General features: G+C 38.1%; 8 protein-coding genes across 12 annotated transcripts; 5 read left to right on the forward strand and 3 right to left on the reverse strand.

Annotated features, from left to right (window-relative positions):
• Positions 1-743: 743 nt before the first annotated feature.
• LOC104112244 (SKP1-like protein 1A) lies at positions 744-68,463 on the forward strand. 2 transcript variants are annotated; one of them, XM_070186298.1, is made up of 3 exons: positions 744-755; positions 64,026-64,359; positions 68,129-68,463. In XM_070186298.1, exons 2-3 carry the CDS (start codon positions 64,072-64,074, stop codon positions 68,300-68,302), a joined length of 462 nt encoding a protein of 153 aa, XP_070042399.1. In that variant the 5' UTR covers positions 744-755; positions 64,026-64,071; the 3' UTR covers positions 68,303-68,463. The 2 variants fall into 2 exon arrangements, with proteins under 2 accessions (XP_070042399.1, XP_009620406.2); XM_009622111.4 differs by lacking the exon at positions 744-755 and having other exon boundaries at positions 63,829-64,359.
• LOC104092470 (probable BOI-related E3 ubiquitin-protein ligase 2) lies at positions 26,994-28,620 on the forward strand. The gene is made up of 2 exons (XM_070187577.1): positions 26,994-27,509; positions 27,877-28,620. Exons 1-2 carry the CDS (start codon positions 27,195-27,197, stop codon positions 28,420-28,422), a joined length of 861 nt encoding a protein of 286 aa, XP_070043678.1. The 5' UTR covers positions 26,994-27,194; the 3' UTR covers positions 28,423-28,620.
• On the reverse strand, positions 42,017-44,920 carry LOC138899660 (uncharacterized). The gene is made up of 5 exons (XM_070186339.1): positions 44,357-44,920; positions 43,260-43,619; positions 42,464-42,520; positions 42,269-42,355; positions 42,017-42,160 (listed from the first exon to the last, which is right to left on the reverse strand). Exons 1-5 carry the CDS (start codon positions 44,918-44,920, stop codon positions 42,017-42,019), a joined length of 1,212 nt encoding a protein of 403 aa, XP_070042440.1.
• An 11,056-nt stretch (positions 68,464-79,519) lies between the features above and the next one.
• On the forward strand, positions 79,520-86,983 carry LOC104115437 (uncharacterized). Of its 2 annotated transcripts, XM_070187554.1 has the most exons (14): positions 79,520-79,918; positions 81,289-81,426; positions 81,660-81,741; positions 82,448-82,524; positions 82,836-82,936; positions 83,598-83,706; positions 84,421-84,537; positions 84,623-84,708; positions 84,848-84,914; positions 85,370-85,448; positions 85,715-85,806; positions 85,927-86,070; positions 86,187-86,252; positions 86,533-86,983. In XM_070187554.1, the coding sequence occupies exons 1-13, from the start codon at positions 79,787-79,789 to the stop codon at positions 86,220-86,222; spliced, it is 1,260 nt and encodes a 419-aa protein (XP_070043655.1). In that variant the 5' UTR covers positions 79,520-79,786; the 3' UTR covers positions 86,223-86,252; positions 86,533-86,983. The 2 variants fall into 2 exon arrangements, with proteins under 2 accessions (XP_070043655.1, XP_070043654.1); XM_070187553.1 differs by lacking the exon at positions 86,533-86,983 and having other exon boundaries at positions 86,187-86,464.
• Positions 86,984-105,023: 18,040 nt separating this feature from the next.
• LOC138899661 (uncharacterized) lies at positions 105,024-114,513 on the forward strand. The gene is made up of 4 exons (XM_070186340.1): positions 105,024-105,496; positions 105,611-105,761; positions 112,478-112,597; positions 113,995-114,513. Exons 1-4 carry the CDS (start codon positions 105,024-105,026, stop codon positions 114,511-114,513), a joined length of 1,263 nt encoding a protein of 420 aa, XP_070042441.1.
• A 4,365-nt stretch (positions 114,514-118,878) lies between these two features.
• LOC104115438 (basic leucine zipper 23-like) lies at positions 118,879-123,697 on the reverse strand. Of its 3 annotated transcripts, none has more exons than XM_009626072.4 (3): positions 123,253-123,697; positions 121,385-122,160; positions 118,879-119,377 (listed from the first exon to the last, which is right to left on the reverse strand). In XM_009626072.4, the coding sequence occupies exons 2-3, from the start codon at positions 122,139-122,141 to the stop codon at positions 119,343-119,345; spliced, it is 792 nt and encodes a 263-aa protein (XP_009624367.1). In that variant the 5' UTR covers positions 122,142-122,160; positions 123,253-123,697; the 3' UTR covers positions 118,879-119,342. The 3 variants fall into 3 exon arrangements, with proteins under 3 accessions (XP_009624367.1, XP_009624365.1, XP_009624366.1); XM_009626070.4 differs by having other exon boundaries at positions 123,257-123,695; XM_009626071.4 differs by lacking the exon at positions 123,253-123,697 and adding an exon at positions 122,829-123,237.
• On the forward strand, positions 123,258-124,302 carry LOC138899662 (uncharacterized). Its single transcript, XM_070186341.1, has 2 exons — positions 123,258-123,521; positions 123,967-124,302. Exons 1-2 carry the CDS (start codon positions 123,258-123,260, stop codon positions 124,300-124,302), a joined length of 600 nt encoding a protein of 199 aa, XP_070042442.1.
• A 14,077-nt stretch (positions 124,303-138,379) lies between these two features.
• Positions 138,380-143,092, reverse strand: LOC104101706 (rac-like GTP-binding protein 5). The gene is made up of 7 exons (XM_009609204.4): positions 142,819-143,092; positions 141,466-141,553; positions 141,256-141,365; positions 140,843-140,906; positions 139,239-139,303; positions 139,060-139,125; positions 138,380-138,978 (listed from the first exon to the last, which is right to left on the reverse strand). Exons 1-7 carry the CDS (start codon positions 142,915-142,917, stop codon positions 138,874-138,876), a joined length of 597 nt encoding a protein of 198 aa, XP_009607499.1. The 5' UTR covers positions 142,918-143,092; the 3' UTR covers positions 138,380-138,873.
• Between the last annotated feature and the right edge of the window lie 1,087 nt (positions 143,093-144,179).

Consider the following 144,179-nt stretch of genomic DNA (forward strand, 5'->3'; position numbering starts at 1 on the left):
GCCCAGGTTACCGCTGGATATTCAATTAAATTCTGCTTTAGCTGTCGTGATGCCACCGAACTTCGTTCGTTCAAACCTTGAGTAAAGGCTTGAACAGCCCAATTGTCTGTGACTGGTGGTTCGTTCCATCTGGAACCGAGATATGAATTCCCTCAACATTTTGTTGTCTTTTTATTTCACCTTGAAGATGTCTGACTTCCTAGTCACAACCTTTATTGCTTTGGCATGTGCCTTTACGAAGGAGCCTGCAAGCATGGCGAATGAATCGATGGAATTGGTGACAAATTGTGGTACCATATCATTGCTCCTTTCGACAAGGTTTCTCCAAATTTCTTCAGTAGAACAGATTCAATCTCATTGTCTTCCAAGTCATTCCCTTTTATTGAGCATGTATAAGAAGTGACATGTTCATTACAGTCCGTGGTCCCATTATACTTAGGAATTTCTGGCATTCGAAATTTTTTCGGAATGGGTTTCGGAGTCGCACTTGGAGGGAAAGGCTTCTGTACGAATTTCTTTGAATCCATACCCTTTAGAATCAGCGGTGCCCCCAGTATTTGGTCAACCCGGGAGTTGTATGTCTCTACTTTCTTGTCATTTTCCTAGATTTTCTTTTCTCCCGATTCAATCCGTTTAGTGAGCTCCTTGAGCATTTTCATAATGGCGGGGTCAGTCCCCGATTTGTTGGCGTTCGACCTTTCCGGCACAGGCTCAGTCCTGTGGATGACTTCTGGTTCGATCCTACTCGGTGTTCGGTGTTGATTTTGTAGTTGTGCTATAGCGGCTTGTTGAGCGTGTAACATTTCGAATATCAATTGGAGTCTAACTCCACCATCTTCTCCGCCCTGCGTACCTCGACCACCTAATCGAACTTCCCTGTGTACGCTACCTTCGGGATCAACACCCAAGTTTGCATTTAGGGCAACATGTGAACTAACATCGATGAGATTTGCAATTGGTGCTCCCTTGAGGTCAGCCTGAGGCGCCTCGATCCCTGGGAAGGCTATATTGTCATTTTCTCCGTGAAATTCGAGGCCGTTGTCACCATGTGTAGGCGTTGCTTGTGAGTGTTACATATTTATCCTGAAAATAAAGATTCTTACGAGAACAAGTGTAAAGCGGTGTGTGTTATCAGAATCAGTATTAAGCAATCACTATTATCCTTGGCCCCACGGTGGGCGCCAAACTGTTTACCCTTAAAATTGGATACCAATTAAACTTATAATGTGGTTCTAAGGATACGTGATTTCACTTAATACCAATTGATAAATATGAAGATTAATAACAGAAATGAACTATAAAGTAAAGCAAACCAGTGTTAGAATGGAACTCAGCCCTCGAGTTTGGATACCCTCGAACCGGTTGATGTAAGAACAATTAAAATATAACAAGCTAATGAACAATAGTATAAACGAGAAAGAGAATTATATTGCTTTGATATATGTGAACAATCTATCCTACAAATGATTAGAACCCCCCTTTAAATAGTAGAGGAATTTCATGATATAATTCTAATTACATAAGAAAATTCCATGATTAGCTAATTAACCGTTTCTGATTTGATTCGTTCCGAGATTTACGCCATGATCCTCGATCAGTCACGGATATCTCGTCTTTCTGTTATTGCGCTATCTTTGATCTTGCTCGATGTCTGTCTTATTTGGTTTCAATCGCTAATAGCCTCGATCTCGATAGTTACCTCGATTCTGAACTCGGTACCTTACACTCGTGATATAGTCTGTTCCGTTACGAGGCCATCCTTCGATACAACCTTCCGGTTTTGGTCAAATAGTAAAATCGGGTGGGCCCGATTTTAACCGTATACAATACTATAAACAGACTCTTAAAATTTTGTTTCAATATTTGAAGGTTAGATATTATTTTGATAAACACATTTTTTAAATTAAATTAGTTGATCAACATTTGGAGTAGTTTTGGTACAGTATCTTTAATTTAGGGCAGCTCGATGCACTAAGCTCCCGTTATGGAGATGTCTCTATGTAAACATCGATCGCATGACATCTCAATGCCAATGTATATGCTTCAATAATGCACTTATATATATCTCCACATACCTCTATGAAGCCCTACAAATGGACCACATACCTCTATGAAGCCTTACAAATGGACCAAAAACTCCAAACCTTTATGGGTACGTAGTAACCCATACCTTACTTTGAAAAATTTGTTTGAAGAATATTTCAAGCGAAACAGAAACATTTATCCACAGATTTTAAATAAATTTTAAGTAAAACTCATGTTCAAAACACAACTTCAACTTACAAGGTGGACCCAGGATTTGAAGTTTGGGGATGTACTTTTGAGTTCAACCAAAATGTGCTTTGTATATGGGGTGTCAACTACTAATATATTACTATTTTCTAAAGATATATATGTATACTTGGAATTTTTGCCGAACTTTACGAGTGTCAGTGACCCCTTTCGGTATAGTATAGGTCCACCTCTGCCCTTAATCAACGTCAAGTTCAAATACTCTTTTTTTGTTTCAACCAAATATTATCCTAGTATGTAACATGCACCAACAACTCATCAATTGAAGCTGTTTGAAGTTTGATAGCTCATGAAAAAGTATGACTTATAGGACTTTAATGGCACGAGAGCAGTATGAATGGGAGTACATGACTGATGACTGCGACAAATGGAAAATTATATGAGTACAAATTATTGTGTACTTCATCTCGCACTGACATGCAGAGAAATAAGCAGGGATCGGAACTTGTGTGTTTGGTTTGGTAAAGATGTTCACATGGATTTCAGCACTCAATTATATATGCAGAGAGTTCATCATGATCAGGGTGGCAAACGGATCGGTTGGATCAGATTTGGACAGGTCGAAATAAGTAATATAAAAACGGATAATATCTTACCCTCCCATATTCAATACTGGTAGAGAATGGGTTTAACCGGCCCATATTACCACAGCTTTTTTTTTAATGTGATCACTTTTGGAAAAAAATTTAGTCTCCCAAATTTGAGGAACCCGGGGGTCTATCGAAAACAACATCTCTACCTTCAAGGTAGGGTTAAGGTCTGCATAGACATTACCCTCCTCAGAACCCATTTGTGAAATTACACTGGTTTGTTGTTGTTGTTATTGTTGCCAAATTTGGTGAACCCCTAATTTGAACTTTTTTAAATATAAAAATTAAACGGTCATCGGTTATATTTTAAGTATTTATTTTTTAAGTGATAATATGGATATTATTCATCTATTTTTTAAAAATTTATTTCATCATATTTTTTAATGAATAATATGAATAAATAATTATTATTTTTATCCATTTTGTCACCACGATATATAGTATATCATAAATACTAGACTAATTAGCGCGGAACAGACTCTTTAGACATTAGTACGTGGGCAGTACATAGGCCCCCATATCCCTCATTTCCCACTTCATTTAATGACTAGTTCATTCAATTTTCAAGAGAAACTGAAGAAATTACTCATCTGCTATTTATGTACCATAATTAAACTATTGCACCAACGTAGTTATTGGTGCATTATGATCATGTTAGAGTATGGTACGTACCAAAAACTTCAAGAGTTACTCTATTTATTTTCTTTTTATTTAAATTTTAAGAAAGTATTATTCTGTAGTAGCAAAATTACCCCAGAGCCGGACTTAAGATTTCGCGTCGTGTCAACACCATGACATTCCATACAAATTTATCACTGCTCACAAAGATTGATATGGGAGCCTACGTTAATATCTGACTATTTCTTAAATACATTTGCAAGTATACATAAAAATTTTGCTAAAATTTCTAGATGCCGGTGACCATTTTCCTATAATGTGTGTCCGCCCCTAATTACCCCAACGGGTGAACCCAAATACATGACTACAGGTGCGAACACACAAATTACTTTTGACTCAATTATATATATATTTGAGAAAAAAGTACAAATATATACTACTAAATTTACACAATGGAATTACTTTACGTTAGGGACATATCTAATCAGATTAAGTAGGATCTTCAAGAGTTGTCATAGTCATTCACATAAATTTCATTGAACTATTAAAGTCATCATTGATCAGACAAATACCAAGATCATGCACCAAAATTGGAACCGTTTACGATGTTACCGTGTTGGAAGGATCAGTACTGCAAAAAGATGCACATCGAATAAATTTTTAAAAAAAAAAGAAAAGAAAAGAAAAGACCCATTTAATTTCAATACATGTGATAGTAAACAGATGGAGACCTACGATACTACCTTATTACTGATCAAAAAAATGAAAAGTGAAAGTCCTTTGGTACTATCCTATATATCAATAATTTTTTGGCAATGTTGAAAAGACATGTAGAAGTGTAAGTAGGGGAAAAGACTCCATTTCTCGCACTTGTATTGTTCTGCCCTTTTTTTAGGTGGACCAAATTGGGCAAAAATTTCCATAGTGAATTCAAAAGTCACAAATGAAAACAGTCCAAAATGGATTGATGGGTCGATAGTTACATACACATCCATTCTGGTTTTTGTTTGGCCAAAGAATGTCATGTGCTATGTGCCAAAGTAAGAAACATATGTTGGCTGATTTTTGTGCAAAATCAGGGGAACTTCGTCTAAAAGGATGTGAACAAAGATACAAACAAGCAGGGCGGGGCTAGGCGAGCGGAAGGGCCGAACCTCAAAAATTACACTGTGTATTTAACATTGAATTTTTTTTCATGTATGTATATTAAATGTTGAATCTTCTTAGTTTTTTCACGTGTTTACTTTTTTGTTTTTTGAATGCTCTTGGTAAATTTTTTGTTTTCGTGTAACATCCCAGACTTTAGACAGAGTCTCACATCGACAAAACACAAGAAATGTGCTGAGTATATAAGTTAACAAGTCTTAGACCTTAGTGATGCATTTTAAACCCTCTGACCTTAGTGACGCATTTTAAACCCGTGAGGGCCTAGGCGCAAAGCGGATAATATCACTAGCGGGCTGGGCTGACGTTGAGCCCCTAAGGGGAAGAGGGGTATGTAACACACAAGAGAGATGCTGGGTATATAAGTTAATACGCCTTAAACCCTAATGACACGTTTTAAACCCGTGAAGGTCTAAATCCAGAGCGAACAATATCACTAACGAGTTGTGCTGTTATATTCCGCCACTACAAACAAGTATGATGATGACTACGAGAAACATATCCATCACTAGTTACTACTATTAATTTCTATTGCAGTTCTTTTCATGTGTGATGACATACTACTGTTTTCCTTTAATTTCACTATAATTCATGTTCCATTGCCCCCATGTACTACAAGAACACCCCCTATCCTCCCCACCCTCTGTCCTCTCTTTTCCCTTAACTTATACAGTTTGATTTTTATTGTTTTGCGCATCGAGTTAGTAAGGGTGTGAGTTTCAAATTTTATATCAATGAGTGTGGATTATTGTTAAACCACTATTATTTTGTGTGAACGGGTTTAGACTTAATATGTGCGAACGAGTTAGTAATGTCATTGCAGTCGCTTCCCTTCACTTTAATTTAATCCGTCTAAAAGGTGGGATTATCCTATTGAATCAGTGTTGAAGACATCATATATATATATATATATATATATATAATTATAATTACCTAATAGAAGTATATTTTCTTTAACAATTTAAGTTTTTAGATGGCATGGTCACAATTTCACATGATTTTATAGTAAACAAAAAAGGAAATAATATTTTCAGTGACAACTTTCTGTGGCGACTTATTTAGTCGTCACCAAAGGTAAGTCCCAATATATGTCGGCCGTAGAAACAGCGACCAACTTTAAGTATATTTATTTACTTTTTGTGGCGAGCTGAGTCGCCACAAAAGCTAATTGTTTTAGTATTAGCGTGTGTGGCGACCAAGATCACCACAAAAAGTAAGTAAACGCGCACAAAATATATTAAATGTAGGTCGCTAGTTCAAAAGTCTACATATACTCGACTGAAAATTTTATTTCCTATAATGAAACAAAGGTCCTTAATTCGAGTTACATGGTCACCCATTATTTAAAAAAATCATATGATATTGGCTCATGAAAAAGAATTAAGTTCACACATGAAAGGGCATATTAAAGATATAGTTAAATAAAAAGGCTTAAATCTTAAGATGCGGCTGTAACACACCTCAAAAATCAACAATCGTCACACCGGGTAGAATGATTTGTCTCATGGCCACAAGCCGCAACACAGACTTCGTTGGACGGGCATTTTTTTCGTATATCTATAAGGTTGCAGGGCTATTACAATACAGGAGTTAAATAACCGGATTAATGTGATCTTTAGGGGCCTGTTTGGAAGATCACTTTGTAATTAAATTTAAATATAATTAATTGTAATTATATAGTTTGGCCATTTTGTCTGGCCAAGTAATTATATTGTTAACCTGAAATTAAGTGTAATTAAGAAGACACAATTACATTCTCCAATTTCAAAGAGAGGCAAAAAGTCGATGGTAATTATAAGATGTATAATTACCATCAAATTATTTCTTTTTTCATTTTTAGTTTTTTTTGCAGATATTTATTTTTCACATATTAAAACTTATTTACATGTTGAAAAAATATATCATTTAATTTCTTATAATTAGTTTTTAATTAAATAATATAATATAAAATCATGTAATTACACTAGTCAATCAAAGATGACTCTGAAATTACACTATAATTAAATTATGAAAAATAAATATGTCATCATAATTATTATATTGTGTCGTTATATGAATATATAATTACTATCCTAATATTTATACAATCTAATAATTACACAATAATTTCCAAACAGGCCTGAATACAAAGTCAGCTCTTGTCACTCCAATATTTATTTAGCTTTCCCTACTATAAACTCTGAGAAGCCCCATGCTACCCTTAAAAATTATGGAAAATATTTCAGGTAAGTGATGTGACAAGGTTGAGTACCTATTAATTAAATTGTTTTACATTTTCAACTTTTGCTTAAACTATGCTCGGAGTCTTTCTTTCTAGATTGTGATATGTAGCGAGGTCTATCGGAAATAGTTTCTTTGTCTTTATAGGGTATGGGTAAGACTGCGTCCACACTACCCTTTATACAGGGGCAGCCCGACCAATTTCGTGGTCTAAAGCCACACTTTATGAGGGGCCTTAACTTTTTTATTAATAAAAAATATTTTATTTTTATTTGAAATCTATTTTTCTAATTTTTTTTAGATGCAAAGTTATTATTAATTTTTTATAATCAATTTTTCCTAATAGGTCTTTCTCAATTGATAATATAGCTAATTCATTTAATATCTTTGAGACACTGTTGATCTTAGGTAAGGTTTTATCAATTTTAATTTTGAAACACTTTTTTCCATTGAAGCAACGGTAATATGAGTTATTAATATTATTCTACAAGTAATATATGCATTTGGAAAATAATCAAACCTTTTTATTTGATTGAGTATATCAATTAAATTGTTATCTTCTAATTATACTATTTTTCTTAATATTTTTGATTCAGAAAATAAATCTAAACTATCAATATCGGGTTGATTATTATGACTTAAGGAGCATTCAAGATGAATGCAATATTTTTTTAAATTTTCATCAACTAGTGATCTCAATTTTTACCGCTAAATAGAAAATCAAAAATATTTTCATATGCCTGTAATTGTTCAAATCTATTTTAAAGTGAAAAAATAACCCTGTCTACTACTCTCTCCGGTCCATAATAAGTGATTTTTTTGGCTTTTACTTTGGTCCAAAATAAGTGTCTTTTTATATAATCGAGAAGGAAATAGCTTTATTTTTCCAAAATTTGCCCTTATTTACATATCTCAATGTGTCAAGTTAACAACATATAAATTTTAATTAAGGATAATTTAGTCAAAATATATTTTTGTTCTAGGAGTGAGTATTTTCTTAAGGGGCACATCAAAGGTTAAAAAGTCATTTATTATGGACGAGAGGGAGTATGTATAAAAAGTAATCAACTCTAAAGGACACTTCGAGAGATTTTGAGATTTCACTATTAACATTCTCCTCAAATTATTTCTTCCTATATATTACACGTTTCTTATGAAATTCGGGTTCGATATTAATTTCAAATGCAATTTCCTTGACAGAAATCAAAACAGTTGCAAATCCTTCATCTCTTTATTTAACAAATAAAGAAATCAAACTTTTTCACTTCACATAACTTTATTTTTAAATTTATATATAGTCCATTAGATGTAAAAAAACAAAATGAGGCCTAAAGCAGCTGTTTTACCTGCTTTATGAACGGACTGGGTTTGTTATTGTTATTTTTGTGCGGTCATACGTAGCGAGTAGAATTCATAAAACTTACAGTAACTTTCATGATTAATTAGCGTAATACTGTTTTGCTTGGGATTTAATAAGACCACCTAATTCCTAGTGATTTAGGTGAGATGCTTGTTAATTATGAACAGAAATACATACAAAAGTAGGCATATGCCTTATCTCATAAATATCTTACCTAAAAAGTAGACAAATTAATCACTTTTCCCCAAAAATTTATACAGATGGAGATAGTTTGATAATCAATTCGCAATTCACGACTGCGTATGACAGAAAGGAGGTGCTTATGACAGAAAGTATAAAAAGATCTATTAAATCTAAGCAATGTTTGGTTCATTAATAAGAAGTCAGAAAAAAGTAGCTGATTTTTTAGCTAAGGAACCAAGCAAGCCACTTCGTCAGTTAAAAGTATGTCATTTGTTTCAATTTATACTTCACATTTCGCTGGTAGAGAGTTAATTTGACTAAACTTCTAAGTTAAATTGGATTAGTTTAATTCAATATTTTAAAATCGAAATTTAGATATTCAAATACTATAAGTTGTAATTTTTCTCATGTTAATATGATAAAAAAAATATTTTAAAATATTGGTCAAACTTTATACAATTTGACTATTGTTTACCCTCAAAATCGGATAACAATTAAATTTATAAGTGGTTTTAAAGTTACACGGATTAATTTGATACAAAGAGATAAATTAAGTCAAATTTGAACAAACAAAGATAAAATGGATTCAAACCATACAAGAAGGATAATTTCAGCTTTAATGAAGTATTCGCCCTCGATTCGGGCTCACTATGGCCAACACTGATAAACAAGAGAAAGAGCTAATAACAGAGAAAATAATAATATATTGCTTTGGAATGCGTGTTACAGTGTGTCCTTTTAATAAAAATCATCTCCTTTATATAGTATGAGAGTTTCATCCCTAATACAATTCTAAAAAAGGTAAAAATTTTCTTTTTTGTTAATCACTAATCTGCTGCCGATATGGGCCGAGATTCGCGCCGTGATATCCAGTCGGGCGCTGATATCATGGCCCTTCGTTAGTCGTGTGCAACCGTTTGGTAAGGCTTTTTCGAGGTCTTGGAGCTTGAACCGAATCCGGGGGGGGGGGGGGAGGCATGGTCTCGATGGCTCCGGTGGTAAGCGATCTATTCGGGCCTTAGCATGAGAGGTATATCCGGACGGTCCAGGACATAACGACCCTCTGTTGGACATGCTTGATTGCCCGACAATGTTCTTCGGAGTCGTTCAAGGCTAGGACCGATTCCGAACCATGACTCGAAGAGACTCTTGCCCCACTTTCGGCCCCCTATCATCATGTCTCGAGCTTGGCTTATTTTGTCGGAGACCGGGGTATACCATGAACCCAATTTTAACCGTATACAGATAGTCCTTTCGTTTTTTTGAGAGTAAATAACGAGAAACGACATGAGCTTCTGATTCTTACTTTGACATATCGCGGCAGAAACGACAAAACATCTTAAACGTCTCGTCAGTCATGTCATAACGGCAGTAAATGCATGTCAGCCGCCGGTCAGCCATCCCTGGACGTGAAACGTCGCCGAACTCCTATAAATACCCACTCTCTCTTATCCATTTTTCACTTTGCACTAAATCTTCTACCCTCGTACCTTCAGGACTTTAATATTCTCTAGCGTTTTTACCCCCGTTACCCAAGGTTCTTCAGTACTTTGCGAAAACTTTTACTCATCTTCTACCCAAGTCAACAAGTGTGATCTTTCAATTTTCACTCTTTCCCCATCTGTTCCAAGCTTTACCTTCCATAACAATGGCAAAAACCTCTAAATTTGTTCCTCATAAGGATGCTCCTTCTTCCTCGCGACCGTCCCAAATACGATCGTTGATGAACTGGCGAAAGAGCCCCCCTTGAAGATGTTCATTCCCGGTGGTTGTTCGGTCACCGACGACTTTAAGGTTGAGAAGTCTTCTTCTATACAGGGTCGGTGTGAGGAGGCCTCGAGATACATCTGCTCAATTACTGAAGAGGTCCTCCCCACGGTCCGGAAAGATTGCAACTGGGCCGACAAAGGCATCGTGGTCCCAACCCCGAAGAGGCCATTACCACCCATGTCGAGGGATATCTAAGTGTTTACACTTATCCCTTTACATTGGGCCTGGTAGACCCGGTCATTTTAGACTTCAGCAAGAGGTACAACGTGTGCCTAGGCCAGATTCATCCATCACTGTGGAGGATCGTGATCCTCCTCCGATTTTTTGTGAACAAAATCGATGGGTGCTCGTTCACCATCGATCATCTACTGCGCTTATACAGTCCCCGAATCTTCCGGGGGAGACTGATAAAGCTGGTACGCCAGGCCAGCAAAGCCCCGTTCTCGAGCATTGACGAGGATCGGGATCGGGATTGGCAAGGACATTTTGTTCGAGTGAGGACCGCCGACCTGGTACCTGCCGAGTGGAGGCCATTCCCCGAAAGGTGGAATGCATCACGTAAGTATTCCCTTTAAGCATCGATTTTATGACTTATCTTCCTTTTTCTTATCGGTGCTTGTTATGTTGTAGCCCTTGCTCGGGTTCCGAATGCTATCTCTCGACTAAAGGAGTGGGTTGAGGGCATCGTATCACAGATGCCCTATTCCGAGCGCTCATGTCACAAACTTTTAAAAGGCTGTTAGGAGGCCCGTTCCCATGGTAAGGTCCTTTTCCCAAACAAGTCCTAATGAATCTTTTTCTTCTAACATCGCGTCCTCATCTCCTTTACTTTCCTTTGCAGGTTTGCCTAAGAACGTCGAGCTTAGTCCTTCGGTTGGGGACGAGGACTTGCCCATTGAGTGTCCTACTCCAGGGCAAGCCAGAGAGAATAAGAGGAGGAGGGCTTCGAGTTCCCTGAGCTAGGAGAAAAAGAAACAAGGAGAAGGCTGGTGCGCAAGCCAAAGGAAAACACCAGCTCCCGAGTACCAACTACGAACTTGATTTATCGGCTTAGGGACAAGCCCAAGGAAGAAGAGCCTTTTGTTTTTGTGAACCGCGAGCCGTCCCCTCTCGAAGAGCAGGAGGCCATCGAAATAGCGACCCGTGAGGCCGATCTGCATCAGGTCAGGGATGCTGATAAGGAGGTTGGTCTGCCTCAGGCCAGGGAGGTCGATGAAGAGGCCGGGGTTGAGGCTTTCCGGGATGCGGGCAGTGTCCCGAAGGAGGCACTTGGCATGATAGACATCACCGAGTCACCCTCGTTTACCGAGTCAATGTATAACGAGGCCCAAACTGTGAAAGAGCGACTCAATAAGGGGGCCCACGAAGCGGATGATCCCCTCCATTGTTTTTTTGATGGCATGGATTCCACCACCACGGAGGACGTCATCGGGTTTGGTGACTTAGAGGTACCGAGAAAAAGTCCATCCTCGGGGGAAGGTGGGCCTAACTCGATCCCGAGACTGGTCAACCGGTTCCCTACCCTGAGTGCGGATCCTGGTCGAAAGCGGTCAATTATCATCACCATTCCAGAGGATGCCCGATTTCTTTCTGCCCCTGTAGGGATAGCCAGTTACCTCGGGTGCCTGGTGACTGAGGAAGACCAGGCCCAAATGAACGAGGTAGACTCGACATGCCTGTTCAATGAAGCACAATAGGTGCTGAACCGGGTAACTCTTGATAATCCCTGATGATTCTAGTTTTTCTTCTAATATTTGAACTAATTTTTTGATAATTCTAATATCTTTCCTCGTATTTGCAGGCCTCGGTGCTCCACCATGAGACCTTTCTCTAGTATCGAGACGAGTTGAGCCAACTCGAGGCCGAAGCCAAAGAGCTTGCTGAGAAAAGAAACATGTATAAACATCTCAGCGAGCAACGCAAGGGTGAAATCAAGAGCCTCCGAGCCGAGTTGGATGTGGCTCAGAAGGAACATGTCGATTTGTTGGAACAGGTAAAAAAATTTGACGTTAGTGATAATGAGCTAGGCACGGTGTCTAACGGTCAAAATCTACAGGTCCAGCTTGGGTTGTGCATGGATCGGATCGGATTTAGCACATTTCGGATCGGATTTTCGGATTTCGGATTCTAAAAAATGCAATCCGAATCCGATCCGAATTAATATCAGATTGGATTGGATTTTAAAGTTTGGATCAGATCGGATTTTGGAATTTCGGATCGGATTATTATGCCTCAAAGTTGCAAACTCATATTTATATTTTCTTTGTAAAAGAAGCAGTACAGTAAGAAAAATTCATGTTTATACAATTATGAGAGTAATATGGTGCCAATAGAGCTAAATCCATCAATTGTAAAGGTAATAACTTGGAGAAAAATATAAAGGAAATACTAATTATCCGAATTAAAGTTTAGAATTTATACATGCCCTAATAATTTCAGATTTTGGATCGGATCGGATCGGATCGTATTAACATTATACCAATCTGAATCTGATCCGAAATTTTAATAAATACAATCCGAAATCCTATCCAATCCAAAATCCAAAATTGATCGGATCTGTTCGGATTTTGAATATCCGATACAAATGAACAGCCCTAGGTCCAGCAAAAGGTAGATCGGGTTGACCAGCTCTGGGCTGAGATGGAAAAATTCAATGCCATGGTCGAGTAGTGGAAGGGCAAGATGGACCGGTTGGCTTCTGAAAAGAAAACAGCCCGGGAGAAATTGGCATCGGCAGAGTCCCAACTTCAATCAATGAAGGAGAAGGCAGAGGCACGATCCCAGAAAATTGGGGAGCTCCAATCTCAACTGAGCTCGTCTGTTGCCGGTCGGGAAACCCTCACCAAGGAGTTTAAAGTAGCCAAGTTAGTGGTTGAAATAAAGGCCGGTGCCGATGAGATGGTGGCCCAGTATAAAGCCGGTGCTGAGATTGCTCAGGAGCGCCTAAAGGCCATAGTCGATCATGCAAAGTGCCAGTCCCGGAGGGAGGCTCTCGAAGAGGTTCATGTCTGGGGATTCGATTTATCGGTCGAGCTTGAAAACAGCAGGTGATAACTCTTTGACTCCAGGGATGTCCCCATCTCGGCTATAGATCTAATCATCTTTATCTGACTGCTTGATAAGAGGCTCGAGGCCGAGGACAAGAAGTTGGCGTACCCCGAGGATGAGGAAGATTCCGAGGGTTCGGACGGGTCCGAGGACGGGGAGGATTCCGACGGCCCCGGGATGAGGCGGGCTCTGGTGAGGATTAGGCTTCTTAGGTGCCTTGTAATGTTTTGCTTTTGTACCTCTGTATTTTGTTGAGGCCGTTTGGTCTTTGTAAAAATTTGTATATACATATATATATATATATATATATATATATATATATATAAAAGGCTATTTTCCCTTCGGCAATTTTCAAGCTTGATTCTTTTTGCTTTTTCTTTATGATTGCAAAGATTTCGAATTCCTTAGCATGTAATAATTAGGTCTTATTCGGAGGTTCGAATATTGTTCGTTTTCGATACTATTTTGCTTAAGGCTGGTGGGGGGCTCGGTATGACCAGAAGCTTTTCCCAAAATGTTCACTTAGGATTTTTTATAATTTTACCGAGGGTAATCTTCTAACCGGTTTAGAAATTTTGAAGGCCTTATGTTTTGGTTAAGGATCTCGGACATCTCTGAGCCGTTCTAGGATAGACGTAGCCTTTTAAGTTCGGGTATTGCCCAATGGGCTCGTTACCCGGAGTTATCCTGTCACGACCCGAAATTCCCACCTTCGGACCGTGATGGCGCCTAACATTTCACTTGCTAGGCAAGCCAACGTTAGAATAATATTAACCAATTTTTAAATAATTTTTAAATTATTAATAATCAAAGAAACAAATACGGAAGCAAAGTTTGAAATATAGTGAACAATCCATAAAAATAACCGTGTCTAAATACCATCCCAGAATTGGTGTCACAAGTACACGAGCTTCTAGAATAATACAAATAAAGGTCTAAATAATATGAAGCTTTCTGGAAATAAACACACAGCTAAAGTAAAATAGACGGGGACTTCAGAACTGCGGATGCCATGCAGTTATACCTCAAGTCTCCTCCGAGTAGCTGAAATCCGAGCAAGTCTATGGCACACCGCTGGGACCAACTCTGAAATCTGCACAAGAAGTGCAGAGTGTAGTATCAGTAAAACCGACCCCATGTGCTGGTAAGTGCTGAGCCTAACCTCGACGAAGTAGTGACGAGGCTAAGGCGGTTCACTTACATTAACATGTACGCAATATTAGTAACAACAGCAATAATAGAAATAAATCAGGTAACTCATTTATAATGATTGAAGCCAACTCAGCAGTCATAACCAATTATCATTTTCATCAATTCTGTTGCAGCGTGCAACCCGCTCTCACAATATATTCACATTCAATTCAGTTGTAGCGTGCAACCCGCTCTCACAATATATTCATTTTAATCAAGTCTGTCATATATTTATTTCAATCAAGTGTGTATATATATATATATATATATATAGACTTTTAAATAAGTGTGTTGCGGCGTGCAATCCGATCCCCCAATATTGACTTTTAAATAAGTTTATTGTAACGTGAAATCCGATCCCCCAATATTAATTTTTAAATAAGTCTTTTGCGGCATGCAATCCGATCCCCCAATATTGACTTTTAAATAAGTCTATAGCGGCGTGCAATCCGATCCTCCAATATTGGTATATTTACTTTCATTTTCGTTGCGGCGTGCAACCCATTCCCCCAATATATATAACTTTAAACATCTCATAATGTAAATAAAAATTACCCCAATAAATACCACGTCCAATGAGAACTATTAAACATCAAAGCACACAATAATTATAATTTATTTATGAACAAACAATGGCAATAACAATTTATTTTGAAAATCAGGGAGAAAATAGACAGTTTAATATTTAATATGCCAAATGTCAAGTAGCAATTAGTGCACATAATTCAAATAAGCATGTAGCAATTATTACAGAAATTTAAGAATTAATATTTGGCAAAGAATAGGAGAGAAATAATTATTATAACTATTAATTTATGGTTTAAAATAATTTATGATTTTTCAAGTAAGCATGAAAACAATAAATTTCATGACGTATAGACACTCGTCATCTCGCCTATACGTCGTTCGCATGCATTTCACATAACAAATAATTTAAGGGTTCTATTCCCTCAAGTCAAAGTTAATCATGACACTTACCTCGCTTTGCAAATTCCAATCAATTACTCGACCACAGCTTTTCCTTTTAAATTTGTCTCCAAAAGCTTCAAATCTATTCACAAACAATTCGATATACTCAATACGAATTATAGGAATTAATTCCATATGAATTTACAAATTTTCCGAATAAAAATCCAAAATTCATTAAAATATTCGATAGTGAAACCCACATCTCAAATCTCAGAAAAACTTACGAAATCCGAACACCCATTCCGAGACGAGTCCAACCATGCAAAAATTATCCAATTCCGATGTCAAATGGACCTTCAAATCTTAAATTTTCGTTTTTGAAAGATTTTATAAAAATCTGGTTTTTCTTCCATAAATTCACGGATTCATGATATAAATGAGTATGAAATCATGAAATATAATCAATATAGGATAAAGAACACTTACTCCCAATATTTTTCCGTAAAAATCGCCCAAAAATCGCCTTACCCGAGCTCAAAAATAGAAAAGGGTTGAAATGGGACGAATCCCATTTTCGAGAACTTAAGTTCTGTTTCCGGGACTTTTACCCTTCGCGAACGCGGTCAGTGCCTCGCGTTCGCGAAGCACAAATTTGTGTTGTCCCATTTTATACTTCGCGAATGCGAGGGCTACTTCGCGAATGTGAAGCTTGCCTAGCTTGGCCTTCGCGAACGTGAGATGCCCTTCGCGAACACGAAGGTAATTATCCTGGCCAACCTCTTTTCCTTCGCGAACGCGAGGCTTCGATCACGAACACGAACCTTTGAACCTCAAGCCTTCGTGAACGCAGTCACTCTGTCGCGAACGCGAAGCACAAAACATGCCAGCCCCAATTTGCTTTCCGCATTTGCGAGAGCACCTTCGCGAACGCGAAGAAGAACACACCAGAAGCCTGAAGTCTCCTGAAAACCAGATTTTCAAAGTTCGAAAATGGTCCGTTAACCACCTGAAACCAACCCGAACCCTCGGGGCTCCAAACCAAACATGCACCTAGGGGTGTTCATAAAAACCCGAAAAATCGAACCAAACCGACCAAAAAAACCGATTTTTTTAGGTTTGGTTTGGTTTTGGTTTTAAACTTTAAAAACCGATCAAATTTGATTTGGTTTTGGTTTTAATAAAAAAAAAAAAACCGAACCAAACCGACTATAAAAGTAGATATTTAAATTTATTATTACACCTATATATATGTATATTTTTATATAAAGTTTCTAAAATTTTATGGTACATATTAGTCATTTGTCTTTTTAGTCTAGTTCTTTGCTATTATAATAATCTAATTCTTTGTCTTCTAGTTTGATTGGTAGTTTTTTTTTATTAAGTACAAAAATTTATTTTATGTTAAAAATAATTGATTTTTAATTGAGTACTTAAGTTATTCATCACTATTTGAGTCAATTATCATCAATATATCTTGGTAAATAATAAATTTCTCTAAGAGCAATTGGTTTGATAGCGTTACGTTGAAAATGTACTCGCCGGAATATGCGTTTGGTAGTGTATGTCTCATATTTAAGAAAAAACCGACAAATAACCGAAAAAACTAAAAATTCGACAAAAACCGAATCGATAAAAAACCAACTTAATTGGTTTTGTTTGGTTCCAATGTTTGAAAAACCGACTTACTTGGTTTGGTTTATTTTTAGGAAAAAACAGACCCAAACCGAACCATGAACACCCCTACATCATACGAACTTGCTCGCGTGATCAAATCGCCAAAATAACACCAAGAACTACGAATCGTACACCAAATCAAAGGAAATTTTCAAGAAAACATTAAAACTTATATTTTTACAACCGGACGTCCGAATCACGTCAAATCAACTCCGATTCTCACCAAATTCGGCAGACAAGTCATAAATATTATAGTGGACCTATACCGGGCTCTGAAATCAAAATACGGACCCGAGGTCAATATATCCAACATCAGAAATTTCTTAGAAATCATTAAGCTTTCAAGCTTTTAATTTTTCATCAAAATTCCATATCTCGAGCTAGGGACCTCGAAATTCGATTCCGGGCATATGCCCAAGTTCCAAATCATGATAAGGACCTACATGAATTGTCAAAATACTGATCTGTGTCCGTTTTCTTAAAATATTGACTAAAGTCAACTCAGTTGAGTTTTTTAAAGCCCTATTTAACATTTTAATCTATTTTTCACATAAAAACTTTTCGGAAAATTGTAAGGACTGCGCACGCAAGTCAAAGAATGATAAATGGTTCTTTTTGAGGTCTTAGAACATAGAATTACTTATTAAAGTTAAAGATGACATTTTGGGTCATCACATATCCGGGCTTGCCCAGGACGATAGTTTCGAATGGGGATGGACGTGGCCTTTAGAGTTCGAGCACTGCCTAATAAGCTTTGTGCCTCCAGGCTTCGATACCCCGGGTGGCCCGAGCCTGTCTTGGATGATGGTCCCCGAGTGAGGGTGACCTTTTGGATCCGGACAGAGATTTTCCTTGGGCTCAATATCTTTAGGGGACCGAATGTAGAAATCTTTAAGGGACAAAATATTTATCCGCAAGGAGATACTTTCTTTCATTTCTATACAAGGTTGCAAATGTGTACATGCTTCGTGTCAGAGCTCGGGTAGTGTATGTGGGAACGATTCATTTGACCGTTTGGCCTTTACAAAATATCCTATCCACCGAGCCTAGGTAGTTCGAGCATAAAGTCTCTCTCCTTGCCAAAATTATTATCCGAGGATGATGGCCCCCAGTATCGGAGGCCGATCATATAGGGGCCTCGGATACTGATGATGTGGTCCTTGATTCCGGTCTTCGGTTCTAAGTTAGCACAATCCACTGTTGCCTCGTTAAAAACCTTGCCGGAAAATCCATTTAGGACAAAATCGGTCTAAGGAAAAAAGAGTGCAATGCGTGCTTTCCGTCCTAATAGTCGTATTGTCCCTTGATCATTACCTGCAAGTGTTAGTCTAATATGTAAAGAAACAGATGAATTGCGTCGTATCTCAACAGTAGTATCATTTTAAGTGGGCCATGTTCCAGTTGTTTGGTAGTCGTTCACCGTTCATTGCTTCGAGTTTGTATGATCCTTTGCCGGTGATCTCGATAATTTGATATGCGCCTTCCCAAATTCAGCCCCAACTTCCCCTCATTTGAGTTCCAGGTACCCAACGTCACCTTCCTTAACACCAAGTCCCCGATACCGAAGTGTTGAAGGTTGGATCTTTGGCTCTTTGATTGTAATACCTTTTAATTCATTGTTTTTGGGCGGCCATCCGGACGAAGGAGGCCATCCAAATGAGGGCGGCCTCACGCCTTTCATCTAGCAGTTCCAGGCTTGTACTCATGGCCTCATCGTTTGACTCTTCGGTCGCATATTGGAACCTAAGACTTGGTTTCCCTACTTTAACCGGTATTAGAGCTTCGGTGTCGTAAACCAACGAGAATGGGGTAGCCCCGGTACTAGACTTCGAGGTCATACGGTATGCCCATAGGACTTCGGGAAACATTTCTTTCCATTTTCCTTTGGCGTCGGTCAATCTCTTTTTGAGGTTTTGGAGTATGGTTTTGTTGGTGGACTCTGCTTGCTCGTTCCCACTAGGGTGGTAGGGTGTTTATAGGATCCTTTTGAGCATATGATCTTCGAGGAACTTGCTTACTTTGCTGCCGATGAACTGTTTTCCATTGTCGCACACCCGGCATTTTGAACCGGCATATTATGTGGTCCCAAATAAAATCGATGACTTCCTTCTCCCTAACTTTATCATACGCCTGGGCTTCCACCCACTTAGAAAAATAGTCAGTCATAAATAATACTATAAATTGAGCCTTACCGGGTGCCCATGGAAGGGGGCCGACGATGTCCATCACCCATTTCATGAACGACCAGGGTGACAAGACTGAATGCAACAGCTCATTGGGCTGATGAATCATCAGAGCATGCCTTTGACATTTATCGCATTTTCGTACGAACTCCTTCGCGTCCCTTTTCATGTCGATCCAGTAGCAGCTGGCTCTGATTATTTTTCGAACTAATGATTCGGCGCCTGAGTGATTTCCGTAGGTGCCTTCATAGACCTCCCTCAGAACATACTCGGTATCTCCCGGTCCTAGACATATTAAGAGTGGGCCATCGAATGTTCTTCTGAACAGGGTATCATCTCCGGACAAGCTGAATCGGGTCGCCTTCGTACGCAGAGCCCTCGATTCTTTAGGATCTGAGGGTGGTTTTTTGGTCTCATATACTCTATATATGTGATTCTCCAGTCCCAAGTTAGGCTTGTTGAGTTTATCTCGGCGTAACCTTCTTCTACTATCGATCTTATAAGTTGCACAACCGATCCCAAATTAGCAAGGCCATCGGCCTCACTTTTTTGATCCCGAGGTACATGTTGTAGAGTCCACTCCTTGAACCGATGTAGCGTTACCTGGAGCTTATCCGGGTATCTTTGCATTTGTTCCTCTCTGACCTCGAACGTCCTATTAACTTGGTTCACCACTAGGAGGAAGTCGCACTTAGCTTCGATCACCTCTGCCCCCAAGCTTTTGGCTAGTTCGAGACCTGCAATCATGGCCTCATATTCGGCCTCGTTGTTAGTCAATTTTACAGTCCTAATAGATTGTCTAACTACATTGCATGTTGTGGCTTCAATACAATGCCAAGTCCGGCACCTTTTTGCTTTCGAGGCATCATCCGTAAAGAGGGTCCAGATTCCCGAAGAGGTCCCCCGAGTTTAACAACAACTCTCTTTCCACCTCGGTTATTAGGGTCGGTGTAAAGTCGGCCACAAAGTCTGCCAAAATTTGAGATTTAATGGCGGTTTGGGGCCGATATTCGATATTGTACCCGTTGATCTCTATGGCCCATTTGTCAATTGTCCCGAGAGCTTGGGTTTATGCATTACATTCCTCAATGGGTAAGTAGTTACAACACATATGGGGTGACATTGAAAGTACGATTTCAGCTTCCTAGAGGCGCTTAGCAAAGCGAGCGCTAGTTTTTCTAGGTGAGGGTATCTAGTTTTGGCCTCGACTAGAGTCTCACTAACATAATAGATTGGAAATTGCGTACCTTCCTCTTCCCGGACCAGGACTCCACTTACCGCTATCTCGGATACTGCTAAGTACAGGTATAGTTGTTCGTCTGTCTTCAGGGTATGAAGCAGAGGTAGGCTCGAGAGATACCGCTTGAGTTCCTCCAAGGCTCGTTGGCACTCCGGGGTCCATGAGAAATTATTCTTTATCCTCAACTGTGAGAAGAATCAGTGGCTCTTGTCGGAGGACCTCGAGGTGAATCGGCCCAGGGCGGCTATGCGTTCGATTAACATTTGAACGGCCTTGACGTTGTCCACAACAGTGATATCTTCGATGGCCTTGATCTTATTGGTATTAATCTCGATTCCCCGATTGGATACCATGAACCTAAGGAATTTCTCGGACCCGACTCCGAATGCACCTTTCTCCGGGCTCAGCTTCATATTGTACTTCTTCAATATGCTGAAGATTTCCTGCAAATGATTCAAATGGTCCTCTGCTCGTAGGGACTTAACCAACATATCGTCAATGTAAACCTCCATTGATTTTCATATTTGTTCTTTGAATATATGATTTACTAGGCATTGGTAAGTGGCACCGGTATTTTTTAGTTCGAATGGCATCACGTTATAGCAGTAGGTGTCGTACTTAGTGATGAAGGAAGTTTTTTCCTGATCGCCCGGGTCCATCCGAATTTGGTTGTACCCAGAATAAGCATCGAGAAAACTGAGGATCTCGTGGCCGGTCGTTGCATCGATCATGCGATCGATATTAGGCAAAGGGAAAGAGTCCTTGGGACACGCTTTATTCAAGTCTTTATAGTCTACACATATTCTTAATTTGTTTCCCTTTTTAGGGACTACTACGTTTGCTAACTAGTCCGGGTACTTAACATCCAGGATGGACCCTATTTTAAGGAGTTTAGATACCTCGTCCTTGATGAATGTATGCTTGACCTCGGATCGGAGTCTCCTCTTATACTTGACCTGGTGGAACTTCGGATCCAGGATTAGCTTGTGAGTGGTTATTTCCGTGGGATCCCTGTCATATCAAGGTGGGACCAAGCGAAATAATCTATGTTAGCTATAAGGAATTGAATGAGTTTTTTCCTGAGCTCGGGACTCAACCCCGTGCCCAGGTATACCTTTTGATCGGGCAACTGCTAGATCAACACGACTTGCTCCAGTCCCTCGACTGTCAATTTCGTAGCATAAGAATCATCGAGGGCTATAAAAGACCTGGGAGCCTTGTAATCGCGGTCTTCATCGGTCCCCTTCTTCTCCGGTTAGGTCGGGGCCGGTGTAGGTAATTACTATTTGGCTTCTTGCTTGGCGGTCGAACCCAGACCTTTTGTCGTTATAAGTGCGGATACCGGGACCACCTCATCGACCGCGAACATTTCCTTTGCAGCCAGTTATTTTCCATAAATTGTTTTTATCCCTCCTGGAATTGGGAACTTCATCACTTGGTGCAGAGTCGAGGGTATCGCCCTCATGTTGTGGATCCATGGCCTTCCGAACAGAGCATTGTACCTCATGTCTCCTTAGATTACAAAGAACTTGGCTTCCTGAATGGTCCCAGCGATGTTCACTGGTAATGTTATCTGCCCTTTGATGGTCTAACATGCCATGTTGAATCCGTTCAGAACTCGAACTGCAGGCACGATCTGATCTCTTAGACCAAGTTGTTCCACGACCCTCGATCTGATGATATTGGCCGAGCTACCTAGATCAATTAACATACGCTTAACTCGAGATTTATTTATGAGTACAGATATTACCAGTGCATCATTGTGGGGCTACACGATTCCTTCAGTGTCCTCATCGTTGAAAGACAAGGTTCCATCTGGCACGTAATACCGAGTCTATTTTTCCCTTGTGATGGATACTTTGGTGCGCTTCAGCATCAGCCCCTGGGAACATCGACCCCGCCGATGATCATGTTAGTGATGTGCTAAGGTTCCTCCTGCTCGATCTGTTTATTAGAATCTCTATTCCTGAAATGATTCTTGGCTCGATCGCTCAGGAACTCTCGGAGATGTCCGTTATTGAATAACCGGGCTACTTCCTCTCTTAATTGTCGGCAGTCTTCCGTTCTGTGGCCGTGAGTGCCATGATATTTGCACATTAGGTTAGGATCCCTTTGGGATGGATCGGGCTGTAAAGGTCGAGGCCACTTGGTGTCTCTGATGCGTCCGATGTCGGTTATGATAGCAGCAGCATCGACGTTGAAGTTGTACTCTGATAACCTTGGTGTTTCCATAGGACCGATGGGCCTGTCAAAACCGTTTTTGCTCATGAGTCCCCAGTTATTTTGACTCTGATCTCTTCTCCTTTCATTTCTCACAGGGTTTCGTCCAGATCCGTTACTCCTAGGATCACCGATATATGGCTAATATCGGTCCCTACTTGGCCTTGGTTCACGATCAATGTCTCTTTTGGGTCTGTCACTGGCTCAGATAGGATAAACATACCCGGAAGGGGCCATGAGCTGATCATCTTCGACTCTAATTTTTGACTAATATCGGTTATGCACATCGGCCTAAGTTACGACCGGATATTCTACCAGATTTTGCTTCAACTGCTGTGAATCCAACGAGCTTCGAGTATTGAGTCCTTGGGTGAAGGCCTGAACGGCCCAATCATCCGCGACTGGAGGCAGGAGTATCCGTTCCATCTGAAATCGGGACACGAATTCTCTGAGTATCTCATTATCCCTCTGTTTCACTTTGAAAAGGTCTGACTTCCTAGTCTCGACCTTGATAGCCCCGGCATGTGCTTTTACGAAGGAATCTGCAAGCATAGCAAATGAGTCAATAGAGTTAGGAGGTAGGTTGTGATACCATATCATAGCTCCTTTTGACAAGGTCTCTCTGAATTATTTTAGCAAGGCAGAATCGATCTCATCATCTTTTAATTCATTCCCCTTGATGGCACACATGTATGAGGTCACATGTTCATTTGGGTCAGTTGTTCCATTGTACTTAGGAATTTCAGGCATGCGAAACTTTTTAGGGATCGGCTTAAGGGTTGCGCTCGGAGGGAAGGGTTTCTGAACAAACTTCTTGAAGTCTAGGCCTTTCAATATCGGTGGCGCTCCAGGGATTTGGTCGACCCTGGAGATGTAAGTCTCCATCTTTTTGCCGTTGGCTTCAATTTTCTTTTCTCCCGTTTCCACCCGTTTTTTCAATTCCTCGATCATCTTTATTATTTAGGGGTTGGTTCTGGGTTCAACTTCATTTGGCCTATCTGCGGCTGGTTCATTTCTGCGAGTATTTTTCCAGGATGATTCGGGCTCGACTCTACTGGGAGCGCGATTTCAGTTCTGCAGTTAGGTTATCACTGCATGCTGAGCTTGCAGCATTTCGAAGATCACCCGCAAGCTGATCCCATCTCCATCATCGTCACGAGCATTTTGAGCTACCGACTGCACTCCCCCCGCGGATGCTGTTCTCAGGATCGGTGGGCAAATTTGTTTTGATGGCCACATGTGAGCTGGCGTCGATCAGGTTTGCGACCAGAATTCCGTTGGGATCGGTGGGGGGCACCTCATTACCGGGCGCTATTTTGTTGTTCTCGCCATGGTGGCCAAACTCAGCATCCGTGTTTAGAGGGATAGATTGGGAGTTTGACATTTTAACGCAAACCTGAAATCAAAGGCACTTTAAAGAACAAGTATGAAATAGGCTGTGTTACGAAAATTTGTATCAAATTGCCGCTATTATCTTTAGCCCCACGGTGGGCGCCAAACTATTTACCCTCAAAATCGAATTACAATTAAATTTATAAGTGGTGTTAAAGATACGCGAATTAATTTGATACAAAGCGATAAATTAAGTCAAATTTGAACAAACAAAGATAAAATGGATTCAAACCATACAAGGAGGATAGTTTTAGCTTTAATGAAGTATTCGCCCTCGATCCGGGCTCACTATGGCCAGCACTAATGAATAAGAGAAAGAGCTAATAACAGAGAAAATAATAATATGTTGCTTTGAAATGCGTGTTACAGTATGTCCTTTCAATAAAAATCATCTCCTTTATATAGTAGGAGAGTTTCATCCCTAGTACAATTCTAAAAAAGGTAAAAATCTTCTTTTTCGTTAATCACTAATCTGTTGCCAATACGAGGCGAGATCCGCGCCGTGATATCCAGTCGGGCGCTGATATCACGGCCCTTCGTTAGTCGTTTGCAACCGTTTGGTAAGGCTTTCCAAGGTTTTGGAGCTTGAACCGAATGTGGGCGGCATGGTCTCGATGGCTCAGGTGGTAAGCGATATGTTCGGGCCTTAGCACGAGAGGTATATCCGGTCGGTCTAGGACATAACAGTCCTCCGTTTGACGTGCTTGATTATCTGACAATGTTCTTCGAAGTCGTTCAAGGTTAGGACCGATTCCGAACCATGACTCGAAGAGACTCTTTCCCCGATTTCGGCCCCCTGTCATCATGTCTCGAGCTTGACTTATTTTGTCGAAGATCGGGGTGTACCATGAGTTCGATTTTAACCGTATACAACTATCGATAAGCGAAATGTCTAATTTGAAAGGGAGGTAGGGAGGGAGTACTCCACTCCTACTCATTTTGCAATGACTGTTGTAACGGCAAACATAGAAGGGACCACTTTTCAGAAATATATTACGGCTAATGTTTGTAATAATTTGGCTAGATTGGTAACATTGACGCTTTGTATAGTAGTAATTTGCATGGTAGTATTTTGCCATCCAATGGCTTGTGTTTTGGCCAAGGATGTGGCTATTCTACGAATGATGTAAAGCCACATTAAGTACTTAATGAAAATATATGACGTGTAAACTAGAAATATAGAAATTGTTATAACATAGAGCCAAAAAAAATAATAACAAGAAGTTAAATAGAATTACCTGTAATTATTATTTAAGTGATTTGATTATGTAATATTATCAGTATTGTACGCTCAAAATGTATATAATTTAGAAATAAAACAAAAAATAGTGAAACGAATAAAGGAAGAAACATGTTCAATTATATTGCAATTGAGATATCGAATACCAATTTACGTAGTATCTCCTATTCTTGAAAGTTTTCCTTACGTAGTATTTCAATTAATTTATTTCCTAAGAACACGAAATGATTGCCAAAAAGTAAGATGGAAACAAATTAACAACTAATTGGTTAGATCAATTATACAATCGTCATCGATTTAATATTATGAATCACAAATTGGCTTAATCTCCATTGATTAGAATGTCAAAACTTGATTTGAAAATTTTAAACTACCTTCTAAATTTTCCTTAATAAATATTTTAATATCATACCTATTTTTCTTTGGTAGCCTTTTAATTTAATTTCTATCATAACCTATTAATCCTAGCAGCCACAAATTACCTTACTAAAAATGACCCTTTGACGAATGATGACTGCGCAACGATGTCAAAACTAAATTTGACTTTGAAAAAGTATATCAGTATAGGACAAATAAAAGTAAGTTACATTTCTTTTAAAGATTAAAATGATTTTGGTTCCTTTCGGACATTTTATATACAACTTCACAAATATTTTGAAAAGTATAGACAAAATAGTTATTTGGGAAGTCAATAATCCTTTTTAACTATGATTCCTTTTTTTTCAGTTTTTTTAGAATAATTTTACGACTTATAGTATTCCCTCAGATCCAAAAGAATGACGAGAATATCAATTTATTAGCTTTTTCCTCTATGGAACTTATATGTTTAAACTATGTAAAGACGTAAAAACAAAAATTGTTATGATTTTATTTAAAAATTCTTAAACAAATAAAATTATTTGACAATAAGAAATAAAGATAATAGTATAATTTTCTAACTAGTTGATTAAACTTTTTATGTAATTTACATTGTAATTTCTTTTTTTGAAAAATTTAAGGAATGGTTGTTGGATAATTTATACTGGAAATTAAATTCATTGATCTGTATTCTAAACTTTGTCAGTTTCTTTTAGAACAGATAAAGTATTAATTTAAAAAAAAGAAGAAGTTACTACTTTTTTTATGGTTGAATTAAAAAAGAAGTTACGAAAGTTAAGAAGGCAAAAGGAAAATAAAGGTTAGAGGAAATCCTATTATTTAGGCTTTCACAAATAACCAAACTGACAAATCTTTGATTTCCCTCTAATATCTCCTAATTTTAAACACCCAAAAAAAAAAAACTGACCATTTCTTTTTCCTTTCCGTTGCTATCCATAATCCTAAAATACTGAATCCAAAAAACACACACAAAAAACTCCTTCAATTCAAAACCTCCAAATTAGGAATGGAATTAAATTTAATTGTAATTTCTAATCATTCATTCATTTTGTTACAAAACTTCTGACCCGATAGTTTAGTCACAAAATCTGCATGTAAAAGGTTACCAGTTATAAATTTTCCCTTCAATGCTTCCCCTCCTTTACTTCCTGCAACTTTTCAGTTTTTCAGTTTCCATAATTTTGAATCAACAAAATTATTTCTATACTATAAATACAGAACAGAACAGAAGAAAGAGACCCCACCATCTTCTGTTTATTTTTCTTCTTATATTTATTTATGTATTCAATACATAAGTCATAGGTCTGGCGTACCCTAAACCAAGAAACATGTCACAAATATTGTCATAGGTTTTGCCAACGGATTATATAGAATCCTCTCCTCTGCTTTTGGAACAAATCAAGTTCTTATTCTGAACCACAAGTCCACAGCCCAACTTGTTTCCTTCTTCTTTTGGTTGATTTTTTTTGGCTAGAAAAAAAAAAGGGCAGTTCTTGTTTTTGGTTGTGCACGTTTTACAAATATGGCCATTCAAGCGCAGTTGTATTCGGATAATCTTGGGTTTCCTTTGGTAAGTTCACAGGATTTAATGGAGAATAATGCTTGTGGATTTAACCAGTTTTATTTTAATCCTCAACAGCAACAACAACAACAATTTCTACAAATCCAACAGCAGCAGCAGTTTCAAATTCTGAACCAGAAAAATAATCACATTTTGATGAACTTCAGTACAACTGGCCATAACACAAATTCTAACCAAACAGTGTTGTTTCCTCAAAGCCTAGCCTGCCAATTAGAGAAAGAGAGGCTTGAGATTGATCAGTTCATCAATTTACAGGTTATTCTTGTAACTTTTACTATTTTCTCCTTCCATTTTATATATATGACATTCTGTTCTTTTTAGTATATTTCAAAAAGAATTATACATTTATATATTTTAGAACTCAATTTTTGTTTCTACACCCATATAAATGTTTTTAAGACCTCAAGCTCTAAGGGTAGTATTTTTGATAAGCAGCAAAAATTTCTCTCTCTATTTTTAACTTCGTTTTCGGTGAAACACCGCAGTATAAAATGCAATGAATAAATTAATAAATTTCAATTAATTTGTGCGTATACTATTTCAGACTTGTGAGATTATATTAGATTTGTTGTCGTTATGTCCATATGCAGCATCTAATTTTTTTTTTTTTTTTGATAAACAGAAGGAGAGTCTGAGATTGGCTTTGCAGGAACAAAGAAAGCAACAACTAACATTAATATTGAGAAACTACGAAACAAAGGCTCAGCTTTTACTAAAACAAAAGGACGAAGAAATTACAAAGGCAATGAACAAGTCAAAGGAGCTACAAGATTTCGTTAAAAGAATAGAAATAGAGAATCAAACATGGCAAAGCATAGCCAAAGAAAACGAAGCCATTGTCCTATCTTTAAACAACACAATTGAACAGCTAAGAGAAAGTGCATGTGTTTTATCAACCAATGGAGGTGCAGTAGGAGATGCACAGTCTTGTTGTGATGTACAACAAATGGAGCATAACGTACAAGCATCACAACAACTGAGTCTTGAGACAGGAAATGAGGAACAACAAACGAGGAAAATGATGTGCAAAAGCTGCAATTGTAGGAAATCGTGTATTGTTTTCTTGCCTTGTAGGCACCTTTCTTCTTGCAAAAATTGTGACCCTTTTCTACATTCATGTCCTGTCTGTAGAATTGAGAAGAAAGCAAGCATTGAAGCTTTGATTTGATCTTCTCTTATGAAAATGACTAGTGTTTCTTGTTTCCAAGAAGAAAAAAATTGAAGTCACATTTCATCAGAAGAGGGTAAGGGAACAATAAGTTGGTAGAAAAGGGGTAGGATGTTATTTTGATTTTTAGGTTCGCTATTTTGATATTCTTTAGTCACGCAGAAAAGTTATTCTATATTTCATTGATTTCTTTGATAATCTTGTATTTTCTGTTCACTTACTAGGGAATTCATCTAAAAAAAATTTACTCTTTTTTTCTATAACAACAACACAACTCGGTGCACAAGTAATTTTGTATTCACGCAAGTTTCGAGAAGGACCGCATCTTAAGAGTGTTGTGTAGGGAAAAAAGAGTGTTGTGTGGTAGAATAGTCATTCTAAATTCATTTATCTTTTTTACAATCTTGTATTTTCTGCTCACTTATTAGGGGGATTCATCTACTTTTGTATTTGTTTTTTTATTTTAATTTTTATAACCATCTAGCATTTAGCATCTTGACTCGATTAATTCAGATTCAAAACACATTAAAGGGAGTTTCATTCCTAGACTCTGACCAAACTCTAATTAAAGATGGTGTTGTACGTTTTTTTTTCAAATATACCACCGAACTTAACAAAACAATTAACATGTGCCATTGGGGACGTTAGAGGGTTAGTATGTGAAGGAGGGTTTCGATAATATCACGTGGCAAAATTTGGTAATAATTAGAGATAAGATGAGGTTCTGTTAGCGGGTAATGGCACATATAGTCCAAATTCGAAACGGTGACGGTATATTTAAAATCAACTCTTAATGAGCGACATATGTTGAATATTTTTTTCGCACCACTTTAATTGATTTTTTGTTTTTTTATTTGTACTCCATAATATTTGATTTTTTTCAGATATCAATAAGGAATCAATTTTTTTTTTAAAGTTACCCTTAAAGTAAAGAGTCTCTGTTATATTTTTTATGAACAAATTAAAAACATAGTAAAAATTGATTATAAAAATTAATATGATCAATTTTTATTTTTAATTAATGTTAAAAAGTAAATTCTTTAAGGTGTGTGTAAATAAGTGAAAAATCAATTGAAGTAGATCCGAGGTAAAAGCATATTTGAGCTTTTCCCCATTTATTTTTTGGACTTGTTAATTTTGTGTACTTTCTGACGAAGCACCAGATTCTGATTAATTGAACAGAGTTATTAGTAGTAGAGGACATAGCATCTTCTTTTAATTTTTTTTCTTGAAAACATTAGTCTTACCTTGTCGGGGGTTTCAAATCTTTCACTTTAGAATTGATTTGATTATTCATATCTGATTTTAGCAGTCGTTTCTAATGTGTGTTGAAACCGAGACTGTGAGTGGATGTCAAATATAAGTATGGCCTGCTACTGGTTCAGTCAGTCCATTTTTATATTAGTTGATTTTCTCTTCCAAGGAATCGAGCTTTTTTGTTTCATTCGGAGCAGAAAAATTATACGTCCTACTACTAGCAATTTATTGGTTTTCGATTGGTTCACGTGCAATTGTTTAGGGAACAATAAACTGTCTTCTATTATAAAAACAATACTAGTTCTCAAGAACTGCCTTATATGCCGCGGCAGAATTAAATTTTTTAATAAGGGAGTCAAAATATAAATAATAAAAAATTTACAAAAATATTCAGAGGAGACAATTTATAATATATATATATATATATATATAATGAAAATTTTATCTAATTATACACTATATTTTTCGGTTAAAGGGTGTCAATTGACACTCATTGAATATATATATGGTTTCGCCACTGGTATTATGGAGTTATTGACGTAGAACAACCATTTATTATATCTTGGAATTGAAGTGTCACAACTTATAGCTAGTAACTGAATTTTTTGTTGAGGTTTTTGTTTTTAAGATGAAATAGTCTTAAAATGAGGGTGAATGGGAAATGGAGGAAAAATAAAATTTTTGAGTAAAATTTTAAGTTTCCCCCTCTTGACAATGAGACATTGTCCCATATTGGAAGAGGAAGAGATTTTTGGTGGGTATATATATAATTGCTCTTCTTGTAGCTCTTAAAGAGTAAAGAAGAAAGCAAGCCTCGCGCCGTCGTCGTCGCTCGCTCGGCTTCGGCTTCGGCTTTAATCAAATGATCGATACGTAAGATTATCCGCATTTGTAACAGATATTTTTCAATCCGTGTATTGACCACAAGGCAGCCGCCTAATGCTCTTCCCACCATGATTGTGCTTGCTCCACAAACAAGCTAATGCTTGCTCCACCATGGAGGGTGGACGATTGTTCTTCTTCAACACTGGCTGTTATATATATGTGCAGCAGCTGTTGAAGAAAGACACACAAGACACAAACTGAAATCGCTCAACAGATTTGGCTATACATTGCACTCCTTCCTCTCAGCATTTTCATACGATTTTCTGAGTATCTACTCCTTCGTTCTGCATTGTTTTAACTTCAAACAAAGCAACTATAAGTGTGATTTGCTACCGAACTTTGTGTTCGCTGAAACACTGGGGTTTGAAGTACCGCTACACCAGTGTGTGATTCGTTCTATCCTGGGAGGAAATAATCCATTACCTTGGGTACTAGGAGGGGATTAAATTCCTTAAGGAAACACTGTGAATTCAGTGGGCTCGAATTAATTACTGTTTCATTACGATAACTTATATTTTGCAGAATTATTATTTACAAATACAGCAATATTGGCGGGAATAACAATCTTAAGGAATTTAATATTTATTTCTGTATTTGTGTTATTCTTATTATTCTGCAAACTAAAACCTTTGTGGTTTTGTGTACTCCCGTTTTGGAGAGTAAAGCCTTCGTGGCGTTTTGTTGGAGATTAAAATCTACGTGATTTTTACTCCAGTTTGAAAACGTGTATTAAACGTTTGTTTGTGTCATTCTTTTACAGAAAAGATGACGACTGAAAGCGAAAATCAAGTTATTCTGATGGTGACTGCCAACGCATCGACAAGCCGAACACCGGCGCTGGCACCGGCAGAAAAACCCGGAAAATTTTTCGGGAGTGATTTCAAGCGCTGGCATCAGAAGATGTTCTTCTAGTTAACTACGTTATGTCTACAGAAGTTCATCAAGGAAGATGTTCCTGATCTGCCAGATAAAACTCCAGAGAATGAACGCTTTCTCGTAATTGAAGCGTGAAAGCATTCTGATTTTTTATGCAAGAATTATATTCTTAGCGGACTGGATGATAATCTGTATAATGTATACAGTAGCGTGGAGACGTCAAAAGAATTGTGGAATGCGCTTGAAAAGAAATATAAAACTGAAGATGCCGGAATGAAGAAATTCGTTGCCGCAAAAATTTTGGACTACAAAATGGTAGATAGCAAGTCTGTTATTACCCAAGTCCAGGAATTGCAAGTTATTATTCATGATCTACTTGCTGAAGGTCTTGTCATCAACGAAGCATTCCAAGTAGCAGCAATGATTGAGAAGTTGCCTCCGTTGTGGAAGGACTTCAAAAATTATTTGAAACACAAACGAAAGAAAATGTCCTTTGAAGATCTCATTGTTCGATTGAGAATCGAAGAGGACAATAAAGCTGCTGAAAGGAGAGGTCATGGTAATTCAACAATAATGGGAGCAAATATTGTTGAAGATAACAAAAAGAGGAAGAATGCTTCTGGTCCTAAATACAATCCAAGCAAGAAGCGGTTCAGTGGAAACTGCTACAACTGTGGGAAAACCGGACACAAATCTATGGAGTGTCATGCTCCGAAGAAAGACAAAAAAAGGGGTCAAGCAAACATGGTAGTAAATCATGATGATGTTGATAACTTGTGTGCCATGCTTTCTGAATGTAACTTGGTGGAAAATCCTTAACTGTGGTGGTTTGATTCAGGAGCCACTCGCCATGTTTGTGCAGTTAGAGAAGCTTTTGCTACTTATGCTTTTGCTAGACCCGGAGAGACAGTTTATATGGGAAATGCTTCAACAGCAAAAGTTGAAGGATATGGGAAGATATTTCTGAAAATGACTTCTGGCAAGGTCATGACTTTGAACAATATCCTTCATGTTCCCGAAATGAGAAAGAATTTAGTCTCTACTGGACTTCTTGTTAAGCACGGTTTTAAGTGCATTTTTATGTCCAACAAGGTTGTCATTAGTAAGAATGAAATATTTGTAGGAAAAGGTTACCTCACCGAGGGCCTTTTCAATCTGAATGTAATGGTTGTGGAAAACAATAATAATATTTCAGCTTCTTCTTACTTACTTGAGTCAAATAATTTATGGCATGTACGTTTGGGTCATGTCAATTATAAAACCTTGCGAAAAATGATTAACTTGGAAGTACTGCCCAAGTTTGAATGCGAAAAATCAAAATGTCAAACATGTGTGGAATCTAAGTATGTTAAACATCCTTATAAGTCAGTTGAAAGGAATTCAAATCCTTTAGACTTAATTCACACAGATATTTGTGATATGAAGTCAATACCATCTCGCGGTGGAAAGAAGTATTTTATAACTTTTATTGACGATGGTACTCGATATTGCTATGTTTACTTACTGAATAGTAAAGATGAAGCAATAGACGCATTCAGGCAATACAAAAATGAAGTTGAAACGCAACTTAACAAGAAAGTAAAAATGATAAGAAGTGATAGGGGTGGTGAATATGAATCTCCTTTTGAAGAAATATGTTTAGAATATGGAATTATTCATCAAACAACAGCCCCTTACACGCCCCAATCTAATGGGATTGCGGAAAGAAAGAATCGCACATTAAAGGAGATGATGAATGCGTTGTTGATAAGTTCTGGTTTGCCACAGAACTTGTGGGGGAAAGCCATTCTTACGGCTAATCGAATATTAAATCGAGTGCCCCATAGCAAAACACAATCCATTTCATATGAAAAATGGAAAGGAAGGAATCCCAACTTGAATTATTTTAAAGTGTGGGGGTGTTTGGCAAAAGTGCAAGTTCCTAAACCCAAAAGTGTAAATATAGGACCGAAAACCGTTGATTGTGTTTTTATAGGATATGCGACAAATAGTAAAGCATATCGATTTCTGGTTCATAAATCAGAAAATCCCGACATTCATAATAATACGGTTATAGAATCAGATAATGCTGAGTTCTTTGAAAATATATATCCGTATAAAAAGGAATGTGAGTCGTTTGGTGAAGGATCTAAACGACCTCGGGAAGTAACAAAAGAAAGTACATGTAATCAGGAGGATCCAAGACGTAGTAAACGTCAAAGAACGTCTACTTTATTTGGACCAGATTTTATGACTTTCTTATTGGAGAATGAGCCTCAAACATTTAAATAAGCTATGACTTCTTCGGAATCATTGTTTTGGAAAGAGGCAGTCAATAATGAAATAGAATCTATATTGAACAACCATACATGGGAATTGGTTGATCTTCCTCCTGAAAATAAACCTTTGGGTTCTAAATGGATTTTTAAGAGAAAAATCAAAGATGATGGCACTATTGATAAATTCAAGGCAAGGCTCGTAGTCAAAGGGTATAGACAACGAGAAGATCTAGATTACTTTGATACATACTCTCCAGTTACAAGAATTACATCCATACAGATGTTAGTAGCATTAGCTGCAGTGTATGGTCTTGAAATTCATCAAATGGACGTTAAGACGGCCTTCTTAAATGGAGAGTTGGAGGAAGAAATTTACATAGAACAACCTGAAGGGTTTGTGATTTCAGGTAAAGAAAAGAAGGTATGTAGACTTGTTAAGTCTCTTTACGGACTAAAACAAGCACCCAAACAATGGCATGTGAAATTTGACCAAACAATGTTGTCAAATGGTTTTAAGATAAATGAATGTGATAAATGTGTGTACATTAAAAATGTTCCAAATCACATAGTCATTGTTTGCCTATATGTGGATGATATGCTGATAATGAGTAATGACATTGCCAACATAAATGCTACTAAGCGTATGCTCAATAGCAAGTTTGATATGAAAGACTTGGGAGTTGCTGATTTAATTCTGGCAATTAAGATCCATAAGACTCCTCAAGGTCTGGCATTGTCACAATCTCATTATATTAAGACAGTACTTGAAAAATTCAAGCACTTGGGCTTTAAAGTTGCAAAGACTCCAATTGACGTGAATCTTGCATTAGCAAAGAATAAAGGCCAAAGCATATCACAATTGGATTATGCTCGTGTGTTGGGATGCTTAATGTATATCATGAATTGTACACGACCAGATATAGCTTGTGCTATAAGTAAACTGAGTCGATATACGAGCAATCCAGGCCAATCTCATTGGATGGCAATGAAACGAGTTTTGGGATATTTAGAACATACCCAGAACTTTGAATTGCACTACAGTAATTTCCCTGCGGTGATTGAGGGATACTGTGATGCAAATTGGATCACCGGTTCAACTGATTCTAAGTCCACAAGTGGATATGTATTCACTATTGGTGGAGGAGCGGTATCTTGGAAGTCGTCCAAACAAACATGTATTGCCCGCTCTACAATGGAGGCTGAATTCATAGCCTTAGATAAAGCCGGTGAAGAAGCTGAATGGCTCCGGAATTTCTTGGAAGACATTCCATTTTGGCCCAAACCGTTGGCACCAATATGCATACATTGTGATAGTCAAGCGGCAATTGGAAGGGCTGGGAGCATTATGTATAACGGTAAATCTCGTCATATACGACGAAGACATAAAACCGTTAGGCAATTACTCTCTAGAGGAATTATCACAATTGACTATGTAAAGTCAAGTGATAATGTGTCGGATCCACTTACAAAAGGCCTAACTAGAGAGGTAGTTGAGAAATCATCAAGGGGAATGGGGCTATGGCCGAGAACAAGTCATTATGGCGGTAACTCTACCTAGAAGACTGGAGATCCCAAGATCTAGGTTCAAGGAGATCAAACAAAGTCATTAATGACGGTTCAACATTGTCAAATAAAATTTTAGTCCGTTCTCGTGATGAGACAATGTTCAGAACCAAGGATAAAGCATTAAGGCTTTTTAATGATTTCTAAATTTGATACGGGGTATATCAAATAGTGTATCTACAGGATAAAATGTTTAGGAATCACCTATGTAAGTGTGAAGTGTTAGCCGCTTCAAGGAGAACTTTGTAAGACCAGTTCTCTACGCACTTATGAAACCAGGCGGTGTTCATGGCTGAAACGAACACAACAATGAGAACCAAAGACGGTTAAGGGTTGATTGTATGACTTATGATTGTCTAGGTATACACCAAAGATCGACGGTTCAAAGATATCAAATCTACCGATTGACCGAGTATATCCGACATAAGTTTACTACAGAAAGTTCAAAGGGAAACCTACTTATCCAGATGCGATTAATCCTTGCTTATAAATCACACAGTTTTTTCATGTATACTTCCGTGATATAGCCATTCCCCATTCATGTGGGGGATTGTTGAGGTTTTTGTTTTTAAGATGAAATAGTCTTAAAATGAGGGTGAATGAGAAATGGAGGGAAAATGAAATTTTTGAGTAAAATTTTAAGTTTCCCCCTCTTGACAATGAGACATTGTCCTATATTGGAAGAGGAAGAGATTTTTGGTGGGTATATATATAATTGCTCTTCTTGTAGCTCTTAAAGAGTTAAGAAGAAAGCAAGCCTCGCGCCGTCGTCGTCGCTCGCTCGCTCGGCTCGGCTTCGGCTACGGCTACGGCTTCGGCTTCGGCTTCGGCTTCGGCTTCGGCTTCGGATTCGGATTCGGATTGGGATTTGGATTTGGTCAAATGATCGATTGATTGATTAATTTTTTGGACCAAATTTATTTGTTAATAGTAAATATTAACGTAAGATTATCTGCATTTGTAACGGATATTTTTTAATCCGTGTATTGACCACAAGGCAGCCGCCTAATGCTCTTCCCACCATGATTGTGCTTGCTCCACAAACAAGCTAATGCTTGCTCCACCATGGAGGGTGGACGATTGGTTTTCTTCAACACTGGCTGCTATATATATGTGCAGCAACTGTTGAAAAAAGACAGCATTTCCATACGATTTTCTGAGTATCTACTCCTTCGTTCTGCATTGTTTTAACTTCAAACAAAGCAACTGTAAGTGTGATTTGCTACCGAACTTTGTGTTCGCTGAAACACTGGGGTTTGAAGTACCGCTACACCAATGTGTGATTCGTTCTATCCTGGGAGAAAATAATCCATTACCTTGGGTACTAGGAGGGGATTAAATTCCTTAAGGAAACACTGTGAATTCAGTGGGCTCGAATTAATTACTGTTTCATTACGATAACTTATATTTTGCAGAATTATTATTTACAAATACAACAATATTGGCAGGAATAATATTTTTTACCACCGAATAGGGAACAATAAACTGTCTTCTATTATAAAAAGAGAGAGGGATGTGGTGAGTTGTTGGGGAGACAACAAAACTTTTAATTTGACGCCTATTGTTTTCGACATAAAATATACTCCATATATAGAGTTTAACTTTTTATGCTGATAATATAAAATTATATTAGGTTAAGACAATGACACAACTATTCATAACAAAATTTCATATGATGATTTGGAAAAATTAAGAAAATCACCGTAACAACTTAAATACACTAGTAACATAATAAGATCTTTACTCGTTCGCTGATTGTGACAGTAAAACTTGGCCTAGGAGTACCAAAATATCTCAGGCCATAGTACAATTCAGGCGTGGAGTTACCTTTGTCCAAGGGTGTAAAAAGATATATTTTCGTCCAAAAATTATACTACATGGATATATAATATGTTAATTTACCTTTTTTATTTATATATACAATATGTTGACTTTTTTTGACGCAAGTTGATGGTTCAATCTAACTGTTTAATCAAAAAATAAGATCTTTAGTCAAAGTCTATTTTTAGAAGAAGTCGGGTTACTGATAACCAAATAATTCCCTACTTCCTCAGTAATTCACTTAAAAGGAAATAAAGTCGACAAAAAGTAACTATAAAAAGAAAGAATAATTGATTGTACTGAATAAGCAAGAGAAAGTGAATATATTTTGATAGTACTCCGAACGTCTCTTTACAAATGAGATTCTCCTCCCTTATATAAGGAGTTTACAAATATAATATTTTTTCCTATTTATGGCGGAATCATTATGAGCTTTAATGGCATTAATTGTCCGTTATGATTGGTAATCGTAACTGTCTATTAAGATTTTGTAACGATTCTGATTTCCCTTCTTCATTAATTGTAGGTTCGTGAATCTTCTCTCTTTCCAGTCTTGATTCATTCCGCCCGTGCCTCTTCAACAATTGTTTTAGGTTCGAACGTTGGTTCTCCATTATCTTGTGGGTGTTTGCCTCGTAACTCTTGTGCTTCATACATCTTTTAAATGAAATATGTCAGTTGTCATTTCTTCATTGTTCCATGTATCATGTTCTGTCAGCTAAATATAATTCCACGTGTATCATTTATTTACCACCAATACACTAGCGAAAGGGGTTATGAGAGTCCCTTAAGGTTGTAGGTTCGATCCTTGCCATATAATATTATCTTTTCTACTAAAAGTGACATCCTCAGCGAAAATCCTGACTCAGTCACTGAAACGATTGAATTAAAATGAAGCTTCGGGTTTGTTTGGTTCTCCCTACTCTAGTCGTGCCAATGCCTTGCACTTAAATTAGCGTGGAAACTTTGGGTCCAATGGTAGAAGCCGTTATGAAATAAAGTGCTGGTCCTCCATCCTCTATATATGCTTCAATGCATTTCACATGTTTTCTTAGGCTTTGATGTGAAAGTCCTAACTCCTAACGATGAATTCAAAAGAAAAGACTGTTTTTTTCGTAGTAATCAATTTCATTGCCTGCCTATGATTCTTTTTTTCGTTGTAATTAATGCATTCTCCTCCGTTTTTTCTGTTTTGTTGATAGCTGAAATATTGCATGAAATGACTTTGTGTACTGCTACGAGGGGTGAATCTATCATACCGAAACGACGGAGGCTCCATACAGGGATTGTCGGGTTCTTATGGGTACATTAACTAAAAATTGGTTGGAATAATTTACGGGTTCGGCAGAACATAGTTGCTTCAGTTTAGACTCAATATTCGCGTTAAGAAGTTCACTTAATACGTAAAAAAAAATTATTTCGAACCTAATAAATAAAAAGAATTGTGAATTCAGAACCATAACTTCAAATTCTTAATTTGCTTTGGCAACTACGATTTGCTTACCGTAAACAATAAATTTGCGTCGAGAAAATAAATTCAAGATCGAAAAATATTGTAACAATCGTAGTATTTGATTTCAAATAATTCGAGTGTACAATCTCTATGAACCGTACCCTTTGATTCTTCTTTTCACTAGTAAATAAATTCAAGGGTCTTTGAGCTTGATCTTGAACCTATATTTGTTGTCACGAATGATGATCTTGAATTCAACTAGCACAAACTTTGATTTGAATTCGTACTCCTTGAATCTTGATTTGTTCTTCGTTCTTGAGCTTGAATTTGATTTGTTCGTCATTCTTGAGCTTGAACTTGATTTGTTGAACTTGAACTTGATTGCTTGAAGCTTGAAACTTATGGAGGAATTTACAGCGTTTGATCCACGAGCTCTTTCTTGCTTCTTGTTATAACTTCTAGTGTCTTTTCTGAGTTATGAAGACCCTTATTTATAGTTGTGGGAGGGAAGGGTTATGATAAGAACAAACTCTTTCCGACCAATAAAATTGAAGTGTGACAAGGCCGCATTTGATTGGCCAGAACATGTCACTTGCACACGTGACGCGGTTTCATTGGCCTTTTAATGTGACTTGGCATGCCTTGCCATTTTGACACGTGGCATGATCCTATTGGCTCTTCCGTTTGACTAGGCGTGCCACGTCATTTGACACGTGGTATCAAGCTGGGCTTCTAGGAACATGATATCTTGGGCTTAATAAAGTGGGCTCATCACTTTAGCCCAATTAAATGAGCTAGCCCAATGGATTAAGACTTATTTGTTTAATCTATATATATTGGATTATATAATTAATTCAATTATATTAGCTCATAATATTTGTTTGGACCAATGTATCTTGAATTTAAAATATAGTCCAAATTATTTTATTGATTTAAATTTGATAAAATTTAAATGCTTATAAATGCCTCATATTTCAAGACTTGTTAAAATATCAATTTATCAAAGACGAGGCTTAAAGTACTGTGTTTAAATGATTGAGCAACTCGCACGTAGCTTGTCATAGAGATGAAAAGCTGTGAGCAAATAGCAAAATGAGATAAGCTCATATAAGACAAAATAATTCATGGAAACTTTAAGTCAAGTGTTCCACGTAATTAAGGTCAAGTGACCAAAGACCAAAAATGTATTATTTTAATATACACATGGTCTCTATATAGGCTTTCATTTGCAAAGAACTGAGCAACTCAATATGAAAAGATTTGTGAGTAGTTTCCACATTAATGTTGGACGCGTCGACGACTGCTTTTCCCCCCAACCTTTACGTGGTTTAAACAAGGAAGCTATTTGATTCCTTGTTGAAGTCCACTCACACCTAATCCATGTTGGAGACAAACTGTAGTTGCCGCCTTAGCACCGATCCCATATCGACAAAAGGATCTTCAACGTCACCTTTCAGCACTTATATAAAATCGTCTGCTCATGTTTTTTTGAGCATAAACCCGCGCCATTCTCAAAGTCGATCTTACTTTTACTTCTAACGTTTAGGAAGCCTGCGCAAAGGTAATTTTTTCTTCTTTTTTTCGCTTTAATTCTTCTGCGTTTTTTGTCTTTTTGTTTTTTTAGGTCGAACGAGAAGGATTTGTTCTTGTTTAACAACATGGTCCATGCATGAAGAAGGCAGTCTTAGGGTGTGAGGGGGTGGATACTCATCTCTGTCCGAATATCGGAGAGATTACTCTCAAGGTGGCCCAATTATCGGAGAGATTACTCTCAATGTGGCCTGACTATCAGAGAGACTACTCTCAAAATGACCCGATTATCAGAGAGATTACCCTCAAGGTGGCCCGAATATCGAAGAGATTACTCTCATCATGACCCGACTATCGGAAAGATTACTCTCAATGTGGCTCGACTATCGGAGAGATTACTCTCAAAACGACCCGACTATCGGAGAGATTACTCTCAATGTGCCCCGACTATCGGAGAGATTAGTCTCGATGTGCCCCGACAATCGGAGAGATTACTCTCAATGTGGCTCGACTATCGGAGATATTACTCTCAATGTGCCCCAACTATCAGAGAAATTACTCTTAATGTGGCTTGACTATCGTATAGATTACTCTCAATGTGCCCCGACTATAGGAGAGATTACTCTCAATGTGCCCCGACTATCGGAGAGATTACTCTCAATATGGATCGACTATCGGAGAGATTACTTTCAATGTGCCCCGACTATCGGAAAGATTACTCTCAAGAGACTTACATGTCCACCTTAAGATTGGAAAATATAGTTTCCTTTTAAGGACAAACCCACGAAGAGGCCAACTTAAGGTGCAAAGGGACTTATATATCCACCTTAAGATTGGAAAGTTATAGTTTACTTTTAAGGACAAACACACGAAGAGGCCAACTTAAGGTGCAAAGGGACTCATATGTCCACCTTAAGATTGGAAAATTATAAAGTTTCAACTCGAAGACTTCGTGGACTTGACGACGTCGATTTGAACACTTGGAAAACTTTGAAGATTTGGCGGACTTTGTAGACTTCAACTTGAAGACCGACAAACTTGAAAATTTGATGGACTTGAAGATTCGGCAGACTTTGACGCTTCAACCTGAAAAATTTGAGGGCTCAAATATTTTCACTTGAAGACCGGCGAGTTTGAGGACCTCAACTTGAAGACTTTAACTTGAAGACTTGGAGGCTTAAATATTTCGACTTGAAGACTGACAGACTTAAAGATTTGTGAACATGAAGACATAGTGAACCCCCGAATTTCAGCGCAAATACTTGACATCCTCCTAAAATCGTCCCATTGAAGATACCAATTTACCATGGAGTGTTTCCCCCTTTAAATCAAATGAGATCCAAAGTTCAACAAAAGAATGATGTTTCGGCTTGATTTTAAATTCCTTCAAACTTCACTCGGACAACAATTGGGGAAATATGTATCTTTTGAACTTATGTGACTGAACTTAGAATGAAACTCTAAGTTGCCTACGTACCTCGGTGAAGAGGATCAAGTCATACCGTAGTTCAGAATGGGTAATTTTTTAATTTTTTTTATGTCCTAACTTTTGCCTAGGCCGCCTCTTTTGAGGTTTTCAACCTAGCGGACCCTTTTTTTGTAGTGGGCCGTACACAGTTTAGACTCATGCGGGACCGGAGTGTAGAAACATGAAGTTTAGGCTCATGCGTCAAGGAGCGTAGCGACTTCAAGGATAATACTTCTTCAAAAACTTGCCATTGATAGGGCCGATTCTCATGCCATCTGCATCAACCAGCTTATAAGCCCCACTTGAGTAAACTTCTTATACGACATATGGCCCATCCCATTTTGAAGTGAACTTCCCTACAGGTTTATGGGAAGTAATAATGGGTCTTCGTATGGCAATGACTTGATCTCCTACTTGAAAGGATCTAGGGCAAACTCTTTTATTGAAGGCGCGAAACAATCGAGCTTCATAACATTCAAGACTCTATTGAGCTTCCAACCTCTTCTCATCAAGAGCCTCCAACTCTGCTAATTGAAGTCGAGTATTTTCTTCATCAGTGATCCCTTCTTGAATAGCCAGTCGTAATGAAGGTATTTGACGCTCGAGTGGCAAGACGGCTTTGACTCCCTAAATGATTGAATAAGGAGTTGCTTATGTTGGCGTGTGGTGAGTCGTCCTATATGCCCATAGAGCTTCTTCCATACGGTCATTTCAATCTCATTTGAATTTGGAGACGACTTTCTTTAACAAGTTGCATATAGTCTTGTTGAACGCCTCAGCTGGACCATTGGCGGCAGCATTGTACATCGAAGAGTTACGTTGCTTGAAGCCAAAGAGATCACAAATCTTGTTTATCAACCTATTATCGAATGACTTTCCATTATCCGTTATTATGTAACGATGAATGCCAAAGCGATAGATTATGTTTACTCGGATGAAACTTGCAGCATTTTCCTTCTTTACCTCCTTAAGAGCAACAACTTTAACCTATTTTGAAAAGTAGTCAGTTGCAGCCAAGATGTATAGGTGCCCACCAGAGGACTTTGGCAGTGGTCCAACAACATCCAATCCCCAAGCGTCAAATGGCCAGGATGCAACAGTCGGGTGCTACACTTCAGGAGGTTGATGAATAAAATTCGCATGGAATTGACAAGCCTTGCATCTTCGAGCGTAGTCCAAGCAATATTTTACCATTTTTGGCCAATAATATCCCATCCTTTTTATATGGAAGTGGAGGTTTGGTCCATACTGGTGTGACTCACATACCCCAAAATGTGCCTCTTGCAAAGCTTGGAGTGTTTCTTCTTCCCCTAAGCATCGCAAGAGTACTCCCTCGAATGACCTTCTGTATAGAGTATCTTTGTAGTAAAGGAAGTGAGGTGCACGACGACGGATTTCAGTCCTTCTCCTCGAATTTTCTGGAAGTATCCCATAGCTTAAGTAGTCGATAATGGGTTGTCGTCATTCTTCTTTCTCAGCTTCAGAAACAACGACAAGATGCTTGAGTTTATTTTCTTCACCTTCAACCTCATTTGGCGGCGGTACTACCCATTTTTGGCAGACAGTAACTTGCGCTTGATCAGGCATGGTTAACTATGAAGCTAGGGCACCTCAAGAATCAACCTTCTTATTTTCTTTCCTTGGCATATGTTGAATAGTCATGTCACCGGCCCATCCCATTAATTTTAACATAATCATGATATGGGAGTAGTTTAGGTTTCTTGACCTCGTAACTACTTGAAAGATGGCTGATCACCAACTGAGAGTCACCAAAGACTTGCAATTGCAATCGCTTCATTTCAACAGCCATTTCAAGCCCAAGTATTAGTGCTTGATACTCAGCAACGTTGTTAGAGCAGACTTGCGTCAACGTAAAAGAGTAGGGCAGAACTTCACCTTGATAAGTGAAAAATACTACACCGGCACCAGCTCCTCCGCGATGTGCAGCACCATCAAAGTACATCTTCCGTGGAGGTTGAACTTCAATGACTATTGCATCCTCATCAGGTAGTTCGTCAGTTAGCTCCCAATCATCAGGTATAGGGTGATATGTCAAGAAGTCCGCTAACGCTTGTCCTTTTATAGCCTTTTGAGGGATGTACACAATTTCAAATTATTGAAAGTAGAGGTACCACCTTGCTAGTCGATCACTAAAAACAGGTTTTGACATCACGAACTTGATGGGATTTGCTCTAGAAACCAAACGAACGACATGAGCTTGAAAGTAATGCTTCAACTTTTGGATTGAGAAGACTAGCGCGAAACATAACTTTTTGATTGGGGAATAATTCAGCTCATGTGGTGTCATCATCCTGCTCAAGTAGTAAATGGAGTTTTCTTTTCCTTCACTATTTTCTTGGGCCAACAGCGCTCCAATAGACCTTTCTTGTGCTGAAATATACAGTATCAGCAGCTTTCCAAGTATGGGGGCTACCAAAATGGAGGCTTCATCAAGTAAATTTTGATACTTTCAAAGGCATTGCTACAAGCTTGGTCCCACTTGAAAGGAACGCCTTTCTTCATGAGGCAACTGAATGGTTGGCACCTCCCAACTAGGTTCGAGATGAATCTCCTAAGGTATGTTATCTTTCATGGCAGACTTTTTAATTCATGAATATCCCGAAGCTCAGGCATTTTCAAAATTGCATCTACTTTGGCTTGATCAATTTTGATCCCTCGATGCCGGACAATAAAACCAAGGAAATTTCCATAAGTAACTCTAAAGGCATATTTTAATGGATTCATCCTAAGTTGATACCTCCGGAACAACTCAAACACCATTCTCAAGTCCTCCAAGTGGTCGCTTTTCTTTCTTAATTTTACCACCAAGTCGTCAACATAGCATTCGACATTCTTGTGGAGAAGGTCATTAAAGATATTCTGCATAGCTCTTTGGTAAGTAGCACCCACGTTCTTCAAGCCAAAAGGCATTACCTTGTAGCAATAAATACCCTTTGGGGTACGGAATACAGTAAGCTCTTCATTTTTTTGTGCCATGCAAATTTGGTTATAGCCCAACGAACCGTCCATGAATAACATTGCCTCATAACCAGTAGTAGCATCGATCATCAGCTGTGGAATAGGAAGTGGGAATTCATCTTTCGGACACGCATTGTTGAGATCCCTGAAGTCAACGCACACTCGAATCTCGCCATTTTTCTTCCTTACAGGGAATATACTTGAAACCCATGTTGGGTATTTAACTTTATGAATAAAACCAGCTTTGATGAGTTTGTTAACTTCACTTTCAATCAAGGGAACCAAGTCCAGCCTAAAGCGCTTTTGAGCTTGCTTAACAGGACGAGCGCTATTCTTGACTGCAAGGTGATGGACTGCTACTTTAGGTTCCAAAGCCAGGCATCTCTCTGTAACTCCAAGCAAAGACATATTTAAACTCCTTGAGTAACTCAATATAAGTGCTTTCTTCATTAGCTGTTAGTAAAGCACTTAGATAAGTGAGCCTCGATTCTTCATTAGTGCCAAGATTTACTTCTTTCAAAGCGTCCATTGTTATTTTTACTCCTTTTTCAAGTTTAGGCGGAGCATCCTTTATATCTTCATCTTCTTAAGGTCCCCATCGTTGAAGGATATGTGGTAACACAGTGAAACATCCTCCATTGAAGATGGAACACCATTCTCGCCTTGTACGGTAACATGATACGAAGAACCCACACTTTTTTCGTCTTCATCACGTTCTTTAGTGAAGACCACAGTGTATGGCTTCACCTTCAGTACCTCATCACACGAAACCATGACTTTTGTTTGTCGCTTCATTCTAGAAGGAACTAGACTTTGGAAATCCTTAGAGATCTTCTAAATTTTGGGCGAAGCGGGTGTTTTTGTATTTCGATAATTTTTTGTAACTTATTCCCTTTATTTCATGGACCCAATCTCTCAAATACGGAAGATCTCACAGTTGATTTTCCAAGTCGATCAAAGACAGAAGGTTTGTTAGAAGCGGCAAATTCGTCTTTTATAGTGATATAATTGTTGCTCGCCCTTCTTATAGAGATGCGCACTGGTGATGGTTGCTAGTATCCCAAACCTTCACGTGGTTGCCTCGTCGCAGCTTCTGATGGGAGCTTCCCTAACTTTGACGGCTCATTGGGATTGTATCCAGCTTTTGCAAATAGCCTATAAGCGTTAGGATCAAAACCTTCATCTGTTCGTTTTTTAGGGAGTGCCACATTCTTCAAACGATTTTGGGCCACAAACCCTACAAGTGGCTTTGAGCACAACTTTACTGCCTCAATTTGTTTTACCGGAAGAGTTAACTCCTTTAGCATGTTAGTTTGGAGATTAGATGATTCACCTTCACCTTTCTTCCTTTTAGGGACATATTGGAGCACATGACTTACTTTCTTGCCATAAGACACAATATCCCCTCTATAAGATTTATTCGCGTTGAGTTGTACCTCCTCGGTAACAGCTTTGGCTTTACCAGTAGTCACCTCATCTCTTTTAGTTATGGGCTCGTCATTCTTGCTTTTCATGCCATCATCAGCTTTTAGCTCCTTCACAATGCGGTTCTTCAAGTAGAACTTTACATCGACGAAGTGTGACTCAGCCTCGGTGAATGGCTCATCATCAGCAATTATCTTCTTCTCGACTTCACCCTCGTAGTATTTCAAACATTGATGGTAGGTAGATGGAACCACTTTATTCTCATGTATCCAAGGTCTTCCGAGCAAGACGTTGTATGAAGTCTTTGCATCGATCATATGCAGCCATGCACTTGATTGCATATCTTCAATGTTGATTCCCAACCTGATCGCACCTATGGCTCTTTGCCCCCCTTGGTTGAATTCTTGGATCATCACACGACTTTCCGAGAGTTCGTTCATGGGAATACCAAGTTCTTTCACAGTGCGAATTGGCAAGATATTAACTGAGGATCCTCCATCAACCAAAATTCGATTTACCCTTTCATCACGCATATAGCCAACCATGTACAATGGGAGGTTATGAAGAGTGTCATCTAGTAGAAGGTCGTCATTTGTGAACGTAACATTTTCCTCACACGCATTAACTTCTAGAGGGATAGACTCGATGACCTTTTCTGGAGATGGTGCCAACGGTAGGTCATCACTCTTTTCTTCCCCTTTATCAGCATTGTAATAAGAGGCCTCAATACTGTCACGGGAAATCTTCATGCGAAACCAACATGGAAAATAATCCTCCAAGGTCATTGGATGTCGTGGCTTTTGAGGGTGGTACACCTCCACTTTTGCTTTCCCAAACGCCTAACTGGATTCTGTTTTCTTGGTCTTTTTACCATCATTTTTCTTGTTGGTTGTTCTATTGATTCTTTTCGTGGGCTCCTTCTGTGGCACCTACAATAAGTCACCAACGTCTAACCTTCATCATCATCAAGTTGATCGTGTTCAACTTTGTTGTTCTCGAATAATTCTTCATCTTTACTTCTTTAAAACTACATAATTCATCTGGACTGAATGAGCCAAATGTGATAGAGACTTGGTTTGCACTTGCTTTCTCATCTTCAAGCACGATCTTCTTTTCACGATCCAAGTCCATAACTTTGTCCTTGAAAACAAATCACCTCTCCAAAGGGTGGCTCACAAGTCGATGACATTTGCAGTAATTTGGGTCATCTATTTTCCCAGCTTCTTTTGGCCGCTTCATCTCCGGAAGCTCAATGAGATTTAACTCGAGGAGCTCTTCAAAAATTGTTGGCACATCAGAATCTAGAAATGGGTACTCTTTCTCTTGCATTTCTTTTAGAGTCAACTTCCCACTTGGTTTATCTTGAAAAGAAGTGGATTTCGTACTCTGCTTCTTGATCACCTTCGTTGTGAACTTCACATGTGATGTGTTGACATTCATATATAGGCATTCTTTCGTTTCCAGCGGAGGCCATACTTAACTCCATGTCGTGGGCACGAGTCGCGAGTTCTTCAAATGTGCTAGGCTTGATACCTTGCAAGATGTAGCGGAGTCCCCAATGCATGCCTTGGATGCACATATCTATGCCAGAAGCTTCATTAAGCCTCTCTTTGCAGTTAAGGCTTGCATTCCTCTAACAATTGATAAAGTCGATAATTTGTTCACTCTTTTGTTGACTTGTATTTGTAAGTTCTATCATACTCACAGTACGTCTCGTGTTATAAAAACGATTGAGGAACTCTTGCTCTAGTTGATCCCAACTATCAGTAGATCCAGCCTCGAGGTATGTGTACCAGTCAAAAGCATTTCCTTTTAGCGAGCGGACAAACTGCTTGACGAGGTAATCTTCATAAGTCCTAGCATTGTTGCACGTCTCAATGAAGTGCGCCACATGTTGCTTTGGATTACCTTTACCATCAAACTGTTGAAACTTTGGAGGTTGATAGCCAGCAGGCATCTTCAACATATCGACCCTGGCAGTGTATGTCTTTGCATATGTAAGGGAGGACTTGGCAGCAACTTCATACTTGTTCTTAATGGTTCCTTCAATGAATTCCTTCAGTTGATCGATTGGAATCATCCCTTCAGATGAGACAGGGATAGCCTTAGCGGATGTTACTTGTCTTGGGGGAGAATCACTCTCTCGAACTTCTGGGAGCTTGCCATGTGCGTGGGTGGATTCTTATTCTATCAAGATTCCTACCCTATCTGTTAGCTTGTCGATTCTAGCGTCTTGATTTTGCATGCAAGTGGTCAAGCCTGCGATTGCTTCCGTCAAGTTTTCCAACTGCTCATCCACAAATGAAGTATTTTTCACCATGGCTTGCATGATTGTTGTGGACGATGGAGAGTAACATGGTTTGTCACACAGATCGATCCTCGATTGACTCACGTTATGTGGTGTAAGTGGGGAGGATCCATCACTTGAAGCATCATCATTTTCCTTCACAGCAGAGTGCTTGGATCCATAGAGGTCCAACAAAGCAAGAGTTTTCTTGATCTTTCCAGCAACATCGCTTCCTCCTTCAGGTGCGTTTATGGAAGATCTTGCTCCTTTTGAGGATGAAGATCCGAAAACAGGGGTTGATGCGGACAGTACTTAGGGTGTTTGTTGTCCTAACGAGCTTGCTTTGCTCCTTGTAACTGGTCCAAAGCTTCCAAAAGTAACATCGAGGATGCTTTCCACATCAACATAAAACCTGAAATTAGCAGCCTTGGTGGAAGTTGAACTGGAGTTGATTTTCTTTGAATCCATTTCAATGTTCTTTAACTTTGGTGATTGAAAAGTTGAGATGAGAGGTAGAGATTGTCCCACTGGGCGTGCCAGAATTTGTAGACAATAAATTTGTGTCGAGAAAATAAATTTAAGACCGAAAAATATTGCAACAATCGTAGTATTTGATTTCAAATAATTTGAGTGTACAATCTCTATGAATCCTCTGATTCTTCTTTTCAATAGTAAATAAATTCAAGGGCCTTTGAGCTTAAGCTTGAACTTATATTTGTTGTCACGAATGATGATCTTAAATTCAACTAGCACGAACTTTGATTTGAACTCGTACTCCTTGAATATTGATTTGTTCTTCGTTCTTGAGCTTAAACTTGATTTGTTCTTCGTTCTTGAGCTTGAACTTGAACTTGATTACTTGAAGTTTGAAACTTATGGAGGAATTTGCAGCGTTTGATCCACGAGCTCTTTCTTGCTTCTTGTTATAACTTCTGGTGTCTTTTCTGGGTTATGAAGACCCCTATTTATATTTATGGGTGGGAAGAGTTATGATAAGAACAAACTCTTTCTGACCAATCAAATTGAAGTGTGACAAGACCGCATTTGATTGGCCAGAACATGTCACTTGCACACGTGTCGCGGTTTCATTGGCCTTTTAATGTGACTTGGCATACGTAGCATGATCATGTTGGCTCTTCCGTTTGACTTGGCGTGCCACGTCATTTAACACGTGGTACCAAACTGGGCCTCTTGGAACATGACATTTTGGGCTTAATGAAGTGGGCTCATCACTTTAGCCCAATTAAATGGGCTAACCCAATGGATTAAGATTTATTTATTTAATCTATATATATTGGATTATATAATTAATTGAAGGGAAAAAAATATATTTAGCCAATATTTAAGAAACTTTTACAGAGTCCTAGCACTAATAAGTAATTAACAAATATGGCACCTAATTAACTACATTTCTAACACAATTCTATAATGTTGAAACAATCATTCCCACAACTTTCTCTCCCTCAATTAATGCATTACCTGCTCTCATTAACTGCTTTCAACTCTAATTGTTATACTTATAATATATTCTTTAATAATATATTATGTTGTATAATTATTGAATACATGATGAATAGTAATATTATATATGAATATATATTACATTACTAGACCGAAAAATATTGCAACAATCTCTATTTTTGTTGGAAACTAATTCATTCCACAACGGATTTTATACTTTTCATATATGGATCTTTTTACTAGAAAAAAGAGTACTAGTACCTTTTTATATAACATAAACTCTAGCGAAAGTATACATCTTTATATTTTGAAAAAATAAAATACATACGTTTCATGAAAAATGTAATGTATATTTGAGGTATATATACATTATAAACAATGTAATTTTATATAATTATTATACCAGGTAATACTTTCTTATTAAAAAGAACAAAGGTATATTATTACATTAGTATTTCTTGAAATATCATTATACTAGATTTCTTGAAATATCATTATGCTAGTTATATATAATGTTATGCCTTAATACCATTATTATACATTGTATTTCTCTAAATATATATATATATATATTCAGTGAATTATTTTCTTCTTCTATTCCTTATCGATTTCAGAGGCTGTAGCGATGGAATCAACAATCTTAATGAGTTTCACCTTATTCTTTGCTATGTAATTTGCAGTTTATGATAAGAAGGGAAGAGGAAAGAGTTTTGGGTAAGATTTTGCCTTACCTGATGAGAGAAAGAACGAAAAGAGTGAGATTTTGGGTTCGGGGTGATGGAGAGATTAGTGGAGAAATAATCACTATAATTTAGAAAATTTGGTGGAATATGGGAGACTTTTAATCTTTAATACATAATCCCTTGAATCATGGGTCAGTTTTAAAAAATAAAGACCGATGGTAATGTATCAATTTTGAGATATGCTATATCTGTAAATGAATGTGCTACATATGAAATAAAACAAAAGTAATATTGTTTATATAAATATTTGCTTACTAATGGCTCTACAACGTAAAAATCTCTTAATTGAATTATATTAGCCCATAATATTTATTGGGACTAATATATCTTGAATTTAAAATATAATCCAAATTATTTTATCGATTTAGATTCGATAAAATTTAAATGCTTACACTTACTTCTATGAATGTTGGTTAAATGCAAATAGAATAACAACCTTCCTCAAACAACTTGCTCTTTATATATTTATTTCAATTTAAATTTATTTTTGTTGCGTGTTTACTTCTTATTTATTAAGAGATGCCTCTTTATTTAGACGGGATTCTATATATTACTTCTTCCCATTCTGCTTTAGATGGAATTTATTCAAAGTAAAATAAATTTTCTTTAGTTGTAATCTTACTAGATGTTTTTAATGGGTATAAAAGCTTTTTTTTATAAATTTTATTTCTTTGTTTTTCTAACAATGTAAATATTATTTCAAACGTTTTGGAATTATATCTCATTGTCATTTTCAAGATCAAAACAATTTAACAAATAAGGACATACAAACATACAGTGGATCCTAAGATGGCCAAATAGAAGAATTAATTGTTATGAGAAGTTTTAATTTTCTGAATGCATCACAATTCACAAAGGGTAATAAGAGTTGAACTTGCTTCATTTTTATCTCTTTGTTTTGAACAGAAACATTATAATGGAGTGGAAGGATAAAGTGGGCTTTGAACTCGACCCAACCCAACAGTGTTAGGCATACGTCCATTTCCCCATGAAGGAGAACGTTGAAGAAGAATTAACCCAAATAGCCGTGCATCTAACCATTTAAACTAAAAATGCGCGGTGGTGGTATAACATATACATAATTTATATATTATATGTGTATAGTTGTGTATAATTAATGTATAATCTATATATACGGCTAGAAAAAATAAATAATAAATATGATTGGCTATTTGTGTAAAGATTCCAACATTGAAGAGGTAACATATTGAAGCCCAATAAATGCAAAACAACTTAGTATTATCACTAAATTGAATGTTAAATTAAGAAGCTTGTAATCTCTTACGTGTAAAAATTACGATTTATTGAGAAATTTGACATAAAACTAAAATTGTTTTGTAAAGAGCCACAAAATCAATTGACCAAGTGAGACATAGATCACCTGTATTAAAATGAAGAAATAATCTCTTATCACTTACAATTTGAATGGGGAAAAAACGATCCTTACAATTCTCTTGGTGATAAATGCAATTGAGTCATTAGACTGTTGATCTATGTTGGAGATGAGAGTTTGCCAAACTTTACAAGTAACGAAACATTTTCCTATAGTTATACGGTGAACTTATTGAATTATATTTTATATATTTCATGTAATAATAGCAATTTTCCTCACTAAGGGGTTTTACCAAGATTCACAAACTGATTAATGAAGCAGCGCATGGTCCAATTTGAAGTTATAGTATTATTGTGTGTTTACCCGAAAAATCGGATATAGTTGAATTTATAAGTAGTTCTAAGGATATGTGATATAGCCTTACATAAATCGTACGATTCTTGGCTATAGAAATGAGATATAAATTATTGAACTAGAAGAGTGAGTGTGTTACAATGTCCCCTCTGCTCTTGAAATAGAAATGAGATATAAATTATTGAAATAGAAGTAGTCTGTTCTTGCAATGTCCCCTCTGCTTACAAGGATTCCCCCTCTTTATAGTAGGGGGATGTTACTTTATTTATAATAATAAAAAATATATAGTGGAGAATCCATGATGAATTATCTCTTCCTGCCAAGATTCTCTCCCCTAGTGCGGTTGCAACAGCTCCTGTCTGCGAGCTTCATACTGGCTCGAGCTCGGTATTGGATCGATCCCTTGGCCTTGAGTTCGAGTTCGACATTCAGGGTGAGTGTCAATGGGTCGGTGCATCTCCGACAACCTTCTTCTTGCCTTGCGGTTCGATTTGGTCATGGGCTCGATAATGATATCGAGGCGATTCCTCGATCGGTCTTGGAGCTCGAGGCTTGTTTGTACTATCCTCGGAACTCGTCTCGAGCTCTCACTTCGATCGCTTACCATTCGATCTCGAACAAACGAACGGAGGCCGAAATCTATTTCGACCGTATACATATAGTCCCCATGTTTCTCAGGAAGAATGTGGTGAGAAGCGATATGATTTCTGACGGCTCGATCGGATTATAAGCTGACGTTTTCACTGGGCTCGATCGTGACGTATGTGATAGTTGTCCCGTCGATTTAGTTTTTCAAGGTATTCAACGCACGTCAGACGGTGGTCGGCCATCGCTGATATTGAACCGCCATGGTATAAGCCTATAAATAGCCCTTCCATTTATCATTTACCACTTTTACATCTTCAATCTCCCAAATTTTCTTACTCCTTCTGCCTCTGTTTTGCCGCTTGTAGAGCCACCTTCATCAGCATTTAGCACCATCAACCTTTATCTTCCTTTGCTTTCTTTCTCTTACATCAATGGAAAAAACTTCACAAACCGTACCTCAGAAGGAGAAAGCTTCCTCTTCACGGCCGTCCGGCGACAAGGCGCCGGTGGAGCGTCTCCCCATGAGTACGTTCCTAGCCCGTATACTCTGAAGATCGATTTTAAGGTTGAAAATCCTTCGTCTATTCCGGGGTCGATGTGAGCATATGTCGATGTACATGTGCTCGATAACAGAGGGCCATCTCGAGGCTGTGAGGAAAGACTGCAACTGGGGTTCCGAGGTTGTGTTGCAAATTCCCTCTCTCGAAGAGAGCGTCATCACTCACGTGGAGGGGTTTTTAAGTGTTTATACTTATCCCTTCACGTTGGGTCCCGTCCATCTAGTGATCATTGATTTTTGCAAAAGATATTAGGTCACCCTCGGTCAAAATCATCCTTCTCTATGGCGTATAGTAACCTTACTTCACTTATTCTCCGATAAAGCCGGAGGGCTGGATTTTACCCTAAACCACCTCATACGATTATATCGGCCTCAAATCCTTCGAGGACTAATCAGGCTTCATCGTCGGGCATCGAAAGCTTTGATGTCGAGCATCGACAAAGACAAGGATCGGGGTTGGATGGGCCGTTATATTCGGGTGAGGACCCGTGATCTCATTCCGGAAGAGAAGATGTGGTTCCCCGAGGAATGAAATTTTGACTGTAAGTGGTTTTCATAAGGCATTGCTTTTCGTATCTTTCTCCGATTCTATCTAATATCTTTCTCTGATATACAGCTGCCCCTTGGATGTCACAAGCGGTACCCGACCTCGAGGATTGGGTTCAGAAGTTAGCCTCGACTTCCTCTTATGCCGAACGTGCTTGGCGTGATTTGACAAAAGGTAGATGGGAGGCCAAGAATCACGGTAAGGGTCACTTCTCATGTTCTTCAAAATGTTTTTTATGCTCCATTCGTTACCGGTTTTCTTTCATACAGGTGTAACCAAAGATGCCATTTTGAGGCCTTCGAGTGGTGAAGAAGGAACCAAGTCCCCGGTCCCGGAACTGAGGAAAAATAAGAAGCGAAAAGCCGTCTCTCGGCTAGAGGATCCCAAGCCCAAAACTCGAAGGGTGAGGAGGAAGGCAATCGCACTTTCGATGGACTCGGTCCAACAACTGAGAGAAGAAGAAGAAGATGATGATGATACCTCGGCTTTGGTGATCCGATCTGCGAAAGTTATCGAGGTCGCCAGACCTTCTGAGCCGATGACGGCTATATCGGTCGGGGTCGGTTACGGTACCCCGAGTCTCGATCAGAGCGTCCCGAGCGATTCTCTTGGGACTATTACAGTGGGTCATTTGCCTTCTCTTCCGACCTTTTCTGAGGAGGCGTTAAATGAAGCTCGAGAATTGAAGACCCCCGATATTGGCGGAGGCTCTAGTGTAGGGGACCCTTTTCGGGATTGCTTTATTGGAGTCGATGATGCCTCCGACATCAGTGATGCTTCTCTTCTCCTAGAAGAGGCCCAACATTTCATTTCTCGGGTAATGATTTTACTGTGCTTGGTTTCTTCGTTCTTTTCTAAACTTGACGTGTGTTTTTCCCCTACTGTGCAAGCCATTAGCAGGTTTCGAGTCGACCTCAACCAATGTGAGGCCAAGCTTCAGAAGGTCTCGGGGGGGAGAGATGCTCTGCGACTTCTTTGCAGCCAAAAGGACGAGGCTATAAAGGACCTCCAAGCATATTTGGCTAAGGCTCGTGAAGAAGAGGCCGAACTAGATAAGCAGGTGAGCCTCGTTCTATTAGAGTATGGGTTTGACCCAACTGTGGAAGATAACCCTTCGTTGTCTCAGCTGCAGCAAAAGGTTGAAAAGATCGGGTTGCTTCGGGAAGAATTTGATCAAATCAAGGCCGAATGTAACCGGTGAAAGGAGACGATCGACCACCTGGCTGCAGAAAAAGAAACCATCTTGGCCAAATTATTATCGGCCAAAGTTCAGCTTCGAAGCATCAAGCAAAAGGGTTCGGCTCAGGCCAAAAGTATCGAGGAGCTTGAAACACGGCTTGTTGAGGCCAAGGCGGAGGTTGAGTCATCGAAAGTCATGGCGGACAAGTCCATTGCCGTGTATCAGGCTAATGCCGAGGCTGCTCAAATGGAGGCAAGAAAGGCAGCGGATACTGTCGACACTCGAGCACATTGGGTTGCCGAACTTGCTAAGTGTCACTCTCGGAGGGAGACCCTCGAGGAGATACATGCTCGAGGTTTCGACCTTCCCGAAGAGATAGAAAGGGTTAAAAATCTCGAAGCTGAAGCTGAAGCCTTGGCTTCTGATGGCGATGATGACGATGATGATGAAGGTAGCAAGAGCGAGTCCGAAGACGGGGGGAGCCCGGTGGAGAAGAGACCGCTCTCGATGATAACCCAGAAGCATAGCCCTTAGCTTCTTCTATGTTGCATTCATTTATGTAAACCACCCTTGTATATCTATACAAATATCTTTTTCTTTTACAATCTTGCTTCGTGAAGATTTCATTCATGCATTGCGGATGTTTTTATGAGGATTTAGGTGATTTCATCGAATTCGGCCTTCGTAGCCTTTATGGCCGAGTGAGTGTTCGCTTGAGCTCGAAATAAAAGTAGCCCACAGGCTTAGTGGTCGAGTGGGCGCTTGCCCGAATTCGAAAAATAAAAGTAGCCCACAGGTTTAGTAGTCGAGTGAACATTTGAACTCGAAGCAAGATAGCCTTTAGATTTTGATAAGTGAGTAAGTGATTGTTTCGAACTCGAACTCAAAGTATATTAGCCCGTAGACTTTTACGATCGAGTGAGTGATTGCTCGGACTCGAAGTAAGATAGCCCTTAGGCTTTTAATAATTGAGCGAGTGATTGTTACAAACTCGAACTCAGAATATCTTAGCCCGTAGGCTTTTTATGACCGAGTGAGTGATTGTTTCGAACTCGAACTCAGATAGCCTTTAGGCTTTAATTTGAGTGAGTGATTGTTTTAAACTCGAACTCATAATATCTTAGCCCGTAGGCTTTTTGAGTGAGTGATTGTTTCGAACTCGAACTCAGATAGCCTTTAGGCTTTAATTTGAGTGAGTGATTGTTTCGAACTCGAACTCGGAATATCTTAGCCCGTAGGCTTTTTATGACCGAGTAAGTGATTGTTTCAAACTCGAACTCAGATAGCCTTTAGGCTTTAATTTGAGTGAGTAATTGTTTCGAACTCGAACTCAGAATATCTTATCCCATAGGCTTTTGATGATCGCTATCAAAAATCCTTTTGATGGTGGTTGGCCTTTAAGCCTGTTTGAATCATGAAGCAGGAAAATCTTTTCAAAGTATGAGATATCTGAAAAAATAGTTCTCCTTTATAAGTCATTACACATGTATTTGTATCTTGTGCCAGAGTCCGAGCAAAACTACGTGGGCATGGTTCGTTTTGACCATTTGGCCCTTACACTTTTCTCTATCGAGACCATGTTTGTCATGAGTTTGATATGGTGCAACTTTCTTTTTCTGAACTTGATTTATTCGCTTGGTAGCCCCCCAGTATCCGAGGTTGATTATGACGGAGCTTCGGATACTGTTGATTTGTCCCCGGGTAGCACATAGTTGTTGTCTCGTTAAAAACCTTGTCGGAAAAACCCATTTGGGATAAAAGCCGAACTTGAGGGAAAAAGAGTATAACGTGTGCTTTGAAACCAGAGGTATTGATGTTTTTCGTCGAATTCCTGCAATGAGTTAGTGTCGAATGTACGTATGTAGACGATAGAGGAGAAAATTATACCTTAACAGTAATATCGTTTGATAAGTGATATGTTCCAATTGTTTGGTAACGGTTTTCCATCAATTGTTGCAAGTTTATAAGACCCTTTCCCGACTATATCGAGGACTTGATAGGGTCCTTCCCAATTTGGTCCGAGCTTCCCTTCATTAGGATCTTGAGTGTTAACGGTGACCTTCCTTAGGACCAAGTCCCCGGCCTTGAAATGGAGGAGGTTGGTTCTTTTGTTGTAGTACCTTTCGATTCATTTTTTTTGTGCAGCCATTCGAACCAGTGCCGCCTCTCATTTTTTATCTAATAATTCGAGGCTTTTATTCATTGCCTCATAGTTCGATTTTTCCGATGTATATTGGAACCTTGCGCTTGGTTCCCCGACTTCGATCGGAATTAAAGCTTCAGATCCATACACTAGGGAAAATAGGGTTGCTCCTGTACTGAATTTAGATGTTGTCCGATATGCCTAAAGGACTTCGGGCAAAATTTCTCTCCACTTTCCTTTAGCTTCGTTCAATCTTTTCTTTATGTTTTGGATGATAATCTTGTTCGTTTATTCGGCATGTCCGTTCCCGCTAGGATGATATGGTGTAGACAGTAATCTTTTTATTTTAAGGTCTTCGAGGAATTTTGTCACTCTACCGCCGATAAACTGTCTACCATTGTCGCATGTTATTTCTGCCGGTATCCCAAATCAACACACGATGTGGTCCCAGATGAAATCTATAACTTCTTTTTCTCTTACCTTTTCGAACGCCTGTGCTTCAACCTATTTAGAGAAATAGTGAGTCATAAACATAATGAATTTCGCTTTACCTGGGGCCGATGGTAGGGGGCCGACGATATCCATTCCCCATTTCATGAATGGTCATGGAGAAATGACTGAATGAAGATGCTCTCCGGGTTGGTGGATCATCAGTGCAAACCTTTAACATTTATTACATTTTCGAACGAACTCCTTAGTGTCCTTCTCTATGCTATCCCAGTAGTACCTTGCTCTGATGTTTTTGCGAATTAACGGTTCGGCACCGGAGTGGTTTCCACAAGTGCCTTCATGAACCTCTCGTAAAAAATAATCGTGTCTCCTGGTCCCAAACATACCGCTAGTGGTCCGTCGAACGTCCTTCTGTATAATATTCCATCTTCAACCAGCGTGAATCGAGCAGCCTTGGTTCGTAGAACCCTCGATTCTTTAAGGTTCGATGGGAGTTTTCCGTTCTTTAAATATTCAATATACTTATTCCTCCAATCCCAGGTTAAGCTCGTGGAATATATTTCGGCATGTCCATCCTCGATTACAGATTTTGAGAGTTGAACGACAGTCCCCGAGTCGATCTTATCTTCTTTGACTGACGACCCCAAATTTGCGAGTGTGTCAGCCTCACAGTTTTATTCTCGAGGCACATGTTGTAGGGTCCATTCTTTGAAACAGTGTAGAGTTACCTGTAATTTGTCCAAATACCTTTGCATCCTATCTTCTCGAACCTCGAAAGTTTTGTTTACTTGGTTTACCACTAGTAAAGAGTCACATTTGGCTTCAATAACTTCTGCTCCTAGGCTTTTAGCTAGCTCGAGACCTGCAATCATAGCCTCGTACTCAGCCTCATTGTTAGTTAATGTAATGGTTTTGATGGATTGTCTAATAATGCCACATGTGGGAGGTTTCAGGACGATGCCAAGCCCAGACCCCTTCACATTTGAAGCACCATTTGTGTAGAGGGTCCAAAATCCCAACAACGTACCCGATTTTAACAAGAGTTCTTTTTTAACTTCGGGTACGAGGGTTGGCGTGAAATCAGCAATGAAGTCCGCTAAAATTTGGGACTTAATGGTCGTACGGGGCTGATATTCGATATCATACCCACTGAGTTCGACGACCCATTTGTCCAATTGACCCGATAGTTCGGGCCTGTGCATAATATTGAGAAGCGGGTAAGTGGTCAAAACGCATATGGGGTGACATTGAAAGTACGGTCTTAACTTTCTAGAGGTGCTTATTAGTGCAAGTGCTAATTTCTCTAAGTGAGGGTATCTAGCCTCTGCTTCCCCTAAGGTCCGACTTACATAACAAACAGGAAACTGTGTACCTTGCTCTTCTCGAATTAGGACGCCACTTAATGCGATTTACGATACCGCCAAGTATAAGTACAACTTCTCATCTGTCCTCGGAGTGTAAAGTAGTGGCGGGCTCGATAGGTACCGCTTCAATTGTTCTAGTGCATGTTGGCATTCCGGGGTCTAGGCGAAATCGTTCTTCCTTTTGAGTAGGGAGAAGAATTTGTGGCTTCGATCTGATGATCTCAAAATGAATCGGCCTAAGGCAGTTATCCGCCCGGTCAGCCTTTACACTGCTTTCATGCTATCCACGGCGGTGATATCTTCGATGGCCTTAATTTTGTCGGGGTTGATCTCGATTCCGATTCGATACCATGAAACCAAGGAACTTGACCGATCCAACCCCAAAAGCACATTTCTTGGGGTTGAGCTTCATGTTGTATTTCCTTAAGATCTTGAACGTTTCCTGCAAATGAGTCAAATGGTCCTCTACACGCAGGGACTTAACTAGCATGTCATCAATGTAATCTTCCATTGACTTACCTATTTGGTCTTCGAACATTTTATTCACTAGGCGTTGGTAAGTAGCTCCTGCATTTTTTAGCCCGAATGGAATTACATTATAGTAATAGGTTCCGTACTTGATGATAAATGAAGTTTTTTCCCGGTCCTCCGGGTTCATTCGAATTTGATTGTACCCGGAGTAGGCGTCGAGAAAAGTAAGGATCTCATGGCCGGTTGTGGCATCAATCATGCAATCGATGCTAGGCAGTGGAAAAGAATCTTTGGTAGTTAGAATCAAGAACAAGTATCCTTGCCGCGCATTGATGATTTATTTGACCAGCTTCAGGGAGCGAGGGTATGCATACTTTGTTTAGATCTTTATAATCTATGCACATTCTAAGTTTGTTCCCTCTTTTAGGGACTACAATTACGTTGGCTAACCACCCGGGATATTTTACCTCCTGAATTGATCCTATTTTGAGAAGTTTAGTTACCTCATCCTTTACAAATGTGTGTTTTACCTCGTACTGTGGTCTTCATTTTTGCTTTACCGGTTTGAACCTAGGGTCCAAGCTCAGCTGGTGTGTCGTTATCAACGGTGGGATCCCTGCCATGTCTAAATGGGACCAAGCAAAACAGTCTATGTTATCAATAAGAAATCGAATGAGTTTTTCCCTGAGTTCGGGGGTCAATCCCGTTCCCAAGTATACCTTTTTCTCGGGCAGATATTCGATTAATATGACCTGCTCCAGTTCTTCGATCTTAGATTTGGTGGCATCAGAGTCGTCGGGGATGATGAAAGCTCGAGGTGTCAGAAACTCTTCCTCATCATCCTCTATTTCCTGTTCCACTGGTTCGGTCGAGACTGGTGGCTGTGATTGCTATTTAGTTTCTTGTCTATCTTTAGTGCTCGATCTTTCTGAGACCGATAGCGTTAGCATCAGTGTTACCTCAGCAACCATAAACATTTTCTTCGCAGCATGTTGCTCTCCGTATATTGTTTTTACGCCGTCCGACGTAGGAAATTTCATTACTTGGTGGAGGGTCGAAGGCACTGCCTTCATATTATGGATCCAAGGTCTTCCAAGTAGGGCATTGTATCTCATATCCCCTTCGATTACATGGAATTTGGTATTTTGGATGGTTCCAACTACATTCACTGGTAGAGTAATCTCCCCTTTAGTCGTTTCACTGGCCATATTGAAACCGTTCAAGACCCGAGCTGCTCCACTACCCAAGATCGGATGATATTCGTAGAGCTACCTGGATCCACTAAAGCACGCTTAACTTGAGCTTTATTTAATAGGATAGAAATTACCAGAGCGTCGTTGTGAGGTTGAGAGATGCCCTCGACTTCTTCAATTCCGAATGATAAAGTGTCGTCGGGTACATAACCTCGAGTTCGTTTTTCCCCTGTGGTCGGTATCTTGCCTTACTTGAGCACGGGGTCCTGCGGAGTATCGACCCCACCGATGATCATATGGATGATATGCAGAGGTTCCTCTTGTTTATCCTTTTTGCTGGCGTCCCTTTCTCTGAAGTGATTCCTGGCTCTGTCGCTGAGGAACTCTCGAAGGTGGCCCTCATCGAATAGGCGGGATACCTCTTCTCTTAATTGTCTGCAATCCTCAGTCCTATGGCCATGCGTTCCATGATACTTGCACATCAAATTCGGGTTTCTTTGGGAAGGGTCAGTTTGCATGGGTCTGGGCCACCTAGTATCTTTGATTCTTCCGATCGCCGATACAATGCTCGATGTGTCGACGCTGAAATTGTACTCCGATAGCTGGGGTGCCTCTATGGGATCACCATATTTATCGAAGCCACTCTTGCTCATAAGCCCCCGGGAATTTTGTCCTCGATTGTTCTGAGCGAAGTTGAGTGCCGAGCCATTGTTCATTCGATCTGTGGCGTACGGTTGATATCGGTCTTTGTTCGATCTTCGTTCTCTGTCGATATCCTTCTAGTTTTTGATAGCTGCCCTGTTCTGGTGCATGGATCCGGAAGGAGCTCCCAACTAGTCGTCTTCGACCCTGATTTTTGACTGCTATCGGTTGTGCACGTCTGCCTAAGTCATTGCTGGATACTCGATCAAATTATGCTTCAGCCGACGTGATACTATTAAACTTTGCTCATTCAACCCTTGGGTGAAAGCTTGGACGGCCCAGTCATCTGTGACCGGTGGCAATTCCATGCGTTCTATTTGAAATCGGGACACGAACTCCCTCAGCATTTCATTACCGTTTTGCTTTACTTTGAAGAGGTTCGATTTTCTTGTTGCAACCTTTATGGTACCAGCATACACCTTTACAAACGAGTCCGCTAACATGGCAAAAGAATCGATGGAATTTGGGGGCAAATTATGATACCAAATCATCGCTCCCTTCGAGAGGGTCTCTCCAAATTTCTTTAATAACACGGATTCGATCTCGTGGTCTTCCAGATCGTTACCCTTGATGGCACACGTGTAAGAGGCTCCGTGTTCGTTGGGATCGGTCATACCGTTATATTTGGGAATTTCGGGCATATGAAATTTTTTTGGGATTGGTTTTGGGGCTGCACTCGAGGGAAAAGGCTTTTGGATGAATTTCTTCGAATCCAACCCTTTTATCATTGGTGGAGCTCCCGGGATCTGATCGACCCTGGAATTATATGTTTCTACTTTTTTATTGTTGGCTTCGACTCGTTTTGTGAGTTCTTCGAGCAATTTGGTAATTTCAGGAGTAGTACCCGATTCTTGCTCATTTGACTTCACTATGGCTGGCTCCGTTCTGTGTGTGATTTTCAGAAGCGGATCAGGCTCCGATCTGCTTTGTACCTGAATTTGGCTCTGCAACTGAGCTATCGCTATTTGCTGGGCTTGTAACATCTTGAAGATCATCCGTAAGCTGACTCCGATCTCCTCCACATTATGGGCATCTCGAGCTACGGATCGAATACCGCCCTGAATGCTTTTTTCCGGTTCGGAACGTTGGTTCGCCTCAAAAGCCACTTGTGAATTGACGTCTAGTGGTACTTTGACTCGGATTTCAGGTACTTCGACTCGAGCTTCAGTGACATCGTTAAATGGCCTTCCGGCCCTGGGTATCAAGTTGTTGGTTTCATCTTGAAGGCCGGCTTCGTAGTCGATAGGTAAAGCCATGAATCGAGAGTTTGCCATTGCTGATTCGGAGTTGTAAACTGGTGCGTATTGCGGATTTGTATCAAATAATCACTGTTATCCTTAGCCCCATGGTGGGCGCCAAACTGTTAAAAAAATCAGATATTGTTGAATTTATAAGTAGTTCTAAGGATATGTGATATAACATGACATAAATCGTACGTAAAAGTGAAAATGTTTAGATTCTTGGATATAGAAATGAGATATAAATTATTGAACTAGAAGAGTGAGTGTGTTGAGTAAAAAAGTTTAAGAGATTTATTCTTCAATAAATAGAAGTAGTCTGTTCTTGCAATGTCCCCTCTGCTTACAAGGATTCCCCCCTCTTTATAGTAGGGGGATGTTACTTTATTTATAATAATAAAAAATACATAATGGAGAATCCATGATGAATTGTCTCTTCCTCGATTCCTGCCAAGATTCTCTCCCCTAGTGCGGTTGCAACGGCTCCTGTCTGCGAGCTCGATACTGGCTCGATCTCAGTATTGGATCGAGCCCTCGGCCTTGAGTTCGAGTTCAACATTCGGGGTGAATGTCAATCGGTCGGTGCATCTCCGACAACCTTCTTCTTGCCTTGCGGTTCGATTTGGTCATGGGCTCGATAATGATATCGAGCCGATTCCTCGATCGGTCTTGGAACTCGAGGCTTGTATGTACTATCCTCGGAACTCGTCTCAAGCTCTTACTTCGATCGCTTACTATTCGAGCTCGAACAAACGTACGGAAGGCCAAAATCTATTTCGACCGTATACATTGTGCAAGTTCATAGTTGATTCTATTGCAACTTTTTGGTTACAAACTATTGAATTTGTGAGTTCAATAATCTAGTGATTTTATGTGATACAAAAATAACAACATACCTATTATATTTCCACAAATGGGGTTTGAGAAGGGTAGTATATATGCAGACCTTACCTTACATGGTGAAGATAGAGAAACTGTTTCCGGTATACCCTCGGCTCAATAAAAGCAAAATCACAACAGTTATGACAATAATTTTATGTGATATTTAGGCAAAATTGAGTGATATTTTATTACAAAAATTAGTCTAGTAACTTTTTGTGATACTTAAATAATTTTGAATATTTTTTTATTAAAATAATTTAGTAATTCTAGTACATTTTTGAGTCAGCAGATTTGAAATATGTGGAATTTATTACATGTATATACATATATTAATTTGTTTTTTTTTGCATACCCTTTTTAAAAAAAAGTGGTTTGCAAGTTGACCCTCGTCACTTGGGAATTGGGATTGGGAATGGAGTAACATTTTAATCCCCCGAAAAAGGCTTCCCAAATCCCAATTTTATAATTTTCCCATTTCTCAATTATTCACGGATCTTAGCCTGACCCGCAAACCTTATATAAAAGGTGCCCCTATCATTGGCTGTAGCATTCTCTTTCTCTCAGCTCTATTCGCTTCGTCCGAGTGTTGTTAGGGATTGTAAATTCGTTTTCCAATTCACAATTCCTCTTTACTGAAAAATGAAGATGATCGTATTGAAGAGTTCCGACGGCGAAACCTTCGAGGTAGAAGAGTCAGTTGCCGTAGAGTCGCAGACAATCAAGCATATGATCGAAGACGACTGCGCCGACACCAGCATCCCTTTACCTAACGTGACGAGCAAGATCTTAGCTAAGGTGATTGAGTATTGCAAGCGCCACGTGGACGCCGCCTCTAAGACGGAAGATAAGGCTGTCGAGGACGATCTCAAGGCTTTCGATGCTGACTTTGTCAAAGTTGACCAGAGTACCCTCTTCGATCTCATCCTGGTCTGTATCTCTTTATTTTGATACTGCTGTTTATACTAATTTTGAATTTCGTGAAGATTATTATGTGTATCTTACTTAATTCATCTAGGGTTCTGAGTAAGACCGTTAAATCGTTGAATAGGTACTTATAAGTCATTTTAAATATGTATGAAGAAAGAGTTTTAAGTTATATGCACTGATGGTCACTTATTAGGTAATTACATGTAAGTTTCTTGATAAACATTTATTAGTAATCTGATAAAATTGGTAACTAGCAGCTAAACTGCTATCAATAGTTTAATGTTCACTGATAGTGTAAAAAATCTTTATCACGGTCTTTAGAGAGGTTCTCTGGAGATGTTTGGAGGTAAAAGGTGTGCCGGTTTCCTGGTTCTGCGTTCAGCCCGTTCTTATTTGCCCCGGTGATGGACGCACTAACACACCATATTCAAGGAGAGGTGCCATGGTGTATGTTATTTGTTGACGACATTAATTCTGATCGATGAGATGCGAGCCGGTGTTAACGAGAGGCTGGAGGTTTGGAGACAGACCCCTGAATCTAAGGGTTTCAAGCTAAGCAGGACTAAGACGGAATACCCGGAGTGCAAGTTAGCGTTGAGCCGAGGGAATCGGACGTAGATGTGAGGCTTGAATCACAGGTCATCCCAAGTAGAGTTAGTTTCAAGTACTTTGGGTCGGTTATCCCGTGGGAGGGGAGATCGACGAGAATGTCACACTCCGTATTGGGGTGGGGTGGATGAAGTGGAGGTTAGTATCTGGAGTCCTGTGTGAAAGAGAGTGCCACCGATACTCAAAGGTAGGTTTTATAGAGCGGTGGTTAGACCGGCCATGATGTATAGGGCTGAGTGTTGGCCTTTTAAGAGCTCACGTATCTAGAAGATGAAAGTAGCAGAAATGAGGATGTTGAGGTGGATGTGCAGGCACACTAGGATGGATAAGATTAGGAATGATGATATTCGGGAGAAGGTGGGCGTGGCTCTCATTGATGACAAGATGTGGGAAGCGAGGCTCAGATGGTTTGGGCACGTACAAAAGGAGAAGCCCAGATGCTCCGGTAAGGAGGTGTGAGCAGCTGGCTTTGGAAGGCACGAGAAGAAGTAGATGGCGGCCTAAAAAGTATTGAGGAGAGTTAATCGGTCAGGACATGGCGAGGCTTCAGATTTTCGAGGACATGACAGCGAGACTTAGATAGTTCGGGTACGTACAGAGGAGAAGCCCAGATGCTCCAGTAAGAAGGTGTGAGCAGCTGGCTTTGGAAGGCACGAGTAGAGATAGAGGACGACCTAAGAAGTATTGGGGAGAGGTGATCAGGCAGGATATGGCGAGGCTTCAGATTTCCGAGGACATGGCGCTTGATAGAAAGCTGTGGAGGTCGAGTATTAGGGTTGTAGGTTAGGAGGTAGTTGAGTCTTTTCCTACTTTGTACCTTTGTGAGGCTAGTCTGATAGGATTTTGTCTTAGACTGCTAGTGGTTAATGTTAGTGTCTTACTATTCTTTCGTTTTTTATAGTGTCGGTTCTATTTAACGGATATCGCTTTTGCGTTTCATTTATTTTCTGATTTTTATGATGCTGTTATTATTCCTATGGTATTTGTTGGTGGTACTGATATTGTCTCTTTTCATCTTCTTGAGCCGAGGTTGTTTCGGAAACAGCCTCTCTGCTCCCTCGGGGTAGGGGTAAGGTCTGCGTACACACCACCCTTCCCAAACCCCACCAGTAGGATTTTACTGGGTCGTTGTTGTTATTGTTGTCAGTATATATAACTTAAATCCATGAAAAGTTTGTAGGGAAAGAGAACTATGTGGCTCCTCTAGTAATAGTTCCTTATAAATGAAAACTGTTGGAGTGTTATTTGGCTTGATTGTTTCCTTGCTTTTTTTTTTGGGCCTTGTGGATTGGTAGTTGTGTAAACTATCATTATTAGTTTTGTGTCATCAGCTTTGCAATTTTTGATATTTTTGTTTATGTGTGGATTTATAGAAGTTTGTTAATGCACATTCATTATTTGCATAAATATTGGCATGAGATGATTTAAATGGAGTAGCGTGGTCACTGAGGATTCATATAGCCGATTTCAAGCTATTTGGGGCAGAGCCATATTTGTTGTTGTTGATGCACCTTCTACTTTTGGCTTCCATTGCCCGTGTTCTTGGCATTTATTTGCTGCCTCAATTTTCATAGGTTGAGCTTCTACTCTAGTCTGCACCTGTATAAGCTTCATGGGTAATATATATTGTATAAATATAATCAATTAACTATGCTTCAATCCCAAACTAGGCAAGGTCGTCTACATCATTCCGCCTTGGCATTTATTTGCTGCCTCAATTTTCATAGGGTGAGCTTCTACTCTAGTCTGCACCTGTATAAGCTTCATGGGTAATATATATTGTATAAATATAATCAATCAACTATGCTTCAATCCCAAACTAGGCAAGGTCGTCTACATCATTCCGCCTTATTCAGGTCCATGACATTTCAATACGTAGTCACTCTGTTGCGGTATGCAACTAACTGCAGTTGGTTTTTAGGTGTTATTTGATGCGTTTGAACTAATGAAATAAATTTTGACCGCTTCTTTTGATAGTCTCTTATTTCTGGTAGTTTTCTTCTCCTTTTTTTCATGTTTGCTTAGTTAAAACTTAAAAGTGTATTATTATAGTGAATAATTTCCATGGCTCATTCTAAAACAATGGGTAAGAAGATATGCTTGTAAGTGTAAAGAAGATATGTTTGGGCCTTAGAGCCGGTTTGGTACTGATTATGAGGTGACGCGTACACCAGGCCCATATTGGGCTGAGTGTTACCATTTTGTGGCGACGCATGCACTAGGCCTCATTATTGGGCTAAGTGATTATAATAGGTGCTTGGGCAGGATCTGCTCCGCCGAAAGCTGACATGCCAGCAGTGGGCGCAGGCACAATGTTTTATATATATGCTTGATGATGGGCAGTTATGCCAGGCACCCGTATAGTGCTAAGTGTAAATACTATCGATGGAATCCATTGTGATAGTGTTGATTTACGTGTATACTTGACATGTAGGCATAGAGATGTACTGTCCTCGTGCTAACTAGCAATTGACCTGCTTTATCCGTGTTGGGTTGGTTTTTAACTGTTATACTTGAAAGCATGCCTAAATTCCTGAAATGAGAACGAGCTGTACTTGACATTATTGATTTAATGTTTCTACGGTTTATCCAGAATTTTTGAACTGTTATCGGTTATTGGTACCGGCATTTGACTGTTCTGAGCTCGTATTTGTATAAATTAACTACCCAATATTCTTTTGTTTAATATTCAGATTAAGAAATTTGGATGCTTAAGACAATAAGGATAAACTTGAAGCTAGATCCACTCGCGCGGACATGTCAGTGTCTACTAGTCTGTAATACCTGTAGAACTTGTAGTCATACTTAGTTTGTTACCTTTCAGGAAACAAGTGTTAGTTTGGACATTCCTGTAGCACGGTTTGTTTACATGTTTGATATCCCTCTCCCTGAGTTGTTGCTTGCCTTTTGAATCCTGTTGACTATTGAGTGGCTGACAATTTCTTTTATGTATTTCCTTTTATATTGGTTTTACATTTCCTTTTAATTATTGCTATTATATTTGCTAGTTGATGAGTTACAAGGAGCATCCCATCTAATATCTAGTTCTCTCAACTTTCCTGTATAGAGATTTGGGTATTACCTTTTTTTTGTTGAGTGCTTTTAGAGGTTAAGTTTACATTGCAGTTGCAGTAAATTGTTTGTTCTTATCTTTTTACAGGCTGCCAACTATTTGAACATAAAGAGCTTGCTTGATCTGACATGCCAGACAGTTGCAGACATGATCAAAGGGAAGACCCCGGAGGAGATCCGTAAGACATTCAACATTAAGAATGACTTCACTCCTGAGGAAGAGGAAGAAGTCAGGAGAGAGAATGCCTGGGCCTTCGAGTGAATTCGAGTCTGTTAAGCGGCGTCAATATTCTGCTGATAGATTTGCAATATCTTAGTAGATGTTATAAACAATCTTTTATATTAGTAAATATGTGACTGTTGTTTCTCGGATCTTTGACTTTGTCAGTTGAAGGGAGACAGTAGAACCTCTTTTGCCTTTTATGCCATGGTTTCTTGTGTCCTAAATCGAAATTGAAGATAAAATCATGTTGGTAATTGATCTCCATTGTCCTTGAAGCCTAATGTGTCAGACAGACTCAGTTTGTGAGTTTGAGTGTGACTAAGAGATGGAGAAGTCCATTTTGGTGGCGATATGGTGATGGTTTTTGGCAAACATGTCCATAAGGAGAACAGACGAGGCTTGTCATGGATAGGAGTCACATACAATAAGTTTGAGCCTTATGTATTATTTGCGAGAATTTCTTTTCTCCGGCTGCACATTTTTACTTGGGTGTAGCGGGATTATTTGTTAGACTGTCTTCTCCGTTCCTATTATGTGACGGTTTCCATGATCATTATGGATTCTGCTAGCAACATTACCCGGCTGTGGCAGGAGATTGGCTAGGTCTTATATTACTGTAGCCTTATTCAGTGACTATCTTCATGCCATTATGTCTCCATTTTCCTTCTACTTCAGCGGCCGTGATTGTTTAAGAATCAAGTAGCTTGATCACCACTATAGCTACTTAATGTATATGTGATGCATTCTTTCTTAAAAAGCTCAAAGCAACTCTCTTAAGCAGGTCATAGATTTGATGAACCTATTCAAGTTCCCATGTTTTGTTTATCCTATTTCATCAGATCTGAAATGTAGGAGTATATGCTTTTTGATGAACATTCAAGTTCCCATGTGTTGTTTATCTTATTTCATCACATCTGAAATGTGATATGCTTCTAAAGGATGAAACTGATATAGACAGTTCCGAGTATCTTTCCTTTTCCAATTTGGCCATCATCTGCTATATAACTTGTGAGTTACAACTCTATTGTACATTAGTTGAGGCATCACTTTTTAGAGTCCGGAACTAAAATAATGAGTTTTTGGACTAAATAGGTAGAAAAAAAACTTAGTGACCAAAATACATATAGCGCACTTTTAAAGGGCGTTATACCTTAACGGTCGTTTGCCCGTTAAGGTATAACGACTTTTAAAAGGGCGTTATACGTGAATATGAAAAAACGGGTAAGTATAGCATCGTTTATTAAGGTGCTATAGTATAACGCCTTAATAAACGGCACTATACCTACATAATACATCGTTCCCTTCCCTTCCCCACCAAACCAGAACTCCCCCCCTCCCCCCAAATTAAAACTTTAAAAAATAGTCGATCCCCCCATTAACAACCAAAAAACCTCGAGTGGACCTCACCCGTCCCACAAAAAGTAAAGATCCTCGGTCCCACATCCTAACTAAGGCGTTCTCTCGTTGTGGATTGCTCGTTTCAGCTCTAAATCACCAAATCTTCAACTTTCCTTAAACCTTAAATCGAGGTATTCCGACTTAGTTTTTGTTGAAACTCGTAGAAAAAATGCATATTAGTTGTTTTTAATGTGTTCTATGTTGTTTTGTGATTGTTTTGCGATTTTAACTATTTTGTTATTTTTATCCGGACTATGATATTAGTGTGCTAAAAAAATAGTAAAAATAGAGAAATTATTATTAGTTGTTAAAACAAATGTTAATAAGTTACTTTTTACTGTGGTATATGTATTTTCGTGAATGTTTTGTGATTAAATTTATTTGTTGTTTTTACCTGGTTTAGATTATTTATTTGCTTAAAAACTAGTAAAATAGATAAATTGTTACTTTAGTTCCCTCTAGTGGTATCTTGTGGCCTAATGTAGTGCTTATATTTGTAATGTAGTGTCCTTTTAGCGTAGTAAAATGTAGTGCCATTTAGCGTAGTATCCTTGTAGTTATTAAAATTAATTGTTTAAGTATCTATTATACCCAAAAATATGTCAAAATAGCTGATAGTTCAAACACAAACTCTGTCCATATCTAGTCAACGATCATAAGAAAATAACATGAGAAAACAACCAAAATTCACGATATTTTGGTGCTACTAGGCCTCAAATATCGAGCCCGGAACCCATATGTGAATATTTAATAATTAAATCTTGTATAAGTATGAAAATGAATTATTTAATTTTATTATAGTAAAAAATAAGTGAGTCATAAACAAAAATATATAATAATAAAACTAACATATAAATTAATAAAACTACTAACATATAAATAATAAACTAACATTTAAAATAAAAGACATGTTGAGTGATAAATCGAGAAAATTTTCTCATCATGAACATAAGAATTCAGGATATCTTGGTGCTACTGGGCCTCAAATATCGAGCCCGAAATCCATATGTGAATATTTAATAATTAAATCTTGTATCTTTATGAAAATAAATTATTTAATTTTATTATAGTCAAAAATAAGTGAGTCATAAACAAAAATATATAATAATAAAACTAACATATAAATTAATAAAACTACTAACATATAAATACTAAACTAACATGTAAAATAACAGACGTGTTGAGTGATAAATCGAGAAAATTTTCTCATCATGAACATAAGAATTCAGGATATCTTGGTGCTACTGGGCCTCAAATATCGAGTCTGGAACCCATATGTGAATATTTAATAATTAAATCTTGTATAATTATGAAAATAAATTATTTAATTTACAAACAAACATATAAAATAATAAAACTAACATATTATCTATTATACCCAAAAATACGTCAAAATAACTTATAGTTCAAACACAAACTCTGTCCAATTCTAGTCAACGATCGTAAGAAAATAACATGAGAAAACAACAAAAATTCAGGATATCTTGGTGCTACTGAGCCTCAAATATCGAGCCCGGAACCCATATGTTAATATTTAATAATTAAATCTTGTATAATTATGAAAATTAATTATTTAATTTACAAACAAACATATAAAATAATAAAACTAACATGTAAAATAATAAAACTAACATATTAAAGTAAAATAATGTAATTAATCTTGTTTAATTTACAGTAGATGACATGGAGGTTCCGCCTTTGCATCCTGGACCTGCCAGCCTGGAGTTACTGTTGTTACAGGGCGATCATAGGTCGTCCCACATATGGGAGGGACAGTTACTGGCCCAGACTTTTCGCGCTAGGAGAGTAGACGACATGTGGGGCTTTCTCAGGGATCGCGCTCTCCATCACCGTATAGTCAGACGTCTCCAGGATACGGGCTTTTATAGGATTGTGGAGATCGGCCGGCTGCACCTCGATTGATCATAGATCACGACCCTGATAGAGCGGTGGCGACCGGAGACGCACACATTCCATTTGCCCATTGGCGAGGTCACCATCACGCTGCAGGACGTGGAGGTCATGTATGGGCTGCCCGTTGATGTACACCATGTTGCTCTGTCGTATGCCATGAGAAATCAGACAGGTTTGCAGTACTTGGACATGCTGCAGCGGCTCACTGGTTTACAGCCACCGGAGGAGACTGCACTGGTTGGGGCCAGTCGTCTGCAGTTGACGATTGTCCGACAACATTTGGAGGCATTTCACCCTGACATCACAGACGATACACCGGAGCTTCATATTCACCGGTACACGAGGTTGCTGCTACTCCTTATGTTTGGAGGGGTTTTGTTCCCGAACACTTCGGGGAGCCTAGTCAGTTCGAGATTTCTTCATCATCTTGAGCAGCTAGATGATTTACCCCAGTACAGCTGGGGTGCTGCTGTTCTACTTATACAGGCAGATGTGCCGGGCGAGCATGGGCACCCAACGTGACGTTGCTGGATTTTTTCCGCTCCTACAGGTGAAAACATATTCGAATACTCTATTCATTATAACATACCCAGTAAAAATATACCTTAAATTTTACGTCCACTTTATATGTTAGGTTTGGGCCTGGGAGCAGTTCCTGCAGTTGCAACCACCTCTACCACCAATAGCTCCGGGTGTACCACCTCCGTTTCTCCCTCTAGCTATGGGATGGGTTGATAGGTGGGGATATGGACGAGAGTACGAGGCTCGACATAATCTCCCCTTGTGCAGGGATTTGTTGGATTTGCTGGAGGGCGCACAGGTAAATGTATACCTAAGTTTACTTGGTCTGGCTTCATACTCACGTTTTCTGTTGTTACTTAATAGTTTATTTGGAGGCCATACAACAACGAGCTAATAGCTGTCTTGCCCGATTATTGCTCGACCGGCCGATTTATGTGGAGCTCTTTCGTCCCGTTGATGTGCCTTGATATTGTGGAGCATCATGCCACCGAGCGAGTACTTCGCCAATTTGGCCGCCCGCAGCTTGTACCGCCACCGCCCGCCTGGCATATCACACATTACCAGCGGGATGATCGTTCCAGGGTGGACGAGACATATATGGCATGGCTAGAGGCGCAGATCGATACTTGGGACCATCGACATGACCTGATTCCCCCCTCATCCACCTGACCGGACGGAGACTGAGCATGATTATATGGGCTGGTACAGCAGGGTTACCCGACTTTTCGTTGGGAATCCCATTTATCGTGCTGGCGGTCGGTATGTTCCATACACCGGGAGGCACGAGGCACTGGTATGTTATTTGGTATACTTACTTATAACGTTAACCTAGCGTTCCGTAATTTATATTTTACATGTTGTGAAGGCTATTGGCCTACATTTGTTCCACCAGTTGGGACTGCAGATGCAGTAGCATACTGGCAAGGGAGTAGCCGCTTTGCACGAGTATGCCCGGCAGGTTACCGATATGGCTTCCCGGACGTTGAGGCGAGCCCGAGATGATGAGCGATTAGGATATGAGGCTGAGTATGTGGCGCCAGAACAGTACCATCGTGGGGCCACCAGTAGGGCCGAAACGTGGTCGACGTGGCAGGCATGCCCTACGAGGTAGGGGTGTCCCACGAGGTCGTGGGGGTCGGCGAGGAGGTGGTCCCTAGCGAGGGGGCGTTGAGGCACCTGTTGAGGATGTTGGAGTTGATCAGTTGGGTGACCTCCATGAGCCAGACCACTCTCACAGCAGCATGCCGTCATTCAGCCTTCAGCTTTAGCTCACTCCAAGGACTTCGCAGGTGACCCCGTTATCTCCATTGTTGATCACGGGCACGGGCATTACGCGAGAGAATTGGGATTAGTATTTTCTTGATCTTCCCGGGCCATCGACCGTTGCTGATGATCGACTGACACGAGATGTGGATAGTGGGCGCCGGCTAAGTTATGGCTCATCATCAAGGGATGCTGGGGATCTTTCACAGGCACAAGTATGTTTGTATTACTATTACATTTAAATTTGTTTTTATCTCATTGATTAGCCATAAATATCTTTATGTTTTTTTATTAAGGCTTCATCCTCGCCTGTCACGGGGGCCAAATTGTGCGATACTGACCTGGCTGTGCCTGATGATTATATTCAGGAGCCCGACGAGACCATGGTAAGACAATTTAAATTTTTGTGACTTAACATGTACATTACAAATATATATTTTCATATACTGGAATATCTTATTATTCTGTAGGTTACTGCTGGACAGACGACCCCTTCTACCAAGCCTGCCAGCCCTATTGACGATCATGCTACAACGCATCCTCCGATAAAGAGGCGACGTGATGAGAATGATCTTGATAGCATAGCCGGGCGGGATGGGATGCGCCTCAAGCCAACGGTTGCATTAAAGCATACAAGATGTGGGACGCATTAATTGTTTTTTGTATTTTATGTACATATAACATTCAATAAATAATTGGAATTCAATAAATAATTGGAATAATTTTTATTGTTTACATTATATGCGCATTATGTTTTTATTTCTCCGGTTCTTCGTTATTTTAATACTACAACACAAACACAAACATAGCAACTTAACATAATTTAAATTCAGTACAACTAATGAAAATACATGACACGGAAAACATAAAGATAAAATACTATACTCAACACATACATGTGTTTGTTTAGTCACTACCGCTTATTATTCTCTGCTCCAACCACTTAAATTTCTCTTCCATTTTATTTTTTTCTTCTTCCACCTCTTTTAATTTCTCCTGCAATGCCGCAATTTCTCGTTGCATTTCAGAGATCTGGCGTTGGTATTCAGTGTTCATATTCCAAACATACTGCAAAATTAATTTGTAGTATTCCTGGTTAATGGGTTTATCATACCATTCCTCAAACTTACAATAATTTTCGTCATTGCCTCCAAACCTGTATAGACACATCCAGTATCTGCGCTCAACATTACCATCAGACCAACATGCCTTCATAATCGCACGTTTGCCACAATAGCACCTTGGTTGGTCATTGCATCCAGACATTTGTTAATGCAAGAAAAATAAAAAATATATGGATAGTTTTGCTATTTGTTTTGGTTAAACGCAGGTAATAACTAAAAGCGCATGTCGACAAGATAATTATTTTTTCAAAAAAAAGGGTTTATGTTAGATTGTTGTACTGAAGTAATAATGTTAAATATTAATAAGATTTAACAGCAATGCAAACATAAATTTATTTCATACATTCTGCAAAATAACCAAGTACATACACTTATTACAACCAAATTACGGAAACAAAACACTACGTGTATCCTTGATAGTTGGGCACATTAGATGAACTTCCACCAGGAGCTAGATTACCACCACCACCCAAACCAGCCGAAGGACATTTATGACGGTCGTATCCTGTTTGCGAGCATATGTCACATTTGCGCGCATAAACGGTATCACCAACATCCATTTAGTTCTGTATACGCGTTCTTTTTTGCACTTATCGCTGGCGCAAAAACTCCTTGTTACACACCATTTTAAATGGTTCCGGCGACCAATAATGCTCAGCATCCACTGGATGCAATTGCCCACTATAGGTGTTTAAGTGTGCAGCAATACTATATTCTTTATCAACATAGTTGGTTGGCCCTAAACCTGTATGTTGAAAGCACTTGATGGCATGTGAGCACGGCATGTGGTATATGAACCATTTTCCACAAGAGCATAACCTTTTGAATTCATTTACGGTGTGTGTATTATTCCCCCAGTTGTGATGGATAGCGGTGCGGACTTCAAAAATATTTCGCTCGTTGCAATACTGCAAAAATGAATGCCAATGTGCTCGCTTCCTGTATTTATCAAATCTTTTCATTGGTATTGGCATAAATTCAATATCCCTTTCCATCAATGACGATGCACCTGTAGCCCTTTCAACAAACCTCTCTACCATCAGCTTGAATGACATCCGCACCATGGCAGTGACAGGCAATCCTCGTGCAGACTTCAATAACTCGTTGAAAGATTCTGACCTATTTGTAGTTAGAATTCCCCATCTTCTGCCACCATCCGCATGCAAAGTCCACTTGTCAAGCTCATGTCGTATCAACCAACGATAGGCTCCCTCGTCTTCCTACCTGATAGATTCCATGCGCCTCCTGAATTTACACTCTTGGTGATCTGTTGCAGCCATCCACATTAAATCATGCAAATACTTGTTGGGATATGCCTTCTGGAAATTGGCCTTCAGGTGCCTCACACAGTAATGGTGGTAAGCATACGGTTCGTGCCATTCACGCAAATTCTACACAGAACTTAAAATACCACCATACCGATCAGATATTAGACAAATACCTGAATGCTGTTTGATAACGTGCTATTTCAAGTGGTTCAAAAATAGTGTCCACGTCTCTTGGCTTTCATTGACACAAATAGCAAAAGCTAAGGGAAATATACTTCCATTAGCATCTACTGCAACGGCGATCAACAACTTGATATCATACTTTCTATAGACATGAGTGTCGTCTATGGATATTACCGTATGGCAATGCACAAAACCATCAATTGTTAGTTTAAATGTCCAGAACACGTATCTGAATATATATTCTGGTATTCCCGGACTTTGCTCAAACTTCCATTCAATAACAGTCCCGGAGTTAAAGTATTGCAATGCGGCCATGTACCTGGGTAGAGACGCAAATGACTTATCCCAGTTACCATAAACAATTTCAAACGCACGTTTGCGCCCGGGAAATGCTTTTCTTTTGGTAATGGTTCACCCATATTCCTGGTGGACGAATGTAATAAACTCTTTGATCTTGTACCTTATGGACACTGCAATGTGTGGAATCAAGACAAGAGAAATTAAGTCAACATCCAAGTTGAAGTAATTCCCACTGAATGTGTCCATTTCAGAATTGTGGGCGCCAATGTATTTACCCATAACCCACATATTTGTTTTCTTCTTCTTCGCACGCAGCATCCAATTATAACCCGCAAATCATCTACGGCAAACAACCTTGTATACATCCGGAGTTGACTCCTATAACGTCATCTCACGACACTCTTTTACGTTGTATATTTTCACCGCCCTGCTTAGGCGCGCTTTATCAAGAAAAAAATATGCCCTTTGACAGCACCGTTGGTCTAGACTCATCCCACATTGATGTCCGAATTTCGTCAGTATCCCTTGTGAGGGCATCCACATCTGACATACTTGGCAAATGATCAAGGTAGGAAATCTCTCTTGAGTGAAACGGTACGTGGGACTCGTACACTCTTGGTCTAACAGGGGGTGGAGCATGCTCCCTCGTCAAATCAGGTCCATCATTCTCTTCCTCTTCATCATCACCCTCATCAGGGAAGGGTGTGTCATCTCCTGACTTATCGGCATTGTTGTCATAATCAATGTTCTCTTCCTGACTCTGTGCATCTGCCAGATCCCGATTAAATATGTCGTCTTCGGGCAATTGAGTTAGGACAGGACGTTCAAGTTGCTCGTTTTCACTGCACAACCAACAAAATAATGAGTTACTCAAATTGATAAATACTTTACATATAGCTATATCACTTCACTTACAAATCGTAATGTGTTGACATCCCATAATGGACATCATCCTGTTGGTAATGACTCCCGAATGGACCACCATGATCCAACACACCAGAACTACGCATATTCCAACTGGGTTTTTGTTCATAACTTGTAAAATTTATATTTGGCCGGTATCCACTGTGGAATATATGAATGTTAATACAAATTCAATACAACAAAAATAAATATCATAACACAAAGGAAAATTAAAGTTTACCACTCGTCTTGTGGATCATGTAAAGTAGGAGAGAAATTATTCTCTCGCTCCTCATTCGCCCGTGGAGATAAGTTTAGATCAGGCCAAACTCTTTTAGCCGGAACATATTCGGATAAAACTGCTCCAAAATAACTACCCGATGACTGGGGGATATCCCTACTTTGCGCAATCTCATTATTGCGAACGTCTTCAGCCTTGGCGTACATTTCCAACATTTTTATCAAAAGAAATTCCTAGTATTCATCCGGAGTTCTAAAAAAATCACTTAGAGTTTCATCATCCTCGATGTTAAATTGAGCATAATAAGCAACCCTTTGCGGAGTGACAGAATACAGATATCTTTCGGTTACTTTAAGGTTCACCGAACGTTTGCTCACACTCATTTTTTTTTACATAACAACGATACCAATCTATCATACTCCATTGTAAGTGGCAACTTAACATGACACTGTAGAGATAAATTATAGCTTACTGAGTTATTCGCCACTACAACCTCAACCCCTCCCCTCCCCCCCCCCCAAATATAATGAAACCCTAATTTTTCGCTTTTCAGACATTATGACAAAATACAAAACAACTTAACGAAGAAAAATTTAACAAGACTTGAGAATTTTTCAGAATGAATTTTTACAAAATCCTTAACGTATTTAAATAAGGCAATGCCCAATCCGGGGGGTCGAATATTTTGAGGTATAGCGCCTTAAATAAGGGCGCTATACCCATTTGAATTATTGTTATGTCAGTTAAGCGCAGAATAAGTATTGGTGGGCCCACAAAATATGTATAGAGCCTTAATAAACAGCGCTATACTTACCCGTCTTTTCATATTCACATATAACGCCCTTTTAAAGGGCGCTATATTATTTTGATCATTAAATTTATTTTCCACCTATTTTTGTGTCTTGAGTCCAAAAACTCATTATTTTGGTTCCGGACTCTCACTTTTTGCAATGTTAATGTTTTTTTGCTGGTTTCATTATCATATAGCGGTGCCAGCGTATCTCGTTCTAAGGGGAATGCAAACATTCTACAAAGTAAAAAGAGAATGAATAGGAAAAAGAAAATACCTTACCAATCCTATTTTATATGACACTTCCTTTTTAGCTTGTCCAAAAAAAGGAATAGTAACATATTTTTCTCTTGAAAATTACTTAATATTAGCATCTATATTTCATCCTTAATGACATGATCTGTTGGATATCAACTTGGTGGAAAAGTTAATATTTTAACAAGGAGAGAAAATAAAAAGACATTTAAATTTTTTTTTTGATCTTTTGCATATATTTGATTTACCTGTCCATACATAATAGTATTATTAATGTGTCACAAACTAAAGAAAGAAAATGGAAAGGAAGAAGGAAGAATGACGCAAACCATGATAACCTTTCGGAAAAGAAATCCGTCCTTGTCCAGTGTAATGTACAAGAGTCAATTTGTTGGACTAGGAATTGTCTTTCAAAGCTATCAAATCAAATAAAATAAGTACAAATTATAATAGCATCTTTTTCTTTTTGTTCCTTTTGTGGAGACTTTTGTTTCAACAAACTAATAGGAGTAGAGGAAAGAACAAACCCAACTCATTAACTGGATTAGAATTTGTAACAAAATTATACTACTACATTATCTTTACTAGTGACTGTCTGGTGAATGTTTTGCTTAAATAAAAAGAAAGGTTAATCAATTTGTTTGGTTAATTTGGAAGAGTAGACCGAAGTATAAAGTAATGAAAAGTTATTAAGGACATATTATAACTAATTATTGATTGGCGTGTTGTCTAAACAGTACAAAATATTTAAGAAAGAGAAACTTTTCAAATGTATTATTTCAAATGTATTATCTACTGTAAGTCGTAGATATTTATTTAATTATAAAAATAAAAAATTTAAATGAAATTATTTTCATGAAAATGAGACAAGTTAGTACTCCCTTCATCCCATTTTAACTATCACTTAGCTCAAAAAATTTGTTCCAAAATAACTGTTACTTTAGGATTTCAAGATTAAATTTATTAATTATTTTCAACTATACCCTTATTATTAAAGGAGGTGAAAATGGACATTAAATGAAAAGTGATTGGTCAAAATTAGAATATAAAGTGATGATTTTCACCAATGACAAGTCCCCACCCTCAAGTTCAAACGCATCAAACAAGCATAAGCCATATGTTCCTTCTCTCTCTCTCTCTCTCTCTCTCTCTCTCTTCGTTTCTTCAACCAAACTCCAATCTGTTGTCAGTTGAGTTCGATCAAATCCATTATCCTTAATTTAAATTTTATACTATAGTATTATTTATACATACAACTCACAGCCTTAAAATCCTGAACCGTACCTTTGCGTCTCTAACACTAACAAAAGAGGTGCAGTTTCATATATACTTGGGGAAGTGGAGTGAGTTGGCAGCTAAAAAATGGCAGAAAATCAGCCATTATTACGAAGCGACGATAACGAAGTGGTGCGTGAAAGTGAAGGAACTGAAAGGAAAAGTACAGCTTCTGCTCGTGTTGTTTCTCTCGATGTTTTTAGAGGCCTTTGCGTTTTTGTAAGGACTTCTTTTTCTTTTCTTTTTTTACGTTTCTGGAACAGAGTTTGTTTAATTATGAGAGAACCTATTTAGATTAGGCCTAGAATAACCTTCAAATGTTTTTTTTTTTTACTTTACGAAGAGAGATAATCAATAAGCACTTGAACCAAATTCAAACTTGTCTTATAGTAGGAAGCTATGATATTGTAATTTATGCACTTTGAATTTGTGATAAAGCTGTCAACTCAAAATTCATTTTCCTTTCTAAAAAAACCCTTTTGGATATATTGATCTTGCGAATTTCATATGCATGTTATGATTTAGGCAGATTGAAAGATTTTCCTTCTTTTAACTTCTCGGGAATATCGGGGCCTGACGTTAGTTTAGTCCGTACCTTTGCTTTGTGTCTTTTTCCGCTTTATACGTTCTTATTGGCTGTCGAGAAAACTACTGAAAAAAAGAGACGTGAATTTTTAGTTTTGTTTTCCCTTGGCACTTCATTTTATCCCAAGTTGTTTAAGATTGAAAGAGTTAGCAACTACTAAATATGTTGAAGAGTGTGCTTAGTTTTCTTTCGGATACGAAGGCATGTGGGTATGTGGGTATGCAGCTCTAGGAATGCTGTGGGGGGGTTATCATGTAGCACACAATTCCACTCGCTCAGTTCTCGATATTGAGCACGCGTAAGCAGTGAATTAGTGGAGTTTCGTTCTACATTGATTAAGTTAGCAGCCAGTGGGAGTAGAATACCATCGCATCAATGTACTTTCATGAGAGTCGAAGACAATACACTGCCAACAAGATGGAAAGTCCCCTGTTAAACTGCAAGTTGAAGAGAAGAAAATGGTAGAGATATTTAGCATGGTGCTCATGAAAGCCATCACTTTATTAACGGAACATTTTGATTCCCTTTTCTATCTCATCCTCCCCTGGCTGTAGTTCACAAAAGGGTCAACTAAAGTATCTTATTTCGAAACAATCTCTCGAGTCGAACCTCGATACCACATTCTTAAAAAAGATATGGCCATCTCCCGAAATTCCCTAACCAACCTCGATACCACATTCTTAAAAAAGATATGGCCATCTCCCGAAATTCCCTAACCAATTCGTGCTTATAATGACACCACTTACTTGCAGGCATCCCTAAATGTGATGGTATTCCAAGTGGTTTATGAAGATCTTGAACTACTCAACCTCTTGCTTTAAGGTTTTGGATTGAATGTGTAGTCTTTAGCATTTTAAATAACCATACTCCACATTAGTGAGATCTTGTTGCACACGTTTAACGGATTTTCTATTTACAAGAGTAAGTTCTTCTCTTTTCCTTTTTCCTAGTAAAAATTTCTCCACTTCTCAACTTTTGACTTTAATTTGTTTGCTGCACTCAGCTTATGATGCTTGTGGATTATGCTGGTTCTGTTTTCCCAAGCATTGCTCATTCCCCGTGGAATGGTGTCCGCTTGGCAGACTTTGTAATGCCTTTCTTCCTCTTTGTTGTTGGAGTTTCCCTGGCAATTGTAAATAAGGTATCTATACTTTGATCTTCAGATAAAATCGTGGACATAAACCTTATCATTATGAAAATTATAGGCTTATGAATTATGACACATTGTTCCCGGAATTGCATGGGTGATATCCTATCCCCTGTGCTGGCAATATCCAGTTAACTAAATCATCTGAGTAAGATCATATTATGCCTGTCATCAGGTGATTGTTGACCTTGGCACAGGCTGAACTTTTTCCTCTTTCGAAACTGCAGATAGTTGTAGACAGAACAAGGGCAACATTGAAAGTTGTGATTAGGACATTGAAACTATTTCTCCTTGGTGTTTTCCTGCAAGGTAATTTTGCTCACTGGAATTTGTAAAATGAATATTATAATTCACTACAAGTACAAGCCTGTATATGTCTTTCAAAATGGATCTTCCACTCTTCTTATATTATGGCAAATGAGTGCGTTCTAAATTTGTGGCACAACTAGATAAAATACTACTCCTGGTTCTAACAAGCAAAACGAAGCTCAATGATGACACGTTTTTTCTTCTTGAGAAATTGCCCCTTTAAAAGCCTTCCACGATGGACGTCAAACATCAAGTGAAAGAGAGATGCTTAATCGACAAGAATGTACATAATTAAAACATGTGACAATACACAGATACACATAATGTTACTGGGGCATAATTAGGCATCAGCTTGATGTTTTACATTCAAGTTAAGCTTGATGAGTAGACAATGTTCAGAGTGAAGATACTGTAGTTAAATTCCTGAGAGATAAAGCATCACCGGAAGAAAGTCAAAATTGAAGATTGTAGCCTTGTAGGTTACCAAGTAACATAACAGAAAACATTTTCTAATATATGCTTTTTCGCTAGAATTCAAATTGTTGGATTCTTTTTTACTTTACGTCTGGAGGGCTTTCCTGTTTTGCTCTTGATGACCTTTTCTATTGTCTTCTGATTTCGTTCGAAGCATGTCGTTTTCTTGTATGACATATCTATACTTGAATGATGCTGGAGAATTACTAATTCCACGTTTGCTTCGTTTCAGGGGGTTACTTGCATGGGATAACTGGTTTGACCTATGGTGTAGATATCGAAAAAATGCGATGGATGGGAATCTTGCAGGTACAACTGATACTATGTTTACGACTATTCTGCCACTGTAGTATCAGATGAATAGAATAGCTACAAGATGAATAGAATAGCTACAAGAGAAGTACCGTTTCAGTTTCACTAGCATTGCCAGTCATGCTGATTCTCCGAGAGAAACGTCCTAACCTGGTTTCCCTGATCTTTATTAAGAGATCGTCATGTTTAGAAGCATTTCTAATCACTAGATGGTCAATAAATAGGCGCAGAATAAAGAACTTATGCATGTAACCCGTTCATATCAATTTCTGGTTCAGAATATTATACATTTCTTTTCATTTATCCAGAGGATAGCTGTTGGATATATTGTAGCAGCTTTGTGCGAGATATGGTTTCCATGTCAAGGGATGAAAAGAGTCACCATTCTCAGCAATTATATTTGGCAATGGTAAGATGACTAAATCCCTGATTTTCAGGTGCATGTTTAGTCTGTAAAACTAATGTGGATAACTTTTTTGATTGTGCAATTGTTAGGAGTAATACATATATCTTCTGTTTCATCATCGTGAAGGTATTGCTTTGAAAACTGAAAAAATAGACCAAATATCTTAACAAATTGATTTTATGTTCCTTTTGATAAATGGCATACATTTAGATAAACCAAGAGCTTTAACTATTCATATTGTGCTGAGAACAAAATCTTAGTAACAAGCAGATGACCACAACTTAATGGAACCATAAATGCATCATATTATCATTACTAGGAACTTCATTTAACGATTATGAAAGAACCAACTTCTCATAAGTAGGGGATTGATCTCTTCTAAATTTGATAAACATCTGTGCTCGTTGCTGGTGGAAGTCAAACCCATGACATATTGGTACGAGGTCTCAACCTAACTATCTGGATCAGGCTCATTGGCTATTAACAAGTAGAAGTAGGCAAAACAGAAGAATTTTGTAAGTTTTAATTGGAAAACTAATATGAGTCCAACTGCAATGATATTGGCATATTCTTGTTAAAGATGTTCATATTTTGTAGTATTGTTGATTGTCCTATATGGTTATCTTTGTTTATAGTTTTATATAACATTTTACTTCATTTGTAGGGGTATCGTGTTCCTATTGTCTGCTATACATAGTGGGTTGTTATATGGTTTGTATGTACCTGATTGGCAATTCAGTGTGCCGCGGTCAACTGGCAGCAGCATTTATGAGGTTAGCAGCTGTTTGCTTTTCTTTTCCCCTTAATCTGAACTAGATTCTGGAAACAATTCCAGGGGCTCCAAGCAAAAACATTAAGAATTCAATAGGGTGTGATCAGTCGTTACTGCTTTGAGTGATATTAGTAATATTTCTCTACCTTTTATTCAGCATGTAAAGGACTTGCTCATAATCGAAAACTCTTTTCATCAGTTGTTATCCTATAGAAGCTTTAAAAATGACTATTACCAGTCATCACTGCTTTGTGTGTGATCAGTACTCTTCCCAATTGAGTTAGAGCACTTTTTCCATCAGTACAACAACAACAACAACAACAACAACAACAACCCAGTATAATCCCACTAGTGTGGTCTGGGGAGGGTAGTTTGTACCTATGTTGCTCGGACTCTCCAAAAGTGCTGCCGCACCGGTGTCGGATCCACCAAAAATGTACTAAATTTGGAGGATCCGACATGCACCCAACAACATTTTTAACGAGTCCGAGTAACATAGGTTTGTACGCAGACCTTACCTCTACCCTGGGGTAGAGAGGCTGTTTCCGATAGACCCTCGGCTCCCTCCCTCCAAGAACTCCCCACCTTGCTCTTGGGGTGAATCGAACTCACAACCTCTTGGTTGGAAGTGGAGGGTGCTCACCACTAGAGCAACCTACTTTTTCCATCAGTAATATATGTAATATAAGATGTTAACTTTTGGCGCCACTTTCAGGTAAAATGTTCTGTTAGAGGTGATTTTGGACCGGCATGTAATTCTGCTGGAATGATTGATCGCTATATTCTTGGAATGGATCACCTCTATGCAAAACCTGTATATAGAAATATGAAGGTAACTTTGTACTGGACTGCAAAGCTGGAACTCTTATATCCAGACCTCACAGTTAATCCCTCGTGACTAGTATTATTGTTCATAGGAATGCTATGGATCCAACAATACTAGAGCTTCCTCGACTACGCCTTCTTGGTGTCATGCCCCTTTTGATCCTGAAGGTATTTTGAGGTAACAAATCCATCATTATTCTTCACCCTTGGATTCTCTCATGAATTGTACTACTTATTTAGTGATATCATGTTCTTCATTTCATGAATTATCTACTTTGTTGCTTAACACCTTTTACCGTTGGTAATCTTTTTTGCAGTTCACTAACAGCTGCTGCTGCATGCATCATTGGACTCCAATACGGTCACATACTTGTTAAATTTCAGGTAAGCCATGTGGTAATGCTAGCTGACTGATTTACCTCTGTTAGGTGCTCTATTTTTTTGTCCCAAGCTTTGGAAATGTTAGGAAAGGTTATTTCAGGAGAAGTCGTGGAAATGCTTTAAGCTCTCAAGAAATGATTTTACTTTGTGTTGGTTCCGATTAGATGGCTTTATCAGTGAAATATATTGATCTACGTAAGTGCTGGTTTCCTAAAAGAGTTTTCTGGAAAGAAGTACTACAAGAGTTGTGTTAGATGATTATGCTTTTAGAATCTTATTGGTCCTGTCGTAATTGGTTATCACTAGTAAATTAGCTATATAGGAGAATATCATGATTTCAGAATGAAGGGAAATCTGTCACTACTGTTCGGTGGTGTATATTTAGCTACAGAGAATGATCCAGAGTACCTTAATGCCAGATATGTCACTGATAGATGTAATTTATATGACTGTTTCAGGATCATAAAGAACGGCTATGCAGTTGGTCCGTCCTCTCACTTGCACTTCTTGTAGTTGGTTTGTTCCTTGCTTTCATAGGTATGTCTTTCTTACTTTTAGATACTAATGCATAATCACCTGGACTATCATAGACAAACCAGAAACCTTTGGTTTCCAATTTACGATATATACTCTCTGTCTTTAACTTTACCATATTTTAGATCTCCCTTCCCTAAGAATATAAGATTAGTTCATGCTCTAGTTGTGCTGATTCCCTTAATCAATGTAGGAAATTATCAATTCGATTCAAGAAAAATATGATTCTAGTCACTATGAAATGTGAGATTAATTTCTTTTCCTTTCAGGCGTGCCATTAAACAAATCGTTATACACGATAAGTTATTTGCTGGTAACCTCAGCTGCTGCTGGAATCACATTCTGTTTGCTATATGTGCTGGTAAGTTTTGAAAATAAAACCCTCTCTCCGGTATCTCTTTGGCTTAATATAATCATCACCTATTGCTATCATTCTGATTTAAAATTCATTTAACAGTCGTGTGAATCTTATGAACTTTAGGTGGACATTTATGGTTGGAGGCGCTTGATGTTTATTCTTGAGTGGATGGGAAAGCATTCTCTTAGTATCTTTATTCTCATAACATCAAATATAGCTGTGATTCTAATTCAAGGATTTTATTGGCGAGATCCACGTAATAACATTGTAAGTGTTGATTTAGTTCACCAATTTTCAAGGAGAAAAACATCTATGCCCCTATTTTATTGATTTTTGTCTAGAAGAATAACGCAAGCCTGCTTTTGCTGAATTTTCTTGAATAGGTTCGTTGGCTTGTGACACAATTTGTACAGAAATGATATCCCGGCTTCATGAGTTCCCTCACACAAGTAAGGATATATTCCTTCTTATTAAGTTGGATCCACTGAAAGCATCAAGTGATTTATAAAACGGATAATAGACAATGCACGAAATATCTATGAAATAGAACTCTGGTCTCGTAAACTCTTTTCCTTGATAGCTTTCAGTTGTTGGTTATTGAAAGAGCACTCTCTAGGATATCCTATTTTTTCCACATTGAAAGAGCACGCTACGTTTCATATACGATTTATAACAAACCCCTACATGTCTGAAATTGAGGCTTAATAGTTATTTTTTTTTTTTGGTAAGAGGGGAAACTCGTAGCCGCTTCAACCTCTGCTGCAGTCTCTGCCCTTCGGGTGAGCACTTTGTGCGCACTGGGTAAACTTTCCCCTGTGTACCCTCCAAACCATCTGGGCAACCCGAAGGGTTTATTTAATAGTTATTGTTATTATATGTGTATGACCCACTTTTGATGCAATAAGTGAAGTTTGGTGCTTCTTGAGCCAGACTCTCTATTTCCACAAGAATATGGTGGTAAGGTCTATATTCATACCACCCTCCCCGGATCCTACTATACGAGATTATACTGAATATTATGTTATTGTTATTGTTGAGTGCAAGGTGAGGGTGTCAAGTCTTGTGTTTTATCGAGGGAAAAAGATTTGTTTGTTTTCATGTTCCTTTCCATTATTCCGTATACATTACACAGCGGGGCAAGTGGGCAGAAACATGCACCATCGCTTTTCAAGAATCAGAATGCCAGATATTCAGATACTCCAGATGGATAAGACAATGTCATACACTACATAATAGCTCCAAAAAGAAATTAAAAAACCAAACAAGTGACTCCAATTTCCTTAGAAGGAAAATTGTTATATACAAAGCGGTTTACCAGCCTTCCCTTACTTTGTTAAATCTCCCCCATTCTCCTAATATTACCACACGAAAAATTGAAAATTATCTTGAATTATTGTTTTATGGCCTTAAAACACCAAATAAGAGAAATGGTCTTTTATGGCCTTAAAACGCCAAATAAGAGAAATGGTCTATGGCAAAACAATGACTACTGTTCATTAGGCCGTTTTTTAAGAGACAACAAAATTTAGAAGATTTGGAGCCGTTGTCCGAATTCATGAAGATGACGTGGACATTAACACACGAATAATTAGAAATCATCTTGAATTCTTGTTTTATAATCCTAAAACACCAAAAAACGAGGAACGATCATAGCGAAACAATGACTATTGTTCATTAGGTCGTTTCTGATGGACTAATAAAATTTTAGGCGATTCTGCGCCGGTCATCTGAATTCATGAAGATAGCGTGGACATTATCACGCGAAAAATGGAAATCGTTCTGAATTCCTGTTTTATGACCCTAAAGCATTAAAAAATGAGGGACGGTCATGGGGAAGTAATGAATATTGTGCATAAGTCATTTCTGATGGGCCCGCAAAATTTTAAGTGATTCGGGGTCGTTCACCCGAATTCATGAAGATGGCATGGACATTAGCACATCAAAAATTAAAAATCGTCGTGAATTCTTATTTTGTGGCCATAAAACGCCAAAAAATGAGGAACAAGTATAGCGAAGCAATGACTATTGTTCATTAGGTCGTGATGAACCCACTGAATTTTAGGCGATTCGGGGCCAGTCGCCCGAATTCATTATGATGGTGTGGACATTAACACACGTACAATTGGACATCGTCTTGAATTCCCGTTTTATGATTGTCACGACCCAAAAATCCCATCACGGGCGTCGTGATGGCACCTAGTCTCTAAGACTAAGTAAGCCGATTTCAATTATATTTTTTTTTGGAGCCATTTATTTTTTAATTAAATAAGTAACCAAAACTAACAGCGGAACAAATATGAATGTACAACCTCCCAAGACTGGTAGTACTAAGTCACGAACTCTAACTGAATACATGGAATGATTACGAGGACTGAATATATAATACCGTTTGATTAAAACTTAACAGTACAATGAAATGAAAAGACTCAAAGGAACTGCGACGACCAAGCAACTCTACCTTGAATCCGTACGATCCCGCTTTAACTCTTCTCAAGCCCAATAACTCTAATACCTGGCTCTGCACAAAAATGTGCAGAAGTGTAGTATTAGTACACCATGGTCGGTACCCAGTAAGTATCAAGACTAACCTCAGTGGAGTAGAGACGAGGTACAGTCAAGACACTTACTAGTCTAATAGCCTGTGCAATATAATATACAAAATAATAGGAAGCAGATAACAATTAGGGCAACATAAAACAACTAGTAATATGCACAGCAGACAACAAGAATACCATTAATATCGCTTAATAATTAATAAATACAATTACACACAATAAATCAAATCCTTCAAATAAATGTCTTTCACATATAATTCTTTCAAATAACTCTCTTTCAAATATAATTTTCTCAAATAATTACCTTTCAAATATAATTCTTTCATATAATACCTTCTACATAAAAATCCTTTCAAATAAATATTTTGAATATAATCCTTTCAATTAAAAAGTCACCATGTGACACCTCGTTTCATAATAATAAAAATACGGGTCTCAGCCCATTTTCATATTTTTCGTAAACACCGGTCTCAACCCATTTTTCATATTTTCACGGCACCTCGTGCCCATAATTAAATCATCATATTTTCCCCGGCACCTCGTTCCCTCATTTCATATCACAACTGCATGGACAATTCACGTGCCAAATATCATTATCATTTAATCACAGCACCCCGTGCGCACAATTCATATCACAACTGCACGGACAATTCACATGCCAATATCCTCATTATTTACTCATGGCACCTCGTGCCCACATTTTATTTTATAATCCGCCTGGCAATAGCCACATGCTCTCAATTTCAACATAAATCAGATTGTTATCAATTTACCAACAACAAGAAAAATTGCACAAGGTATAAAAATAAACACAAGAATATCACAACATCACATGAAAATCATCAACCCCACATCATCACATGTCGTTCCTGACAATAGCCACCCTTATCACTCCTATAGCCACCCTTATCGCTCCGCCCAGGAAATATCAATAGGCACCCTTATCGCTCCGCCCAGACAATATTCCAACAAACACAACCACAATGAAATGCCACCCTTATACCCACATAATATCAACGGTAAAATGTCACCCTTATATCTTCAAAATAATAATTAGCACAACACAACAATTTACACAAAAAATTATCACGGCAACATAATAAAATCAATTCATATCACAATTTTCTCAATGGCTACAACCAAAATTCCAAAGATACAACCAAATCAATTAATTTCACAATAAATAGTCGAAAGCTCCACACAATGTGTATAACACCCAAAAATAATCAACAGAGATAGAAATTACTCAACATAAAGCAAAGTCTTTATTAACTCTAAATTTTTGATAATTATATAAACACCTCTTCTTAAGCTCATTTAATTAATTATTTGCAGAGGGAAAAATCAAAATAAAATTAAATTCCAATAATTATCAAACCAGCAAATTCACAGAATTTCACAAATAATCAAATAACAATCACATCAACTTGTCATATAACAACAGAGTTAACAATAAGGATTTAGGCACGACAACTAGATGATTAAATATATGCCAACAATTATCCAATTTACTACACAATATGCTCAAGACTTTAACTCAATAAAATTTGCACATATAAACTAAGTACGTACTCGTCACCTCGCGTACATGGTTTTTAATTACACAAATTGCACATAAGACTCAATGACTAAGGAGAAATTCCCCCACTCGAGGTTAAGCAAGACACTTACCTTTTTGAAGTTAGATCGATATTCCAAAATAGCTTTCTCACGTGAATTGACCTCCGGACGGCTCTAATCTTTCTTGAGCCTTCCTTACATTACTACGAGGTTCCGGAAATCCTAGAAACTTCAATCTATTTATAAACATAACAAAAGTGAATAATAATTAGGAAGATTTTCATGGTTTCAGCTCATTTGAGCATTTTATCAAACACTGGGTGTGCAAATTTGGTTACAAGGTTCTTCTACAAGATTTTCTTCATTCCACAACCCAATCTTTACTTATTTGATCTCAACAATCTTCCCACAAACCTTATTGGTACAAGCATATATGCATAATACTCTTACACCCAAGAATCATACTCTCAATCACCAATCTTTTACCCCAAACTCGAAATTGAAGACTAGGGGTTAAATCTTACCCCTTTGATGAAGATCTTGTGATTAGCTTCCTTGATTCTTGAAGATTGGATGATTAGAATGTTAGGTTCCCTCCTTCTCTCTCTAAAATGCTCTTACCTCTCTCTAAAACCCTCAGAAGAACACCCCAAAATAAGCCCCAAAGTCTATTTATCGAAATAGGGTCGGGTTATGAAAATAAAAAAAATTAACCCTCCGAAAGAAGGTTTGCGGTCGCATAATGGACCGCAGAATGGGTATGCGGGCCGCAAAATTGATCGCAAAATCGGTGCCCAGAACTGGGCTCTTCTGGTCCATTCTGCGACCAGTTTGCGGTCGCAGAAGCAGTTTTGCGATCGCATAATTGGTCGCAGAATTGTATTTTTCCAGCCTTTGGTAATTTGGTCATAACCTCTTGTAGGAATGTCCAAATGACGAACGGTTTGAAGCGTTGGAAACTAGACACATAGACCTTTCTTGTGATAGGTAACACACCATATAACTCTTCATAACAAGATAGGTATGCTCGTTTGAAATTAGGTCGTGTGCGAACTCACTTGAAACTTTAGTCTATTATGAAATTTTCAACTTCAACATTCGATGCCGAAACCTATCGAATCAAGTCCGATTGACCTCAAATTTTGCACACAAGTCATAAGTGACATAACTGACCTATTAAAATTTTCAGAATCGGATTCCGACCTCGTTATCAAAAATTTAACCTTCGATCGAACTTTTCGAAAATCGTATATTTTTCAACTTTCGCCAAAATGCGTCGAATTGTCCTACAGATTTCCAAATCCAAATCTGAACATGCGCCTAAGTCCGAAATCACCATACGAAACTATTGATATCATCAAAATTCTATTCCGAGGTCGTTTGCTCAAGAGTCAACTCTTTGGTCAACTCTTTCTATTTAAGCTTCAAAATGAGAATTTCTCTTTCAATTAAATTCTAAATCTTCCGAAAATAAAACTCGACCACACCCGCGGGTCATAATACATATTATGAAGTTGCCCGAGACCTTAAGTCGTTGAATGTGTCGTTAATTCTTAAAACGACAAGTCAGGTCGTTACAATGACCCTAAAGCGCCAAAAAATGAGGAACAGTCATGGTGAAGCGATGACTATTGTTCATTAGGTTGTTTCTGATGGGCCCACAAAATTTTAGGCAATACGGGACTGGTCGCTTGAATTCATGAAGATAGCATGGACATTAGCACACAAAAAAATTAAAAATGGTCTTAAATTCCTATTTTATGGCCGTAAAATGCCAAAAAATAAGGAATGGTCATGGAAAAGCAATGACTATTGTTCATTAGGTCGTTTTTAATGAGCCCACAAAAATATAGGTGATTCGAGACCGTCTGCCCGAATTCATGAAGATGGCATGGACATTAGCACACGAAAAATTGAAAATTGCCTTGAATTCCTATTTTTTGACCCAAAAATACCAAAAAAATTATGATACGATCATCGGAAAGCAATGACTGTTGTTTATTAGGTCTTTTTATAGGCCTGCATAGTTTTAGGTAATTCGGGGCCGATCGCCCGAATTCATGAAGATGACGTAGACATTAACACACGAAAAATTGGACATTGTCCTGAATTTCTGTTTTATGGCTCCAAAACATCAAAAAAATAAATATAAACGATTATGGTGTAGCAATGACTATTGTTCATCAGGCCGTTTCTGATTGGCCAATAAAATTTTAGGCAATTTGGTCTGGTCGCCCAAATACGTGAAGATGGCATGGACACTATATATTATGTGGGGAAAATGATAATATTGTTAGAAATCTAAGAATTTCACTATATTAATATATGTTTCTTTTTCCTCTTTGGTAATGTGTCAACTGTTTAAATTTGGCACAAATTATTATAATGGAGAAAAGTAGCGACAAAACCGGCCATATCAATACAAATGATGCAAATGTCCATCGAATTTGAGATATTGTACATATCTAAACTATGAGGAACGCCTCAAAAATATAGACTAACAAATTTTATTAGGAACACACATTAAATTTAGGAAATCTTACATAAATATCCCAAAAAAGTCCTAACTTACCAACCTCTAGCCATTAATCATAGACTTACCAAAACTCGCCAAGCATATATAAAAATTTAAACCCAAAGAAATAAGATTCTTTCTCTCCAAGAATCACACACAAAGATCTCCTTCTATATTTTTAAGCGTGATTAGCAACATTATATGCAAGAAGGAAAGAAAATTTCATGGATGAGGTAACAAATAAGATGATGCAATACAAAAAACTATATATATTGTACAAGATTCCAAAAATCTAAGGAAAAAATAACTTTTTTCAATAGGTATGGTTGAGATTCATTGAAAACATATAGATGAGTCAATATACAAAATTTGAGAAAGATTGGAGTTTATTTGGACTGAATTGGTATCAAAATTCGTAATTAAAATCGAGTTCAAAAAGTTCTTCTGTGACACATGTATCAAACATATATCACGCATGTATCCCACACGCAAGTATACATGGATATACATGTGATACACATTTGATACATATCTAATTCACAGTGTGATACACATATCATTTTGTCATGTTCATCTTCTACTTCGAATTTTCAATTCAAACCACTTAAAAACTCCACCAAATCATCCCAAAACCGATATTCAAGCTCCTTAAGATGTACTCAATCTATTCTAATAACACCTACTTAAAAGAAAGCAAAATTGTAATTTTTTTTGTTGTAAATGTGATCACCTAATTTTTGACTATATTTGAATTTACCACCTTCTACTATGTAAATATTTTTAGAAATTTAATATATATATATATATATATATATATATATATATATATATATATATATATATATATATATATATATATATATATATATATATATTATATATACATTTTATATATATATATGGTAAGAACTAAAATAATTTAAAAGGTCAAATTATTATTATTAGTATTATTTTTATTTTTTATCTTTATTTTAAAATAAAATAAATTTAAAAAAACCGAAAAAAACAAATATTTTTTTTAATTTTCGGATGGGAATAAAATAATAAAAAAATTAAAAGTATGGAATAATAAATTAAAAGTAAAAGTAAGTGAAAATTGTTTTTTTTTTTTAAAAGTAAAAGAAAGTGGAAAATAAAAAAAATAAAAGTAAAAGAATGTGAAAATTTAAAAAAAATGAAAAGTAAAAGAAATATAAAATTAAAAAATAAATGTAAAGGTAGCTGAAAATTTAAAAAAAAGAAGAAGTTAAAAGTAAGTGAAAATTAAAAAAAGAAAAGTAAAATAAGTGGAAAATTAAAAAGAAAAGAAAAGTAAAATAAGTGCGAAATAAAAAAAGAAAAGTAAAAAAAGTGGAAATTTAAATATAATAAAATTTAAAAAATGGGAAATTAAAAAATAAAAGTAAAAGAAAGTTGGGAATTATTTTTTTTTAAAAAGAAGAAAAATAGGAAGTGGGAATTCTTTTTAATTAAAAAATAATATTAAAATTAAAAATTTAAAAAACAAATCTGAAAATTACGAAACTTTTTCTATAAGTAGAAGAGAAATATGAGGAGAAAATGGAGGAAAAAAAAGGAGAGAGGAGGGAATTGAGAGAAATTATTTTTCTTCTTCTACGCTTAGGGAATTTCTACTTGTGTCATTCTTTCGAAAAATCCAACAATTCATTACCCAAAACCCAACAAAAAATATTTCAAAATATCCCTTTTTACACGCCAAACAGTGGAGTCAATAGTCGAGGTCGAGAATTCCGTTAGAGCTCCGTTCACTAGCTTTGATGTTCTTCTTCGCTTATGCTTGTTCGGCGTTCGTCTGAGTTATTGTACCTGTTATTGAAGACTCATTTAATTGAAAATTTTGCATTAAATGTTTATTCTTTCCTCTGTTCTTTTTATCTTATTTCATGTGATTTTATTTATTTGCCTTTTTATTTTATAAATAATAATGTAAATTGGTCCTTAAAAGTTATATGCTTAATTATGTTTCTGGAAATATGGTATTCAAACTTGCTTTAGAGTTGGGAAGATTTGGACCCTAATAAGTTTGGGCTTCAATTGTTGGGTTATAGGGTATTGGTATATGATGGTTTATTTATTCAAATATCTAAAATCATATACTTCTTCCACAAGTAATTCCATAATTCATGACCTCACAATAATCTCAAAGTTTAGGAAGAATAATGAATACGTAATTCCATACACTCAAAGTTTAGGAAGAATAAGTAATTCCATAATTAGAGTGCTTTAGGCGCGCTTTTAATTAGTTTATCGCGATTATGTATACGTTCGCGTGGCATAATTGTGATTTTCAAAATTAAAATCGAAGTATATTTTCGCGCAACTTTGGTCAAAACAATCTTAATATAATAAAATGCTATTAATTGTGTACACGTGCGCGTGACATGATTTAGGTGAGGCCGAGACCCGGTACCCACACTTAGAAAAATTAGCGCTTGCCCTAATAAGTGCCTCTAGGAAATTAAAATCATATTTTCAGTGTCACCTGATCTGTGTGGTGACTACTTATCCCCTTCAAAATATTCTGCATAAGCCCGAACTTTCGGGCCAATTGGCCAAATGGTCCGTCAAGATCAGTGGGTATGATATCGAGTATCGACCCCGAACGGCCATCAAACCTCAAATATTAGCGGACTTCGTGGCCGACTTTATGCCAGCCCTCATACCCGAGGTCGAAAAGGAACTATTATTAAAGTCGGGTACATCATCGGGGGTGTAGACACTCTTCACAGACGACGCTTCGAACGTGAAGGGGTCCGGGCTAGGCATCGTTTTGATGCCGCCCACGGGTAATACAATTAGACAAGCTATCAAAACTTCCAAGTTAACTAACAATGAGGCCGAGTATGAGGCCATGATTGTAGGTCTCAAGCTAGCTAAAGGTTTGGGAGCAGAGGTCATCGAGGCCAAATGTGACTCCCTGCTTGTGGTAAACCAAGTCAACAGAACCTTCGAGGTTCGAGAAGATCGAATGAAGAGGTACTTGGACAAACTACAAGTGACTCTACATCGGTTTAAAGAATGGACCCTACAACATGTGCCTCGAGAACAAAACAACGAGGCCGATGCCCTTGAAAATTTGGGGTCATCAATCGAAGACAACGAGATTAGCTTGGGGACTGTCGTACAACTTTCAAGGTCAATAATCGAAGAAGGCCACGCCAAAAGCAACTCCACAAGTATGACCTGGGATTGGAGGAACAAATATATCGAGTAGCTAAAGAACGGGAAGCTTCCATCGGATCCTAAGGAATCGAGGACTCTACGTACGAAAGCCGCACGATTCACATTGGCCGAAGATGGAACACTAAATAGAAGGATGTTCGATGGACCATTGGCAATATGTTTGGGACCAGGAGATACCGACTACGTCCAACGAGAAATCCACGAGGGCACCTGCAGAAATCATTCCGGTGTCGAATCATTGGTTCACAAAGTCATCAGAGCAGGATACTATTGGGCCGATATAGAAAAGAATACAAAAAAGTTTGTTCGAAAATGCGACAAATGTCAAAGTTATGCGCCGATGATTCACCAACCCGGAGAGCAACTCCACTCAGTCTTATCCCCATGGCCATTCATGAAATAGGGAATGGATATCGTCGGCCCTATACCATCGACCCCAGGTAAAGCTAAATTTATTTTGTTTATGACTGACTATTTCTCTAAGTGGGTTGAAGCATAGGCTTTCGAGAAAATTATAGAGAAAGAAGTCATAGACTTCATCTGGGACCACATTATATGCCGATTCGGGATGCCTGCCGAGATCGTATGCGACAATGGAAAGCAATTCGTCGGCAGCAAAGTGACAAAGTTTCTCGAAGATCACAAAATAAAAAGGATCCTGTCGACGCCATATCATCCTAGTGGGAACAGAGATGCCGAATCGACAAACAAGACCATAATTTAAAATCTAAAGAAAAGATTGAACGACGCTAAGGGAAAATGGAGAGAAATATTGCCCGAAGTCCTTTGGGCATATCGAACAAAATCCAGTACGGGGGCAACACCATTCTCTTTTGTATATGGCGCTAAAACTCTGATCTCGTTTGAAGTCGAGGAACCTAGCGTCAGGTTTCGATATGCAGCGAAAGAGTCAAATCACGAGGCTATGAATACAAGCCTCGAATTGCTAGATGAAAAACGGGAAGCCGCCCTCATTCGAATGGCCACACAGAAATAACAGATCGAAAGGTACTACAATCAAAGAGCCAATCTTCGACACTTTAAAATCGGGGACTTGGTTCTGAGGAAGGTCACCCTCAATACTCGAGACCCAAACGAAGGAAAACTTGGCCATAACTGGGAGGGACCGTATCAGGTCGTCGATATCATCGGAAAGGGATCCTACAAACATGGCACGATGAACGACGAAGAATTACCAAACAATTGGAATATATCACTCCTCAAATAATATTACTGCTAAGGTACGACCTTCTCCATTTTCGTTTATATTTTATACTAACCATTTGCAGGTGTTTAATCGAAGACACCAAAGGATTCTTCAAACACAAAGTCCTTAGGTCTGAAAGCACGCGTTGCACTCTTTTTTTCTTAGACCGATTTTTGTCCCAAATGGGTTTTTCCGGCGAGGTTTTTAACGAGGCAACCATTGTTCGTGCTAACTTAGAGCAATTCAACAGTATCCGAGGCTCCTTTACAATCAACCTCCAATACTGGGGGGCATCACTCTCGGATAGTTACAAGGAAAATACTTCGTATTGACAGGGTCTCGATAGGTAAAGGATCAAACAGTCAAATGAACCTTATCCATGTAGATTACTCGAGCCCTAATGGAAAAACATGTACGCATGTATAATCTATTGAAAAAAGTATTTTTCCTTACCGTATATTCCATGCCTTAGAGAAATTTATACTTTACAATTTCATACTTATGATCTATTGTGAAAACTGGCTTAAAGGCCTATCACAACTAAAGTTAAAACAATTTACCCTATACTCGGGGACTGCCGTCCAAAAAATTGACATGATCGAATTACTAAACCTCGAAATCGTAAGACCTTAAAAAGGCAATTCTCGAATTTTTAGACCACGGCCACCCCACTCGGGGATTGACACTTTGAACGAGTTCGAAGTATAGCAGGGAAACAAGCCTAAGTGGCAAATCCCAAACTAAAGGCTACAACCAAATTAACACGGTTCAGAAATGTCCGAATTCCGTTATAAAACAGGCCTTCAAATATTCTCATAAACTGATTAAAAAAGGCAACCCTCGGCTGAATTACTAAGGGTCTCGATAATATCGACCCTCGAAAAACCCTAAGGGGTAGCGAATTGTTCGCATTCCCTGATAATTTTATGCTAAGGCATAACAAAGCAAAGGATTTCGATAATACCAATCCTCGAAAAACCTAATGGGTACAAATTTATCTCGTGCTAAGGCATGACAAATTTTTATGTTTAATGTTTCAAGAAGAAAAAGGGGAAAATCCATTCTTTTGAGGCGATATCGGCCTAATTCAAGAGCCTAAGGGCCATTTTATTTTTTGAGTTCGAGAAATCGTCCTTACTCAACTAAAACCTAAGGGTCACTCTACTTCGAGTTCGAGCAAGTACTCACTCAATTTTAAAGACTACACTGGTCCGACTTCGGTCTAGTTGCCTAAAGTCCCAAACTTGTGAGCAAAATCTCCATAAGGCATGAATAAAATAGAATTTTCACGAGGCAGAAAATAGAATAAAGACAAGTCAAAGAGAAAAAATATCTTTTATCTTTACGAAAATATTTACAAGGACCGATCAGGGTCCCACACAAAAAATCAAAAAAAGAAAAAGCCTAAGATTCCTAATTTTCCTCAGGGGAAGCTTCTTCTCCATCGAGGTCCTCCCCATTCTCGGACCCGCTCTTGCTGCCATCATCATAATCATCATCAGAAGAGGCCAGCGCTCTAGCATCAACTTCATGCTATTTAGCCTTTATTATCTCGTTAGTAAGATCGAAACCTCGAGCATGGATCTCCTCGAGGGTTTCCCTCCGAGATTGGCATTTGGCGAGTTCAGCAATCCAATGTGCTCGAGTTTGAGTGGTCTCGACTGCCTCTCTCGCTTGGACTTGAGCGGCTTCAGCATCGGCCTGGTAGACGGCCACGATCGCCTTTGCCTCGGCCTTTGCCTTTTCGACTTCAGATTTGGCCTTTGCAAGTTTGGAAGCCGACCGAGCCTCGAGCTCCTCTATTTTCTTTGCCTGAGTTGAGCTCTTCTCCTTCATGCCTCGAAGCTGACTTTCGACCGATGACAATTGGGCTCGAGCAACCTCTTTTTCAGCAGCAAAGCGGTCCATACTTTCTTTCTACCCCAAGGTCTCCACCTTCAACATGTTGACCTCCACGCGGAACTGCTCGATCATCTCGACCTTCTGCTGCAGCTGTGAGATTGAAATTTTAGCCACCGTTCCCGAATCGAGCCCATGAGCTTTTAAGATTTTCATTACCTGCTCGATCAGGCCGGTCTGATCTTGGTGAGCCTTTGCCAACTCGGTTCGGAGGTCCTTGATATCTTATTCGTTTTGCCCACTGAGAAGTTTAAGGGCATTTCTCTCCTCCGTGAGCCCTCGGAGGTCGGCCTCACATCGGCTCAGCTCTTCTCGGGACTTTGAAAATACCTCATGATGAAGCGTCAAAGCCTATACGGAAAAAGAGTAAGGAAATTAGACAGGAACAGAAGAAATAAACTAAGTATGATATCGACAAAGGGAGTTGAGACTCACCCGATTCAAGGCTTGTTGAGCCTTATCGAGGAGACTCGATGCTTCACTTAGGTCGGTAGCATCCTCGACCCCGATAAAGTAACCACAGAAGGGGTCCTCAGCTTCATGGGCCCCTTCTACTTCGGGAGTCCTTGTAGCTTGGGCCTCCCGAATTGCCTCCTCGGAAAACACAGGGAGAATCGGCGAGTCTCCAATATCTATTGCCCTAAGTGAGCCACTTGGGGCGTTCTCCTCGCTGTGAAGGGCCTCAGAGCCGGCCCCTTCAGACATACCCGCCTTTTGCTCATCTCGGCGGGAGGCATATTCGATCTTCGACGACTCGGGGACTTTGACCGAGTCCTTTTCCAAGACCCCCTCGGCTCGAGGCGGAATCTCCTCAACCACCACCGACTCAGTGGCCTTTGGGGCCTCGATGGTTTTCTTTACTCGGGCCACCAGTTCCGAGCCATTGTCTTCATCTTCTTCTTCTTCCTCCCTTAGCCATTGAATCACATCCGCAGGCAGAGCAACAATTTCTTTCTTCGGCTTACGAACCAGATTCTTCTTAGGCTTTAGATCCTCGGAGGTTGAGGTCCTTTTCCTCTTCTTATCCTTCGCCGGCTTCGGAACCGGGGTCGAAGTCTCTTCCTCACCAGATGGGGGCCTCATGACCGCATCCTTGCCCAGGCTTGTACACGAGAAAATTGAATAAGTAGAAGAAGGGCATCTTAATCAAATCATCAAATACACAAAAAGTGGGCTTACCATGATTCTTGGCCTCCCATCGGCCCTTTGCTAAATTGCGCCATGAGCGCTCGGCGTATGTAGAGGTCGAGGCCACGTTTCGAACCCAGCTCTCGAGGTCAGGAATCACACGGGGCATCCTAGCGACCACTACATCATGGAAAAAGACATCAATGAGAAAAGACATAGGAACAAATAATACATGGAAGCTAACAGTGAGACGGTACTTACGATTCATGTTCCATTTCTCAGGAAATGGCATCTTCTAGGCTGGGATTAGGTCGCAAGTCCTCACTCGAACGAACCGGCCCATCCAGCCTCGATCCTTGTCCCCGTCTATGCTTAAGAACAACACTTTGGTAGCCCGACGTTGGAGTTTTATTAAGGTATCCCTTAGTTATCGAGCATATATACCTCGACATTGGCTCACATCGACCAGGAATCGACGAGGCTTTGTCGGTCTTGAAATCAGAGTTTAGCGCGCACCCCCCAGGAATGCATTCCTCAAGACAGGTTTCCACCGGCATTTTCCCGCCGGTCGGTTGAGAAGATGAAGCAACTTCTTTTTGTGGTACCGTTTTCAATGTTTTTGCCATTTTTGTGTAAGTTTGAAGAAGAAAAAGATAATAGGACTTGACGTTTGAGAAAGGATTAACAGCAAAATATGAAGATTTGTATAAGGGAAGAACTTAAGAGATGTAAAAGATTTGGAGATTAGAAGGAAGTGAAAGTAAAGTTTGAATCAATGAGGAAGGGGTCTATTTATTAGATTCACGGCGACGGTTCAAAGGCACTAATGGCCGACCACCAACTGACACTCATTAATGACTTGGGGAACTGTACAACGGGACGTTTCGGTCACTCCCGCCGCTTACGTCACGAGGATGGCGTCATGACAGGTCAAGGTAAAAAGGATCAATTCGTTTCTTGTCATTTTACTTCAAAAAACGAGGGGACTATCTGTATAAGGATCTTGAAAGAAGAGACCTGAAGAAGGAGAAGAACCTAGTTCTCAAGGCTGCCAACAATACAGTTAAAACCAGGCTCACCTGATTTTACTATTTGATCGAAACCGGGAGGTTGCATCGAAGGATGGCCTCATAACGGAACAGACTAAATCACGAGGATAAGGTACTGAGTTCAGAATCGAGGTACCTGTCGAGATCGATGTTAGTAGCGATCGAAGCCAAATGAGACAGATATCGAGTAAGATCAAAGATAGCACAATAACAGAAAGGCGAGATATCTGTGACTGGTCGAGGATCATGGCGTAAATCTCGGAACGGATCAAATCAGAAACAGTTAATTAGTTAATCATGAGATTTTCTTCTGTAATTAGAATTATACCATAAATGGAATTCCTCAACTATTTAAAGGGGGGTTCTAATCATTTGTAGGACAGATTGTTCACAGATATCAAAACAATATAATTCTCTTTCTCGTTTATACTATTGTTCATCAGCTTGTTATATTTTAATTGTTCTTACATCAACCGGTTCGAGGGTATCCAAACTCGAGGGCTGAGTTCCATTCTAACACTGGTTTACTTTACTTTATAGTTCATTTCTGTTATTAATTTTTATATTTATCAATTGGTATTAAGTGAAATCACGTGTCCTTAGAACCACATTATAAGTTTAATTGTTATCCAATTTTAAGGGTAAACAAGTATATATATACCTAACTGAGCTCGGAAATAGCTTGGATATATCAATTCAGGGACGAGCCACAAGCTTGCGTATGGGTTCGGCAGTTGAATATCATAAGTCATAACTATCCAACTACTCCAGCAAATCCTTTAACTGTAATCAGACAAAAACATTAGGACCAGAATAAGTTTTTGACATAAAGTTAACAACTTTCAGTGAGGCATATTCACAAACAGTTTGAGAACCATACGTTGGTCATACTAATAAATAGATAAAAGTCCGAAAATGAGTCTGCGCGAATTTTGAAAATTACAGATGAATGATGTGAAGAATTAATTTACGAAGCAAAAAAGTAAAGAGAAAATTAACCTGATGTTTGCAGAAGTAAGTAGCGGTCCCTTCTATTTGTGCACTGATATTTGGTGCATATTTATTTTATATCAATAGTTAAGTTACCTACAACAAAAGAACATGTAACAACATATAGCAAGTCTCACATCATGGACATGGAGTAAATAATTAACTTGCTGTAACAAGGTTAAAATATACTGCTTTACATTGTTGAGATATATCAAACCTTTCTAGTACACTTAATATATCCTCAAAATAAATACCCCTATAACTCTGAATTCCTACCACTTGCATTTGAATATTCCTCAAGAATTCCATATATTTATTATATTGGTAAAACTTACCCTTTCCACGTGGCGTGCCAGAAAAGTCCCTTGTGGCAAGAGTGACACAAGAATGAAAATAAATGATGGGACCCACTATTGGGTTCGGCAAACCCTGTTGCTCCGAAGACAGTGGTTATTGGAAGGTCGAGCATTTGAAAGGTGGAAATGCACACCCCGGAGACTCAGTCAACCGCGTCCAGAGATCATGGAAATCAGACATTATGCTAAGACAGTTATCACTATTGAGATTCTCGCTTTCCACTATCTAACCCCCTGGCATGTTGGTCCAAAACTCGGAGCGGCAATGCTTTGACTACTACTATAAATGTCGTCCTAACACTTCGAGAGGGGCTCAGAAAATAGAGACAAAAGCATACGTACGATAGAAAATTATCAACTATTTTTCTTTAGTTTTTTCTACGAGCTTTTTTCAATCATCAAAGATATTGTTAATGTTGTAGCCAATACGGCCCGCCGAGGCTCATCTTTAATAAAATTTACTTTATCACTGCCTTTATTTTATTTCATTCATTATTTACGATTATCAATTTCCTTGTTCGAATTTTGGATCAAATAGATTGCTAGATACTCTAAAAATATAAATTTAATTGTTTCCTCCAAAATCGGATTTTGGGTCAAACAATATTACTCTCACTTTATCCAAAATAAAGCTGTTCGTAAAGTATTAGACCAAGGGAGGAAGTTCTGTCAAAAGCTAAATTCAGGAAGATGGCAATTGCTTATAGGTTCTTCAATTTCTATTTAATTCCAAAAGACAGAAACAGCATGTTACATAACGAGTTGTGTATATACCAGAATAGTTTAATTCGAATCACTGTACGAGTTCAAATTTTTGATTGATCTCTCAACCACTGTAGACCAGTTTAACTTGCCACTCCTACCCTTTACTAATTATGTATCAATAATAAATATTGACTGAGTTAAACGTTTGAAGGCATTAAATTCTCTTTTTCATGAATTACACTTGTATTCTGGAATTAAAGTTGGGAAAAAAATGAAAAGGAAGAGCAGCAAATTTCTTTTTCTAGTGTATTCCACGCAGTAGGTTACTAGGTTGAAACTTCAAAATGGCGAGGCAAAATATTCAATATCCAGATCCTTGTTATCATTTGGCATAACATTTTGCGCAGGCAAAGAAAATAGCCCCGTAACACATCACAGATCTTGGGTTTTTTTTAAAACCCAACCCTAGTTATCAAAAGAATTTTTTACATATATGTACTACATTACAAACTTATTTACCTTCAGTGTTTAGGTTTTAACTTAATTGTTAGTTGATATACAATTTACCAGTTATATACAAATAAGTTTCAAATGAGTATTCTTGATTGTAGCCTTTTAACATGGAAGTCAAATTTCACAAATCTACCGTTTCTGCATCTCTCTCTTTCTATTTTCTTTTTTCTGCCCAACTTATTCATCTTTGGATCTCTATAATTCTCTTCTCTTTTCTCATCTCCTTTTTCTTTTTCTTTTTCTTTTTCTTCAGAGAATTTAAAAATAGATTTGATGTCATCGCATATCACCATCAAACTAGTCGTTATCTGTTGCCCCTCCAGCCATTGAAAGCAATCAAAAGCTTCGAAACTTTGATTTTTTTTCGATTTTTTAAAAATTATTAGTATTTGTTTTGATGGGGTGTTGTTGCAAACGATCGTGAAATATTATTTGGAGTTTATATCTCAATTTTGAGGATGTTTGATGAAGATTAGCGCTGATTTTGGATGAGTTTTCAGAATGAAACTCGAAGATGAAGAAAATGGTTAAGGTTGTATTATAATTGTATGTAAATTGTATTTAAGTTGTGTTCTGTTGTAGTTATATTTTTTTTATTTGAATATTTTATGAAAGTTGAAAAATAGTTGTATAATGATGAATCTTTGTATGAAATTTGTATTTAAGTTATAAATATGCCAAATAAGTGTACGACCCCTTAAACTTGACTCCAGCTTTCATTTTGACACTTTAACTTAGACTTATTTCTATTGAACATTTTAACTGTATTTTACACTATACCATTTAAACACAACGCATGACCATGTTGTAAAAATTTAAGCGCGTGTTTTTAAACGCTTCTCACGTGGAATAACATACCAATAAAATGTTGACACGTGTTTATTTATCCAGTTCTAATAAAAAAAACCCCTTTTTACCTTATCCATATTTTACCTCGCCTCACTTAATCTATCTTCCACTAAAAATTCCTTTTCCTTAGCCTAATAAACACTAATGAAATACATTGAGACCGATTCCCGGTGGAATCTTCATCGATTTTGAGTTAGATTCAACTGACCGTCAACAACTTGGTCAATTATATTACTAATACGGGTAATCATTTACTTCTTTCAATCATGGTGGTGAGTGAAGTTGGTTGTAACTGGAGTTGGTCGTGACTGGAGTTTGTCGTAAATGAAGTTTCATGGTTTATGCTCTTTCAATCAAAGCTTTCCTTTGTGGTAAGCTTTTATTTACAGAATATTTAGTTGTTTTTGGTTGTTGTAATTTAGTTTGTTGGAGTTTGTGAAAATTAGGATTTTTTTTTTATAATTTTGGATCGGGAAATCTACTGACATCCTCTGTTTCGCTTTTTGATTTTTCAATACAGGGGTAAATCTAGTCATGTCTGCAGACGAATATATTCTTATTGATTTTCATCATGGCGGATAAATTGTCAAGGATCCTGACCTGAGATATGTAGGAGAGAGGGGTGAGGATGGTCACATGATAGACAAGGACCACTTTTCTCTTTTTGAGCTTCTGTCCTACACAAAGGATATGGGGTATACTGAGGTAGAGGGTTTCTATTTAATTAATCCGAAATCTAATGAGTTTGTCTTGATTGAAAATAATAAACAGTTGTATAATATAGTTTGTCACCTTAATCATTTGGATTTGTTTATTAAGCATGTAGTAAATGAGCCTTTGTTGGTTGATGAAACTGTCTCATGTGGCCTTTTATGTGGGCCAGAAGTTATTGAACCAAGTGAAACTACATTAAATAAAGAGGCTAAGGCAACATCTATTGTTCCAGAGGATATAAATGTCCAAGAAAGTGCTGCAAACAACACATTTGTGGCTGAGGAAAATCTAGCTGATGTTGGGGTTGCAGGTGAGAATTTACAAGGGGCTGAAGAAACAACAAACATAGATGTTGGTTTGGCATCAGATCTGTCAAGTAATGAGTCTGAATTAGATAAAATTCTTAATGAAGATGATAGTGATGTGAATGAAGATCTCACTTCATTAAGGCACGAAAGAAGAAACAAGAAAAAACAGAAGAAATAGAGAAAGAAACCTACTCCAACAGAAGAGATTATTTTGGGAGAAGCTGGAATAGATAAAGGCTTTGAGGATATTGGCAGGCCATCAAAGAAGGACACGTTTGCTGGAAAATTAGGAGGGGATGGAGACTACTACACCAGTTCTGATATTGGAAGTGATGATAGCACAAATGACTTAAATATTTTAGCTGAAAGGCGTATTGACTTACCTCCTAGAAGGAGAAGTAAAAAGGTAAGGTTTGACCCTGGCTGTTACTTTGATAATTTTTAGCTTAGTATGGTATTTGAAAATATTGTAGAGTTTAGAAAAGCAGTAGTCTCATATGCTGTGGAGAACAAAGTGCAACTAACAATTAGGCTTAATGAAAAGGATAGGGTTAGAGTTAAGTATAAATGAGCCACGTGTAACTGGGAATTGTATGCAAGCAATTATGGGGATTCATGTGACTTTACTGTGAAGAAGTACCATCCAACTCAGAAGTGCAACACCAAAAACAAAAACAAATTATGTACTTATTAGTACATTGCTAATAAGTATAAAGATAAGATTATTTCCCAGCCAAATATTAAGTTGTGGGAGATTCATAATTTGGTTAGGGATAAGTTAGGTTTGTATATTGGAAGGACTGTTTGTTACAGGGTTAAGTGTAGGGTGATAAGTCAATTCATGGGTGACTGGAAGATGAAATTTAACAAACTTGCTGATTATGCTGATATTATTAAGCAAACAAATCCTGGGAGTTTATGCTGGATCAGAATAGATAGTGAGACTCTTCTTGGCAAAAATCTATTTTTCTACTTCTATCTATGTTTAGATGCTTTGAAAAGGGGATGGTTAGAAAGGTGAAGAAGGATCATAGGATTTCATGGTTGTTTTCTAAAAGGAATATGCAAGGGTGAGTTACTTGTTGCAGTTGGTAGAAATGGGAACAATCAAATATTTTCTATTGCATGGGATGTAGTTGATCAAAAGACAAAACACTCTTGGAGCTGGTTCATCGCATATTTTATTGCATATTTACAGTTAGGAGATGATGTTGGCTTAACTGTTATGTGAAAAGGTAAAGTTACAATCAATTTTTAATTTTTTTTCCTGCTTTATATATACTGTAACGACCCGACCCGTTATTTTACTATCTAGATCCCTGTTTTCCTAAATAAGACTCTCCGTATGTGCTTTTACTATTTTATGACTTGCGAGGACGGTTAGTTCGGGTTTGGAAGGCTTCAGGTTGAAATCGGAACACTTAGTTCCTTGTTATTAGCTTTAAAGGGGTCAAGTTTGACTTGGGTCAATATTTCTAGTAAACGATCTCGAAACCGGGATTTGACAGTCCCAACAGGTTTGTATGATGATTTTAGACTTGGGCATGTGTTCGAATGGGGTTTTGGGTGACCCGGGAGCGTTTCGGCACCTAAAGTTTAAGGTTGGTTTATTGAAGGTTTTAAAGTTCTTTAGATTTGGTTTGGAGTAGATTTTGGTGTTATCGAGGTCCGTTTGGAATTTCGAGCCCAGGAATAGTTCTTTATGGTGATTTAAGACTTACACGCAATTTCGAGTAGTTTAGGTATAATTCGGCGCATTCGAAGCAAGTTGATTCGATTTGGTTAGGGGTGTGATTCTTAGTTTTGGCGTTGTTTTCCGCATTCCGAAGGTTCGAACAAGTCTATCTCATGATTACGAACTTGTTGATATGTTTGGACGAGGCCTTGAGGGCCCCGGATGCCATTCGGACGATGCGCGAAAGTCATTTGGACTTAGAGAAAAGGGTTGAAGCATCAGAGTTTCTGGTGCAATCACACCTGCGAAGGACTAGCAGTAGGTGCGAGCTCGCAGAAACGAGCCAACAGCCCAGAAGTGGCCTAGCGTGGGCTGCCCAGGGATTGCAGATGTGGAGTATGGACCCCACATATGAATGCACAGATGCGATGAAGGCAACCGCAGAAGCGGCCAGAGCCACAGGTGCGGCACGTGCACCGCAGACGCAATCTCGCAGAAGCGGGCCAGTTGTCCGCAGATGCGGAAGTAGGCCAGCTGGGGGAGAGCCGCATCTGCAATGATCTTTTCGCAGATGCGGAGCCGCAAAAGCAGCCAATGAGCCACCGAAGCGAAAGTGCTGGAGGCAGTGAGGTCCATTTAATATGGGACTTAGGCCATTTTGGCTATTTTATTTCATTTCTTGGGAAATTTTGGAGCTTCTTAGAGAGGGGATTTCACCTAGCTATTGAAGGTAAGTAATTTCTATCCAATGTAAGTTAAATACATATATTATGGGTAGAGTTTAACATGTAAAATTGTAAAAATTTTGGGTTTAGATGAAAAATCTAAGTTTTGATAAAAATGGGATTTAACCACAAAAATGGGTATGAAATTAGGTGAAAGCTATATATTTGAGTTCGTGTGGTTATGGGTAACAATTGTCTTCGAAAATTTCCGGAACCTGGGCACGTGGGTCTGGAGATGAATTTTAGGAATCTTCCAATTGGGGTTGGGTAATCACTCTAATAGTTTGATTATGAATTTTTGAATATGTATTGATTATTTCATACAACATTTGACTAGTTTCGGATTGTTCGGCATCGAGTTTAGGTTTTAGAGTGAATTTGAGGCCGGAAAGCGAACTTTGAGACAAGGTAAGTCTCTTGCCTAACCTTATAAGAGGGAATTTACCTCATAGGTGATTTAAATTACTATTTGCTTCTAATTGTGGGGGCTGCGTACGCACGAGGTGACGAGAGTCCATTCGTAGCTACAAATTATGCTTATGTCCGGGTAGTTTAGGACCCAAATCATGAAATACTTATAGTGTTTGAACCCTATTTGTTAATTAAAGTGCCTAAATTATATGGGAACTTGATAGAGGAATTGTAAAAGGACCGACTTCCACTTACTTGAGTTTTGACGGGTTACTTGACCGTTAATAGAAATTGTGCTTCCTTGTGAGTTAGCCTTGTAATAGATTTTAATCGGATATTTATAAAGTATCCTCTCTTCTTGTGGAGCGCGTCGAACACCTCAGCAGTAACATAGATGCATCTATGGTTCGTTCCACTCGACCCTCGACAGTGTACACATCATTCTGGATCGGGCCGTATGACCTCGGCATAAATCGTTTATGATAATACTCGGAGCCTGATTATACCTGATATTATTTTATGGCTTGAGCGGTTATAATTATTTAATGACAGAAATTGACTTGAAATTTATTATTAGTGAAAGAATTATTATTCATTGCTTGTTATTGAGTTGTATTTATTATTTACATAACCCATGCTCATTTAGAATTCCTATATTTTATTGTTAGCCCATAGTAAGTGTCGATGTCGAGTCCTCGTCACTACTTCTTCGAGGTTAGACTAGATACTTACTGGGTACATATTGTTTATGTACTCATGCTACACTTCTACACTAATCGTGCAGTATCTGAGGCAGGTGCATCTGGCGATCATATCGGCGCGCACCCCTGTTACCCTGATGCCTAGTGGTGAGCTGCTTCTTGAGCCGTTCTGCAGCACCTAGAGTCTCTCTATTGTATCTATTTTCTGTATACTTTATTTCAGACAATAGTTAGAGTTTTGTATATTCTACTAGTTGCTTATACACTTGTGACACCAGGTCTTGGCAAACATACTAGTAGACTTTATGGTTTTGGAGTATTTATGTCACTATATTGGCCCACTCAGTTTCCTTCGTTTTGTTTTATTGAATTTTCTACTCTTAATTTCTTAATAAATGGAATTTAATTACTTGGAACTTATTAAAAGAGTAATCGCATGGTCAGTTCACCGTTGGCTTGCCTAGCAGCAACGTTGGGCGCCATCACGGCCTATAAGAGAAATTGCGTCGTAACAACATGGTATCAGAGCACTAGGTTCACGTAGGTCTCACAAGTTATGAGCAGGTCTAATAGAGTCTTGCGGATCGGTGCGAAGACGTTCGCACTTATCTTAGAGAGGCTATAGGGTGTTAAGAAACTACTCTTTCTTCATCTCCTATCGTGCAACTGATGTTGTGCTAAGTATCTTTCCCTTATTCTCTCACAGATGGTGAGAATGCACGCGGCAGATGTACCCGATCATGAAGGAGCTGCTCCCCCTATTGCTAGAGGCCGAGGCAGAGGACGAGGGAGGGCTCCAGCTCATGGTAGAGGACGAGGGCGTCCTAGGGTTGTTCCAGTCATGCCACCAGTGGATCCAGTAGAGGATCCTATCATCGAGAAGCAGGGCGAGGTGCCTGCAGCAGAGCCTGACCCAGTGGATTTCATGTATGCACCGTGATTCCAGGAGGTCATGGGCCGTATGCTGCGGTTCATGGATTCTATGACTCAGTCTGATTTATTTCCAGCAGACCCGGCCACATCTCAGGCGGGAGGGGGAGCACAGACACCTACCGCTCAGGCTCCTGGGCATGCAGCCGCCGTATATTAGACTCCAGGCACACTACCCATGGACAGGGCCCAGCCAGTTACAGTAGCTATACCTGAACCCAAACCAGCTGTGACCGGTAAGGCGCATACGCTATTGGATAGATGGACCAGACTACATCCTCCTGTCTTCGGAGGTGAGCGACATGAGGACCCCCGAACTTTATTGATCGGTGCAGGGACAAACTGCACAACATGAGGATATTGTAGTCTTATGGGGTGGACTTTACCACTTTTCAGCCAGAGGGTAGGTCCCATAGATGGTGGCAGTCCTACCTTCTCGGCAGACCAGCAGGTTCTCCTCCCATGACTTAGGATCAGTTCACACGCCTCTTCTTGGATAGATGTATTCCACCCTCTCAGAGGGAAGAGTTGCAGTTTCGGTTCGAGTAGCTCCAGTATGGTCAGATGTTGGTGACAAACTATGGGGCGAGATTCTCTGAGTTGTCTCGCCATGCACTTATGATACTTCCTACCGATACAGAGAGAGTGCATAGGTTTGTTGCAGGTTTGCACTCTGGTATTCAGGCCACTATGGCCCGAGAGGTTGAGATGGGGACTTCTTACGAGCTAGTTGCGGAGATGGCTCGGAGGATCGAAGGTGTACATCAGCATAGCCGAGAGCAGGCGATAAGGGATAAGCTGTTTCGATATTCTAGAGAGTTCAGAGGTGCCCCGGCTGGGGACACATGTCAGTTTGTGAGGGGTCAGTCTAGTATGCCCACATATCCAGCACTGCCGCCTCCTTGGGGTACTCCAGTGTGACCTTATTTTAGCGCTATGCCATAGAGTTTCTACCACCCACCAACTATTCAGGGTTCCTCCGGTGGGTATTCAGGCCATCAGGATCAGACTTTAGGTCAGCAGTCAACCGTACCAAGAGGTTATTTTGAGTGCGGGGATCTTAGTCATGCACGGAGGTTCTGCCCCAGGCTTCGGGGCAAGGCAGTGCAGCCGGGTCAGCATCATATGATTTCAGCACCAGCAGTCGCACCAGCCGTCCGGCCATCTAAAGGCGGATGGTAGGTGAGTAGGGGCCGTCCTAGAGGTAGAGGTCAGGTGGGTGGAGGCCAGTCAGGTGGTGCTCCAGCTAGATGTTAGCTTCAAGGTTTCACGTATTGATTTTGATGATAACAAACTAATATAAGTATTAATCAAAGAACATTTACTAGTGGTAATCTTATTCTTGCACAGGTTTATTCAAGAAAACAAAGATGTTGGTAAAGATCCAAACAAATATGAGAAAGAGAATATCATGTGATGAATTTATCAAGGAAGATTATTTTCAGAGATTTAATCTCCAAGCGTCATGGAAGGAATGATATTTGAAAGTCATATTTCATATATTGAATGGTTTACTACAATATCAGAAGAAGACTCTACGGAAATTATGGAAGGAAAGTTCTTAAATATCTTGAAAGGAAGGTTGCTAAAATCTTAGAGAAGATCTATTATTTTGTGCAAGATACTATATGGAAAAGATACTACAAGGACAAGGAAGAATATATTCTCTATGGAAAGAAAATATATTATGAATATAGTACAATCTATATTATGAAAAGATATTATTTCCCAAGATCAAGAAAGGAATATTTTCAATATAATAAGAGTTCAAGAATATATTGAGATCTGTACAAAAGGAAATTATTTTCATAGTTGTGGAGATAATAAATGGTTACTGGGATCTTCATATTGAAGATAATACTCAAGATCCAAAGTCAAAGGAAGAGGATCTTGAAATTCTCTTAGGTTGTCTAAATAAGAGCTCATACTTGTACATACGGAAGAAGAGTTCAAGTGAAAGAATAATTATTCTGGCAAAGATATATCACGTAGAAAGAAAGAGGTATACTTGCTACAAATGTGGTATGACAGTGCTAGATTTGCTACAATACTAAGGAAAGAAAATTGTTGAATGAATTACTACAAGCTATATCTTGGAAAGAGTAAATGAAGGGATCATACTTAAGAACGTGCAGACAGAGAATCACCAAGCTTTTCAAGGAAGAAAAATTCAATACATACTGGTGCATGGTTTATAGCACTTCAAATGGAAATCTCCCATTATGTGAATATATGATAATATTGTCTTCTCCACAAGGAAAGAAATCAAAAGAGCTTAAGGCATGGAATCTAGAAATTATCAGCAATTTGGAAAGTATATTTGAGTCCATTAGCAAGACACGTCATCAATCAATAGGTACAAGATACAAGTAATAAGTGCCAATAAATCAGTGATTGATGGAAGGATTTCAAATTAGTTTGAAGGTCCAAATGGAATTGAGAAAAGGAATTAATAGGAAGTCACACTGGTATCTACTCAATCAAAGGAGAAAATCTTCTGATTGAATATTATCGAAATCAAGGGGTCAACGAAATCAAGTCCAACGGTCAGAATCTATTGAAGACTATAAAAACGAGAGACTGGGAAAAAAAGAAGATACACAGCCTTCTATACAGTTGTCTATCTGACTACAAGTTCTTTATTCTACTCTTAACAAGCATTGTAATTCACTTTTAATAGATGTACTGTGTACACAAAGGAGTGAAGAGAGACAGAAAAATATTGGAGAGGCAATGTGTCCTTAGAGGTTGTGTCATTATTCGTATCTTTGGTGAGCGAGTGAAAACCAACGAGTCGTTGGTGAGCGAGTGAAAACCAACGAGTCGTTGGTGAGCGAGTGAAAACCAACCTTTTGCGTTGTTGGTGAGCGTGTTAAAACCAACCCTTGTTCATTGTTGGTGAGCGAATGTTTGCACCCGATTTGTTAGTAAAGTGCCTAAATTATATGGGAACTTGTAGAGGAATTGTAAAAGGACCGACTTCCACTTACTTGAGTTTTGACGGGTTACTTGACCGTTAATAGAAATTGTACTTCCTTGTGAGTTAGCCTTATAATAGATTTTAATCGGATATTTATAAAGTATCCTCTCTTCTTGTATAGCGGGTCGAACGCCTCGGCAGTAGAATAGATGCATCTATGGTTCGTACCGCTCGACCCTCAGCAGTGTACACATCATTCTGGATCGGGTCGTATGACGTCGGCATAAATCGTGTGTGATAACACTCGGAGCCTGATTATACTTGATATTATTTTATGTCTTGAACGGTTATAATTATTTAATGACAGAAATTGACTTGGAATTTATTATTAGTGAAAGAATTATTATTCACTGTTTGTTATTAAGTTGTATTTATTATTTATATGACCCATGCTCATTTAGAATTCCTGTATTTTATTGTTAGTCCATAGTAAGTGTCGATGTCGACCCCTCGTCATTACTTCTTTGAGATTAGACTAGATACTTATTGGGTACATGTTGTTTATGTACTCACGCTACACTTCTGCACTAATCGTGCAGAATCTGAGGTAGGTGCATCTGGCGGTCATATCGGCGCACACCCCGTTACCCCGAGGCCTAATGGTGAGCTGCTTTCTGAGCCGTTCCGTAGCACCTACAGTCTCTCTTGTATCTATTTTCAGTCTACTTTATTTTCAGACAGTAGTTAAAGTTTTGTATATTCTACTAGTTGCTCATACACTTATGACACCAGGTCTTGGCACATATACTAGTACACTTTATAGTTTTGGAGTATTTATGTCACTATATTGGCCCACTCAGTTGCCTTCATTTTATTTTATTGAATTTTTTACTCTTAATCACTTAATAAATGAAATTTAATTACTTGGAACTTATTAAAAGAGTAATCGCATGGTCAGTTCACCGTTGGCTTGCCCAATGACGACGTTGGGCGCTATTACGGCCTATAGGAGAAATTGGGTCGTGACATATACTATCCACTAACATTTATTACTATTTTTTTAGGGACTAGTACCAACTATAAGGGAATTACTACCAATGGCACAACACAGAATGTGTGCTAGACACATTTGGTGTAACTGGTCCAAAAATCGGAGAGGCGAAGAAAGGAGAAAATAATTCTGGAGATGTGCTAAAGCATCTTAGGAAGTGAAATTCAAGGAAGAACTGGAAATAATGAATAAGCTTGGTTATAAGATATGAGAAGACTTTTTGAAGTATGATAAAGAGTATTGGTGTAGGGCATACTTTAAAGAAGATTCAAAGTGTGTTGTTATTGAGAATAACATGTGTGAAATATTCAATTCTTGGATAATAGGTCCTAGGCACAAGTCTGTTATAACTATGTTGGAAGAAATTGGACACAAAATTATGAATAAGACCATTGAAATGAGGAAGTTTGCTGAGACTTGGGTTACTGACATTGTACCAATGGCTAGGATGATACTGGAAGAGAACAAAGCCATCTCTAGGAGATGTAAGGTTATGTGGAATACAGAACATGGGTTTGAGGTTGATGAAGGTGTATACATATTCATTGTTAATTTTAGGACCATGACATGTACTTGTAGATCATGGATGTTGAGGAGCATTCTATGTCAACATGCAGTATGTGCATTCTATGATAGAGAAATGGATCCAGATGATTATGTTGCCCGCTGGTATAGGAAGGAAACTTTCCTTAAAGCTTACCAGCATTTTATTCAACCAATTCCCAACATGAAGATGCGGCCATAATCAATAAATCTATGTAAAAAGCCTCATGAATCTAAACCTATGCAAAGTAGACCAAAGAGATGTAGGAGAAAAGCCAAGGATGAGCCAAGAAAAAAGCATGGTAAACTATCAAAGAAAGGGGTAAAGATGACTTGTTCAAACTGCCAACAAACATGACACAACAAATCTGGATGCAGGAACATGGTAAGTTCTGATAATTGTACTTGTCTATTTACTATTTCTTTTACATTCTTTTCTTTGCAATTCTTAGATTCTTTTCTTTTACTTCTGTCAGCATGTTCCAAGAAGTGCTACTTAACAAAGTCAAAATATGGCACCACCTCCACCAAAATTATCTCGGGAAATACCATCTCAACAAAGCAATCCATCATCTATATGTGAGGATACAAGTATTGTCAAAAGACAAAGCAACAATCAATCAACTGGGCTTGGTAGGGGAAGAGGAAGAGGCCCTAAATTAGGCAGGGGAAAAAGAAGAGGAACTGCACTTGGCATTGGTAGGGATGTATTCACATCTGCTACAGGAAGCTCTACTAGCACACAACCTTCAACATCTCAATCTACAGGAGGCCCTGGACTAGACAGGGGAGAAGGAAGAGGAACTGCACTAGGAGGAGGCTCGACTAATGCATCAACCATTGGACATAAAAGGCCAAGGCATACTGATTTTGAGATTTTCACTGACACTATGACTGAAACTACTATCATGAATGTAAGGGTGTATAGTATATTGTAATACAGTTTTTGGGCTGGAATTTTTTTTTTTTTTAACTAATTCATTATTTTTTACAGCCTGGTATATCATCTGAGAGAGTCATATTAGCTGGGACATTCAAGGATACATCTGTAACTAACATAGACATTGGATTTATGCCCACCAGATTGAAGTTTGAAGAAAGAAATGCAATGACAAGGTCACAAGATGAGTGCAACAAGGAAAAAAGGCCCTTTAAGTCAAACAAGTTCAGTTGTATCTACACTGTGAAGCAAACCAACTTTTGTTTATATTATCTGAGATGTCACTGCCAGTTTATTTTTGGGTAGTTATGCTCTGTTTGATACATTATGCTATGTCGAAGCTTAGTAGTTTGGGCAGTCATTACACATTTGGTCTGCCAGTTCTTTGTTTGGGCAAAACAATGCTCTGTTTTTGTATTTTGTAGACCAAAATAATGCTCTATTTTTGAGCTTCGATGTAATGCTAGTTCATCACATTATGCAATTGAATGTTTGGGCGGTTATGTTTTCAATTCATGAATATGTTTGGGCAATTATGTTTTCAGTTCATGAATATGAATTTGCATTTCATTCATAACTCAATATGGAAGTGCAGCTGAACTTAAATTTACATCAACAAATTGGTCATTGCCATTTCATTCATAACAAGATAGTGTACATTAACAAAAGGCCAAATTCCTAGTATCCACTTCCAACATACTACATTGTTCTTGAACTAATAGCAGCAACTACAACACCATTATCACCAGCATATCATAAAAATACTACATTGTTCTTCAAACCACCAGCATCAGCAAAGCCAGTTCCTTAAAAACACCACCACCACCACAACAAATAACCACTTCAACCGCGCAACTATTTTTTCAGTTCTTTCGACTTTCTTCAACAGACCCCGTATAACCCTTTTAGCTTGGTCGAGCATTTCATCGTCATGCCATCTGAAGTATTTGCAGCCACCTCGACCCTACAAAATTTAAAAAGAAATGTGGACAAAATAATTAAAAACAGAATTCCTTTTTAAGAAATTTAAGGGTCTAAGAAAAGCAATTCGATCGACTTACCAATTTACAACCATAAAATCGATGACCTGGGTTTGCAAGTGACCATGATATAGTCAGTGGCGTATTAAACGCACAGTAACAAATATCCATTCCATTGCGAGAAGTTGTTAATTTTTGCGACATGGAACTGATAAACGAGAAAGATGAGGAAGAAATTAGATAAAGATTCAAGCTTGGGCACCCAAACTTCAGTTGAAGGGAAAAATGGCGACTTTGAAAGAGGAAGAAGACGAAAGAAGAATTAGGGCTTTTTGAGAGAAATTATGAGAAAATGGGGTATTTTAAAGTGGGTCTAATGGGTAGGTTTTTTTTACCGTTGGAATATTCACCTAAGCAAAAAATAATAACATTCACGCGTTTACCATATGTGGAACTAACACTCCTCTGGCCGGTTATGCATTGTGTTTAAATGGCATAGTCCAAAATATAGTTAAAGTGTTCAATAGGAAAAGCGCTAAGTTAAAGTGTCAAAGTGGAAATTGGAGCCAAGTTTAAGGGGCCGTCTATATATTTTCCCTTACAAATACTTTTCTTTTACATAAAATTATTGATATGTATCAAAATTGCATTAAGAGAGGAAGTTTTGATTGGAATTTCAGAGAAGAAGAACACACCACATACAAAATATATACAAATCATATATAAAATACATATAACCGATATATTTGTATAAAATTTGTATAAAAATTGTATCTAAGTTGTATGATGTTGTAGTTATTTTTAGCTGGGTAAAAATGATGTATGAATGTTATAGATAGGTTATAAATAAGTTTTATGCTATATAATTAGTTGTATAAAATTTATTTTTAGTTTATATGTTTTGTAGATGTATCGATTGAATATTGCAACATTCAACTTGTCTGGTTTAGGTACTATCTATCGTCAGTGTCTCTATTACTTTGGTTTGGCGCAACTTTAATTTTTGGTTCAAGCTATTAAAATAGTTTTATAAGATTTGGTTCTCAATTAAGTCTTGAACTATTTTATGTCATTGTGGTTCGACATTATTGGAATTGCTATAGTATAGTTAAGGCACTATTGGAAAGAGGAGAGGAGTGAAAAAAGAAAAATGGTGTAACTGAATCCCATAATTTAAGGCACTAATAATGGATTATATATCAATAGAGGAGATAGAGAATAGAGAAAGAAAAGAGGAGAGAAAAAAGAAAAAGTGTGTAACTGAATCCCCTAATTTAAGGTACTAATAATTGATTGTATATAAATTGTAAGTTATCCTTATTTAGGATGGATAATATATAAAATTAGGACAATTTTGATAAATAAGTTTCTAAATATTGTATAGGAAAGATACCACTGGGCCAAGCTTACGATGCCTATCTTGGGCCAGATCCACTCTAACAATACTTAAACACACTACAAAATTTTGGGTTATTATTTGATGGAAGAATTGCATGGTGTAACTAACTTATATATTGTATTAACCATACATAAATACACTTTGAAATAATTACGATTCGTAGCCACTCTTTGTATTTTGTTGCAAAATCCCAACGGTAAATACAGTATATATAGTGTATAGAATCACATGCAGTGATATAGTAACTGTATGTATCATTGTATTTCAATGTATTGCATACGTTGATACAACCATATAAAGCGAACGAATACAAGTGATACAAGCTGGTAACAACTGAACAGTAGCTAGTATTGTATGCGTTGATACAATCATTTTAGAGGAAATAAATACAAGTGATACAAGATTGAACATTAGCTACGAATGGTAACTAGGCTCTAAATCATTGTGTCTTTCTCCAACATAAACCATGGGCCAGTTGGACGCTACACACAAAAAATAAAAACAAAAACTCAAGCTGCCTATTAAAGAACCAAATGGTAACTACTGAAGTACTGAAAACGCTCTTCACAATCTGTCAAAAATATAAATCTCAGTTATGTGATTGGTCATTTTTGTCTTCAGGATTGAGGATGAGCAGTTAGAACTTAGAAAGGGAAGCCGAATAGGGCACTCAGTAATTCTCTTTTCCTATTAGTCCGAGGCATACGTAATTGTCTTGCATATTGATGAGTAATGAAGTGGCTTTTGGTCAGTAGTCAATGTAGCATAACATATGTTAGTGACAGAGGTAAGTCATAATTTGAAGTTTATGATTTCTGAACTTGCCATCAAACTCATAACTCGTTTTAGTACTAAATTCTCAAACAGATATTTAAACATATTTAATGAATTTTCTAATACGAATATATAATCTAAGCAAAAGTCACCATTTCTTCCAGATGAGTGTCCCTACTTTGCAATGAAAAGAGTTTCTAACTAATTAAAGGCCTAATCAAAACTCTTTTCTGTATGCTGGGGTGGTCCATTATACACCATTAGCTGGGGGAACAAACAGGAGAATCTATTTTTGCATCCTATATATCCCTCCTCCCCCCCCCCCCCGGGAAATAAAAAAGAAAAGGAAAAATAGTGGGGAAAGATCATGGGAAACATACAAAAACACTTACTCATAAAGTAAAACAATGATGGAAAAAACTAAGAACCATCCCAATCCACTTTGAAAAAGAGTCAGTTTATAGTCGTCTCATCTTTAAGCTTATCAACAAAGTAAACTTTGTTGTGTTCACTGCATCGAACTTCACATGACATAGACATGAATCTTATCAATTGAATATATTCAAGAGCAAGAGGAGTATTTATCAAAAGGACAAAACAAATACTCCTCGGCTGAGGAACAAAGCTTCCAGATCTTCATCTCATCTTCATGTCTACTAGCTAATCCTTTACAACAACTAGGCTCATTCAAGTTATTGGGGTCAGCTATATGAATCCGCACTATCCATGTCGCCTATTTAAGCATGTGTACTAACTAAATCCATTATTCTAGATAAATAACTGTAAATCCAAACACACATTAGACCACCAACTCGAAGCAGGGAAATATTATAAAATTGAACTTAGCAAAGAAGAGATACCGGAAGGAAATCCCAAAGAAGCAGAAGAAACATAATAGGATATACATTATTATCCAGACCAAAGACACCTCCTTCAGATCATGACCAGCTCGCCATTGCTTCATGTTTCCCTCCTAAAAGAAAACAAAGCGAAGATCAATGTACAAAAAGGATACGAAGATCTGAAAGCACAGCTGAAAACATCATACTATACTCGTTCTATCAATCAGCTTCTTAATTCAGCTCATTAGGGAAGTAAACTCAAACATCAAACTTCTGTGTCTTTTTGCTGCTAGATCCAACTAATACACAGAAACACGTTTTAACTTTAAAAAAAAGAAGCAATAGCTAACATAAAGACGTAGATAAATATGTTTGTTTATAAATGAAAACAAAGCTCTTAGGGATTTGGCTGACAACATAAAGACGGTGTTAACAAGAGGTTAGAGATTTGGAGGCAGACTCTAGAATCTAAAGGTTTCAAGTTGAACAATACCAAGACATAATACTTGGAGTGCAAGTTGAGTAGGACGACTCAAGTGGTGGACGAAGAAGTGAGGCTTGACTCTCAAGTCATCCCTAGAAGAGAGAGTTTTAAATACCTTGGGTCGGTTATACAAGGGAATAGAGAGATTGACGAGGATGTTACACATCGTATTGGGGCGGGATGAATGAAATGAAGGCTCGTTTTAGGTGTTTTGTGTGACAAGAATGTGCCACCTAAACTTAAAGATAAGTTTTATAGAGCGGTGGTCAGACCGACTATGTTATATAGGGTGGAGTGTTGGCTAGTCAAGAACTCCCATGTCCAGAAGATGAAGGTGGCGGAAATGAGGATGTTGAGATGGATGTGCGGGCATAGCAGGCTAGATAGAATTAGAAATGAATTTATATGGGACAAGGTGGGCGTGGCCTCTGTGGAGGATGAGATGCGAGAGGCGAGACTAAGATGGTTCGGGTATGTGAAGAGGAGAGGCAAAGATGCACCAGTGAGGAGGTGTGAGAGGTTGGCCCTGGAGGGCATAAGGAGAGGTAGAGGTAGGCCGAAGAAGTATTGAGGAGAGATGATTAGACAAGATATGACGTTACTCCAGCTCACTAAGGACATGACCATGGATAAGAAGGTGATGAGATTGAGCATAAAGGTAAAGAGTTAGGATAGGTCGTCCAGCGTTGTCCTTGTCTGTAACAATAGCTTTAGTACATGAGTTAGCATTAATTATGTATTTTCGTATTCCTTGACTCCTGTGTTTACTTGTCGTTGCTTTTGTTCGGACCTTCCAATTACAATACTTAGTTTTAGTTTTGTAACTTTGTATTTTTGCTTCGGTTTTCTAATTGGTATGCTTGTTGCTGCCTTTCTTTTATTTTTCCTAAGCCGGGGGTCTTCCAGAAACAGCGTCTCTGCCTTCTTGAATGTAGGGATAAAGTATGCGTACATCCTACCCTCTCCAGACACCGCTTGTGGGATTACACTGGGTTTGTTGTTGTTGTTGTTGTTGTTGATGATGATGTTTGGATTATATCATTTGCTTCAAATTTAAATTATGATTGCCTACAATATTAATGTGAAAGTAAAAACTAAAACTTAAATGTTTAATTGTGTTGTTATTTACTTAATGTCAAATTACTGGAACAATATAAGTGCTATATAATTAGTAAGTATCATAATACACAAAAAAAAATAAAAAAAAATTGGACCTTGAGAGTTTAATATTAAGCCATTATAGAACTTGGACTTTGGTATGTATTATGAAGCATATGCTGTTTTTAGTCTTCACAGATAAGAAAGTTTTCTTTGCATGCAAATTTGTAAAGCGTTTTAACTGACCTCTTAAGAGATATTTTTCATAGGTTATCATTTCTTTCAACGAAATAAACTATAGTTTAGAACATGTTAAGTGAAGGCCTCAAACGCAAAGGGTTATAGGATTCAGCCTAATATATATCACCAGCATGGTGTGACTGAAGAAGATGAATTCCTAATTTTACGAAGATTATTAGACCTAAATCTAAATGGTAGACAGATTTCATGTGTACTAAGAGGATGATGTTTTGTTGAGTTCAGGTATAGATGGTCAACGTTCATCAATTTTCGAATAATATGCCAGAAACAAGAAATGCAAATGAATTCACTTCACCTTTTCTCTTATTCCCGGAAGAAGCCTCAGCAGTAGGAGTACCATAGCCCCATGCACAGCCAGTAACTTCCTTAGGTTCCTGATTACCCAAAAAACACTGACGAGTCTGAAATCCACAACTATTTAGGCCTTGTCCATTTAACTCTCCCGAACCCGGCTGTAGACAATAAACCTGATCGTCACATTGTAGGTTGCAAGGATTCATCACATAAGCTCCAGGATAGTTAGGATTAACAAGATTCTGATATATGTTCCCACTCTTCATTGGCTTCTGATACGGAAAAAATCCAATATCACCTTCAATCCTTCCTCGGATATCCACAAGCAAGCACTTGAGCTTGCTAATTTCAGCTTCCAAGACGGATTGGCCCTGTAACCTCTTCAACAGTTGCTGATTTATAGCCCTCAACCTCACTACCTCATCCTCTAATGATGCAACCCGAGCCTTATTTTTCTCACGGTACTTGCGAACTGCTTCCTTATTACTCAAAGGGCGTTTCTTTCCTATCTTATTCTCTGCAGACTCTGCAGTATCATCACTTAGGGGAGGAACAACCTTGGTGTGAACATGGTAACAAGTGTGTGTGTGTGAGTTATCAGGACCAGGTGGATTGCAAGTGTGGGTATGAATACAAGCGTGCATGTCCGAGAGAATTTCATTGAAAAGCCTTTTAGTGGAACTACATTCTGGAATTTCACCAAAATTAGAACTTGACCCCATTTCTTGGTTAGAGAAATGTAGCTCCCTGTTGTGCATTATAGATATCCAAAAGAACCTGAAGGTGAACCACAAACAATTAAGGGACTCCTATATAGATGTTATACAACTATCCAATCCTTAAGAGGACAAAGCTCCAAATAGAAGAAAAAAATGCAAGAATTCGCTAAAAAGGTGAAAACTTTAACAACAGAAAATGTAGGATAAATATCCTTTGCAAGGAAATTTGAAGTCTTGATAACCGAAATTATAACAAGCCATTTTACTAAGTTCAAGATCGGGTAGCTTAAACTAGCCAGTGCCCTCCAGCGTGAAGGAGGATCCATCCTTAGCATGTAGACTCCCACTGCTTTTGGCTCAATCTATGTATATATATAAACATGAAAATTAACACACACACACACACGTATATATAAAATAGACCGAACCCTCTGAATTTAAAGCATGAAGCCCCCTTTTCACCAACAACTGCGCCTCAATCCCACACTAATTGCTGTCCATATATGAATTCTCTATATCCATTCAACTCGGTTCAGACCATTTCAAAACAAGAAAAAAGAAAATTTTAAGAAAATCCTACAGCAAATGTGGGTACAGCAAAAAGTTGAAAACTTTAACAACACAAAGGTAAGATATATATTCTTTGCAAGGAAAATTGAAGCTTTGATAACCTAAAATTCCAGCAAAAAGTTTTAGTAAGTTCAAGATCAGATAGCTGAAACTAACCAGCCTCAATCCACTGTAAAGGAGTATCGATCTTTATTCCTTGGGATGCAGATTCCCACTACTTTTGGCTCAATCGATGTATACATATACACAAAGCAAAACACAGACACACACGCACACAGTGACACGCGCATAATACACTGAACCCTCAGATTTTAAAGCGTGATCCCTCTGCCTCCACCCTCTCTGACCAACAGCAACTGCGCCTCAATCCCACACTAATTATGGTCCCTATATAAATCATGTACATCCATTCAACTATTTTCAGACTATCTCAAAACAAGATTAAAAAATCCTAAAGCAAATGTGAGTACAAGCCATGTATGCACCAAAAAACCCAGATTTTGTCACATCATAACATAGAAGGAAAAAGTTAAAACGGCATATATCTTGAGCTAAATTATTCAGAAATATGTAAACGTACTTACAATGGAGCACTTGTACTGGAGTGGCGTACTGGCGTTTCGGATTATAAACAGAGTTCAAAGATCACGAGAAGCTACAGAGAAATTAAGGCCACGTCGATTTTTTAAAAGTATTATAAAAAATGGGGAGTTGCTAGAAAGTGCTAAAAAGGGGAGTGCTGAGATGCATGTCACTTTCAATGGCGGAAAAAGAATGGAGGAAACGAAGGGGTCATACTCATTGTGTAGATTACAAGGGAAATCACAGAGGACAGGAGGGAGAAAAGAGGTACAACCAACTATGTCTATGGAATCTGAAATTAATGCTATTTATACCTATTTGAGGGCCGATAATTTTTAAGACCTTCTTTTACAATTAATGTGGTTTAATGATTCTAAAAGATTTTGACTTACATATTAAGAAAATCATATACAACTTCTTTGAATGATTGTTACTCCATTATTTATAAAGAGAACCAAAAATTCAGTTACACACTTTAATTAACAGAGGAATTAGGAGGAAGCGTAGAAAGATGGTTGAGTATGGTCCTAGGATAAAGTGGGGCGCTTTGACTGAGTCCAGCGTCAGAAGTTGGGGGATAAGTTGCTAGCTATGGGAGCATGGAAGAGTAGTGGGGACGCGAGTGATATGTGAATCGCGACTCCTAATTGCATTAGGGAGGCCGCTAGGGAGATATTAGGGGTCTCGAAGGACCCGTCTAGTGGCCGCATAGGGGGACTGCTGGTGGAGCACTGAGGTCCAAGGTAAAGTGGAAGCCAAGAAAGTGGCTTATTTGAAACTTGTGGAAAGCAAGGACGAGGAGGAGAAGAGGACCAACAGGGAGCGGTATAAGGTGGCTAAGAAGGAAGCAAAGTTAGCAGTTAATGTGGCCAAGACTGCCGCATTTGAGCGCTTGTATGAAGAACTTGGAGGCAAAAGAGGAGACAAGAAGTTGTACAGGTTTGCCAAAGTGCGAGAGAGGAAGGCTTGTGACCTAGACCAAGTGAAGTGCATCAAGGATGAGGAATGTAAAGTGTTGTTGGATGAGGCTCTGATTCGACAGAGATAGCAGGCATACTTCCGTAAACTCTTGAACGAGGAAGGGGATAGGAACATTGTGCTGGGGGACTTAGAAAACATCTAGAGCCATCGGGACTTTAGATATTGCAGACGTATTAAAGTGGCGGAGGTAGATGGGGCTATGTGTAATATGAGCAAGGGGAGAGCAACCGGGCCAGATAAAATTCCGGTGGAATTCTGGAAGAACGTGGGTAGGGCGGTCTTGGAATGGCTAACTGGCTATTCAATGTCATTTTTAGGACAAAGAAGATGCCCGAGGAATAGAGATGGAGTACTGAGCCATCCATGAAAGTATGGGAGAGGGTGGCGTAGCTGGGAGTGAGGAGGATTGTGTCTATTTTAGAGAACCAATTCGGATTTATGTCGGGGCATTCGACTACAGAAGCTATTCATCTTGTTAGGAGGTTGATGGAGTAGTATAGAGAGAGAGGAAAAGGGATTTACATATGGTGTTCATCGACTTAGAGAAGGCTTACGATAAAGTGCCGAGCGAGGTGCTGTGGAGATGTTTGGAGGTTAGAGGCGTTCTTGTTGCATACATTAGGTCTATTCAGGACATGTATGAGGGTCTTAAGACTCGGGTGAGGACAGTGGGAGGGGACTTGGAACACTTCCCGGTTGTGATAGGGATGCACCAGGGGTCAGCCCTCAGCCCATTTTTGTTTTGCCCTGGCGATCGATGCACTGACGCGTCACATTCAAGGGGAGGTGTCGTGGTGCATGTTGTTTGCAGATGACATTGTACTGATTGACGAGATGTGTTGTGGTGTTAACAAGAGGTAAGAGGTTTGGAGATAGACTTTGGAATCTAAAAGTTTCAAGTTGAGCAGGACCAAAACAGAATAGGTGGAGTGCAAGTTCAGTGGCGCGACTCAGGAAGAGGACGAAGACGTGGGGCTTGAGTCACAAGTTATTCCTAAGAGAGAAATTTTCAAGTACCTTGGGTCAATTATAAAAGGTAATGGGGAGATTAATGAGGATGTCACACACCGTATTGGGGTGGGGTGGATGAAATAAAGGCTCGCTTCCGGTATTTTGTGTGATAAGAATATGCCACCAAAACTTAAAGGTAAGTTCTATAGAGCGGTGGTCAGACCGACTATGCTGTATGGGGCGGAGTGTTGGCCGGTCAAGACATGCCATGTCCAGAAGATGAAGTTGGCGGAGATGAGAATGTTTAGGTGGATATGCGGGCATACCAGGTTGGATAAAATTAGAAATGAAGTTATTACGGACAAGGTGGGTATGGCCCCTGTGGAGGACAAGATGTGAAAGGCGAGACTTAAATGGTTCGGGCATATGAAGAGGAGGGGCATTGATGCTCCAGTGAGGAGATGTGAGAGGCTGGTATGAGAGGGTCAACAGAAAGGTAGAGGCAGGCCGAAGAAGTATTGGGGAAAGGTGATTATACAAGATATGGCGTTGCTCCAGCTCACTGAGGACATGACCATGGATAGGAAGGTGTGGAGGTTGAGAATTAAGATAAAGGGTTAGGTAGTTGAATGTTGTCCTTTCTCCCCTTCCTGAGCCGAGGGTCTTCCGAAAACAGCCTCTCTACCTTTTAAAGGCAGGAGTAAGGTCTGCGTATACTCTATCCTCCCCAGATCCCACTTGTGGGAATACACTGGATATATTATTATTAACAGAGGAATTAATGGTGGCTGAAAGTAATTTTAATAGCGAAATTAACATCAAGTCAATAAACTAAAAATTAAAGATTCGTATTGTCAGGCTTTGGGAAAATCCGGATCGCGAGAGACCTGGTAGTCCTTTTATCAATTGAGGTAATTCCAATGGATGAAAAGGTTATGTTTTTAAGCTTTAAGACTTACTTCTAGTTTGCACTGTTTACATATGCGTCAGTATATTATAGCTAGGGGTGTTCATCGGTCGGTACGGTACGGTACGGTATTTAGACACTTTGGTTCGATATTTTCGGTATTCAGTTTCTTAAAATGCTATACCAATACCGTACCTAATTAAATTCAGTATGGTTCAGTTTTTTTCTTTTCAGTTTCGGTTTATTCGGTTCGGTAACTTCGGTTTATTCGGTTTGAATACTAACTAGTTCATAGAGTAATTGACTGTAATAATCTTAATCAAAGTATTCAAATGTACAAACTAAAAACGTTTGTTGACGAAAAATTTTATCCAAAGCCAACAAATATCAACTCAGAGAATAAAGGAAAGTAAAATTTTAGATTTTTCATATTTATGGTATAATTAATAATATGTGTATAGTGTAATATAATATATATTTCGGTACGGTATCGGCATTTCGGTATTTTATTTTAAAATATCAAATATCATACCTAATGTGAGCCCCTAATTTTTGACTATATTTGAATTTTTATCACCTTTTACTATGTAAATATTTTCAGAAATTTAATATATATATGTTTTAGCTTTGTTACATTTTTTAGGGTAAAAATTAATAATAATTTCTTTGTTAAATTTTTTTATATAGGGTAAAAATTAATAATAATTTAAAAGGTCAATTATTACCATTAGTATTATTTTTATTTTTATTTTTATCTTTATTTTTAAATAAAATGAATTAAAAAACCGAAAATAAATAAATTTATCATTAATTTTTTTTTTTTTTTGTAAATTTCGGATGGGAATTAAAAAATAGTAAAAGTAAAAATATAAAATTAAAAAGTAAAATTAAAAGTAGGTGGAAATTATTTAATAAAAAGATAAAAGAAAGTGAAAGATTTAAAAAAATAAAAGTAAAAGAATGTGGAAATTTAAAAAAATAAAAAGTAAAATAAAGTTGGAATTAAAAAATAAAAGTAAGGGTATCTGATTTTTTTTTTAAAAGTAAAAGTAAGTGAAAATTAAAAAAAAAAGAAAAATAAAATAAGTGGGAAATAAAAAAAAGTAAAATAAGTGAAAAATAAAAAAAAAATAAGTGGAAAATAAAAAAAGTAAAGTAAGAAAAGTGGGAAATTAAAAAATAAAAGTAAAGGAAAGTTGGGAATTATTTCTTTTAAAAAAGAAGAAAAACGGGAAGTGGTAATTCTTTTTAATTAAAAAATAATAAAATAATAAACAAAATCTGAAAAAATTCCGAATTTTTTTCCCTATAAATAGAAGAGAAATGTGAGGAGAAAAGAGGAGAGAGAGAAGAAAAAAAAAATAGGGAGGAAGGAATTGAGAGAAATTTATTTTCTTCTTCTATGATAAGGAAATTTCTACTCGTGTCATTCTTTTTTCGTCTTTCTTTCGAAAAATCCAGCAAAATCACCTCCCCCCTCCCCCCTCCCCCCCAAAAATAGCTTTAAACCCAACAAAAATAAGCAACTAAGTCACCGGTTTTGTAAGGTCGATTAGGGTTGCAAGTCGCGATTTTTTGTTCGAGGTTTCGTGACCGTGAAAGCTCCAGTCAATACTTGTCAAATTGTTTAGCGCTCTTGTAATTTCAACTCTGTTAATTTATATCAAAGGTCCATTATTTTCCTTTCTTCACTGATTATAATTGTCCATTTACCTTCTTGTCTATTGGTGTGATTATTGGGTAGCATGAAGTAGTAGTTCACTCTATTGATATTTGGATCATTGAATTTGATTGTTTCCTTATTCATATGTTTATTGGACCATAATATTAATTTTAGAGTTGCAAAGTTTTGTTTTGAGTTAATTTAACCGGATAAAGGGCATATTGAATCACTGTAATTTGGCTTGTTTACTAATTTTGTTCATGAGATTGTGGTGTCATTAGTTTTGTTTAAGAAATGTACAGAATATGGGATATTGGGTTGGATAATTTGCTTGGACCACGATTTGTTTCTAAAGAAATTGGTTTTTAGGCTGTTGGAGAAGAAAAGATTTAGTCTTATCAGGCCCAAAGTAATAAATAACATAGCTGACCCATCTTTCTCTAAACTAGCCCACTTTTCTATAAATAATAAATTCAATTCTTCCACAAATAATTCCATACCTCATGACCTTACAATAATCTCAAAATTAGTAATTGAATAATATTCGAACATCGTAGCTTGCTTTAGGCGCGATTAATAATAAATCATCATGACTGTGGGTACGGTTCTCGTGGCATGGTCACGATACGTAATCCCCAATTCGAGTGTGCGTTTCACGTGACTCGACCACAACTTCAAATAATAATAAAAAAATAAACACGTTGTAGATTGAGGGTGCGTTTCACGTGACGCGATTTGCGATATGTATAAACAACGAGTGTACGATAACGTAACTTGTCTCATATTAATTCCATAAAAGTTTAAAATGCAGTAATATAATAAAAGCGGTAAAAGGAATAAAAATGAACATATAGGTTTTAAAACATGTATTAAATTAGATAACTAGGTTAATTATTAATAGTCGAGCGACCGTGCTAAAATCACGGAACTCGAAAGTGCCTCACACCTTCTCTCGGGTTAACAAAATTTCTTACCCGGTCTTCTGTGTTCGCAGACCATAAATAAGAGTCAATTTTTCTCGATTTGGGATTCTAAAATAAATCAGTGACTTGGGACACTATAAATTATTCCAAGTGGCGACTCTGAATAAATAAAGAATCCCATTTCGAATAATGTCACTTAAATTGAAAAAACTTCCTATCCCCCGGAAAAAAAGAGGTGTGATAGCTCTGGCGACTCTGCTAGGGAAACGAACCCAGAACTTCTGGTTCAGGGTTCAAAATTCGAGCTTAGATGACTTTTATACTTGGTTTTTGTTTATTATCTGATTTTTTTGCGTGATTGAGACTAATGTGCTAATTGCTGGTATTTACTGCTTTGATATTGCCGTGAACTATATATAAACTGTTACGAAAACCCTTATTCTCTCTAAGTCTTCTAAATCTTCTGGGAAGCGTACGCTTCGCGTGGCTTCTTTTCTGTTAGAGTCATACCCTAATTTTAGAACGAAGATCGGACAAGTTGCAAAGACGGTGAAGCTTCTGTATTCCCGGTACACTGCCCTACTTCGGCTCGAGTTGTCCGTTCGGATAAACCAGGTCTAGAACAATACACCCAGGATTTAAATTTAGAATGACATAACCTCATGCCGGATCCCTAGTAGGTACGTTTGTTTGCATCACGTGCATTTGACTTTGGGGACTCAACACACGGGTTGTGTCTGTCTAGGATAGGTGTACCCAATATAAAAGACCATCCTGATGCAGTTTTACGTGCTACTTGTGCATATGTTTGTTTCGGCTTGCATGTTGACCGGTTTCTAGAATAGGGAAAGAAAAAAAATCAAAAAAAAAGAAGAGTGAAAGGTAGGTATTTGAAAAATTCCGAAACTCTGCTGAATTTTTTTTTTAAAAAAGAAAGAAAATAAGCCAATGTTTACAAAAGTTATGCTTTCTTGTTGTGTCAAAATTTACCAAACTACGCGGGTCTGATTCTCACCGGATATGAGATACGTAGGCAAACCTCATCGGTTCAGACCCCAATTTTCAAAAATTCAAAAATATTTTCATTTAATTTTTTCTTTAGAAGTTTTTCCTTAGAAAATACCAAATACAAAAAAATTTTAAAATCAAAAAAAAAATTCTTTCTTTATAGAAGTCTTTCATTTGAAAAAAGAAACAAGTCAAATTAAAATCAAAAAATATTTTCTACCTTTTTTTAGAAGTCTTTCTCCAAAAAATAAAAATCTAAAAAATATTTTTTTTCTTTTCAAAAATTCTCAAAAAAAATAAAATAAAGAAATCGAAATCAAAAAATATTTTTTTTCTTCTTTATAAGTCTTTCTTTCAGAAATTAAACCCCAAAAAAAAAAGAAAAAAAAAATCAAAATCCAAAAAAAAAAAGAGTTAGTTTATTGACTTTATTCCTAATCTTGCTGAACTACTTAATGATCTGATTCATGCGGCGTCAGGATACGTAGGCAATCTCCATCGGATTCGATCATAGCCATAAACAAATTGAGTGAAAAAATAAACCAAAAAACAAATTGAGTGAAAAAGAAAGAAAAGAGTGACAAAAAATAACATAGAAAAACCAAAAAAGAAAGAAAGAAAAAGAAATCAAGATATGATTTTTAAAAAAAAAATAGTCTCCCCAGATAGAATCAGTTCACCGTTGTTGGTGAATCATACTCGAGCTTATTCTAAAAGCTAGTCATGTTAGGTCTACTGCAGCCATTAGCCCCTAACCTGCCAAACCCTGAGTCATCCTCGCACCGAGCTGATGCTAGATGTGAATACTACTCTGGAATAGTGGGACACGGTACAGAGGACTATTAGACCCTCAAAAGGGCAGTTGGAGACTTGATTGAAGATGAAAGAATCGTTCTTCAAGACAAATAGGCCCCTAATATGATGAACAATCCTCTGCCTACTCACACCAATGGGCTAGTAGTCAGAATGATTTGTAAAGATGAGGAATTTGATCCAGCACTGAAGGCCATTGCAGCCATTGCCGAGGCAGAAGAAAAGCCAAAAAATGGTCGCCAAGCCTGAAAGTTCCCCATCAAACGGGAGTCTCGGTAGCTAGTCTTGCTATCCTTTCTGAGTCCGGATTATCTCAGGGTGTGATCCGGATGTTTTACTTTATTGTCTTACTTTTCGATGTAAACCCTTTTATCTTCAAAATTCAAAAAAAAAAAAACAAAAAAAAAAGAATAAAAAATTCAAATGAAATTAGTATTTCATTGTCTATGAATGTCTATTTTTTTTAATCTTGTCACTTTTCTTATTCTATTTTAAGTTATGTTCATGCAGATTTTAATAACATGACATGCTTGCGGACTTCATGACTAGATCCTAAAACTTTGTCAGACTTCGAAATAATGAATCAAGAAGCAGAATGCAATGAAGATGAGGTTAAGGAAATAAAATAAAAAATCGAAACAGTATGAGAATATGCCAAGCCCGATTGAAACCTGCATAAGTTGAAATTCCCTCTCTCCGGGTCATTGTCGAAGCCGAGATTGAGGATAAAGATTGAGTCACGAACCGATGGGAACAATTGACACTGATTGATAAAAAATGATTGGTCGCAATTTGCCATGGGCAGTTGTACCAACAAAGAATAGCCCGTGTCTATAACAAGAAAGTGCGGCCCAAGAAATTTGAAATAGAACAACTCATTGTGAGACGTATACTTCCACCTCATGAAGAAGCTAAAGGAAAATTGGCTCCGAATTGGAAAGGTCCATACATTGTAACGAGAGTACTGTAAAAGAGAGTGTTGTACCTGGGAAGCAACAAAGGAAATGTCCCTGAAACAACTGTCAACGCAAATGCAATCAAAAGGTACTATGTTTGACCCTCTATGTGGCATTAATGTTCTCTGATTGGGATGATGAAGGCTTTCATTCTCACCATCCAAACATCATTAACCCTTTTGCTAACTATTTTGAGTCAGTTACCTTTCTTTGATTACCCTCTTTGGAACTCGAAGATGTTATTAAAAAAAAAAAAAAGAAACAAGAAAGAAAAAAGAGAAGAAAAACAAAACAAAGAAGAAGAAGAAAAAGAAAACAAAAAAAAAATCCAAACAAGTTCATGTTCCTTGAACTACGTTCGACTTGATTCCGAAAGGATACGTAGGCAGCCTCTCTCTGGGGTTCAGTCTCACCAAAACAAAAACCCAAATTCCCCCTAAAGTGAAACTGGGGCAGATGTTATAATGGTTTGGCGATGGTTTTGTCTGAAAGGTTCCAAATTTATAATTCAATCCAAATCCTTTTTACCCAAATACTTTTCAAGTCCTTCCGATCAATCGGCAAAGAGATTCAAAATGGGAGGATACAGTTACCCGGATCTGATACAACAAAATAAGAGAAATAAAATGACAGAGTCGTATCGGTGAAAACCCTCACGGGCACCGTAAGGCGATGGTAAGCAGAGAAATTCAAAAATGAGAGAGTCTTGTTAGTGAAAACTCGCAAAGATTACTATAAGGCGATGGTGAGAAGAGAAATGAAAGAGGCCAGATGGTGAAAACCCGCAAAGGGCGCCACTAATCGAAAAGAGGATCCTCACAGTCACTGGCATCGACACAGTCCTGGGCAAAGTTTATCAGTCTCAAGGCAAGAGTTGTGATGAATTTCTGAGAGTTGGAAGGTTTATACAGATCAGGCATCTAGTCCAAGAGGCATGTCATGTTCATTGAAGTCTGTATACACTCCAGATAAGTCCTTCTTTCTTTTCCCCGAAAGGGATACCTCTTGTCTAAATTTATTTGTCCATTCCATTGTTTGCTTTTCTTTGAATCCTTTTCGGTTTAACTCTGTTCTGAAACTAAGACAAAGAAGGGAAGGTAGGATTGATTTACAGGGTTCTCACTTGATACAAGCCAGTATGCAAAAGAAAAGGCACCCAATCTCGGCAGTGGCATCAAGTCAACTCCAACTGGCCATGTTGGCCGATGTTTCGAAATCAAAAAACTGTTGAAAGAAGAAATTCAAAGTCAAATGCCCACAAAGGGCAAAATAAAAGTTGAAAAGGTTAAGTCTCACGTGACTAACCATCATGGAAAAGTCCGGAAAAGCCAGAGGTTCTCCGAGGTTAGAAATGTAATCGATATTTAGGAAACAACCAGTTGCAGCTGAAAGGGCCAAGACCAAGTGACTGAAACAACCAAGGCCACAAAACCAACTACCGTTTCAAACTGACAAATTGTTCTTTGTTTGAAAAAAAAACAGGAAACAGGTGCAATCCAAAAGCAACCTTGCAAGAAGCAGGTGCAACCAAAACGAAATTGTGCAAAGGCTAGAAACAGTTTTGCAGTAACTACTCCAAAAGAAAAGTCTCCTCCAAAACTTTTTTCCCGCATTTACTCATTCTCTAAAATAAAAAAGAAAAAATAATGATGATGAAAAGAAAAAAAAAAAGAAAAAAAGTTCAAAATCACGATAGTATAAGGTCTCCACTCCCTAGTTATTTTTCCAACATAGGGTCTCCATTCCCTAGTTCATATATTTAGACATAGGGTCTCCACTCCCTAGTCGCTTTTCCAACATAGGGTCTCCACTCCCTAGTTGATAATTTTTAGACATAGGGTCTCCACTCCCTAGTCACTTTTCCAACATAGGGTCTTCACTTCCTAGTTGATGATTTTTGGACATAGGGTCTCCACTCCCTAGTCTCTTTTCCAACATAAGGGTCTCCACTCCCTAGTTGATGATTTTTGGACATAGGGTCTCCACTCCCTAGTTGATATTATTTTGGACATAGGGTCTCTACTCCCTAGTCTCTTTTCCAACATAGGGTCTCTACTCCCTAGTTGATGTTATTTTAGACATAGATTCTCTACTCCCTAGACTCTTTTCCAACATAAGGTCTCCACTCCCTAGTTGATGTTATTTTAGACATAGGGTCTCTACTCCCTAGTCTCTTTTTCAACATAGGTTCTCCACTCCCGAGTTGATGTTATTTTAGATTTATGGTATCCACTCCCTAGTCTCCTTTTCCAACATAAAGTCTTCACTCCCTAGTTGATATATTTAGACATAGAGTCTCCACTCCCTTAGTCACTTTTCCAACATAGGGTCTCCACTCCCTAGTTGATAAGTTTTAGACATAGAGTCTCCACTCCCTAGTCACTTTTTCATCATAGGGTCTCCACTCCCTAGTTGATAATTTTTGGACATAGGGTCTCCACTCCCTAGTCTCTTTTCCAACATAGGGTCTCCACTCCCTAGTTGATGATTTTTGGACGTAGGGTCTCCACTCCCTAGTCTCTTTTCTAACATAAGGTCTCCACCCCCTAGTTGATGTTATTTTGGACATAGGGTCTCCACTCCCTAGTCTCTTTTCCAACATAGGGTATCCACTCCCTAGTTGATATTATTTTAGACATAGGGTCTTTACTCCCTAGTCTCTTTTCCAACATAGGGTCTCCACTCCTTAGTTGATATTATTTTAGACATAGGGTCTCCACTCCCTAGTCTCTTTTCCAATATAAGGTCTCCACTTCCTAGTCACTTTTCCAACATAGGGTCTCCACTCCCTAGTTAATGATTTTTAGACATAGGGTCTCCACTCCCTAGTTGATGATTTTTGGATATAGGGTCTCCACTCCCTAGTCTCTTTTCCAACATAAGGGTCTCCACTCCCTAGTTGATGATTTTTGGACATAGGGTCTCCATTCCCTGGTCTCTTTTCCAACATAGGGTCTCCATTCCCTAGTTGATGTTATTTTGGGCATAGGGTCTCCACTCCCTAGTCTCTTTTCCAACATAAGGTCTTCACTCCCTAGTTGATGTTATTTTAATCATAGGGTCTCTACTCCCTTATCTCTTTTCCAACATAGGGTCTTCACTCCCTAGTTGATGTTATTTTAGACATAGAGTCTCCACTCCCTAGTCTCTTTTCCAACACAGGGTCTCCACTCCCTAGTTGATGTTATTTTAGATATAGGGTATCCACTCCCTAGTTGATATATTTAAATATAGGGTCTCCACTCCCTAGTCGCTTTTCCAACATAGGGTCTCCACTCCCTAGTTGATGATTTTTAGACATAGGGTCTCCACTCCCTAGTCACTTTTCCTACAAAGGGTCTCCACTCCCTAGTTGATGATTTTTGGACATAGGGTCTCCACTCCGTAGTCTCTTTTCCAACATAGGGTCTCCACTCCCTAGTTGATGATTTTTGGACGTATGGTCTCCACTCCCTAGTCTCTTTTCCATCATAGGGTCTCCACCCCTAGTTGATTTTATTTTGGATGTAGGGTCTCCACTCCCTAGTTGATGTTATTTTAGACATAGGGTCTCCACTCTCTAGTGTCTTTTCCAACATAGGGTCTCCACTCCCTAGTTGATGTTATTTTAGATATAGGGTCTCCATTCCCTAGTCGCTTTTCCAACATAGAGTCTCCACTCCCTAGTTGATGATTTTTAGACATAGGGTCTCCACTCCCTAGTCACTTTTTCCAATATAGGGTCTTCACTCCCTAGTTAATGATTTTTGGACATAGGGTCTCCACTCCCTAGACTCTTTTCCAACATAAGGGTCTCCACTCCCTAGTTGATGATTTTTGGACATAGGGTCTCCACTCCCTAGTTGATATTATTTTGGACATAGGGTCTCCACTCCCTAGTCTCTTTTCCAACATAGGGTCTCTACTCCCTAGTCTCTTTTCCAACATAGTGTCTTCACTCCTTAGTTGATGTTATTTTAGACATAGGGTCTCCACTCCCTAGTCTCTTTTCCAACATAGGGTCTCCACTCCCTAGTTGATGTTATTTTAGATATATGGTATCCACTCCTTAGTCTCCTTTCCCAACATAGGGTCTCCACTTCCTAGTTGATATATTTAGACATAGGGTCTCCACTCCCTAGTCGCTTTTCCAACATAGGGTCTCCACTCCCTAGTTGATGATTTTTAAACATAGGGTCTCTACTCCCTATTTGATGATTTTTAGACATAGGGTCTCCACTCCCTAGTCACTTTTCCAACATAGATTCTTCACTCCCTAGTTGATGATTTTGGGACATAGGGTCTCCACTCCTTAGTCTCTTTTATAACATAGGGTCTTCACTCCCTAGTTGATGATTTTTGGACATAGGGTCTCCACTCCCTTATCTCTTTTCCAACATAGGGTCTTCACCCCCTAGTTGATGTTATTTTGGACATAGGGTCTCCACTCCCTCGTCGCTTTTCCAACATAGGGTCTCCACTCCCTAGTTGATATTGTTTTAGACATAGGGTGTCTACTTCCTAGTCTCTTTTCCAACATAGGGTCTCCACTCCCTAGTCTCTTTTCTTAGACATAGGGTATCCACTCCCTAGTCTCCTTTTTCAACATAGGGTCTTTACTCCCTAGTTGATATATTTAGACATAGGGTCTCCACTCCCTAGTCGCTTTTCCAACATAGGGTCTCCACTTCCTAGATTATGATTTTTAGACATAGGGTATCCACTCCCTAGTTGATGATTTTTGGACATAGGGTCTCCAATTCCTAGTCTCTTTTTCAACATAGGGTCTCCACTCCCTAGTTGATGATTTTTGGACATAGGGTCTCCACTCCCTAATCTCTTTTCCAACATAGGGTCTCCACCCCCTAGTTGATGTTATTTTGGACATAGGATCTCCATTCCCTAGTCTCTTTTCCAACATAGGGTCTCCACTCCCTAGTTGATGTTATTTTAGACATAGGGTCTTTAAGTGACATTAACATCATGGTCCAATAAACATATGAACAAGGAAACAATCAGATTCAAATGATCCAAATATCAATAGAGTGAACTACTACTTCATGCTACCCAATAATCACACCAATAGACAAGAAGGTAAATGGACAATTATAATCAGTGAAGAAAGGGAAATAATAGACCTTTGATATAAATTAACAGAGTTAAAATTACAAGAGTGCTAAACAATTCGACGAGTGTTGACTGGAGTTTTCACCGGCCACGAAACCTCGAACAAAAAATCACGACTTGCAACCCCGATCGACCTTACAAAACCGGTGATTTAGTGGCTTGTTTTTGTTGGGTTTAAAGCTATTTGTTTTGGGGGGAGGTGATTTTGCTGGATTTTTCGAAAGAAAGGCGAAGAAAGAATGACGCGAGTAGAAATTTCCTTATCATAGAAGAAGAAAATAAATTTCTCTCAATTCCTTCCTCCCTATTCTTTTTTCTTCTCTCTCTCCCCTTTTCTTCTTACACTTCTCTTCTATTTATAGAGAAACAAAATAATTTCCCACTTTCTTTTACTTTTATTTTTTAATTTTCCACTTTTCTTACTTTACTTTTTTTATTTTTCACTTATTTTACTTTTCTTTTTTTATTTTCCACTTATTTTACTTTTCTTTTCTTTTTTAATTTCCACTTACTTTTACTTTAGAAAGAAAATCAGATACCCTTACTTTTATTTTTTAATTCCAACTTTATTTTACTTTTCATTTTTTTAAATTTCCACATTCTTTTACTTTTATTTTTTTAATTTTCCACTTTCTTTTACCTTTTTATTAAATAATTTTCACCTACTTTTACTTTTACTTTTAAATTTTATATTTTTACTTTTACTATTTTTTAATTCCCATCCGAAATTTACAAACAAAAAAAAATTAATAATAAATTTATTTATTTTCGGTTATTTAATTTATTTTATTTAAAAATAAAGATAAAAATAATACTAATAGTAATAATTGACCTTTTAAATTATTATTAATTTTTACCCTATATAAAAAAATATAACAAAGCTAATATATATATATAATTTTTGAAAATATTTACATAGTAGAAGTTGATAAAAATTCAAATATTTTCAAAAATTAGGTGCTCACACCTAATACAATTTTTTTCTAAATTTAAACCAAATACCATACCGAATACCAAAAAATCGAATACCAAATACCAAAATTTTCGATTTCGGTACAGTAATTCGGTATTTATTAAATTATGCACAACGCTAATTACAACCATATACGAAATAACTTAGTCTTTTTAATTAATCTAAGTATTTTTGTAGGGCGGTCGCATTCGCGCAAGTGTTGTCAGGTCTCTTATCCAATGATTCAACCAAGAAATTAAGGAAATGAGTTTATACATCATGCAAATTTTTGTGGTTTGTCCAAATAATATGAAACTGAAGACCAAAGACCATAAGTTTGAATTGATGTTCATGCAGAAGACCATTGTTGAGGAAATACAGGATCCACATTTCAACATGTGTATCTTCAAATTTAGAACCTGCGAGCAACTGTCAAATCCACAAGAATTTGACAACATTGAACTATTCGGTAAATAAACCTTTCTCATTTTTTCCAGTTTCATTTTACTTTCCGTTATCTGTTTTCTATCTTATGAGTACTCTGTGAAAACTAAATCAATCCCAATTACAGTACCTTAGATAAAAGCGGAAGTTTTAGATTAAAGCTGCATTTCTTGATTTTGTTAGCTCCTTAAGCATGTTAGTTTTGCTTGTAAGAGGAAAAGAGAGATATGCCAGTACGATTGCCACTCTATTTATTGATCAGTCCTTCAGTCCTAGTCCATGTTGGAACTGTGCTAAATGCTAATGGTTTGGAAGCAGCTTTCACTTGCACTGCAATTTGTTTAAAAACCAGCTGATACTTCTTCACACCACAAAAGTATACTCCCATTTATTGGCATAAAATATTTATAAGCCTTGTCCATCAAGAAACCAAGAAATCATTGAATATATACACGCAGCATACATTACAAGTTAGGGGTAATGTATGCGTACATACTACCCTCTCCAGACCCCACTTGTGAAAATACACCGGGTATGTCGTCGTTGTTGTTGTTGTACGCAGCATACATTACAAGTTTACAACATCTTAATGTTTCAACACAATGACAATAGCACATCCAACCTCTTGCAGAATCTAAATCAGTGTGTTGGATGCCACTACAACAATACATATGAGATGCCAAGGCAAGTAATAATCATCTTAAATGTTACATATATCATATAGATTTGACTCAGAAAGAGACGAAGAGCGCTCTTTTCTGCTCATACCATATCTCAATCACTAGCCAGGTTGATGGTTTTCTAGTGTGTTTAGTCAAGACTACCAAGCAGTAAAGAAATATGCTGCAATCTTTGAAGTAGGAATAGGTTGACAAAAGTCTACATCTCCATTTCTTAGTCATTCTTTTGGAAAAATCACAAGATAGAGCAGGCTTTCTGACCCTTTCTCTTCTTTTTCTTCTTCTGCTTTGGTGGTTGTAGAACCACCTTAATAGCCGCATCAAAAACAGCCTTCACATTCTGCAGTTTTTTGCAAAATAAGTATGTAACAATGTGACTTATAACTTAACTATGTAAGCTTTATTTGGATAGGAAAATCACCTGCTGTGTTTTTGCACTACATTCAATGTAAGCCGCAGCACCAATTGACTTTCTTAGATCTTCACCCTTTACAAGGAAGCAGAAACGAGATACTACAAGATTAGCCCCCTCAAACATTAACCCTTCGGTCTAAAAATTAGAGAATGCATAATTGCTGAAATATGTTAAAAGTTGGTTACCTGAGTCGTGGTAATAGGTACTGCACCAGGATGGTCTAAAAAGAATTGCTTGTCCTCCCGAAGATCTAGTGGAAGCACAATTAAAACCATTAAACAGAAGCACGAGAATTACAAGAGAAGACAGGAAAACAAAGGAACCAGCCCACATTGGAAGAAGCAAAGTGGAGTTAACCAGAGAGAATGAACTGGAGATATTCAATTTAACCAAAAAGGAAGAAACAAGATAACTGCAAGTTAGACATTGTAAATGTGTAAGCTAGAAACACATTAAGACAGAATGAGCACCAGCAGGAATATTATTTAACAAAAAGTAGACAACAAAAAACCATTAAGCTCATTATAAGCTTTTATTTCAAAGTCCGCAAAGAATATGTTGCAGAAGTTTGACTGAAAATAGTTAATGTACTTTTTCATCAACCTTAGATATCCTTGAATTTCAGTGATGACCCTAGGTAGACACCATGCTGTTTATACTGGATTTCAAAGTCCAGAGAATGTGTTTCAGAATACGTCTAGAATAGCGTATGTATTAGTTAGTGCAATGATACACATACTTTCCTATTCAGAGACTAGTTATGTTATTAGCTTGGCAATTTATGAACTTTTTTGTAAATGACTTCTCAAAAGGCAAGGGTTAGGTAAGCAATTTAAAACCACAAAGCATAAGGCGTCCTGCAGAAATGGAACTTCAACCAAACACCGCCTCTCCTTCAAATTTCGGTTGTGACAGGTAAGTTCTCTATCTCTCAAGCAGTTTGATTTCACATCCATAAAGTTATCGAGCACTAATCTTTCTGCCAAATAATATAAATTCATGGCCGACACCATAAGTAGTTCTTAGGTGTAATTCTCCAGAAAGCACGAGAAAATCCGACCATTATAGGTGCTTCATGCAAGAGTTCATCTGGAATCAAGGTTACATAATATTCTTTCATAATTCTAACAGTAGATATCAGCATTTATGGTTTGGCAGTCTATTTTACTATGTGAAGCAACTGTCATTCGATTACAGAGATAATCTACCTCGAAAGAACAATTCCAAAATGTCTACACAATGACACACTACTAGTTATTGGATCTCTATTCACCACTGAGTTACTTTGTGTGCTTGTAGTAACAATAAGCTCAACTTTTCAGGAGGAGAAAACAAGGTGCAGATGAAGTATGTCAAATACTAAATGCGATGCCCAAAGTCCAGAGAATAGACAAATAACTGATTCAAAAAGGGATGATTGACTTGTAACTCAGATGACCCCCAACTACATTTGTAGAGACAGCAAGAACAAATTCTTTCGACATATCAGAATAAGAACATATACGAACATTCCTTCTGCCGAACATAACAGATTTTGATATAGATTGCGCATAAGAATAAAGTCTCTTCAAGGATTGTCTGACATTTCATAGCTCATCTATACATACAGCGCAAGACGTCCAATATAAAGGATGCAATAACGGTTCAAGAAAATTATCTCCAGTGAAAATAAGTAGAAACTTAAAATAATGGCAGACAAATGAAGAGACCTTCCCAACCAAATAGAGATATAAATAGGCCATAGCTAATTGAGTTAACAATAAAACCAGATTAGCAAGGACATACTAACCTAGCTTTGTCCCAACAAGAATGATTGGAACTCCAGGGGCATAATGCCTCAATTCAGAAATCCACTGAAATGAAATAGCAAGAGGGAAATGTATTAGTTCCGGGAAATTGTGGAATAGCAGCAACCATACATCTTATTAATTTTCTTTCTCTCATAGGCATCATTTACCACTCCTTACTGATGAAAAGGAAATTCTAAATAATCAAGTTGATTGGTTTTCTCATTAATGATTTGAATTAAATAATGGAAGTAAAAGTTAAACAAGCCAAAATCTGTCATGGACTGCTTTCAAGATAACGGGGATGAAAGCGATATATTCATTTCCTGAATCTCATAGTCATTTCAGTAAGCAACTAAAGTACTGCAAAGAAAACCTGAAGGTTAGACATCTTATAATAGAAAGGAAATTGGACCTTTTTGAAGACATTTTCGTGGCTGGCCTTACTGATGAGAGAAAATGCTAGTATAAATACATCTGCCCCACGATAGCTCAAGGGTCTTAATCTATTGTAATCCTCCTGGCCTGACCAATCAAACAGTAGGAGTAGTCAGCGTGTCTGCTACAATGAGGTAAAAGAAAAATTGAAACAAATGTCCTGAAAAAAAAAGAAGAGAAAAATTACCTGCAGTATCCCACAGACCCAGATTAATAGTGCTTCCATCCACAACCACATTTGCACTAAAATTGTCAAATACAGTTGGGACATAATCCTGTTTGCAGCATCGTAGACAAATTAGATCATGATGAATCAGAAAGTTTCATTTGAACGATTCACAGCCACCGCTGTTATAAATAAACTTTTTAAAAGAAAGAAAATAAATTTAAATCTCATTATTAATCCGCCCTTCTATGACTTCAAACAGAGAACAGCCATGCTTCTAACTTATAAGCCAGACTATTAAGCTCAGAGGCAAATCAAAGGCCGGATCTTCAATAAAGCCTCATCTGATGATCAGAGAATACATACATTTCAATTAAGACCGTACGCCGAAAAACAATTATCACATGTATAGGAAAAGACACAAAAGACAGTTATGACTCTTCTAAGATATAACTTGGAAGCATAATAAATAAAATCAAGAGGTTTGGTATCAAACTTTCATTCAATTACAAATCTGCAATACCCCCGCCCTTCTAGCTATAGAACACATCAATGGGAAAATTTTAAGAAAAAATCACAATCATATACTGGTATAAACACTATAGGAAATGACACCAACAAATATAAAAGAAATCGCTTATGCTGCAGATGGTTTTCACACTCTTCTCTCAAAATTCAACGACCGTTCAATAATCATACAAGAAAATAGAAATGGTCCATCAGCAAAAGAAAGCGGGGAAGTTTAAACTACAGAGCTACAGCTGAAATTACTTCTCCTTTTTATAACAATACCAAAACTGAGAACTTCATTTGTGGCTAAACGGAACTAAAATAACTCCCTTTTGAATAGAAACCAAAATATGATAGGCTCAAGAGCCCCAATTTACAAATTTAAGCTCCCATTTGGCCATAGATTATGGCTTCATTTTTTTCAAAATCTTTTTGAAAACATTGTTTATGAAATATGATCATGTTTTGGGAAAAAAAGATTCAGAAATTTCCAAGTTACTAAAAATTGGTTTAGGACAGTTTTTGGGCGAAAACTTTTGTTCCACATAACTTCAACTTCTAACTTTTCTTCAAATAAAATATATGTCCAAACACAACTTTAACTTCCAAAAATTATTTTTCAAACACAACTTCAAAAACTTTTTTTTTAAGTTTCAATCAAATCTATGTCCAAGAACTAGCTTATTTTTTCTAGTTTAAAAAATATTCAGTATTCTCTAAGTGCCCCAATTTGATATAAACTCAAACTAAGAAATCCACCACTGGGAAAACTAGCGGATCAAGTATCCCAATTAGCAGGCTAAAGACAAACGTTAACTTACAGATAAAGTACAGTAGAAAGAGAGAGAGAGAGAGAGAACTTACAGAGGGAAAAGTATTGCTGGTATAGGAAATGAGGAGACAAGTTTTACCCACTGCTCCGTCGCCGACGGTGACACACTTTATAAACCGAGACCCGCTCATTCTTTATTGATTCTTTAAGCTTAATTAGCCTCAAGTTTTCGGCAACACCTTCAAATTCTCGTCGTTTTTGCTCTCTCTCTCTCCCTCTCTACAACTACTCTTCGTTAGTAGTTTGATTAAAGACAAACAAAATGAAAAGTAAAAGAAGTTGACAATTTTAAAGTGACACGGGTTCTAACTATAATGCAACGAACTAGATATTTATTATTGATTTCAACTGGTTTCAGATTGAGATATTTCTGAGTCTGACTGTTAATTATTAAACTGTTGTGGACATGAATTATAAAAACCAAATTGAGGATAGAATATGAAAAAAGACATCACCTTTTAATACTTGGAAGAAAGCGGTTTTATTCGTATTTGCATGACATATGTTTGTAAATAAATTTTTATTATTTAATTATAAATACTTAAAGGGGAGTCTTGGGGAATAAAGTTATCACGACCCTTATTGGAGGACGGATGATCTTAAGCAGAGAAGAATATAAGGCCCCATAAAATTTCGTATTATTCGTGGAATTAGCCACTAATATTTATATTGTGTATTAAAAGTATCTTTATATTTCTACAGATTTGGGCAAACCAAAGTTGTCCCAACTCTCATCCACGAGTTGTTCGAATAATGAAATAATCAATAGGACTCTTGTATACGGTCGAAATAAATTTCAGCCTTGGCATGTCCGGTACGGTTCGAAGGGCGGTGTATCGAAGTAAGATCCCGAAGGGGGGCACGAACTAACCTAGAACCCGGGAGGGCCGGTCCGTGATGAGATCGATATCATAATCAAACTCGAACAAGAATCGAACTACGATGCGGGTAGATCTATCGTGCTGATAATTTAAAAATCAACCTACATCGACCTGGAATCAATTCAAGGGCTCGAACTAAGGTCGGGCTCGAACCAAGATCATAAATTCGAGCCGAAACCAAGCTCAAACCAAAATCGAGGATTCTAAGCAAGATCGAGCTCGCACACAAAAACCGTTGTAATTCCACTAGAGGGAATCTTGACAGAAATTATGGAAAAACTAATTTAGCATGGGTCTCCCACTGAATGTTTATTTTATTATACTTGGAGCCAAATCTCTCCACTATAAAGAGGCTAGGTTATTATTTCTGCAAGGACATCTTTTTTCTGAGATTTATATTATAGCAAAAGTATTATTTTCTCTACAAAAAAGGGTGATCATTACAGTTTCTTAGACTGATTCTATTTTTGTTAAATCCTAAGGTTCACTGTTCATGATTGCCTTATCCAGAT

The sequence above is a fragment of the Nicotiana tomentosiformis genome, chromosome 10 (genome assembly GCF_000390325.3).
Source record: "Nicotiana tomentosiformis chromosome 10, ASM39032v3, whole genome shotgun sequence".
Taxonomy (NCBI): domain Eukaryota; kingdom Viridiplantae; phylum Streptophyta; class Magnoliopsida; order Solanales; family Solanaceae; genus Nicotiana; species Nicotiana tomentosiformis.

Coding starts and splice junctions, on each gene's coding strand:
- LOC104092470 (XM_070187577.1), top strand. CDS start 27,195: ATGGCCATTCAAGCGCAGTTGTATTCGGATAATCTTGGGTTTCCTTTG. Junction 27,510..27,876: donor ATCAGTTCATCAATTTACAG/GTTATTCTTGTA, acceptor TTTGATAAACAG/AAGGAGAGTCTGAGATTGGC.
- LOC138899660 (XM_070186339.1), bottom strand. CDS start 44,920: ATGTCTTTGCTTGGAGTTACAGAGAGATGCCTGGCTTTGGAACCTAAA. Junction 42,521..43,259: donor ATCTTTCAAGTAGTTACGAG/GTCAAGAAACCT, acceptor TTTTCAAAATAG/GTTAAAGTTGTTGCTCTTAA. Junction 42,161..42,268: donor GCAACTTGTTAAAGAAAGTC/GTCTCCAAATTC, acceptor TCAATCATTTAG/GGAGTCAAAGCCGTCTTGCC.
- LOC104112244 (XM_070186298.1), top strand. CDS start 64,072: ATGAAGATGATCGTATTGAAGAGTTCCGACGGCGAAACCTTCGAGGTA. Junction 64,360..68,128: donor CCCTCTTCGATCTCATCCTG/GTCTGTATCTCT, acceptor ATCTTTTTACAG/GCTGCCAACTATTTGAACAT.
- LOC104115437 (XM_070187554.1), top strand. CDS start 79,787: ATGGCAGAAAATCAGCCATTATTACGAAGCGACGATAACGAAGTGGTG. Junction 85,449..85,714: donor TTTGTTCCTTGCTTTCATAG/GTATGTCTTTCT, acceptor TTTTCCTTTCAG/GCGTGCCATTAAACAAATCG. Junction 85,807..85,926: donor TCTGTTTGCTATATGTGCTG/GTAAGTTTTGAA, acceptor TATGAACTTTAG/GTGGACATTTATGGTTGGAG.
- LOC138899661 (XM_070186340.1), top strand. CDS start 105,024: ATGGGGTATACTGAGGTAGAGGGTTTCTATTTAATTAATCCGAAATCT. Junction 105,762..112,477: donor CTAGAAGGAGAAGTAAAAAG/GTAAGGTTTGAC, acceptor CACTTTTAATAG/ATGTACTGTGTACACAAAGG. Junction 112,598..113,994: donor TGAAAACCAACGAGTCGTTG/GTGAGCGAGTGA, acceptor GACTTTTTGAAG/TATGATAAAGAGTATTGGTG.
- LOC104115438 (XM_009626072.4), bottom strand. CDS start 122,141: ATGCACAACAGGGAGCTACATTTCTCTAACCAAGAAATGGGGTCAAGT. Junction 119,378..121,384: donor TTCCGGGAATAAGAGAAAAG/GTGAAGTGAATT, acceptor GTTTTCTTTTAG/GAGGGAAACATGAAGCAATG.
- LOC138899662 (XM_070186341.1), top strand. CDS start 123,258: ATGGAGCACTTGTACTGGAGTGGCGTACTGGCGTTTCGGATTATAAAC. Junction 123,522..123,966: donor GGACAGGAGGGAGAAAAGAG/GTACAACCAACT, acceptor GTGGCCGCATAG/GGGGACTGCTGGTGGAGCAC.
- LOC104101706 (XM_009609204.4), bottom strand. CDS start 142,917: ATGAGCGGGTCTCGGTTTATAAAGTGTGTCACCGTCGGCGACGGAGCA. Junction 139,304..140,842: donor TCTTGTTGGGACAAAGCTAG/GTTAGTATGTCC, acceptor TGCTTCCACTAG/ATCTTCGGGAGGACAAGCAA. Junction 138,979..139,059: donor GTAGTGCAAAAACACAGCAG/GTGATTTTCCTA, acceptor AAAAAACTGCAG/AATGTGAAGGCTGTTTTTGA.